This window comes from Malaya genurostris, chromosome 3 (assembly GCF_030247185.1).
Source record: "Malaya genurostris strain Urasoe2022 chromosome 3, Malgen_1.1, whole genome shotgun sequence".
NCBI classification, from domain to species: Eukaryota; Metazoa; Arthropoda; class Insecta; order Diptera; family Culicidae; genus Malaya; species Malaya genurostris.
The window spans coordinates 120,846,495-120,990,673 of record NC_080572.1 but is presented as its reverse complement, the minus strand read 5'-3'; the positions used below and the strand labels follow the sequence as shown (position 1 = coordinate 120,990,673).

General features: G+C 37.4%; 5 protein-coding genes and 1 long non-coding RNA gene across 11 annotated transcripts; 2 read left to right on the top strand and 4 right to left on the bottom strand.

Annotated features, from left to right (window-relative positions):
• Positions 1-7,824: 7,824 nt before the first annotated feature.
• Positions 7,825-35,518, top strand: LOC131435389 (dmX-like protein 2). 4 transcript variants are annotated; one of them, XM_058603214.1, is made up of 19 exons: positions 7,825-8,078; positions 11,084-11,301; positions 11,365-11,507; positions 11,564-11,764; positions 11,825-15,981; positions 16,584-16,670; positions 17,131-17,256; positions 19,698-23,001; positions 23,053-23,322; positions 23,380-23,496; positions 23,553-24,114; positions 24,172-24,271; positions 25,388-25,471; positions 26,404-26,673; positions 26,733-26,802; positions 26,863-26,937; positions 27,087-27,220; positions 27,283-27,366; positions 34,207-35,518. In XM_058603214.1, the coding sequence occupies exons 1-19, from the start codon at positions 7,992-7,994 to the stop codon at positions 34,405-34,407; spliced, it is 10,290 nt and encodes a 3,429-aa protein (XP_058459197.1). In that variant the 5' UTR covers positions 7,825-7,991; the 3' UTR covers positions 34,408-35,518. The 4 variants fall into 4 exon arrangements, with proteins under 4 accessions (XP_058459197.1, XP_058459200.1, XP_058459199.1 ...); XM_058603217.1 differs by lacking the exon at positions 16,584-16,670; XM_058603216.1 differs by lacking the exon at positions 25,388-25,471.
• A 12,882-nt stretch (positions 35,519-48,400) lies between these two features.
• LOC131435390 (RNA cytidine acetyltransferase) lies at positions 48,401-51,881 on the bottom strand. The gene is made up of 6 exons (XM_058603218.1): positions 51,586-51,881; positions 50,362-51,463; positions 49,787-50,308; positions 49,216-49,729; positions 48,604-49,159; positions 48,401-48,549 (listed from the first exon to the last, which is right to left on the bottom strand). Exons 1-6 carry the CDS (start codon positions 51,786-51,788, stop codon positions 48,429-48,431), a joined length of 3,018 nt encoding a protein of 1,005 aa, XP_058459201.1. The 5' UTR covers positions 51,789-51,881; the 3' UTR covers positions 48,401-48,428.
• A 31,596-nt stretch (positions 51,882-83,477) lies between these two features.
• Positions 83,478-84,146, bottom strand: LOC131435400 (uncharacterized). Its single transcript, XR_009230492.1, has 2 exons — positions 83,893-84,146; positions 83,478-83,773 (listed from the first exon to the last, which is right to left on the bottom strand). It is a non-coding gene; the product is annotated as an uncharacterized LOC131435400 (long non-coding RNA).
• A 2,330-nt stretch (positions 84,147-86,476) lies between these two features.
• Positions 86,477-88,985, top strand: LOC131435392 (asparagine synthetase domain-containing protein CG17486). Of its 3 annotated transcripts, none has more exons than XM_058603226.1 (6): positions 86,477-86,585; positions 86,679-87,084; positions 87,144-87,328; positions 87,388-87,809; positions 87,875-88,055; positions 88,364-88,985. In XM_058603226.1, exons 1-6 carry the CDS (start codon positions 86,526-86,528, stop codon positions 88,838-88,840), a joined length of 1,731 nt encoding a protein of 576 aa, XP_058459209.1. In that variant the 5' UTR covers positions 86,477-86,525; the 3' UTR covers positions 88,841-88,985. The 3 variants fall into 3 exon arrangements, with proteins under 3 accessions (XP_058459209.1, XP_058459210.1, XP_058459211.1); XM_058603227.1 differs by having other exon boundaries at positions 86,499-86,582; XM_058603228.1 differs by lacking the exons at positions 86,477-86,585; positions 86,679-87,084; positions 87,144-87,328 and having other exon boundaries at positions 87,416-87,594; positions 87,638-87,809.
• On the bottom strand, positions 88,891-90,456 carry LOC131435393 (transcription initiation factor TFIID subunit 7). The gene is made up of 4 exons (XM_058603230.1): positions 90,290-90,456; positions 89,940-90,155; positions 89,018-89,878; positions 88,891-88,953 (listed from the first exon to the last, which is right to left on the bottom strand). The coding sequence occupies exons 1-4, from the start codon at positions 90,368-90,370 to the stop codon at positions 88,927-88,929; spliced, it is 1,185 nt and encodes a 394-aa protein (XP_058459213.1). The 5' UTR covers positions 90,371-90,456; the 3' UTR covers positions 88,891-88,926.
• Positions 90,457-111,116: 20,660 nt separating this feature from the next.
• LOC131435042 (partitioning defective 6 homolog beta) lies at positions 111,117-143,454 on the bottom strand. Its single transcript, XM_058602514.1, has 5 exons — positions 142,923-143,454; positions 142,636-142,861; positions 111,983-112,110; positions 111,828-111,925; positions 111,117-111,762 (listed from the first exon to the last, which is right to left on the bottom strand). Exons 1-5 carry the CDS (start codon positions 142,983-142,985, stop codon positions 111,333-111,335), a joined length of 945 nt encoding a protein of 314 aa, XP_058458497.1. The 5' UTR covers positions 142,986-143,454; the 3' UTR covers positions 111,117-111,332.
• Positions 143,455-144,179: the final 725 nt, after the last annotated feature.

The following is a 144,179-nucleotide window of genomic DNA, read 5'->3' as shown; positions in this document are numbered from 1 at the left end:
CGGATATTTTCAGTTCTTTTGCCATTTGATTGGCACTTCGTCGAGGATTTCGTTCAAGTCGCTTCTTCACTTTTTGAACCATCTCACGTGACGTTGCAGTCTTTTGATGACCACCTCCATGACGTTTTGCGATGCTACCAGTATTATTGTAACGAGTTATGGTGCGATAAACAAAAACTTGATTCACTTTAAGGTGTTTGAGCTCACGAACAATCGCTGGTTGTGATTTTCCATCTAAATATAAAGCAATCACACTATTACGTTTTAAATCCATCACTGATTTTTTTTTCGCGTTCACTTTTGGCAAAATGCTTTCTTGCACTTGTAAACAATACAACTCCGAACTGTCATTTAGCAAATTTCTAGAGAGCTGATGCCCGTGCGTCAGCTGCGCGAGCGGTCTGAAGTTGGTTACACTTCGAGTGCCGGACCCTGTATATGAAAATTTGGATAAAAAACTCCAACCAATATTTAAAATAACAGTTTTTTGGTATCTGAATGTGATATGAGTGTTACACTACATTTTATATATGAATCAAATGATTTTTACTGGATTGTGCATTAAACAGCTTCAAAATGGAAAGTAGGGTCTGACCGCAACATCTTAGAGCTAAGGCAGTGTGTTTTAATAAATATGTTATAAAAAAGTAGGGTGGAAAATATTCACATAACTTTTCACGTAACTATGATGCGATCGTTTTTTTTTTGAATGAAGAAGAAAAGAAATGCTTTTCTGGAAAAAGATGCCAGTTGTCAGGTCTGGTCCTAGGCGCTAATGTCAAAATCCCTTGAATCATATTGTTTACTTTTCGGAAGAACTGTTTTGCAATAAAAAATCCTCGTCAACGTGTAAACATATTTATGTGAAGTACAGATGGTCGGGTAATCGATCAGAAAAAAATATTTACCCGTACCCGAGTGAGCAGAAAATTTTTTTACCCGTACCCGAGTGAGCAGTAAAATTTTTTACCCGTACCCGACCCGTACCTGATTGAAAATAAAAATTTTTACCCGTACCCGACCAAAAACCCGTCGGGTACGGGTATGGGTACGGGTCGGGTTACGGGTAAAATACCCGAGACCCGACCATCTCTAAGACATACATACATACACACACAGAAATTTTGTGATCTCTACGAACTGAGTCGAATGGTATATGACACTCGGCCTTCTGGGCCTCGGTTAAAGTCGGTTTTTACAGCGATTGCATAGCCTTTCTATATGAGAAAGGCAAACAATGAAAATTATGACAACATTTGCTCAAGTATGCATAATATGAAAAAATCTGTAAAATCTGACTCTGACGAAAATAGTGAAGTTACTTCGTTTACACTACCCAAGAGTCAGTTAAGAGAAAGAAGTCCTCCTCCAAATTACCAAAAAAGATACCTAAAATTTCACCTTCAAAAAAAGATCCCCGTGTTAAACAAAAAAAGTCGAAACCAAAGACTGTGCCTCCTGGTTTGTCAAATTCACAAACCAATCCAGGATCTAGTCAGAGAAAGATAATAATCCAGTGGGCTCCATTTCTCAGCCACCAACAGGATTACTTAAGTTTTCAGAAATTGTAGAATGGATTTTCTCAGCATTCAATATATCTGAACCCTTAAAGACCTTCGAATACCTAAAACATTTTTGAAGCAGTTATCAGCTCAATGGCCAATTGTCTCAGGGTTTGTATCTTTTGATGGATAATTTATCACCCGACGCAAATGATACAATCACTGTCCTGTAGTGGAATTGTCGAAGCATCATGCCAAAACTTGATTCACTTAAAGTTTTATCACAGACTAACAGACATGACAGTATGAGTAAATTCTTATGAAAATATTTTTTCGAGATGCACTAGTTCCACCTATATTGTACTGCGCGAACTATTTACTATCGGTACACCCCTTGTGTTACGTAAAAGTTTTTTTACTAGTTGGTTTCCCCTCGTTTGTCAACACCGATCAGCTGCTTGCAGGGATGCCTGATTTCATCAAAATTTTTGAAAATGAATCGTCACAATAAATCATTGGATTACGTTGATAATATATTTCACTTTTTCGCGATGTTGGAAGGTAACCATTTATTTGACTCAACGTTGTTTATCTATACTATTTTTTATTGTGTTGGTAGTTTTCACCCGAAATTAAGTGGCGGCAGACCAGAAGCAAGTGAATATTGTAACAAAACGGGTTCGATTTTGTATTGCGTTGGAGGATGAGAAGTAAGCATAATTCTGTATATAGTTTTGGCAATATGTATTTAATCTGTATCCTGCATGAAATTCGCATGGACGTATACAAATCAATACATTACAGGTAATTCTGCATGAATGGCAACTCTGTTGGTAAATGAAAAAAATAAACACAGTATAGATAACAGACAGGATGTTTTTGATAAGGTAACGTGGCGCCATCATGACACCCCAAGTAACAATTCGAATGCCTTATGGTTTTGATTACAATTTATAGGAGTTTTGTAATTGCTTGTTCAATCACTACTTGTTTTATAACAACTATAATAAGTGTCGCTTTTGACAAGTAATATCATAGTTTTTAAAGCTTCTATAAAACCTTTTACCTAGACTAACAACTGGACTAAAAATAAATCAATTTGTACTAGAATAAAACCATGCAAACGCTCTTAATATTGCTTTAAAAATTTTTCTTTAAAACATTATTGTTAGTTAAATTCTTTCATAAATCTAGTTTTGTGTGTGTGTGTGTGTGTGTGTGTGTGTGTGTGTGTGTGTGTGTGTGTGTGTGTTCATTTAATGACAGTTCCACTCAGAGCAAATTTGAGGATTCTAAAGTACATTTATGACACTCTTGTTGTGGGCTTTTTGATTCATTGCTTCTTAGATTAGGTGTAATTTGCATTAAAGAAAATTTCATGGCCGCTATTATGATTTTCTTTGCCGTAGCCTTTATTGACATCAAATAAACTTCGAAATGCAAAAACGAGGAAGTATGATGGACTTTTATAATTCATGTTCAGAACGTATGCACAAGTTTTACCGCCACGAAATAGTTTTATACAAAAAAGACGATGAATCACAGAAAATAATTTTCATAAATCATGGAGACATTTGCAAAAACCGTATTTATTTCAAGGCGATTAGTTGTAATTCTTATTTTTATCCATAGACTCACGATAAAAATAAAAGCGCATGAAGTTTTTACGTTCGGTTAAAGCCTCAAACTTGTAAATAAAATCCAATGAATTCTTACTGATTGCATTCAACGCAGACATGACACATATAGCCAAGAAAAACATTATCAAAACGACAGTTTATTCATAGCGGAATTCATTTCATCCAAATAAATTTAATGTTGATCGTAAAGCTGGTTTCAAAATTTTCTTGAATTTGAAGTTTTAACGCAGCTTTATGCTGATTCTTCACTTTGCTTTATAAACCTTATGAAGAATGGTCCACTTTGTAGGAACATGCTCTTATAGAGGTTTTCAGTAGGCTTTCGTGGAGTTTAAAGTTTAATGAAAGATTTATTATGTAGCATTGAAGATAGCTACAAGTATTTATTAATATTAAAAATGTTACTTGGGACATGTGAGTACTGTCCCAAATAAAGGAATATTCGAAATGACCGTTAAAATGATTGAAGAATCTAATTTGAGTGTCCTGTCTGTTAGTCTGTGGTTTTATTGCACAGTCAAAAATGTGATGTATTTGCTTTATGCGAAACATGGCTTACTTCAAACATAGCTTTAAATTTTAATGACTTTAACATTATACGTCTCGATAGAGACTCTCCGTTTGGTGAAGTGCTTTTGGGAATTAAGAAATTCTATTCCTTTTATAGATTAAACATTCCTTTAACTTCTAGTATAGAAGTTGTTGCTTGCCAAATAAACATTAAAGGAAAAGACATTTGTATAGCTTCGGTTTATATTTTTTCAAGAGCACAAGTTGGACAGCGACAGCTTAATGAAATGGTTGAAGCCCTTCCTGCTCCACGATTCATTCTGGGGGATTTCAATTCGCACGGAATTATGTGGGGTTCCGTTTACAATGATAACAGATCATCTTTAATACAAAATATTTTCAACAATTTCCACATGACAGTATTAAATATGGGTTGCATGACACGGATTCCAAGACCTCCTGAACGTCCAAGTGCTCTAGATTTATCTCTTTGCTCGACTTCAATTCGACTAGATTGCACCTGGAAAATATTGCCAGATTTACACGGTAGCGATCATTTACCAATCATCATCTCAATTAGCAGTAGCAATTGCACTACTTCAGTTAATATTCCATATAATTTGACATATCTAGTATTTTAAATTCAATGGAAGAGCTCCCTCCATTTGAAGAATATGACTTCCTCGTTTGTTCGATTCTGGAGGCAGCAGAACAATCCCAAACTAAAAGTTTTCCTGGGCCAACGACTAACAGAAGGCCTCCCAACCCCTGGTGGGACAAAGAGTGCTCAAAGGCTAAACTCGCAAAACAAAATACTTGCAAGACGTTTCTAAAACGGGGAGGAGGAACTACTCAGAATTTTGAAAAATTCATGGCTTTAGAAACCAAGTACAAGAACAAACTTCGTGCATAAATCAAATAAACATAGATTAGGTATGGTGACACTAACAGCACCTCTAGTGAGAAACGGTTGTACTTTTTTCCATTAGGTACTGTGGTTGTGTTAAATGCGCAGGCAACTTTATGCATGCATTTTAGGAACATTTACGCACCCATTCTCCACCATACGGCGCTTTTGGTTTCACGGGTGGCTCAACTACATTACTATTACACTGGGAAATCTATGTTTATTTGATTTATGTTTCGGGCCAAAAAATGTAGCTATTGGAGACATTTTGTCGAAGGTTTGTCAAGAGAAACCTCAATGAGCACTCTTTGGAACACGGCCAGACGAATGAGGAATCGTAACGTGGGCAATGAGAGTGAGGAATACTCGAACCGATGGATATTTGACTTTGCTAAGAAAGTTTGCCCAGATTCTGTTCCTACGCAGAGCATTATTCGGGAATTTTCTCCAAATAATGGTCTTATTAATAGCCCCTTTTCAATGATGTAATTTTCTATAGCACTCTTGTCTTGTAACAATAACGCTCCTGGGTTAGACAGAATTAAATTCAACTTGGTGAAGACTAATCACACTGTAATTCCGGAAGTCGGATCGGGATAAAATTCAATAGCAATCTATGGAACTGCAAGAGCATTCATTTGAATCTGAGTTTGTGAAAATCGGTTTAGTCATCTCTGAGAAAATCGAGGGACATTATTTATTACATACACACATACATACATACATACACACATACACACACGGACATTTGCTCAGTTCTGAATCGAATGGTATATGACATTCGGCCCTTCGGGCCTCGCTTCAAATGTCGGTTTTCACAGTTATTGCATAACCCAAGGGGCAAATCACTCTAAACTTTGTCTGAACTCAAAAAAGTTTTACCGGGAGTAAAAAAGTTTAGCAGGGATTTTGCTGGATTAGAATGGGATTAGAGAAGTTTAGCCGAGATCTGGAAAAGCATTATTTTGACATAAGAAGCTGTAAACGTGGAAGCAGAGATGCCAGATATTTTCATAGAAAATCAGTATTGCTTTGTATAAAAAATCTGTATTTATCTGTATTCACTAACGAAAGGAAATTTAGGAAATAAAATGATGTTTAAAGATGTTATTCCATTAGATTATTGTTATAGAATGGCAGATGCAAGGAGCATTCCTTTATATCGTAAGTCCTTGCCGCACTGACAAGAACATTCAACGACGAAATTTAATTGTTTTGTTATCAACCATAATTGAATTGTAAATCCATATACTTTTTTCGTTTGAAAATGATGACTTGGAATTCAAACGCCCAATACGCAACGTCAAGTCAGGTCATACAACTTTTCAACTGCACGAAAAAAATTCATTTTAATATAGGCAATCAAACACGCTCAGTCGGAAAAGTTTCATTATTTCTTTCTTACTTTTTGTGGTATCTGTATAAATCTGTATTTAATTTGAGAAATCTGTATGAAATCTGTACTCTGTATTAAATCTGTATGCGCATGTAAAAATCTGTATAATACAGATAAATCTGTATAAATGGCATCTCTGCGTGGGAGCTCGAATGACAGATACACTTCAAACAAAATCAGGCAAAACTAGGTTGGAATAGTTTTAAATTACCCAAACTTATCTAGACTAGTTGGGATTAAATGAGATTAGTGAAAATTATTTTGGAATGACATGAGTTTATTAGTATGAGATTGTCTAGAGTTTAGAGTGATTTGCCCCTTGGCATAACCTTACTATATGAGAAAGGCAAAAAGGTCTTTACCGTTCAAATATTGAGGATCCGCAAGATTATTTCAATCTCATTTACCTCGTCTCAAGAATCGTTTTTTGTATGGATATGCGGGATTGACAAATATCAAGTGAAGTCGAATAAAAAAAAAAGGAGGAAGGGAAATAAACAAGACACGTACGGTGCAACTTTGCCTGGACAATTTTGACAGCAGTCGGAATGCAGCCAGCCTTTTGACGGTTGCCAGAGTTCCTCACAAGCGGGATGTGACACTAAAAAAGCAGACGTGTTGATTAACAACTTGTATAGTCGCACTGAAAAAATATATAGTTGATTGAAAAACACCATACGACGATGTTCTTTCCACATAATTTATGTTGATTTGAACAATATGTATATTGCTTTTAAACTCGACAACTATAGGTTTATTCGTGGTAACATTATTAGGTTGTTCGCAAGGCTGTTTTATTACGTATGGATTGATCTATTTTAGATCTACGACTAAACCATATCAATCGCAACGCTGAGATCAAGTTCTATTTTACGAGCACAAATTTGAAACAGATTTAAAACTACTCGACGAATTTGTTTTAAATTAATGAAAATTTGAAACACGAATAGATCACTGTTTTAAATTTCGTGCGTAAGGCTATTATATTCGCTTTCAAATAAGCGATTCCATAAAACAACCTTAATAGTTTATTTCATGAAAAAAGGTTAAAATTAATAATAGAAAATTTGAACCGAAGTCTAATTTCAGAGTGGAAAGATTGATACTTTCATATATATATATATAGGGTAACAGAGGTATTTTGGTCCACTTTAGGATTGAATTTATTTTGGCCCACTTTATAAAAATATCCACCAAATATTGTAATATCTTTAAAAACCCCTTCCGCAATAGGTAATTTAATGTGATTAGCTTCAAATTGATGCAAAATGAGTTACTTAACATCGATAAAATCCGATGAAATCGATAAAGTTTGTTAGGTGGGCCAAAATATATGATGTGGCCAAAATACCTCTGTTACCCTATATATATATATATATATATATATATATATATATATATATATATATATATATATATATATATATATATATATATATATATATATATATATATATATATATATATATATATATATATATATATATATATATATATATATATTTATATATATATATATATATATATATATATATATATATATATATATATATATATATATATATATATATATATATATATATATATATATATATATATATATATATTATATATATATATATATATATATATATATATATATATATATATATATATATATATATATATATATATATATATATATATATATATATATATATATCTGTGGAAAATGTGGAACGAATTCAATTTACATTATCAATTCCGAATTAATTCGGAACTGATAATGAGGAAATAAGCAAGGTTTATTTATATTTATTTTTTTGCGTGCATATATATAACAATGAGTTCGTCTCTGTTCTTTTCGCACCTTAACGTTACGAATGACTTTGACAGTCACTTTCGTGAAAGGTGAAAAAAGATTAGCAAGTTATTCTGATAGCAAGTGTGAAAAATCGTAAAAATAGTGCAAACTTGTGCGTAAAAATGCGAAATCATCTAGTAAAAATTATTTAAAACTTCTACGCATATATAATCCCGTGAAATCTGGTGCAATCATGAACTGCCACCAGATTTTGAGTGGAGCTTGTAACGCTGGTGATCGTTGTTTTGCAGTCGGATCCGTCGAAGGAGTTCCATTCACTGTATGTTGAGTTGTATTTTTTACCCTCAGGGCTGCTACCGACTACAAATCAAAAAAGATTCCTATCTGCTCAATTCATTCATTCCTTAGAAGCATGAAATTGTTTAAATTAATTTTAGCACGTTAATCTGGCTTTATTCATTCGCAGTCCTAGAAATTAATTGCAATACGTAATTTTCTTCTGCAATTCAGCTTTTCTGGATTATGATCAATAATTGATTTTTTTGTGAAACTGTCATAAAGTTATAACAATATAAAACTAACTACATGGAAATAAAAATTATCTTCGTAGTATTTCCTAAAAATTCTAAAGTATTGATAAAATTCATATGATTGGTAGTCACTTGACTGATAATTTTTTTCTCTTTTTGTCAATGAATACATATAGCAACCAATACATAGACATCGTCTGTGGTGCTGTATTAATATCACACAAAAAAATTTATGAAGGATGCCAAAATCGTCAAGTTAGAAAACTTATTTTATGTTTAACAATGAGCAATGCTGTTCTAATACTTGATGTAAATGGCTTAAATCGCAAATATGTCTATCAAAAACCTTTGTATATTAAATAAACTAGAAAATGATATAGATAAGCATACTGACCGATTTGTGACCAATGATGAATCACATCTTCGCCAACATAATCGCTCATTAATGGCTTCACCAGTAACTGGGATTTACATCAATTACTATGCCAAATGCTTCAAGCAATCAATTGTTAGTCTAACCCTAATCGGAGGCAATATCTTCGCTTTGGCTCTCAGAAATATTATCACTGAAGAAAATAATTCAACAACTGTTGAATACTGGCTGTTCTGGTAACAGATATTTGAAGAGACAACATATTTCTCTCTAGCTAATGGTTTTAATATATGAGATGTACGTTGGAGCTGATGTGATTACCATTATTTTACAATTATAAAATTCTACATCTGAATTTCAATAATGCAACATCGTATTGGATTATTTCAACATATGTTTTCAATAAAGAAGCTTGACATTTGCAGTTTGGAAAAATAAAAATACTGTGATGTAAGTCATTGCTATTCTCGATTTAAAACTGAATTGGTCTGCCCACATTGGCTTCAGGACTAAGGGAGCTTACCTGACTTTCGGCCAATGCGAACGCCGGAAGCTTTTGGAAAAAATAAGAATACTCAAACATAGACACTCATATGCAGTTTTCCTGTCAAAACATTTAGTGTGAGATATAAACCTTTTCATGAGAATTGCTTGTCTGATTGTTGGAACGACAATTTGAAGAACACATAGTTTGTTATACGGACGGTTATCTGTTGGGTGATCGTGCTTGTGCTGGTATTTTTTTGTTGTGAAATCTGATTAAAGCAGTCACTCACTTACTAGGTAGATTCTTTACTGTGTTTCAAGCAGAAATCTACGTGATACTATATAGTGAACAGTCGACGTTTCAGCAGAGAATCGGTAATGTATTGAACGAGTTTATTTTTGTTCTTTTGGGGAAACATGCACACTTGAATCTGAAAATATCAAACAGCCATGCTGTATTTTTTATGCATTATTGCATTATTGTTGTCAGAACCCTGACTGGACATTGCGAACTAGGGTAACGGTACCCTCATTCATCTCAGCTCTACTAGTCATCTCATACACGAACACCATTAGTTAGAGTGAGATCTGTTGTCTCTATTCGATAGATGAATTAAGATGAAATTATGAGCATTCGCTTTAGGTTTACGCGTCTCTATAACAGCAGTATTCAACAATTCGAACCATTTTTTTCTGCGGTATGACTTCTTAGCGTCGAAGGAAAGATATTCTATTCGATTTTCTTACAATTCATTGATTGAAAGTCGATTAATCGGTAAAATAACATGGTAAATCTACTAATGAAATTACTATTGGTACAATAGCACTATATAATTTGACTATAGCATGGCTACTATTCTTATTCGTGTAATTAAAAAAAAAAGAAATAGTCGAAGCAAACATATATCTATTTAAAGCTAAGTTCTTTGATATGTTCAGTATAATCGTCTTATAAACATGACGCGAAGGCAGTTCCATGAACCATTGCATAAGATAGCGCGGTATTTTAATGATATGCCTCAGCAAGTCAGTTTTTGCTTTACGTTCGATTATTAATTCTCTACTAGTATAGTCCATGTCCATATTCGACAGTGACTATGAGCCCACGTACCGACCATGTCGATTGCACGTTTGAAATCAAGTAGAAATATTTAATAGTAGACTTACTATGAGTTGAACCAAAAATTGATGTATTCTATATTAACTGTTAGGAAAATATCATTTTTTAGAGACGAACCAGCCACCGACTGAAAGTCTCTTTAATAGAGAAAACGTCACTAAACTAACTCATTTATTTTTAGTACAGCTCTTAGGAAGTAAGGACTTTTTTCGAAAAATATACATTTTTCAAAGGAGTAGTTTATGAATGAAGATTACGAAATTCTTTGTTAATTAACTGCAGTCTATCCAGCATAATTTTGTTACAGTTTATTTAATAATAGTTTTTGACTTGTAAAAGCCTTGGTATTACATTCCTGTAGTGTAATTTGACCTTCTGTCAACAGACTTCGCAGCCGATTCAGAATGTACAGAACCATTGCATGGCTAGTGCTACGATTCTACTGACACTACGAATCTTTCCAATTCGGGGCATCTTGACGGAAAACTGACTTTGACTGAATTTTTAAGTCAATATCACTTATCGATCGTGATGGACATATTAAACAGACTGAAGTTCTTCCAAAGATGTTTAATTTTCGAAAAATTTCTGAAATGAAACGAGGAAATTAGTTTTGATTAATATGGGATTTCAGTAACTATTTAGTTAGTACAGTTTCAAATTTAGTTGTACATTTTTGTTTATGGCTGTTATCTTAGTAGAAGGACAGTAAAATTCTCACCACCTGAAAAGATTATGTGAATCTACGCAGTGAGATTTTGACGATACATTTCTTACCATACTCTCACAAATTTTATTTGAATGATTACTCACAGGCATATGCTGCAGGATGTAACATTGTTATATTGGCTAGCAATTTCGAGAGGGTTCAGATAATACCCGGCGCCGTTCATAATTACATCCGCATTTCGGCGTTGGACTGCAGTACTGATACGGGTAAGATAGCAGCAGCATACGAGGACAAAGTTTGTATCTTCGAACCGACACCGTTAATTCACAATGACCGATCGTCTGCTCATGGATTAGAGTACAAGTAATGTTCCAAAACTACGAGTCAGTTTGAATGAATTGAATTGAAGAAATTGATTTTTCACAGGTGGGTTCAGACCGGTAGTCTGCAGACTACTTCGCATATTAGTTCATTATCGTGGAATTTAGAAGGAACACGTTTACTGACTGGTGGAACAGTACTTCAGTTGTGGCACGAGCGTATATCTAAAGATGATGATGAACCGACATGTACGTATGAGAAAATGTTATTTAGTGATCAATGAATTAATCGATGATTATTGCAGCTGTTAAGTTCGAAATTGGAGGTGATCGTGATCCAAAAACACCGACAAATGAAGAAGACACGGATGCCACCTGGGATTGTGTCTGGAAGTGTCACACTGCTACCCCCGTTCATCATATGGCGTTTAGTCCAGATGGGACTCTTTTTGCCACATCCGGTAAAAGTGATCGCTTAGTGAAAGTGTGGTACGAGAATAAACACAGTAAGATTATTACTAAGCAAACATTTGTAATGATTGATCAACATTGAAACAAAATTTCAGTTTTGTTCCCAAACAAAAGCTTCGACCAATCGCTTTCGCAGTCGAGCTTCAACGGAATTCCGGATGCCAGCTACGGGTTTGTATATGTCGCACATCCCCGAGCAGTAACCCATCTCTCATGGCGCAAGACAAGCAAATACATGCCTAAGGGATCTGTGTCCAATATGCTAGTAACTTCTTGTCTAGACAATATTTGTCGTATATGGGTAGAAACCGTTCTGCCGGATGATGGATTAGTCAACATGAACCAGTTCGATCCCCTAGCATCGCAGAATCCAAAATTTCGAACTCACCGGCATAAGCACCGGTTCATGCAACGGTTAAAGCATATGAAAACTTGTTTCCATATTAGACGCCATGCTAAACATAACGGCGCTACTGGTTTGAATGGAATGGGTGCCGGTTTCGGTGGACCAGGTGCCAGTACTGGTTTCGGAAACGCGCCTATCCCGACGTTACCATCAACATACAGCGTGCATGATTTCCACTCTTATGGTTACCATGGAACTGGTATGACCCCAGGATTGCATTTCCATTTGGCTGCTTCTATAAATGCTGAGACCGATATACCGTTGGTACCGTCAATGCATACTAACGATCCTTCCACACAGCCCAATTTCATTCTTCATTGGCTCAACAACAAAGAGATGCATTTCTCTCTGCAAGCTGAAGGTATATTGCAAGAAATGACTCGGAAAGTTATTGAGAAAGAAGATCTCTTATCCGGTGCAAATAGTGAAGGACAATCAGAAGTATTGCACGATGAAGATCTGAATGATGAACATCGTAAACGTCCAAAAATGAGACCGACCTTCTCTCAGGAGGAAAGTAACAGCGATGAGAATCCTCCATATCAGCCTAATAGATCACAATCGATTGGGGGCGCTTCGCATGCGGGAATCCCCAGTCATCAGTCATTGTCGAACACAACTTCGATCAACTCGCTCGCCCAAGACGGTAACAATATTCATGTAACCGATTCCCTTGATATGAAAATAGAATGCCTTCTACGAGACTGGCATCATAATCCGGACTTACTGTATTCGATTCACCCGATTGATGGAAGCTATTTGATTTGGGTAGTTGAATGGTTAGACGAATACCATCCAGGATCGTTTCGGCAAGCGCAGGTTTCATTTTCTACAAGGATTCCATCAGCCTTTCCCTTGGGCGATGCAATGTCGATGTCGACCACCGTCGCTTTATACAATACCAGTGGAAACCTTGGGTTCCGTGATATGATAGTGCGTGGGCCAAAGCCGACAAATGGAAACAGCAGTATTGCACCCGACGTAAATAGTGATATTGTTACTTCTTTACCCAGTGTAATGGAAGAAAATGAAGTTAATGAGGACAATGAAACTGAGATCGACGAAGACCAAAAGGAAATGAACAAAAAAACTGGTCAAGACACTGGAAATCATGAGCATTCCTGTGAAGAGCCTGATATTCTTACTGCACCTCCGTCCCCAACAATTTCAATGGTAACGAAGCATTCAAATGGAACACTGAATCTATGGCAACTAACATTCGCTGATAAGAGTAAATTTTCTCAAGTATTGAGCATTGGTCACGCTTCACGAGCTTCAGGTCATAGATTCAGAGTTAACGATATAACATGCCACCCAGTATTGCCTCTATTACTGACAACCTCTCACCATAACATTCCTGACATTCCGAACACGAATACCATCTATCCAGGGAAACAGATGATGAATGATTCAGAGTCAAAATTACACCGTCCGAAAGACGTATGTACGCCATCTGGATTTTGCTCAGAATTAATATTGTGGCGCGTGGATGCGGTTGGTCCATTATCGCAGTCGGGAGGTGTTAATGAGCTTGCAAGAATCAATTCGCCAGAAATTTCTGCGTTCAGTAATGTGGCATGGATTCCTACATTATTACCAAGCACTACGTTGGGGAATTTGAGTAATTCTCCTTCGGCATGTTTCGTGGCAAGTGATGGTGAAAGCCTGCGGGTTTACCAAGCTGTAATCGATGCTAGGACACTGTTGGCTGAGATATCTAGTTCTGAACGTCGTTTCCGTCGAATGGATTCGATGGAATCTTTATCGACAGAGTCTTCGGATCAACTTCCAGGTACACACTCAGCGCTTCATGATAAAATCAAAATAGTCTCACAACAGTCGACGGCACGACCGGGATGTATAATACAGCTAGATGCAATAGACGATGCCACTCACGATTGGCAGAATACTCAGTTGTTGCATGTTTTCCAAGAACAACTGATTACCGGCGAGCGCTCTGAAGAACCAATGATAATAGGAAGCGAAAATAAACAGTTTGGTCTAATGGATGGGCAAATGGGAGCGATGGTAGATTTGCAAAGAAATGCTCAGTTTGAAGAACCATTCTATTTAGTTGTATTAGAACGAACATCTAACGGAACAACAATCCATATGTGGCGTATTGTTATTGCTTCACAACCCACTGCTCCAGAGGAAATGAGCAGTAGTATGATGTATGTTCCAGACAGTAATTTGGTTCAGGACTTAGACGATCCGGAATACATTCACCGGGCTTCGATGGCTGGCATACAGGTTCCAGAGGATGTGAAAGTGCCAATTGATCACAGTCCGCATGTGAATATTTCAACTACCAAAGTCTGTACGCAAGAGTTGCCATTGCCTGACGGAGTTGACGTGATACATGCTGCTCCAGCTGCAGGACATCTGAGTTCGTCATCTATCTATCCAGCCTGTTTTGCTCCATATATATTAGTAACAGCTTGTTCGGATTCAACCGTTCGTTTTTGGAAGTGCAAAGTTACCAAAAATGCAAATGGTAAGGATATAACGAGCCTTAGCTATGAATGGTGTGAATGGGAAATGATAAGAAAAGATCAAGAATCGACGATCGATGTTAATGGACAATTGCTGCATATTAGTGCTGCGTACTCAGGTAGAATCGCCTGCGCATATAAATATGGAAAGTCATTTACCAGACCAACAAAAAGTAGTGACCCAGAGTCACGCTACGTAAATTTATGCGTGGCCATTTATGAATGCGAAAGTACTGGTGGAAGTGAATGGGTTCTGGAGGATACCATTCATTTGAAAAATATTCATTTACCTAGAATCCAAGTGGATCCTCACTTGGACCTGAGTTATTTGTATGACAATAAGACGCTACAGAAAAAACAACGACTGAACCAAATGCTTCAGACGTTATCGCATGATGATAACCGTTCAACTCGAAATGGCGACATTACTCCTGAGGCGCACGGTAAATCGGGTTCAAGTTTACTTGCCGTACCAAGTTTTAGCACTTTACAATCACTAAGAAAAAGTATTACGGAGCATGGCAACACTTGTCCATTGACTCAAAAACACCTTGTACAACTTGACTGGGTCTCCAAGGAGGATGGATCACACATTCTTACCGTAGCCGTTGGAAGTAAGATAATGCTATTCACGCCTGTTTCGAGCGACATCGCTCAATCGAACATGAAAGCAATGAAAGAATCACAATCAACGAATCGTCCGTTGCTTCGAAAAGCAAGTTCCTTAGCGCAACCTCATTTTAACGACGAAATACGATGGATGAAGTTGCGTCAAATCGAACTACGAACAGCAGATAGCTTACCTCCACTCCCGATGCAAATCTCTTGGGTGCGCGATGGCATATTTGTTGCCGGGATGGACTCAGAAATGCATGTCTACTCCCAGTGGAAACCCCAACTTAACACAATCAATCACATGGAGGTTGAAGATTTGTACGATAATCGGTACCTGAAGGATGAAGATTTGCGGACCCTCGCACAGGATAACACACAAAGACGACTGGCGAATGTGTCTTCAATGCCAGTGCTATCACGAGTCAGTTCTATCAACCTTCAAATGCTATCTAACGACGGTAAAAGAAAAAAACCTGGCAGCTACAGTACTGGTCAACTTAACACTGGAAACGAACAACATCAGCCTATTCATGATTACTTGACTGATTACGGTCTATTCGAGGCATCTCGTATTGCTTGTCCTGTATTACCACAGTACCATCCGAAACAATTGATGGAATTGCTCAACTCGGGTAAGATTCGCTGGGTCAAAGCTATTTTAGCTCATCTAGTTCGCTGTATCAGTGGGTCATACACCGTGCGAGGAGGTGGTGACGAAGAGAACCTCAACAGACAGGTATTTATAGATTTACTGAAGCTACCGATAGTAGCAGTGAGTTTGCTCTAGAGGATTACTATATAGCCAAACGTGTGTGGTTTAACCTACATCACCTTTTCCTGGTTTACTTCCTGTTGTGCACATGATTTTCAGTTCTCATGCATTCATTTCTTGCAAGCAAGCTTGTCATCAAGTGATCATTACAGTCACCATCTGTCGAAAGCGTGAAGCTTTAATTGAGTAGCGAATGCGTACAATATCTTTAGTTACTCTTCTAAACCTAAACTTGCTGTTCGTTCTAAAAACCAGTTTTCCTATCACACTAAGCTTATTCTGCGAACAGAATACTGCGCACTTGTGACAATAAAACAGTGCTTGAGAGTAAATATTTTTACCGCTTTATCGTTACCGAAACTATGGATTTTGACGAATCCTAGCTTTCAACGTCTAAAAATCTTTTATTCCCCACAAAAGTTCAGGAAAAGTTCGTTCCAGTTCACGGAAAGCAGCACACGTTTCATATCACAGTGATTCAAAAAGAACATAACTCACAAGTATTCAAATACCTCACTGCCATTTCACCATTCATGTTTCTCTACTTTTTGGCTACGTGTTTACAGCGTGGTTGGTCTAGATCTCGCACACTTTCTGTTAGCTGTCCAGCAGGCACTGTTAGTCCTCTCGAAGCGAGAGGATCAACGACACAGGTGCGGATTAGTTTTAATTTTGCTTCTTTCAGATACTATACAAATCTTTTTGTAAACTCTATTCAGTGAACTTGAAAATTCTTTATTCCTTAAATCTTTTCGCTTTATGGCTTTTTGTCGTCTATCCAATAATGCATGTTTTAGAAACTAATAGAGACTCATTAAAAGCACTAGTTCAATAACACACTTTCAAAGCCAAATTTCCAACATAAATATTCAACCGAACTAGCATTTTAGTCGCAATACATTAGCAGGGACTCAATATTTTGTAGCATGCGCACGAATATTAGTTTTTGGTTATACCCACTATTAATAGGTTACAATAAAAAGCGGTGTTTGATGTTGTTTTAACGTATAATTTATTTTTAACGATACAGAGGTAGGAAGAACAGGAGTTAACAAAACTATACTGCAAATGATCACTTTCAAAAACATATGAACACGATCTCAACATTCACAGATCCCAGAGGAATTGACATTGGATTATGCAGAAATTACATCCATTCCGCCGCTACCGCTATGGACATTATTGGCCGCGGATAAAGAGACAGTTGGCATAACTACCCAGCCAAATGAAGAAGTTAAGGTAAGTTAAGGTCTGATGCAAAAAACGGATGACGATATTTGGGGTGGTAGTCAGTGAAAGTAATTGGACTATAAGTAGATATTAGTAATTAGTAACCCGCGACTTTCATAACTCGGTAGTTGATGACGATAGTTCCAATGTATTCGGCAGAATGCGTATTCCGTATTACGTTGTATCGAATCGAATCTATGGGCACAGTTTTAGTAGCAGAGACTTCAAACTACCGAGCAATATTCGAGTGTTGAGCGAACAAACGAACAGAAAAAGAATTTTAAACAGTGTACATCTTCAAATTGCAATGAGAATCCTAAGCTACATGAACCTATAGCTGTAACTGATGTGTCCATGGACATGAATACCAATGTAATGCTAGTCAGTCTGCCTATCAATGATCTATACAGAAGGTATTCGAATTGAAATGAATCGTTTCTCCTCGTGAATGTGATAATCCAGCACTTGGTGGAATTTATTTTCATTCAGCTCTCTGTACACCGCTCTGTGAAGATTAACAATTGTTGTTGGAGATAGGATGCGTCTTCTGAATGCGGATTTTGTAGTAGACCAAACCATAGGCAACAGTACACGTCTGTAAAATGTTTAGCCATCCTCATTACAAATCCTAACTTGCGAAAAGCTTTTGAAGCGATATAGCTGATGTGTTGCTTGAATGTCAGTTGCTCATCGAGAAAGAGACCAAGGTCTTTAACACACGCCGTTCTGACTATCGGGGATCCTTCCAAAAAGTAATCAAAAAGAAATGGCTCTTTCTTTTTCGAAAACATAATGGTCGAGCATTTGTCAGGATTCAATTTCATACGGTTTACTTTACACCGTTCGGCGAAGCTCAACAACTGTCGTTGTAGAAAACTTGCATCTTCTGGGCTTCGAATGTAATAGTAAATCTTAACGTCACCGACAAACGATAGACGAGGGCCTCTAGAGTAAAGTTGACGTCGTTGAAGTACAGTAAAAATATTAAAGGCTCGAGATGGCTACCATGCGGAATTCCGGACGAAGCGATAAACTCATTGGAAACGTGATCGCCGATTTTCACTGCTAAACGACGATCCATAAGATATGATTGCAGCCATCGAATGATGTCTGAACCGAATCCAAGTCTCTCCAATTTAGCAATTGTTATATTGTGGTTTATTATATCAAAGGCAGAATAGGGATCGGTGTGAATAGCGTCTTTTTGTAAACCTTTTGACATACCATCAGTCGCGTAGCACATGAATGACAATGGGTTGTTGGCTGTGTAGCGCTTAGGCATAAAACCACGTTGAGTGTCGACAATATATTGCTTGCGTTGGTTGAAAATCGGTATCAGAATAACATTTTCAAACAGTTTAGGAACTACGCTAAGCGATGTGATGTCACGATAATTGTCCACGTCTTTTTTGTCACCTTTCTTATATACTGGGAACATAAAAGAAGCCAAGTGAAAGAAAAACTAATAGAAAAGATGAATTTTTGGAAAAAGATACGCTCAGAGACAGGACTCGAACCTGCGTGCATACGCGCTACCATTCCGCCACTCTGATCTTGTTTTAGTCACTCTAAAACACGAAACAGACATAGTAGCAACGTACATCGAACATGGTCTACATCCTGGCCATCACCCAACCGATACCTTACATCCAAACATCTTCTCTGTCCATCAAACACTAGTCCTCTCGCTTTATACCTACTTCTCCGATCAAGCATTGAGTAGGAGAGTGTATTTATAATCGCTTGTTACCTTCTTTAATGGTGCCAGACGCAGGTTCGAGTCCTGTCTCTGAGCGTATCTTTTTCCAAAAATTCATCTTTTCTGTTAGTTTGTTTTTCACTTGGCTTCTCCAATATATATTTCCGCTCAGTCATTGCAAAAACTGAACTTAGTCATGGGGGCTTTACGTCAAACTAAAATTAATAAATCGTTACATAAAAGAAAATTTCCTTAAGTTGGGAAAAACTTTTCTTTAGAGAGTGACATCCGAAATAGTCGACAAAGGGGAATAATAACACCAGTCGAGCATTTTTTTTAAATAGCTGCCGGTAAGTCGTCAGGGCCAGAGGAAATAGTAGACTTCATGATGGGTTCAATTACCAGATCAAAAATAAACCTTAACAATAATCTAGAACTTATTGTTATACGTCATTTCACCAATTTAAGAATCGAACTTAAAAAATACATGATATGATTTTTTAATTAAAAAAATTGATAAATCACGATCAGTCTTTATCGTCACATAAACAATTTTTTTCAACAATTATTGTAATTGAAGTGCTTAAGCTCAAGTTCAACCATTATTGTGATTGAAGTGATGATTTCATGACGTTGTGTGTGTGAGATAATATTGTGTTTGATGTGTGTCCTGCGTCATAAAATAAACCTATTGTATTTACATCAAGTTAAACATATGTTTATTTACGTTTCAATTATACCTTCTTTTCAGGACTACAACGAACTGTTTGAGAGTAATGTGGTTGATGAGTCATTGGACGATTTATTAGAGGAAGAACCTGACATTAGCAGACACAACGATCGACGCTCTTCTCTGCCGGAGAAACACTATCTGTCTCACTTTGGACCAAGACAGGGGCAGTTGCTCTCCCGTTTGCTAACTCATACACATCTACCAGGCCTTTCATCGCTAGATCAGATGCACCTATTGGCTTTGGCCGACACGGTATCTACTTGCAATACTGATTTCGCAGAACGATTTGCCATCGATGCAGCCAAAACTGCAATTGCAAAAGAAAATCTGACTGGTGTTCCGAGCAATGAAAATGTATCAACCGATTCCCTAGACGACTGCGGATTGAGGTTTTTGCTTGCAATGAAGCATTATAATTATTTACTACGTTGTTTACCAATGGCACAGAGACAAACATTTCAAAAACAGGGTGTAGGAACGGCCAATATCGTTTGGGCATTCCATTCGGAAAGTGAAGAAGAACTATTGAATCTGATCCCATCATATGCTAAGGGACAACCTAAATGGCATGTTTTGAAGGAACTCGGTGTTGGTTGGTGGTTGAGAAATAATAACCTTCTACGACAATGCATTGAACGTTTGGCGAAAGCTTCGTTTCAGGCAAATCAAGAACCTTTGGATGCTGCTCTTTATTATATTGCTATGAAGAAAAAGTCTGTAGTGTGGGGTTTGTTCAGATCCAAAAGGGATGAAAAAATGACGTCGTTTTTTGCAAATAACTTTAATGAAGATCGATGGAGAAAAGCGGCCTTGAAGAATGCATTTGCGTTACTAGGAAAACAAAGATTTGAACACGCTGTAGCATTTTTCTTGCTTGCAAATTCGTTGAATGATGCTTTAGAAGTTTGTTTAACGAAACTTCAGGATCTTCAATTGGCACTTGTAATTACTCGTCTGTATGAAGGTGAACATGATGCCACACCTCCGAGCTTCAAGAGGCTATTGTTTGAAGAAGTTTTGGGGTGCGATAAGAACGGTGACAATCAAGACCTCAGTAGGGCCCATCCCGATCCATTTCTGCGGTCGATGGCTTTATGGATCCTCAAAGATTACTCTGGCAGTCTAAGTACACTGTTGAATAGTAACATTGGATGTATGCATCCATTGTTTGATGACGAGAATGCTATGTTTCACGGCGAGGGTTCGCATGCTACCAATCCGAACGTTTTTAATTTCTATGTTTATCTAAGGACGCATCCACTGCTTATTCGGCAGCATATTGCTTCGTCAGCTCAGGATAAGAAACGAGCCCAAGTGGTCTTGGCAGGGTTTAGCTATGGTAGTGAAATAACATCTGCAACTAAGCCAAGTCTTGCTACCGACAAACAGATTCAGCTAGAAGACTCTATTACACCACTCGAGCGGCAGTTGTATTTCACCACAGCACATGCACACTTCAAGGCAGGATGCCCAGCACTAGCCCTGGATGTTTTAAGTAAATTACCATCAAAAGTCATTGACCAGGATTCAACTAGTCAACTACAGAGTCCAAGTGAAGCAAAACCACAATGTAACTCAATAGCTACGGGCATTTTAGATTGGAGCAGAAGTAGCCAAGGAGATTCTGGCAAAGAAACAGCCAATTCCATTGATTGGGGCGCTCCTGCCTCATCAACTGCGGTGGATTGGAGTACAGCGGGTTCAGGAGGTTTTGATTGGGGTGCTCCAGTTATGTCTCAACTTTCAAATGGTCCAGATGAGTTCAAACTGGAATGGGACGATGAGGATAAGAACGAAGAAGAGGATGACGAAAGTGATGAAGGTATTCAGTTGAAAAAACCAGACTCTGAAGAAACAAGTGCCGTGCAGGACGAAAATCAAAACAATACTAAAGGAAACTTTGACATAATGGCCCAACAGTTGAAATTTATTGCGTGCCTGAAAATATTAATGGAAGAACTGTCAACATTGGCCACTGGCTTCGAAGTTGACGGAGGTCAACTACGGTATCAGTTGTACGTCTGGTTGGAACGAGAGGTCGAGGCACTGAAACAGCTTTGTAATTACAGTAGTGGTGATGCGGACAACACTGCGATTGAAGACAATACCAATGCCGACGCCATTGAACGAGATACTCCAGTGCTTGCAAACAAATTTCCACACGAAAAACCAACCCTACATGAGATTTTGATTCAGGAGAAGCAAGATTTTGAAGCCAAAGTTCAAAGAGCTGCGAGAAGAAAGCGTTGGTTGAAGACAAATGAAACCCTTTTAAGAACGTTACTCAGTTACTGTTCCTTGCATGGAGCGAGCGGTGGAGGGCTTGCATCAGTTAGGATGGAACTCGTCCTCTTACTTCAGGAGCTTCAGCAAGAGAAGACACAGCAGCAATTGCTCAGTCCATTGCCATTCCCAACCACACTTCCACTGTTGAGTGCGTGTGTAGCCGGTAATAAGACAGTTATTGCCGATCCCCTACGGTACTTACAGTCTCATACACATGACATGCTACAAACTATGGTTGACATGCGAAGTCCACCTCATGCCCATCGTACTGCTTTTCCAAACGGAATTTTTGTGCTGCGGGACCTTGGGGTGGCTTTATCCGCGTGTATCTATCAGTCACTGTGTGATTCAGAATCATTCAGTGTAAAACAATCGACCGCATCTGAAGGATGTCACAGTCCAGGTATGGAGACCATAGCTAAACTCAACGCCAGCTGTCAGAGTACCCATCTAATGGCTAATGCCACAGCACACCAGAGACGCAGAAAGTACTCGACCGACGAACCGCTAGCTGTAAGCACTCCTCCTTCAAAATGGCCAGGTGTAACCAATCTCCGGGCGCTTCTAGCACGTGAAAAAGACGAAGACACACCTCGGTTAAATGTGCTGCTGTGTGAATCTTTCGTTGCAACGTATATGGCATTATTTGTCTACGCACTGACGACCTGTGATTGCCACATTCTGTTCCGATTAGCTGGTCAGAACTTTACTGATTACACATGGTCTACGCTGTACGGTGGAGGTGTGAAGAAGCTTCTCCGTAAAGCCACGTCCCATGTACAGGCTGCTCAGCAGGTGATACAAGCACAGGTTCAACAAGAAAGCCTTGACAGTCCCACGGCGGACGGAAGCGTCTGGGGTGCGGTTACTTCACTAACGAAACAACGGGTGAAGCTAAATATGAAGCTACTTGGCCATTTCGGTGGACCGCAGGGTCCAGCGAACATGAAGGAGGATAAGCCAACATACCGCGAGCAGTTCGTTCCGCCCGAGATGTCAATGGTGGCGTATTTTCTCACCAAACCGGTGCCAAAGGGTGCGTTATCTTTAATGTGAATATTTGATGATTAATTTAAAAAAATTATAGGAGACCCAGACGAGGATGATTATGATTCAGCTGACTCGGCGGTATCGGATTTGGACGACGAAGAAGACGACGAGGACGTTTTCAATGACCCATTGAATAATGATCCGAAATCACATCAAGCATCTGCTGCTGTTAGAAAGCATCGTAGGGAAAATACGGAGCACTCCAATCCCAATTCATACTCCTGGTGTGTCCTGCGACTGGCTCTCATCAGAGTTGCTCAAAGCCAATTGCAAGCATTCATCAATATAGCGGGAATTGAAATGCAAGGTAAAATATCAAATCTAATAGAATCGAGTTAGTTTCCATGACTAATCCCGTTTACAGAGCTGCCAGTATCTAGTCCACTGGTTCATGCTGTTCTTCGGATTCTGTCATCTTGGCAAGAGTTACTTCGGGAAGAATTGGAAAACCGTGGTCCTGCGTCAGTTGATTACATTCCAGGTACGCTCGAAATTCCCGAAACATTTACTTTTCTATTAATAGTTTACGTATTGCAGGCTGTTTTGTAGAATCCGAAGCAAAAGGCCCCGCCATTCTCAAGTACCGTTCGTTGTTGGAGAAATCAAACACCCCATTTTCCCCCTGTCTTTCATCCGCTGCACCTTCTCGGCGTCTGTGGAACTATTTGGTACGTAACGAATTGGTGCAGGATATTTTCATCCGAGCTGTATTTGGGAAGAAGAAAACTCCACAACATCAAACCGACGGAGCACTAGGATCGATAACGAACTCGGTCAATGACTCTGGTACTCCTATTGGAAACGAATCAGCATCTGCCGCTATTAATGGAGCTCACAATAGCGTTCAAAACATTCCAGAACCCGTTCGAATTATCCACAAAGATCAAGAACAAATTTCAGCATTCTGTTTAAATCTTGTAAATTCGGGTCTTTTGGCACTAGCCACACCAAGGGAAGTACAAGAGATGGACATTTCTCTACTACTAGAGGCCCCCCATTGGATGGAAGACGAATGTGAGATGGATATCATGAACTTAACAAAAGACATCGAAACCCTGCCATCGAGTAACTTCTTGGTGATACAGACAACAAACGACAAGTATTTTAACAATTTTCCTTACTCTGCCAGGAAAATTAGAATGAGTTTACCTTTCAGGCATCTAATAAATTCTAACCTCAATGCGGCACAAAGCTTTGGAACACCAGCTAGCCCACAGCCTGGTATTGCTGGACAATCGGGACGTGGAGCTTCTGTGGTAAGTGTTGTTTAAACCGATATATTCTTGCGGGTTGAAAAGTTTACTGGTTTTTGCTATAATTTGAAATACACTGCATTATCCTACATTATGCGATTTTCGGCATATTGTGCTATTTTTCAACAGAAAAAATCTAAAGGAAGAAAGAGCATTTGATGTAATATAAAACGAATTCATCTAATATCAAAGATGACTAAGACGAAAAATTGAAAAAAAATTGAATTCGTTTTTTCTCAAAATCAACTAAATGTTACTTAGCATAGTAAACACCGATTAAGGACACAACTTGACATCTTTCTATACGACACCATTTCTCACAACACAACTAATTCACACATAATTTCTAACAATCATCCTTTAGTTTTGTTAATCCATAACCTCACCTACTTTTTACAGTCCTATTTATTCTAATTAATTCTTCCTTCCAGTTAAGAAGGGATCCAATCAGTATGTTAGCCAGAATCAACATTCATTCCTTCAGCGCTAATATTTCGTATACGATTGCATGGTTTTATGTTCTCTAGGCTACTTAAGAAATGTTTAAAGTTAAATAACAATCAGCTTCCAAATAACTTATTTATCAAAAAGTTGTAATTTATTCCGTCTAGCAAAAGATATCTATGTTGAGAATTATGATATGCGATTGCTTAGTTAAACTTTTTCACAGTTTTTCATTTCACTATACTAGCTATATTTGTCGGTCTTTTTCCAATCTGGTTTTCCCATTAGATACTGGTTAAAACCTAAGCGAATTTTTTGTCCATGAAAGTAAAGTTTATTGTTCTATAAACGAAAAAAATACTGGCAATGTTTCAGTAACTGTCCCATTAAACGGCGTCATCTGTACTGCAACTGTTTGGTTTCTCGCAACCTGCGCAAATTTAATTCGTAGCCCACTGAATCATCAAGCTTCGGAAATATTAAAACTGATAATAATAAACAAATTTAAGCGTACTGTGGAATTCAAACCAATGCACACACTCGCTTGTATAGTCTCAATAATTCATGATCTCTAAAAATGTCTAATGCCACTCTATCATCTGCTTCTTCTTATGTGTGTGTTCTAATTGTATGTGTGATTCGTTTCCTCATTTTAACCAAACTCACTATCATCAGATTAAAGGAGCGACGTTCCCCGGAAGTCAATGTCCGCGCTTCTGCAAACTAGTCATTGAGCGTTCAAAGCACTTACTGAAACCGGTACTGTTTCCCCATTTCCTCTAGTTGGATTTCTATATCGTTTTCGTTATTAATCATCACTGTAATTAATTAAAAGAATTTGTTGTTATATGATCATCATCATTGAACTCATTCGTATAGATTCTTAGGGCCTTCTTCAATCCTCAATAAACGTGAGCTGGTAATGTTCAAAACTTTTCAATATGTTTTCTACTCTAACGCGCCATATAGGATAATAATATTCTCATTGAATTTTTCCTCAAAACCTGCAATACATTTTTTATTCTTCAGTATTTTGGATTTTATGTTTGAGAAAGTATAATAATTCATTAAACGCAAAGTATAGAAAGTAATCCCAAAAGCACAACTCTGTTTTGTTCATGCTCACTTTTTACGAGGAATCTGAAAAAGCACTTATGTCGTTATGTAAATATATCCTTTTAATCGTGACGTTTTTTTTTTCGCTGCATTTCACTTAAGTAAAAATCAACTACACAGCTTTATAAGATGAAGGTTTTAAATCAGACTGAACGCAGGTGTTGATGATTTTTACTAAAATATCATAAATTTCATTATAAGTAGTTAGGTTTGAATTTATTCACAGTATAATCAAGGGGGTCTTTTGCGACATTGTCATTATTGTTCTGGGTGTTTCAGAATGTATAACCGCAATTAAAAATGATCAGCTCGTTTTGAAAATTTTCTTTTCTATCTACTGCATTTTGTACATTTAGTTGATCATTATTTCTGAAACAAAGCGCAACTTTTTGAGCAATAATTAAAGACTAAGTGTAACATTTCAGTTATACATTTTGGAACACGCTGTTTCAATCGCTGTTAGTACCTCTTAGATAAGTCGTAAAATATCTTTCTGGTTCATTATAGTCGATATTTAGTTTAGTACACCTCAATTCTGAAATTTTACTAATATTTCTATTGTTTTTAACATGAAGGTGTTAAAGCATAAGGTCGACAATATCAAACGCATGAGTGCTCACCCGCTGATGCCACTTTACCTGACTGGTGGTCAGGACGGTTCGGTACAAATGTGGGAATGGGGACACCAACAGGTAGTCTGCACACCACGCCCTCCTGGAACGTTTGCCAAAGTCACCAGATGTCGTTTCTCGCAGCATGGCAACAAATTCGGTATTGCTGATGGAGATGGTAACCTGAGTCTGTGGCAGGTTGGATTAGCTAGTCAAAGCAATAGACCTTTCTTTGTGCGTATATAGTGTATAGTGTGTTAGTTTCATTTGATTTTCAATATTTAATTTTGTAGACTTATCAATGCCATAATAAGGGAATAACAGATTTCGTTTTCCTCGGTTCCTGCAGTCTGGTAGCAACTGGTAGGTTTTATTCTGCATTATACAAAATGATATGAATCTTACTTACTTTATTCTACAAAGCTGGACACAGTTCAGAAAGTAAAAATGTAGCAATATGGGATACGCTGTTGCCCCAAAAAAAGGCACTAGTATCAGGTAAGTTATATGTATTAGTATTGATAAAACAGTGCCAATATCCAAAAATAACCCAAAAAATTGGAATATTTAATATATATCTTATATCGCGTTAGTAATACACCTTTTGAGAAGTTTTTCACTAAACGTATATTATCACGAATCAACAGCTTTCACTTGTCACGATCAAGGAGCATCTAGTCTGGCATATGCGCCACAACATCAACTGCTAATATCGGCCGGCAAGAAAGGCGATGTATGTATATTCGATGTTCGACAACGTGTTTTAAGACACCGATTCCAGGTTTGCTTGAGTTTTTTCTTCTTTTTGTGAGCAAATGTAGGAAAGTTACTAATTTTTTTCAGGCTCACGAAAACCCAATTAAATGTCTAGCAATTGATCCTCATGAGGAACATTTCGTTACTGGATCAGCAGATGGTGATATAAAGGTAAGTTGAAAAAATGGGTTATTTTATTTCAGAAAATTGAATTAGAAATGATGTTTTATCCCAATGAAGGGTAAGTGGCTATTTGAGATGTTTTTATCGATAGTTTGATTAGAGCTGTATACAGCTCTGATCGATTTAAAACCAGTATTGGATTAACGATTTAAAAAATTTTAAGTGGTTAAACCCAAAGTCGCAAAACAATGACTGACGACAGCCAGAGAAATCAACGGACGATTGTGAATATATTTTCCTACTCAGTACTTGAGTGGAAAGTAGGGAAATAACGAGAAGACAGGTGTGTGTGTGTGTGTGTGTGTGTGTTTGTATGTGATGAATAAAGAAGTTACTTGGATATAAGATGCCTTATTCGAGGGAAAGTAACGGTTGTACAGAGCACAAAGTCAGAATAACATTTATATTATAAGCAAAGAAATTTTAACGGGTTCCAATTGTATTTACATTACAAAATAGTATGAATTTTCTTCGACTATTAAATTCTCTTTTCCGAAATAAGAAATTTATGAATATGAATCTCAGTATCCGACAGAAATTCATTTTCGTAATCATACACTGTGTGCATCCAAATGGTATGAACATAGTTCAACATTTTGTTGACAACAACGGCATCACAACAAAAACGTTGGCATCAGGAACCAGCATTCATAGCAGGGAGTAGGTATACTCATTATCATGATTTCTCTGTTTATATCCTAATTTCTAGCGTACTGACTTCTATAGCTGCGACTTAAAAAACTAAACGAAAATTACCACTCTTGGTACTTTCTTTCCTCGCACCGTAACTTCCAGGTTGTTCATTTCTGTAAGGTTCCTGTTCAACTTCTTTCTTGATTAGATCCACCTTAGTCAGTGGGAGTGTCTAAAGGCACATTTGTTTGTTTAATATTTCGAAGACACATCCATTTTCTAGATAAAATTTCAATTGAACTCAATGGGTTTCCTGTTTAAAGTAGTTTCCCTTTCTCAACGAAATCGTTTTGTGTTTGAATCCTTCCGATTGTGTCTTTTAGATTTTCCCTATTTTAATACTTAAAAACCTGTTTCAATCCACTTAGTGGTGTAATGATGTCTTGTCCATGAACTAGTCTAACCTACAGAATGAAACAGTACTCAGGTCGGTTAGGCCATCTCAGAGGAAACGAAAAGAGGTACTTCCGAAACCGGAATCTGGGAACAGATATAACCGAAGTTGGTTCGAGAAAAGTGACTGGGATCTATTTTTGAGTCTATGGCTACAATCTTCGGTCGTTCATCAAAAACCCAAGAACAAGGAAAACCAAATTAATGTTTGTCCGTCTACTGACAATGACTACCGATTGGAATAGTTTTGAGGCAAGTTTAGAAATTATTTTACTTTTTATTTCCGATGCTTCCGGAATCAGAAACCATGAACCAGCATAGCCGCTATCCGGTTGTTTGGTTGTCTATTGACAATGGTTACCGATTGGAATAGTTTCGAGGCAAGTTAAGAATTTTTTTCACGTGTTTCGTTTCGCCGCTTCAAGTGACGGTATCCAATTTTAAACACACTTCACCATATAATTCCGGAAGCGGAAGTCGGATCCGGATGAAATTTGGAAGTTTTGTATGGGACCATGAGACCTTTAAGTTTGTTGACATCAGTCACACCATCTCTGAGAAAAGTGAGGAAGTATTTTGGAATAAGAATTTATTCACTAATCACACTGTAACTCCGGAACCGAAAGTCGGATTAAAATAAAATTCAGGAATTTCGTATAGGACAATTGTACCTTTTATTTGAATCTAAGGTGTGAGGATCGGTTCAACCGTCTCTGAGAAAAGTAAGTGGACCTTTTTTCATTTTTTTTTGTACATATCCCCTGTAATTCCGGAACCGCAAATCGGATCCGAATAATATTCATGAACCTTGTGTGGGGTTACAAGACCTTTCATTTAAATCCTAGTTCATGAAAATCGGCTCAGCCATCTCCGAGAAAAATGAGTGCAAAAAAAATGTTACATACACACACACACACACACACAGAGAGAGATTTTTGCGTATTCGACGAACTGAGTCGAATGGTATCGGTTCAAAAATCAGTTTTAACAGTGATTGCATAACCTTCCTGTATGAAAAAGGCAAAAAGAGGAAAGAAATTCTCTAATTAGTTCATTTACAGTTTAATGTGTTTTTATAACGGTTTTAAAAAAGCGGTTTTCGGAATGTCGCACTAGATATAAAATACGTCTCGTTTGGTGAAAGTTCAAGCACAGATCAGCGTTGTCAGGTCGTTTTCCCAAAAACCTGTATCCGGCACAAAAAATTATCGGTAGCGTATCGGTATCCGAATCTCTGCTACATAAGTACCAGGAAAATTTTACTGGAGCTCAGTTCAGTGAACAAAAAATAGTCTTACGACAACCTTTTCTCATGCCTGTTCCAACTAAAACAAAAAATCGGTATTTATCTGTATGATCAGTGAATTATCGGTATTTTTGGAGCAACGTACCCCTGGCAACGTCGGCACAGATTTTGGCTCTTTCTGATCATTTATTCAGATCTCTTTTTGTTTATGTGTAGTGTTACACACTAAATTCAAACCTTTAATATTAACGTAGTTTTACACTGAACGAAATCAGAATGCTGATACAACACACTTCAGTAAATTTTCGAACAAGGGCAATTCCATGGGCTTCCCCGTAGTGCTAATGTTTTGCTTTAAGTGCTTGCTACTCGCTTTATGTGTGCGCTGATTTCACCTAATTATTTTACCTTCTTTATAGAAACGTAGTAGAATTGCTGGAATAACCGACTTTCGAACAAAGCCTCGGAGATCCATAGTGTTATATCCCGATTAACATATTATATTTGAACTATTTCTCTTTTTGTTACTTGTTAGAAAATTTTGTTATTTTCACTACAAACGAAACCAGACTTATATCAGAACTTGTTAAGAAAACTCCTTTTTGTTATACATCTGTTTCCACTTGCTGATCGGGATACCATTCGACTCAGCTCGACGAGTTTGTAAAAATATCCGTGTGGCTGTCGCTGTGGCTTATTTTAAAGCTACTATAAGGTCATTGATCAACTTCGAAGTTCAAATTGATGACACTTCTGGTTCTAAAAATATAATGGTATAAGAGACGCACTTTTTTCTTACTTTTCTTCGAGATGACCTGAGCAGATTTCAATAAGCTTAGGTTCATTTGAAAGTTTCTATTGAATTATTGATCAATTTCAAATACATAATTGCGGTCATTCCGGATATATAATTTTAGAAGTGACGTAAACGACATAACGCCTTTTTCCGATAGCTGATCCGATTTCAAAAAGCTTAGACTCGATTGAGAGATACTATTGTGTCGTGGATCATGTTCGAAAATCAAATGACTGTCTTTTCTGGTTCCGGAGATATAATTATATAAGTGACTAGCTGACCCGTCGAACTTCGTCTCGCCCAAAAATCATTTGTTCGAATTTATGTTTTCGGATAACAGAATTGTCGACTAAGTGGTTAACGTTTCTCTCCATTATTTTTTTGATTAACCTACAATCAACAGAATTCGACACACATTTGCTTCAGCCCAAAACAGAAATATTACCAAAAATTAATGTGAAAATGTGAAATACTTCTGTTAAACAAAAATTGAGCAAAGGTACAGATTATCATCAAAGCACTGAACAGAGATCTCTCTCTAATGGCTTCGACATAAAGGATATAAGGTGCCACGTTTTCTCTTCCAGATGTGATTCTTGCTTTCGGTAATCGATGAAAAAGCTCACTAATCAGAGTTTTGTACTGACAAACGTAACAATATGTTAAAAAGTTTATTTTCTAGAGTTCTTCATTTGGTAGAGTATGATATATTTACAATTTGTGTTTAGTCAAAGTAACCAAAATTACAAAGTATTCTGAACAGTCCGTTTTTAGGGAATTACTCATACTTGAATTCACCCAACACAACAGAACTAACTTTGAACAGTTCCTTGTAAAGCTTTTAAGTAGCGATAAAGTTTTCTCAGAAATGCGTTCAAGTTGCCAAAAAGTGCCACGCGTACTCAATAGCTCTATTAAAGTGGATATTTTTCAGGTACTGTGGAACTTTTTGTTGCTTGGTGAGACGACGCTCAAATTTTAATTTGATATTGATCTTACAAATTAGAACATTCTTCACAGAATAATGCATAGGAAATGTCAGTCTCAATCCATTATGGTAATCCTCTTGGACATTGATCTAATCAGCAAAATTCAAGGAAAATCTCTTAGTTTGACCTTAGCGCTTCCACAGCATAATCTTTTCATTGATTAATTCAAAAATTTTCAGATTTGTTAAACTTACACTCACAATGACCAATATTATTCATCTGACTCCATTACACACTATCCATAAACTGGTGAACGATATCAGAACTTTTTCTCCTGCCTGTTAATAGAACAGTATACATTCCGCCAGTCATTTATTCGTTTTCGTTTGTTTGAAGCTAGTTTCGAACCTAGTTTCAACATTGTTGAACTAAAAATCGAATCCGTTTCGAACCTGGTTTTTTATATTAGGTTTGTTCAGATCCTCGTTGCTAAGTACGAAACGAACACAGTTTCGTTAAAAAGTGTGATGAAACTACCCTGGGTCAGTTTTAGTTTTCTCAAGCGAAAACGATATTAGTAATCAATAATGTTGATACCCAATTAAGCACGTGGCTTGGAATGACGAATCACATAAATCAAATATGGATGTGAAAACTTCACACAAAACAACTCGTTGCGCGCCAAATGATTCTTTCAACGATCTAGTATTCCTTTCTTATGCCCCGTTTATACTTCTGCTGGCTGCCAGCATGCTGGTGTCAGTGTACTACCCTCTTAGGAAAAAACGTTCAACGGTGGTCCTTCGTTGGTCTAATACTTTGGATCATTGGACCACAGTTGAACGTTTTTTCCTAAGAGGGCAGTACACTGACACCAGCATGCTGGCAGCCAGCAGAAGTGTAAACGGGGCATTAGACGGCTTATGCAACTCGTTATGCGCCAAACACCAATCGTAGATCTAGCTATCATTGACGATTTTTTCAACGGAAAATTCCATTGTCCATACAAAACAATTTTATGGATTTTTCACACTTTTCCGGAGTTTTCCTATTTTTTTTATGTACGAACCCGGTGGGGGTAAAAACTGCTCAAACAAAAAAAAGAATCATGTAAATCCGTCTATCCGTTCTTACGTGATGCGATTACAAAGAATGACCTCTGCATTTTTATATATATATATATATATATATATATATATATATATATATATATATATATATATATATATATATATATATATATATATATATATATATATATATATATATATATATATATATATATATATATATATATATATATATATATATATATATATATATATATATATATATATATATATATATATATATATATATATATATATATATATATATATATATATATATATATATATATATATATATATATATATATATATATATATATATATATATATATATATATATATTCGTATTCGAAAAATTGAGCGGTAATGGGTTTTGTCGTTTACATCTTCTATCTATATATATATATATATATATATATATATATATATATATATATATATATATATATATATATATATATATATATATATATATATATATATATATATATATATATATATATATATATATATATATATATATATATATATATATATATATATATATATATATATATATATATATATATATATATATATATATATATATATATATATATATATATATATATATATATATATATATATATATATATATATATATATATATATATATATATATATATATATATATATATATATATATATATATATATATATATATATATATATATATAGATAGAAGATGTAAACGACAAAACCCATTACCGCTCAATTTTTCGAATATGTATGAACCGATTTCAATGGTTTTAGACTCGTTCGAGAGTAATATTGTATTGTGGATTAATTTCTAAGATCATATAGCTGACACTTCATGCTTGGGAGATATAATCGTACAAGTGATGAAATCGAAAAAATAATTTTTTGTACCCTTACAATTATTTCAGAAAGTCAACCATGATCAAGTTCGAATGAATTATTGCTGATAGTTTCGGAAGCAAGCTTTTTTGAACTATTCGAATCAGTCTGAATTATCAAAAAATGAGCCCAAATTCGTGTCAGAAATTATTTTAATAGAAAAAGGCAAACCATGTCTTAATTTCAATATGTTAATGACAAGAGAAAGATATTATCACGTCACTAGGCGGATTAACAATAGGTTTTTTGTATGTGAGATGTATACTGTAGCTGAGATGAATGGGGAAACTGTCATTCTATTTGTTTTAGGCGAAATGGACCGAAGCAGGGTGTTAGCCGCCCAACTGATACATCAAAGAAAAAAAGTATTTGCTTTAATTCTTGTGGTTCGCGCAGAAATTCCCAAATCAATTGAAGGAATCTTCCTTCTGAAGATTTTACACGACTTTGACTCACCCCTCTTACTTACAAATCAGATGGGTTCAAGCATGTATAGCGAGATGCAATAGTATCTCTATCTATGGATTGGATATTATGGTTGCACGTGTAGTGACTGCAAGTGTCTCTGCTTACAGTTCTGCCCAACCCAACAACTGGCCAGTCCTTGTACTGATTATAGCATGACTCCACATCACATAGATACCTTTATGTGAAGAGAATCATATACGTAAATTCTACTGTAGAAAAAATGTAACTCACTAATTTTTTTTTATAGATTAATTCAAATACGAATGGTACAATGAATTAATTTGCATCTATTTACAGGTATGGGGTTTGACGGTCCATACGTTGCTGTACAGTTTTATGGGTGAACATGCTCGCAGCAGTTTTTTCAAACACATCGGCCAGGGTGTGACGCAACTACAAATAGACTCGTGCGGTCGATTGTTTTCCTGTGGCGCCGACGGATCTATGAAAGTACGACAACTTCCAGATCGGGAGTCAATCATCCATTCGCTGTATTAAGAATGTTTAGTCCACTTCAAACGTCGTAATCGATAGGATAAATTATATTCTGTCAAACTATGGTCGAGCTGGATATGAATACAGGACGTTGGGAGGGAAATACGGAGAATATGTGTCTACATTTTAGGAAATTGAAAAAGTCCCCTGTAAGTAAGTGTTATCATAATCGTAATCAAAAATATTGAAACAAAATCACACCTACACGTAACATCAAATATTGATAGATTTTACCCTCGGAAGTATATAGAAAACGTTAGGAGCATACACTAAACTACACATTTTCAACATTTGAATTCTTATCACAATACAAATAAAAACATACAACTTTTGAACAAACCTCACATTTAATGTTTCCTATCAAGTACTACTGAAAGCTCTAACAATGAAACATCATCTAAAATCAGATGAAAAATTCTTACTGCAGACAATACCCATGTTTAGACGTATTATCTTTAAAAAATCAAAGTAAATACCAAAAAGTGCGTGAAGATATCAACATAATCGTACCCCAAAAAAGATAGGTGAACTATAAGGTTATGAAATGATCCAAAAAAAAAAAAAAACTAACGAAAATAATAGATAGAAGATAAACTGTAAAAACAAGTTTACCTTTAATACTAAACAAGAAAAATGATGGTTTAAACTCATACTACTGTAGTTTACATATTGCTTTAAAATGAATATCGTTCGTATTGTGTGCGAGTTTGATTTATTCCTGTTGAAATCTATACCCGTCTTTGCTCTTGCCTCCGTCATGATAATCATTTATGGTTATAACCGAAATAAGGTTCCCAGAAGAAAGCAAAACGAGTTATTGTTATACTGTTGTTGGTTTTTACGAATCAAACGAAAAATCGAATAATAAATGAAAGCAGAACCTTTGAATATAGATCGAACCTTAACACCTTACAAATCTGTGGCCGTTCGAAAAATTATAGCAACAATATTCGTTACGTGAAATCCACCTATTTACAATAATCGTTACAAACAAAACAGTAAATATTAACGAAAGCGTCATCTATTAAATAACCATATGGTATATAAAAAGAATGCAACAAATGAAAGCTAGGGAAAATTTTATTTATTTATGAATAAATGTTTATCGTTGAAACTAGTGTTTTGACTGAGCAAAAGAAACTCTAAAATTTCTTTATTCCTTTATAAGCTAATCTGTCCGAGAGTTTCAACTCTCAACTCAACTCAAAAATGGCGAAACTCGATTTCCATTTGACCATCGGCATGTAATTTGACCTCTTTTTGAATAAGAAAAAGAAATTTATTATAGTTTGATTATATTCCATCCAAATCGTTTTCTTAAGTATGAAGAAAATGTGAACGTGTGAACACTGCTTAAACACAGCATCTGACAGCGAACTAGAACCAAAAATTTCGGCTTCAAGCCAATTGTATGCAGATGACAATCGTGCCACCAGGGTGCGTTTAACCGATTTAGACAGTCTTAGGTTTGTTTGAAAGATACAATGTAGCTATGGATCAATAACTTATGACCAGTGGTGGTAAAGCATCGATTCCGAACACGCAAAACGTGTTCGTTCCGAACCAAAAAGCGAACCACCATCGCGAGTATAAATCTGCCGATACCATCGTTCGAGCAAGCATCGCCGAACCAAGAAGCGATGCTGATGGTGAAAGAACCGATGCTTTAGTTTGTGAGCCTATCGTTACTAGTATGTTCATGAACATCCGATTCGAGTACTATAGGCTGTTGCTTCGGATGAACCGAACTTTGTCTGCTGCGGCTGGACGTTTCAGTTTTTGGGTAGCTTAGCAGAGTATGGTAATTTTGTACATTTCCAATGAGCGTAGGGTAGCTCAATATGATAAATTGAAAATGTTTTAACATTTGCCAATTCGATATTAAATAAATTGGTGAGTCAATAGCAATTAAAATTGAGTAATTTTGGGCATTTACAACGAGCGTAGGGTGCCTGTATATGGAAAATAGAAATTTTTTTGACTAATCTCATTTCGATACTCTATTGATTATTGAATAAATAGCAATTCGAATTGGATAATTTTTTACATTTTCAGCGAGCGGGGGTGGCGCAATATGAAAATTTGTAAATTTTTTGATTTTTACTAATTTGATGTTTTATTAAAAATTGATTCAAAGGCAATTAAAATTTAACAATTCTGGACATTTTCAGCGACCGTAGGGTGGTTCTATTTAAAAAATCGACAAAAATTTCATCTTAGACTAATTCGATGGTCTGTTGCAGAGCTAATAAAAGTCATTTTCATTGACTGAAAAATAAACGAAAATGACAAGAAATTATTGTCACTCTCAGTTTCGCTTGCAAACTATGAGAACGAAATCCATGTCCAGTCAATGACATAAACGGGAAAGTAGTTTCAAAATTGTGTTTTTTCTTTCATTTGCCCTTTCAGTCATTTGCAGTTTTCAGTGAAAATCCTATAGTATTCAGTGTCGATATTCAACCAAAGCTGTGAGAATTGAAAACGACAGAAAAAGGTTTCACAATAAGTTTTAACTGTTGGTGCTCGAATTTGTAGTAGTTTTGGTTTCTAAAGAAGTTCTGGGATGTAATTACTTCGATTTGCCATATTTTGGTCACTTTTTATAGCCAAGCGTCACATATTTTCAATACATCGATGCAAGAATGAAAATTTCTTTTTTTTTTTTTTTTTCCTTTGCTGTTGTCTTCTCGGACAGAGATGCCAGGTAAAAATTTCAAATATCTGCAGACAGGGTCTGTAAATCTGAAAAAAATCTGCAGTCAGAAGTATGTCTTGCTGGCAGCAATTTCTATATAAAGTATGACACGCAAAACTGACTTGGTGAGCAAAAAAAAAAAAAAAAAAGGTCGCGGAAATTTCAAAATTCTGTAAATATAGACGAAAGTCTGTGAGAATTTCAAAAATCTGCAAAAGTCTGCGAGAATTTTAAAAGTCTGTAAAAGTCTGCACAACAAAAAATGTCTGCAGCACTATACCCCAAATCTGCAGATTTACAGACAAATCTGCAGACCTGGCATCTCTGTCTCGGGAAGACTGGCTAAGACCATAGTTGATCCATCTTGCCGTCGCAGTCTAATCCGTTTATATTTCTATTTTTGTTTCCTTGAGAAATTGCGTTATTTGTTTCATGCTCTGTTCACATTCCTCCATAAAAATGTTTTCCAGTGGTTTCATGTAGTCCAAAACTGTGTATTTGCCTCGTATCGAGTTGAAACGGGGGCAGTCATAGAGAACATGTTTCAGATTTTCTATTTCCTTGCATATCTCGCAAATTTCATCCGATTCAAGTTTCCATTGTGCTCTTCTTTCCTTCGTTAGAGTATGACCAGATCTTACTCTGTTCAGTATTTTTACCTGGGTTGGGTTTAATAATAGTTCTTTGAACCACGGTTTTTTTCCTGGTTCGTTCATTATTTTGTAATGCCATTTTCCTTTTGTTGAAGATTCTAGTTTGTAGTATCGTGACCAGTCATCCCACGCTTCTTTTTTACTTACAATTATAGCGTCGCTCATGGTGATTCCATTGAAGTCGGACTGTTTTCCATTCGTTTGTTCAATTGCTTTTTGATCGACAATTTCGTTGCCTCTGATTCCCATGTGACTTGGTACCCACTGTATCTTTATTTTGGTTTTACGAAGGTCTTGGATTTCTTTGAAGATTTCCCAGGCGATATAGTTTTGCTGTATTACCACATCATTGATTAAGCTCTCGCAGGCACTTTTGGAGTCCGTTAGAACCACTGCCATTCTATAGTTCTTGTGTTTAATCTCTTCTATAGCTCTGAGTAAGGCTAACAACTCTGCGTTCGTTATGGAGAAGTTGTCATTGACTTTTCCTGTCGTTATCTTCCCGTCCGTGTCGTCGAGTACTGCGAAGGCTGTACCCATATTTGTTTTAGATGCATCAGTGTATACTCGGTTATAGTTTTTGTAGGTTGAATCCATTTTATCTTGGAACAAGGCTCTCCATACCAAGTTATTATTTTGGTTCTTTTTTAGCTTATCGTTTCCCAGACTGGTGCAAATCACCATTTTCATGTCTACCATTGACGTATATTGTAGTCTTCTTCGGAATGGCCCTTCCTTATCCGAAGGGTGAATTTGGTATATGAGATCACAGTGTTTGTCCGCCATCTCCGAAAGGAAGGTTCCGTTGGATTTTCCTTTCGAGAGGGTGTCACTTATAAATTTCATTAGCGGTGTTCTGAAAAATGTGCTCCTAATCAGTTCTCTTTTAGTCAGCATCTCTATCCTGAAAGCCATGGGCACTTGCCCAGATTCCGCCATCATCACGTGTATTGGTGTACTGCGTAAGTACCTCATGCTTAGCCTAATGTAATTGTTTTGTACTCTTTGGATTTTTTGAAGATTTGTTTGCGCTGCATTTCCATACACCGTCGCTCCGTATTCCAGCCGGCTTCTCATCGTCGCATTCCCAATTTTTATTAGAGTTTCTGGGTTCGCTATGTTTCTGGCAAGTAATTTCACGAGTCCAAGTTTCTTCTCCGCACTTAAGCAACACGCATCTATATGCTTTCGATGACCAAGCAGTCGATCCATTATAAATCCAAGGTAACGATGGGTGTTTACAATAGCAATTCTTTCGTTCTTGAATCTGATTCGTATGTGATCGATGCGCTTGTTAGAAAATGGAATGACCGCGGATTTTTGTGTACTGATCTTTAGTTCTAACACTGCTAGTTTCTCACCCAGTTTTTCTAGAAAACTGTTCGTTACCGTCTCCGCTTCCTCTAGGGTTTCGCCTTTTGCTATGACCGCGAAATCGTCCGCGAACTGCACCAGCTCACAATTAATTCCGGACAGATCGTGCAGCGCTTCCGTATAGAGGTTGAAAAGAATTGGTGAAAGTGGGCAGCCTTGAGGTAGGCCTTCACTTACATCTTTCTCCACTGTTCCGTCATCCGTCGGTAAAAACATTTTCCGTCTTGACAAGTACACATGTAACCACGAGATCAACTTTTGCGGTATCCCGAGTTTGGCTAGTGTTTGCAAGAGTTTTCCTGTGTTCACTGAATCGTATGCCTTTTCAATATCGAGAAAAGTTACTATACATTCCATTCCATCATTTTTCGCTTCTTTTATTCCATTTACCACGTAATTTATGCAAGTTGTTGCTGACACATGGGATCGAAACCCGAACGATAAGCGAGGGATCATATTTTTGATTTCTGCTATCTCTACCAGTCTGTTTTTTACTGCCGAGTTGATCAGTTTTAGTTCCACATTCATAAGCGCTATAGGTCTTTTCGCATTAGGAAGAGTAGGATCAACGTTCTTTTTCGGGATAGGACGAATTTCCGTGATTCTCCATTTTTCCGGGATCTCTTCTTCCACAAACACTCGACTCAGCATTTCACATATTTTTGCTTGCATTTCGTGACTCAGTTCTTTCAGCATCCGATATGAAATCTGGTTCACACCCGGTGTTGAGTGATCCTTTCGCGAGCTAAGCACTCGTAATATTTCCTCGTCTTTTAGTGCCATTTCGTAACCCTCCAAGGCCTCTTCCGTGATTATGCTTGGTTTACTTACTATTTTCAGTTGGTTCGGAAAGTAAAAATCCATCAATTCTTCAGCCCTCTCGTGGCTGATTGTACTTCTTGTCCTGGATGTGTTTGATAGCGCTGTGTCGACTCCTTTTACAATATTCCATAACTGACGTGATGGTGTACTCTCGTCGATTTTTTCCGACAGTTCCTTTACATATTTCCGTTTGATCCTTCTAGCCTCTTTCTTGAACTTGGCTCTGTCTTTTTGGAGTTGTATATAATTGGACTGCGTTTGATTCACATTGTAGTTCCGTAGTGAGAGCCGTTTGGCATTGTATAATTCATTTAGTTCATCTGTCCACCATCGTTTGAGGAAATTTGCTTTCTTATTTCTTACGACGTAGGAAGCTTGCTCTATGGCTTCCTCAAATATATCAACCATCTCTGCAGGTGAATATATGAACTGTGGTCTCATTTTTTGTAAGTACTGTACAAATTTTTTTCTGTTAACCTTCCTGCGGATTCCTTGGGCTATCGGAATATTAGTGTCCACATCAATCCTAATAGTTTTGTGAATACTTCCAAACTCTTCATCAATAACTTCCCATTTCGCCTTGCGCGCAACTCCATTGGTAGCAAGGGTTATATCGATGGCCGATTCTCTGCCACCAGGGGGTGGAATCGTTGTAGCTGCCCCGTCGTTCAATAGTAGCATTGAGCTGCTCTGTATCAGATCGTTAATCAGCTCCCCTCTACGACACGGTGGGAAGGATGGGCTCCAATTTGGGTGATGCGCGTTGAAATCTGCGCTCACTAACGTTTCTCCTGCAAGTCTGTTCAAGTGTTGAAAGCAATCTTCTATACTTTTTCGTGTTTCATAATCCAAGCCAGGAGACGGTGGGAGATAGACTGACACTAGGTTTACTAGGTCAGATCCATCCTTCAGTTTCACGCCTACTATTTCCACCGGTCCACAATCAGGGAATTTAAGTTCTTGAAATTCTAGGTCATTACGAAGTAGGATTCCGACACCTCCATACCCTCCTACTCTCCGATACGAAACAAGTTTAAAATTCTTCATGCTGAATGATTCGTTTTTCCTTAGCCAAATTTCTTGTAGCAGCGCAGCACATATATTATTTTGGGTTAGGCTAGTGTATAGTTCTTCCCGAGTTTCGGTAGGCCGAATGCTCTGGATATTATGTTGATAAATTTGTAGTTTTTTATTCCCCATTCGTGGCGTTATTTTCTATTCTGGTCATTAATTCGTCGTCATTTAGTTCTGCGCTTATGATACTGTTTAGATCCGTATAAATCTCGATGAGCAATTGATCCGTGTCTAGCTCTGAACGGTTTGAATTAACTCTCTTCTCCATCTTATCACGCAATCGAATAATTGGATCCAGCCACAACCTTGAGCGGAGAAGTTGTAGCAAATGTTTTCTCAGTTGGGCGATGAAACTTTCCACTTCTGTCGCTTTCTGTAGTTGTTCCGCATGATCTGCTGTTCCGTCGTTGAACCAATCAACGTCGTTAATTCTGCCTCCGTTTGAATGGCGGCCTTGGGAGTCCTCTGTCCTTCCCGTTTTTTTATAGTCCTTTCTCCATTGTTGCGAGTTTTTGGGGATGGCGCCCCGTGGGGAGTGTTGCCCAAAATTATTCAATACCAATGGGGGAAAGTCACTCTCGTCCTCTAACCCGGCGAAACGGTTGTATGTTTTTAAGCAGTTATGTTCTGCTTCTTCAAATGGTATCCGGTGTTTGGCCATTTCACGAAGGATCTCTCTTCTTCTCAGTCGTTCCGGGCAGTCTCTATCTGATGCTGCATGCTTCTTTTTACAGTTCGGGCATCGTAATTCATTTTGGCAGACTCCTTCTGCTCCGTGGTTTTCGCCGCAATTGGCACATACCGCTTCTCCCTTACAAAACTTCTTTGTATGCCCGTACCTCCAACAAGAGTTACATTCAATTTTTTGCACTGGAATCTCTGTTATCATGGTATTTTTGAGCTCGTCCTCTGAAAGTTCTAGTGGAACATTCCTGATGAAGCATACTGTTTGTTTCATGTTTAACGGTACAAACGATTTTATGTTCTTCGTTGTTAAATCCTTGTTTCGTAGACCCCGGTAGTCATCTTTGCTTACTAGTTCCAATTTATACCGCCATTTACCGAGTTTGGTAATTTCCTTGAAACCGATAAACCCGGCATCGTGCAGTGCCTTACCCATTGCCACCGGGTGGCTCGGCCAGTCTTTTTCGAAATCCTTTGGCTCCAAGTATGCACATTCTGACGAGAATTCGTCCGTTGTACTCGGTGGTAATACATTCGTTGTGTTTTGTCCACCTGTGTTGATTTTATCTCCTTTTACACTCTTGGACGTGATCAATGAGTTTTTACCTGCTGCTGATGCCTTACTTGAAGTAGCCGTTTTGATTTTTGTTGTTGAATTTTGTGATCTTGTCACCATCGGTGCTTGTTTTCTAAGTGTAGGTTGAATAGATTTCATTTTTGTTTTTGTGATTTTTGCTCTATTGTACTTTACAAATAGTCCGATTTAAACTTGGTTATGTTCTCCTCTTCTGCAGTCGCATCCGAAAAAAGCGCGACAAAAGATGGCCGCAATCTATTCTCACTCGATACAGGATTGTTAAAACCAAATAATACCACGCGCTGTTTCGCATGGAATCCGCTGTGCTATCTCCGACAATTTCCGGAATGCCTCGTATACAATCAACAATTGAACTTTTACTTTATGTGTTTTTCTTTGTACGACAATCACCGATAACCAATGTAATCTTCAATTCTCACTCCAAATTTCCAGGATCACTAACAACAAACAAACAATGAGAACGAATTTTCACTTGCTGTTTTTCGAGTTACTTCTTATGTGTAAAATCAATGAAAATTTCAATTCTGCTGTTGCTACCTGAAGACGTTAGTTTGGTTTCGTCTTGTCATAGAGGAAAGAGTGACGTTGGCAATTATGCTCTCTCATTTTTTCGATGAGAAACTAAAATGCTTCGTCTCTCTTCGTTTGTTCTGGTGTCGGTCATTTGCGAATGAGACAGTAGAACATTGAAAATGAGACTGCTGAAATGGTTTCTTTCATTGAGAATGTGTGACAATTTTAAGCTCTGGTCTGTTGATTCTGGAAACAATAGCGGTTCGAATTGAATAATTTTTCACATTTTTTTCGAGCGTAGGGTGGTGCAATATGAAATTTTGGATATATTTAGACTTTTGCTGATTTCATGTTCCATTTAATAGTGAATCAAGAGCAATGTAAATTTGATAATTTTGGACATTTTCGACGAGCGTAGGGTGGGGCTATTTGGAAAATTTTAAAATTTTCGACTAATGTCGATTCAATGTACTATTAATTGGTGAATCAATAGCAGTTCCAATAGGATTTCCAATTTACAGCGAGCGTAGTGTGGTCCTATTTGAAAAATGTTAGTATTTGAATTTGCAGATCTGATGCTTTATTGATTGGTGAATGAATTAAATTCGAATAGAATAATTTTATACATATCTTGTGGGCGTGGAATGACTTAATATAAAAAATTGGGAATACTTTACCTTTTGCTAATTCAATGTTTAATAGACAGCAATTGGAATATTACAATTTTAAGCATTTTGTTCGGTGGTAAGGCAGCTTTATATGAGAAATTGTGAACTATTTTTCTAAATCAGATGCTGTATTGATTAATATATAAATAGTAGTGGTGGTGAACCATCAGATTTAAACATGCAAATTGTCTAAGTGTCTGTGATTTTGATTGTAATTTTTGACGCGCTATTGCTTCTTCTATCAACTGAAATAGAATTTAGTTTTGATGCTGTAGGTAGGCATTTCATCGAACCATAAATAATAAAACTACGCTTCGAATATAGCTCAATTGACCTTCGCCGATGGTCTGCCAACTGAATGGCTTAGTACATATTGCTCAGCCATACAGCAAGCGAACTTTACCATAAACCGAATGAACAGCTTTTGCATATTTTTGCTAGGAAAACATTTCTAAACAAATATGTACAAAGCATTGGTGCTCGGTTCCCGCTTTACCGCTGGCATGGAATTGTAAATAGTTTAAAAATTACAATTTCTATATCAATCCATCCAGCGCTCGCTGAGAATATACAAAATTAACAAACGTCGCTCGCTCGCTAGAAACGTCCAAAATCATCTATTTCTACCTGCTACTGATTCGCTCATCTATTGAACATTAAAATACCAAAAAATCAAAATATGTTCAAATTTTTATATTAAACCCCCCTACGATCGCTGAAAATGTTCTAATCATCATCATGAAAATCATCTTATTTGAACTGCTATTAATTCATCAATCAATAGAGCATCGAATCGATATTAGTCAAAAATTTTACCATTATACAGATAGAACCATCCTATGGTCTGTGAAAATCTAAAAAATGAGCAATTTGTAATTGTTATTAATTCACTATTAAATGAAACATTTTATCAGCAAAAGTCAAAATATTAACAAGTTTTCATATTGTGCCATCCTACACTCACCGAAAATGCCCAAAATTATTCAATTCGAACTGCTATTAATCCAACAATCAACAAACCATCGAATTGGTATTAGTCAAACATTTTACAATTTTTCAAATAGAAAAACCCTACGGTGGTAGATAATTTCCAAACATTTTTTACTATTTAATAAATCATCGAATTAGCAAAAAAGTAAAAATTTTCAAATTTCGCCACTCTACGCTCTCTGAAAATGTTTAAAATTATCCAAGTTGAACTGCTATTGATTCAACAATCAATAGAACATCAAATTTAAATACGTTCGTTGAAAATACCTGAAATTACCTAATTTTCTTTGCTATTGACTCACCAGTTTATCAAACATCGAATTTGCAAGAGTAAAAAAAATCCCTTTTCATATTGAGCCACTCTACGATTGCTGAAATGTTCCAAAATATTCAACTCTTATTGTTATAGATTCTATAACCAAAACCATAAAATTTGCAAAAGATCCAAAACTTACTTTTTTCCATATCGAGCCACTCTACGCACACTGATAATGTCCAAAATAATACCATTTGAATTGCTATTGATCGATTTATCAATCGAACAAAACAATTTTTTTTGTGCTGATCACGTGTGCATTGATAATTTCAAAACCAGGATGCGAGAATTGAAATAAACAAACCATCGTATCGAACGCAGTTTACTCAGCCCTCGCCGATGGTCCGCCAACCGAACGGTTCGAAAAAGATTGCTTCGTCGAAGACCGAGCACAGAACACCTTCGCAATTAAACGAGGGAATAGTTTTCGAACCTATCGCATGCTTACGTTCGGTGAACATTTTTGAGTAAATTTGCAGAAGCATCGGCGTTCGGTTCGCAATTTACCACCACTGCTTATGACAGAGAAATCCGATTTTGATGTCTTACTCAACCCACACTCTTTTCTATTTTCGAAAATAGCTCATCTAGATTGACATACTTGAACTCATTTAAAGACTACAAAGGATCAATGGCCAAGTTCAAATGTATTATTTCTGAAATATTATCGAATAAGTAATGTCAGCTTTAAAGCACGATTTCGTGAATTACTCGAATCAATCGGCAAATTACATCGAACGCAAATAGAAAATAATTAAACGAAAATAATATAACTCCGATTCCGTATTTCGATTGAATCGAAATATTACAATTACATTCTACTAAATACTCTTCAAAAGTAAGGAAATACTTCGATCGAATGTGGAATTTGAATGTTGATCCAGTTTTTCCATCTCAGAGGCTTTAAGAAGTTTAATTAGCCAATATCTCAGGTTAATATCAGTGCGCTCAAAATATGGTAAAAAAAGCAATCGAATATTCCAAGTGGAGTAAAATTCCTACCGCAGGTGAAGAAATGTCAATCAATAATTTGTATCGAATACTGATAAATGGTATTAAATGAATATCAAAAATTGTGTCGAAACAATGTTTTTGGTAATTAAAGTGTTATGGAAGTAGCAGAAAGTTTACGCCTGCTTAATGATTTTTGTTGAACTACTAGGCGATATAACAATTCAACATAAACTGTTATGCACTGACAAGTCGAAGCCGTAAATAAATTTAAAATCGGCTGTGTTCCATTAACACAAAACTAGGCTAGCACCTTAAAAGATTTATCAGGAAAAATCTATTCCTGATAGTCATTTAGGGTTTTTTGATACCGCCAAGTACCGGTTGATGCTAAGCACACCCGACTATTTTGTCGTGAATACGACTTGCTTTACTATGAGGCGCCTTTTCCAAATTAGCCATATAGAAGAATGGGCAGAACTTAATCGTGAATATCTCAACTTGTATTAATGGTAGCAACATAATTCTTTCACTATTTCATCAAAAATATGACCAGGAATTTAGGATAATATTTTGAACAGTGTGAGATAACCACAAACAACTCAAAAATTAAGTTTTTAATTAATTTTAAAACAACGCGGAAAACTCTTTACCTTTGCTTGCACATATCTTCAACTGAACGTTATAAAAGGGGAACCGTGATCGAAAATCGATCATTTCTTCTTGTGCGTTGGATGGAAGCAGACGTCGGGGCGAGAAGACGTATTCAAACAGCGGTATCAGAGAGCGCACCTTCTGCGTGGTTAAAAACCTCAAACGCTCAGGTCGTAGTTCTCATTTACCTCCCGGTCGTTAAGGCGCGAAGATGCATTAAACCAGTTTCACATCATTTGGCACTGCGAGCGAATGTGTCGGTTTGTACGCAAAGCTGGTTTCAATTCAAGCAAGAACGATTGCATCAGCTGCTGGTCGTTTGCATTGGAGAGAAAGAAAACAAGAAACGAAAAGTGGACAACATTATATAAAACCAGCCGTACTAATGGCTCGAAATGTTATCTAAAGAACTATTAAAATTACTTCTTTGCAAATCGAAGGTAGAAATCATCAGTTTAGAGAAAATCCAAAATAATTTGATTTGCTTCGTGCACTTTTCGCTGTACAAAAATCGTTCGAGATAAATGTTCCGAACTGTGCTGAATATCGTACACGGAAAATTAATCATGGTTTGAAAATGCGTTACTTGAAGAATGCATTTCTTTCAAAGCTCGTAACTCTTCTACCCGGATATCACTTTGAACCCTCTGCCTCAAGTGATGTGATAGATTAATAAATTAATGGTAAAGCAAAAAGCAGACATTGATAATGTTTACTTCATCCTGAAGCATGTTATAATCGTGTTGTTTTACCCACCTGCTGATAGAGAATTAAACATAACACAAAAAAAGGTAATGAGCCGAAAATTGACATCATGAGACTAAGCACGGTTACGCTTTTCATTTGACAAACATCAATGTTACATTTTGTTCGAATGTATTCTTACATATTTGATGTGATCGTTGTTACTAGAATAATATTCCGAGAGCTAGCGTTTAATTCGATTGTGAATTTGGAACACCATCTAACGAAAATCAGAAAAATATTTTGTAAACCACTTTATTAATTTGTTTCATAGATATAACAACACAAGCTGTATTGATGCGCCTAAATATTATGAATAAGGCGATTTTTTTGCAAGAATTCGACATAGAGTTTCTTTTTAAGATGTTTGAGATTCACTCGTGTTTTTTTCATGTAGTTCGTTTAAGTGTTTAAATTCTGAAACACAAAATCAAAACTGAAGTAATGAACGCAAGTAAACACGTTATCTCTTGTGTCGTCGTTTTTCAAAAACAGAATATTTTCATTTTAAAAGAAGTTCGTCGTGCTTTTCACTGTATTTATATTGAAAAAATGACCATCGACTGTATTTATATTGAAAAAATGACATAACGCCTGAGTTTATGTTGCAAAAATTACCATCGTAGCAGAAACACGCCTGAAGTTATAGCCAACAACTTCAAGTGCGTTACGTTTGAATTTCATTGAAATCAGTCCGAATGGATCATGATCCGTGGAATTTCAATCATGGTGTATTATCATAACATGAAAATATATTATTTTCCCCAAATCATGACTCGTTTTGCTCATTTCAAGAATCGGAATTTTGCCCGTATAGAAAATTTCACAATTTGGTCCTAGAAGGCAGAAATGAATCCTGTACAGCATCTTGATAGTTTCTTTCAATGAAATATGCAAATCCGAAATGAGATAATCGACGTCAAAAATCGTTAAAAATTTTAGTAGTGAAAAGGGGGAAAGTTCCGCAATTCACACAATCGATCAACTATCAATTCGAATACGAAAGTGTAAAGAAATCGTGTCAGTTTTATTCGTATTCACGACATCCAGTTATGTCTCTGACATTACACACCCGTACTTTTTGATTTTCGTTTTGTCTTCGACTGATTAGCGGCGGTTTATGTCGAATCGTGAGATGGCATTAGCAGTTCAACATAAATTACTGACGCACTGACGAATCGATGGTTGTTCACTTTTCTGTCAAAAATTTGAGCTAAACACCCTTGCAAACTAAACAGCAGTAATAAAAATTAGGTAATCAATAATTAATTTTATTGAAAATTCGTTAATGCTTAATCTTTCCAAATTTTTGTTTTTTTCTGAAGTTATGTTTTGATTTTTTGTTCTTGGCAGAGCTTACATCTTCAGTTGTAAATTCTTTGCCTTCAGCGTGTCGTTTTTCTCCACTACAATAAATTGATGTAAATGAATCGTATTGTAAAACTTAATAAATTATTTACCTTTTGATAGAAACAATAGTCGATTTGTTATTGGTCAGTACATTCTTCCATTCCTCATCCGTACCTTTTATCACGTATTGATTTAAATTTTCTTTCTTTAGCTTGGCCAACTCTTTCTTTTGCTTTTTCTGCAAGATTCTCACATCCTCTGCTAGATCTTCGTTGATCGATTTGTCAAGTGCCATCAATTCGGTACCGGTGTTAAGACTGTTTTCTTGAACCATAGTACTTTCGATTGTAATTTCGAGGGTTGAGTTAATGTATTTAGTCAGTTTCTTCATACAGTCGTAGAACTTAGCAAGCACCTGGTTGTTTGGCATGTTAAACTCTTCTGCTAACTTATCGATGCTTTTATGTTGGAGACCTATCCCAAGTAAAATAGCTTTTTGCAAAGAATCTATCTGAGCTCCGGACATTTTTAATTGAAAGTACAGTGAAGCCAAATCTGAAGTAAGATCCATTATCAGTTTGTATTCTACCTGATTACGAACATACATTTCAAGACGTTGAATGTCGTGAGGCAAGAAATATTCGTCGATCGTTTTTTGCGAAAGTTCTGTAAATATATTTTCAATAATCGTGAAATCGAATGCGTCATGAGAATACACTCACCATGTCCGGGGAGATTAACTGCTCGGTTGTCCAGTAATGATAGGGACATTCCTGTTCCGAATTTGTTAAAAGATTTACCAAGAAGCTTTAATATGCGTCTTCGAAAATCGATAAAATATTGATTTAGCCACTCATTGGTTTCCACTTTATCTAAGCTGTTGCTGATTGGTGCAATCATTATACAAGTGTGTTCACCCGTCAGGTCATTTTCTTTCTGGCTCAGATAAACTGGAACAAACTTTTGGCTTTTCCAAAATCTCAGCAAATCGTTCGTTAGACCAAACGATGCCCCGAGATAGTCCAAATGTTCCGGACGACGCTCTGACAACCGTTTCAATAGTGTCGGGATTTTTTTCCTCGGTTCAATAATTTCTTTCAACAGATCTACTTCCTCGTCGTCGATGGTTTCGATACCGTTATCGTCTTCTTTTTCGGATGAGTCACAATCGAGTGATGTAAAATTCCTTTCGTAGTACTTTCTAAGCAGCTTCAAAGCGCGCTTGCCATAACCCATCTTTAAATTATACCTTATTAATATTATATGCAACAAGCAGTACAATTAAACACATACCCTTTGATAATTGGGATGGGTTGCGATTCGCACAATCCTAGCTCCACTCAATTTAGGGAATTGTCTATCACCATATTGCTCTGCTATATTCCACGGGATAAGATCTCCAGCACTTTTCATGCCACGAGCCAAAGAGTTTTGTACCGATTGTGACGATATTTGTCCTTCTAAACAGACTTGAACTACAACAAGTATCTCTGGAAGCTGATCTTTTCTTGTAATTGGACCCAGAAGACAAAACAAATGATGTGCTGGAGCATCACTCATCATTTGTAAATCGTTGGGGCTGTTCTTATAATGAGAGGCAACACAAATCGATACTACACGTTGTAAGAATGCTTCTGCTGCTCGATGGTACGAAAACAGGGCATCTCGATCAATATAATAAAGCTCACAAGCATCAGGTGTTGGACAACCAGAGTTTAGGTTAGACACGACTGTTGCGTCAAGGCAAAGTAGAGATGTCAACCAAGATTCGACCGGGTCGTGTGGTCGATAACGGATTGATTCGTCCAATTTAATCTAGAAAAATGATTTTTATAGTTGAGTATTAGTGTATGTAAACAATAACTCACCGGAGGAGGAGCATTACTATCTTTCTGGATCTGAGATAGTAATTTTAAACTTAAAGAACGTCCTGTTCCTTCGTATCCATTGATTGTTGAAGCCATAAACACTAAATACGGCCCCAGCATTGCTTTTACTAAAGGTAGTGGAATAGCGGCAGCCTCATCAATTATTAGTAAATCTGCTGCATTCAGCAAATGCGTATCAGGTGGAGAAATGTATTGTATGGTTTGACGATTGTTACGAGTAATATTCAGTCTGATAATAGCTTTATTAAAGTCGGGATTTGTAGATCGAATAATAGTATAATCCGTATGTTCCTGATACTCTAGGACATCGAAACCTCTCATGATAAATTCAAACAGAGTAACCAGATTCTCTGGAGAGGGTGATGTTACATAGATATTGACATACCCAAACGCAACAGCTGCTGAAATTGCTAATCCCATGGCTGCAGATTTACCTCGACCTCTACCTGCGGTCAGAGACGTAGGGGGTTTCAACTGTTTCTCAGCCAACGCATCAATGAACTGGACAACAGCTTTTGCTTGATCATGTGTTTTACAAAGATTTACAAGTGGTCCGGCTGGAGGCGTATCGAGAAGACTTTCTTTTAACTCTTCCAACAATTCATCATTTGCAGTTTTTTGTATTAATCCAACTTCCACTGGCTTGACATTGGCTGTACTTGACGAAAGTGGCAAAACGGTCAAATCATCATTAACCAAAAGACACCGTGAACAGTCGGCCAATGAAAGGATTAGCCGCTCATTAAATCGACATGTTACATTCTGGTGTGCCTCGGTTCGATATCTTTTATGGACATCCATACTCATCGTATACAATTGCTTTAATGAGTTGATAGTTTTCAGCAAAAGAATAATAAGCCCACCTCCTTCAACAGTTTCAATTGTTCTTGCGAGCAAGTTTGGAGTAATAGCTTCAAAATCTTGCAGGACACATACACCATAAGTCTTGCCAAGTATAGTGTGAGTATCTCTGTAGTATCTCCCGTGAATTGTTGTCGAAATTCTGAACAGGTCAAACAAATCCGACTCGTTGATGGCTATTTTTCCTGCCTGGATTTTTTTCGCTCGTTTTTTGCCATGACTAGAACAATTGAAATTAGTGAATTATATGGAGGCCATCTAGTTCTACTAGTGTCAAGGAAATTGTTTGGAATTATACATTTTTTGAATGCAAGCTAAAAAAACAATTGGGTATGTACGTACTTTGAAATAGCTTCGTCTTTGTTTTTATAACACCAAAGCACAGTGGGGCGCGCCTTCACCGAGGCTCTAGTTAGCATATCATACAAAATAGGCACCTGATCGCGGCCTTTATCACCAACGATTACAAACATAGTACGATGATTCAGTTTTTCGCCGTTTTCGATCATCACACGGATGCGATTGTCGATCTTTTTCTTCACCATGATTATTTCTATAATCCGTACGGTGGTACAAAGTAATTTATAATTTTTCACGTGTTTAATACATAGAACGTGGTATAACTAACCGAAGCACAATATCAAAATAAAATACACGGAACCAAAAAGCACTTATTAAATTTTGCACTGAGAAAAAAAATCTTAATGTATTGTTATTCAATTAATTGTGAACATGCTTTTGACAATTGGATGTATAGGTTGTTAAGTATCGTAAAATTCAAATCATAAAATTTTCTCATACATATTTTCTTGGAAAACAATTAAATGTACAGTTTGCATATTGTTTGAAACACCAAAAAGCAAAGTCTTGGCATTACATTCCTGTGGTGGAATTTGGCCTTTCTGTTTCAACAGACTTCGCAGCCGATTCTTAGTGTACAGAATTATTGCATGGCTACCCGTAAAAAAATAAACCATTGATTGTACAGTATAAACAATTGATTCACAATTAGATATATGGGTTACAATAATTTTTATTGTATCTTGACAAGACTTTTTTCATTTCCAACGATTTAATATATTGTTTCTACGATTCTACAATTCAATTTATTGTACATGTGCTGTTTCAAACAATATGCAAACTGTATATTTTATTGTTTTTCAAGAAAAAATGTATGAGAAAACTTTATGATTTGAATTGTTACGATACTTAACGACCTATACATTCTATTGTAAAAAGCATTTTCATTAATTGAATGGTGTATAACAATACAATATTTTTCAACGGTTAAAGCATAGTTGTGGCAGGTTTTGTAACAGCAAATCCTATTGCTTTTTTACAATATTTTTTATTCGGGTAGTACTATGGATACTACTGACACTAAGAATCCTTCTAGGTCGGGGCTCGAAAAGACGACAGCTGGCTTGTAAGACCAGCGTCCTATGAATTGAACCGCCAACCCGGGAAATTTGAACACCACGTGTACAATCAATTCAATTGTGAATCGTAGAAACAATATATTGAATCGTTGGAAATGAAAAAATTCTTGTCAAGATACAATAAAATGTATTGTAACCCATCGATCTAATTGTGAATCAATTGTATTTGTTGTAAAATCAATGGTGTATTTGTTTACGGGAACCTTCATACATTCATTTTTAGAACAAATTGCGGTCGAGTGATGAATAATAGAGTTATGACTAAATCTCAGCGACTACCAGATTTTTCTGAATTTCTCTATAGAATGATAATTGGCAGGTGCCTACATAAAAACCTTTTTCAAGCCACATAGTGGTGTAATAATGCCTTTCTCATATTGTTTATATTTTCAAAAATATCACTAGAAGATTCTGTCAAGAAAATTTGTTTTTTAAATTTGAATAAAATTAGAACCTTGCTTTGGGTATAAACTAACATAACCTTTTCAATTTGTAAACAGCTATGTCTAGTTAATAAGAAGTGTTTTTGATGTGGAACACATCTTTATTCTCTATATAGGGGTGCAAATTAGAAACTCAGGTTTCGAACACTTACAGCTCAGTACATTTTGTATCAATTATTAATATTATTTCACTATTTGATTGGAAATATGTCTAAGATTCAATTTGAATGTATCAAGCCACGTATTTTCAATTATAAATGATTGAAATTTTGATTAGTAGCGAGCAGTGTCCTATTTTGTCTGCTCAAAATCTCCGTCATATCGGATTTCCCTGCCATAGACGACGGTTTTGAAATGGTAAGCGATATATCAAAGGGAAACATCGCTCTGATTGGTCAATCGATGCGAAGCTGTTGGAAGCACGCGAATCTATAAATAGAGGTAAAATTATAGCCAACGTTTCAGTCCTACGCGTAGCATGCTAGAGGTAGGTTGTTGCTAGACAGAAAGACAAAAAGTGCTATAAAACGATTTGAAGCTTTAATTGGTATGTTCTAATCTTGTGTCATGCAAGCTCGGATGAAATTCCATGTTATGTCGTTTCGCCTGAGAAATTGTTAACTACCCCAGGGTAAAATGAGTGCGTAAGATTAATTTCTAATGTATATAAGATGAACTCGATTGATAATGAGAAATAGTTTATCGCTTCAACCGAAATCGCAGAATGGTAAGAAACTTCACGCTATAAAAATCACTGCTTGCATACAAAACTTGAACACAAACATGACGAAGAGAAGCTTTAATTTCAAAATCCGTATCGCAAGTATGTACAAAGATATAATTGCATACATTCGGGATATTGGTGTAATTTCGTTTTAGAGTTTTTGGTACTTCCGGAACCAGGAACTGAGAGCATAATGAAAATCAATAGCCATCTATGGGACTATGAGACTTTTTAATTTGAGCTTAAGTATGTGAAAGTCGGTCAAGGTATCTCCAAGAAAAATGAGCGCTATTATTTTACACATACGCACACTTTTATAGAAAAGAATCGTCATCATAATTCTGTGATAATACTAACAAGTGGGTACAAATTGTATAAAAGAGAATATCAAGGATGGTAAAAACTACAAATGATCCATCTGCTAATGACGGTTTATTTATATTAACTTTTCTTGAAACTATTGTAGCGTAATTCTTAATGTTTTCTAAAATTACAATACGCTACCTTTAAACAAAAAATAAGATTTGAGATTTTAAGATTCGATTTAATAATTTTTTCATTTCGTTACGCTTTATTTTTTTATCATTTTCATATACAGATTTTCATTACAGAATTTTTATCCCCCGATACAGATTTTTCTCCTGAAAAATATAGATGTGGCTATCTTGCACGATATACGAAATTGAACAAATTGAAGCACATTGTGGGATTCGTTCGAAAAGCGGTGGTGTTTTCTTCTTCCGTACCAGAACCACTCAAATGGATCATTTCGAATATTCCTTTAATTGGAACAGTACTCGCATATGTCATGATGGCGCCACCGACGACACGACCAGGCACTCCGAAGAAAAATTAGAATAAAAAGTGTTCGTGAGCGATTTACCGCCAGTTACCAAAAATATAGCGACCCCTTGTTAATCATTGAAAAAAATGTTTCCAGCAACACTTTTCTTGTTGCTATAAACTAGTTACCAAGGAACTTTTGCAACACAAATAAACAAATAGAAAGTCTTCTTCAATCAGATTAATGAAGTTTTCGCAGGGCTTAGCACGCAATTTTTGGCAATATGATCAAATAGGCGAGTAAAAAACTCCGTTGTTTAATACTGGTCGACATTACATTATTGTAAAAAAGTAGAAATAATAAAAACCATATTTTTTCTTTGTATGTTTGCGTCAGTGCTCTATAGTCATACCACGAGTTACCAAGCGATCGAATCAACTGAAGCAAATAGCCTTTACCGTCAGATACGATTGTCTGCTAGAAAGCACATGCAATAAATCGAACAGAATGCAGACTACGACCATGGCAAGACACCGTTTTTTCTGATACGTACAAATACTACATATCCACGATAACAGCTACTCAAGCCGGAGAAATTCACTATTCAAGAGCCCATTTTCAAGTATAAAACATCATAGACCCAAGACAATTCCTGCGTAACATACACATATTGGGGTTCGGACTGAAATTTTTCACAAAATCACATTAAAGTACAAACACCAAACACAACCCTGTGGCACAAAGAACCAGATACAATGGTCATTCGCTGAGATGAAATCTAGCTTACAATTCGTTGTGATTTTTTAAGAAATTTTTATTTTATTAAATGACTAACAATAACAATTGAGAGTTTCTTATTGTTTACTGTCTTGTGTATTGATTACTAAGCCGTTGAACGTTTATGTTGAATAATATCCGGAGAGCTCAGTTTCGTAAAACTGATAAAAATCGTTTAAATTGTGCCGCAATAATTCGAAATTTCATTGAAAAGAGTAAATTTTTTTAGTTTCACAATAATTATTAATTGTATTCCTCAAATGATGATAAACAATTATAGGTTATATTAAATTTAGCAATTTGAAAAGGCTTCTTCCAATATTTATTTGCATTACTATGAAAAAACGTTTTTGATTTCGTATAAATACACGGGATCAATATTATGCTTCGCATTATCGTACATAGGAACCCGATCAGCAGAGATGCCAGGTAAAAATTTCAAATATCTGCAGACAGGGTCTGTAAATCTGAAAAAAAATCTGCAGTCAGAAGTATGTCTTGCTGGCAGCAATTTCTCTATAAAGTATGACACGCAAAACTGACTTGGCGAGCAAAAAAAAAAAAAAAAAGGTCGCGTAAATTTCAAAAATCTGTAAATATAGACGAAAGTCTGTGAGAATTTAAAAAATCTGCAAAAGTCTGCGAGAATTTCAAAAGTCTGTAAAAGTCTGCACAACAAAAAATGTCTGCAGCACTATACCCCAAATCTGCAGATTTACAGACAAATCTGCAGACCTGGCATCTCTGCCGATCAGTTCGACTACTGGGCCGTAGTTGAGGATTTACTTCCCGAGCAAAGCTAGAATTCCAAGTTTAACAAATTTACTTTCCCGCACATGGATTTCTCCTGCTCTCCTCCGTGGACAAGATGAGACCTACTACTTCTTTCATACCAAAGTGTATGATCTACAATATGAAAAAAATCGAGTTAAGGTCCGTAACAAAATGGTAATTCAAAGCTAATACCTACGAATGTGCCATTTTTGTTACATTTTGTGATAATTCTGGGCCCCGGTGATAATATTGAATATTTTCTACTGCTTCTGATTCACAAAAATCTTATCTCCTTCTGATTCTCAAAAATTACGTGTTGTTTTTCTTCTGAGATTTTTAAAAATATATTCCAATGAAACAACATACGTAACCATGGATAACTGTTATTTTAAATCAACAGTTTTCGACAATTGTTGCCAGTTTCAATAAATTTTCAAGCAATTTCGTTTTGACATTACCAGTTACTGGGGGGTAGTTAAATTTGCGATACAGTTTTTATAGACGAGTGGCAGGTCGTGTCGTCGGCGCCACGTTACCCTATCAAAAAATGATGTCTGTCATCTAGACTGTGTTTATTTTTGCCTTTCTTATATAGAAAGGTTATGCAATCACTGTGAAAATCGACTTTTGACTATACCATTCGACTCAGTTCGTCGAGTACGTAAAATGTCTATGTGTGTGTATGTAACGTTTTTTTTGCACTAACATTTCTCGGAGATGGCTGAACCGATTTTCACAAACTTTGATTCAAATAAAAGGTCTTTTGGTCCCATACGAAATTCCTGAATATTATTTGGATCCGACTTGTTTCGGGAGTTATGGGTAAAATGTGCAAAAAAAGAAAATATATGTTCTAACTTTTCTCATATATGGCGCGACCGATTTTCACAAACTTAGGTTTAAATAAAAGGTCCTGTAGTCCCATACGTAATTCCTGAATTTCATGCGGATCCGACTTTCGGATCCGGAAATATGGGGAAAAACCTTGAAAAATTTTCTAAATCGACCTCAAATGTTTTCCAATTGATAGTTTTTATCAGTAGACGGTCAAACAAACCGATTTCGGTTATTCTTATAAGAATCGTAGAAAATTATTTTGAAGAATACCACAGTATTATATATGTAGTATGATTGATATGAGAAAGGCATCATTACAATACTAGGTGGATTAAAACAGGTTTTTTTATTGTCATTATAACTGTTTTTAATAAGCTTAATCGGGCTCAGATTGCATATTAATTTTTCGCGCATAGGACTAAAAACAAAAACCAACATATTCAGGATATCATGTCAATTGTACGGGTGCGCAGGACTGCTATTTTGGCGCGCACGAATTTGACATTTCTGCGCCATACTTCTATGTAAAAACGGTATAAGAGTACGAGTGGGAGCAAAATTGTGAGTGGGAGCAAGAGCGAGTATTTATGAGGAAGTCAGTAAGTCAGTAAGAGTGTGCACGCCGCCGAGTTGGCCAACAAAAGAATTAGTGGTGGAATATGCACGAGAGGGGTGCTCGGTGTTTCATCGTCACTCACAGAAGAGCACTGCGATAACAAAATAGAGGATGGAAATAACCACGGGGAGCACACTCGCACGGGAGTTTTAGATGTATTGATGGCACATGAGTGAGAATTATCTCTGCTAGCAGGAACCATCTAGTAAAAAAAAAACGTTGAAATAACACAAGGAGTGTATCGGATCTCGAATAGTAGCAGTGATTGATATAGTTTTTGAAGAATCGATAGAGTCGGTTTTTTTTTCGCTCCGGATTTTTTTTGAAATTTAAAACGTACAAATAAAATAAAATTGTTGATTGTATACGAGGCATTCCGGAAATTTTCGGAGATAGCACAGCGGATTCCATGCGAAACAGTGCGTGGTACTATTTGGTTTTAACAATCCCGTATCGAGTGAGAATAGATTGCGGCCATCTTTTGTCGCGCGTTTTTTCGGATGCGACTGCAGAAGAGGAAAACATAACCAAGTTTAAATCGGACTATTTGTACAATAGAGCAAAAATCACAAAAACGAAAATGAAATCTATCCAACCTACACTTAGAAAACAAGCACCGATGGTGACAAGATCACAAAATTCGACAATAAAAATCAAAACGGCTACTTCAAGTAAGGCATCATCAGCAGCAGGTAACAACCCATCAATCACGTCCAAGAGTGTAAAAGGAGATAAAATCAACACAGGTGGACAAAACACAACGAATGTATTACAACCGAGTGCAACGGACGAATTCTCATCAGAATGTGCATACTTTGAGCCAAAGGATTTCGAAAAAGACTGGCCGAGCCACCCGGTGGCAATGGGTAAGGCACTGCACGATGCCGGGTTTATCGGTTTCAAGGAAATCACCAAACTCGGTAAATGGCGGTATAAATTGGAACTAGTAAGCAAAGATGACTACTGGGGTCTACGAAACAAGGATTTAACAACGAAGAACATAAAATTGTTTGTACCGTTAAACATGAAACAACAGTATGCTTCATCAGGAATGTTCCACTAGAACTTTCAGAGGACGAGCTCAAAAATACCATGATAACAGAGATTCCAGTGCAAAAAATTAAACGTATAAAGAGGAGAAATGAGAGGAAGGAACTGATCGATACTCGAAATATAAAAGCTACCTTCCAAGGCAAAGAAATGCCGAGAGTAGTAAAAATTTATGGTTGCCTAATTAAACCGGAACTCTACATTTTTCCCGTCAAACAATGTAACTCTTGTTGGAGATACGGGCATACAAAGAAGTTTTGTAAGGGAGAAGCGGTATGTGTCAATTACGGCGAAAACCACGGAGCAAAAGGAGTCTGCCAAAATGAATTACGATGCCCGAACTGTAAAAAGAAACATGCAGCATCAGATAGAGACTGCCCTGAACGACTGAGAAGAAGAGAGATCCTTCGTGAAATGGCCAAACACCGGATACCATTCGAAGAAGCAGAAAATAATTGCTTAAAAACATCCAACCGTTTCGCCGGGTTAGAGGACGAGAGTGACTTTCTCCCATTGGTATTGAATAATTTTGGGCAACACTCCCCACGGGGCGCCATCCCCAAAAACTCGCAACAATGGAGAAAGGATTATAAAAAAGCGGGAAGGACAGAGGACTCCCAAGGCCGCCATACAAACGGAGGCAGAATTAACGACGTTGATTGGTTCAACGACGGAGCAGTAGAACATGCGAAACAACTACAGAAAGCGACAGAAGTGGAAAGTTTCATCGCCCAACTGAGAAAACATTTGCTACAACTTCTCCGCTCAAGGTTGTGGCTGGATCCAATTATTCGATTGCGTGATAAGATGGAGAAGAGAGTTAATTCAAACCGTTCAGAGCTAGACACGGACCAATTGCTCATCGAGATTTATACGGATCTAAACAGTATCATAAGCGCAGAACTAAATGACGACGAATTAATGACCAGAATAGAAAATAACGCCACGAATGGGGAACAAAAAAACTACAAATTTATCAACATAATATCCATAGCATTCGGCCTACCGAAACTCGGGAAGAACTATACACTAGCTTAACTCAAAATAATATATGTGCTGCGCTGCTACAAGAAATTTGGCTAAGGAAAAACGAATCATTCAGCATGAAGAATTTTAAACTTGTTTCATCTAGGAGAGCAGGAGGGTATGGAGGTGTCGGAATCCTACTTCGTAATGACCTAGAATTTCAAGAACTAAAATTCCCTGATTGTGGACCGGTGGAAATAGTAGGCGTGAAACTGAAGGATGGATCTGACCTAGTAAACCTAGTGTCATTCTATCTCCCGCCGTCTCCTGGCTTGGATTATGAAACACGAAAAAGTATAGAAGTTTGCTTTCAACACTTGAACAGACTTGCAGGAGAAACGTTAGTAAGCGCAGATTTCAACGCGCATCACTCAAATTGGAGCCCATCCTTCCCACCGTGTCGTAGAGGTGAGCTGATTAACGATCTGATACAGAGCAGCTCAATGCTACTATTGAACGATGGGGCAGCTACAACGATTCCACCCCCTGGTGGCAGAGAATCGGCCATCGATATAACCCTTGCTACCAAAGGAATTGCGCGCAAGGCGAAATGGGAAGTTATTGATGAAGAATTTGGAAGTATTCACAAAACGATCAGGATTGATGTGGAAACTAATATTCCGGTAGCCCAAGGAACTCGCAGGAAGGTTAACAGAGAAAAATTTGTACAGTACTTACAAAAAATGAGACCACAGTTCATATATTCACCTGCAGAGATGGTCGATATATTTGAGGAAGCCATAGAGCAAGCTTCCTATGTGGTAAGAAATAAGAGAGCAAATTTTCTCAAACGATGGTGGACAGATGAACTAAATGAATTATACAATGCCAAACGGGTCTCACTACAATGTGAATCAAACGCAGTCCAATTATCTACAACTCCAAAAAGACAGAGCCAAGTTCAAGAAAGAGGCTAGAAGGATCAAACGGAAATATGCAAGGGAACTGTCGGAGAAAATCGACGAGAGTACACCATCACGTCAGTTATGGAATATTGTAAAAGGAGTCGACACAGCGCTATCAAACACATACAGGACAAGAAGTACAATCAGCCACGAGAGGGCTGAAGAATTGATGGTTTTTTACTTTCCGAACCAACTGAAAACAGTAAGTAAACCAAGCATAATCACGGAAGAGGCCTTGGAGGGTTACGAAATGGCACTAAAAGACGAGGAAATATTACGAAAGCTCGGCTCGCGAAAGGATCACTCAACACCGGGTGTGAACCAGATTTCATATCGGATGCTGAAAGAACTGAGTCACGAAATGCAAGCAAAAATATGTGAAATGCTGAATCGAGTGTTTGTGGAAGAAGAGATCCCGGAAAAATGGAGAATCACGGAAATTTGACCTATCCCGAAAAAGAACGTTGATCCTACTCTTCTTAATGCAAAAAGACCTATCGCGCTTATGAATGAGGAACTAAAACTGATCAACACGGCAGTGAAAAACAGACTGGTAGAGATAGCAGAAATCAAAAATATGATCCCTCGCCTATCGTTCGGGTTTCGATCCCATGAGTCAGCAACAACTTGCATAAATTACGTGGTAAATGGAATAAAAGAAGCGAAAAGTGATGGAATGGAATGATAGTAACTTTTCTTGATATTGAAAAGGCATACGATTCAGTAAACACAGGAAAACTCTTACAAACACTAGCCAAACTTGGGATACCGCAAAAGTTGATCTCGTGGTTACATGTGTACTTGTCAAGACGGAAAATGTTTTTACCGACGGATGACGGCACAGTGGAGAAAGATGTAAGTGAAGGCCTACCTCAAGGCTTTCAACCTCTATACGAAAGCGCTGCACGATCTGTCCGGAAATAATTGTGAGCTGGTGCAGTTCGCGGACGATTTCGCGGTCATAGCAAAAGACGAAACCCTAGAAGAAGCGGAGACGATAACGAACAGTTTTTTAGAAAAACTGGGTGAGAAACTAGCAGTGTTAGAACTAAAGATCAGTACACAAAAATCCGCGGCCATTCCATTTTCTAACAAGCGCATCGATCACATACGAATCAGATTCAAGAACGAAAGAATTGCTGTTGTAAACACCCATCGTTACCTTGGATTTATAATGGATCGACTGCTTGGTCATCGAAAGCATATAGATGCGTGTTGCTTAAGTGCGGAGAAGAAACTTGGACTCGTGAAATTACTTGCCAGAAACATAGCGAACCCAGAAACTTTAATAAAAATTGGGAATGCGACGATGAGAAGCCGACTGGAATATGGAGCGACGGTGTATGGAAATGCAGCGCAAACAAATCTTCAAAAAATCCAAAGAGTACAAAATAATTACATTAGGCTAAGCATGAGGTACTTACGCAGTACACCAATACACGTGATGATGGCGGAATCTGGGCAAGTGCCCATGGCTTTCAGGATAGAGATGCTGACTAAAAGAGAACTGATTAGGAGCACATTTTTCAGAACACCGCTAATGAGATTTATAAGTGACACCCTCTCGAAAGGAAAATCCAACGGAACCTTCCTTTCGGAGATGGCGGACAAACACTGTGATCTCATATACCAAATTCATCCTTCGGATAAGGAAGGGCCATTCCGAAAAAGACTACAATATACGTCAATGGTAGACATGAAAATGGTGATTTGCACCAGTCTGGGAAATGAGAAGCTAAAAAAGAACGAAAATAATAACTTGGTATGGAGATAATAATAACTTGGTATGTTCCAAGATAAAATGGACTCAACCTACAAATACTATAACCGAGTATACACTGATGCATCTAAAACAAATATGGGTACAGCCTTCGCAGTACTCGACGACACGGACGGGAAGACAACGACAGGAAAAGTCAATGACAACTTCTCCATAACGAACGCAGAGTTGTTAGCCTTACTCAGAGCTATAGAAGAGATTAAACACAAGAACTATAGAATGGCAGTGGTGCTAACGGACTCCAAAAGTGCCTGCGAGAGCTTAATCAATGATGTGGTAATACAGCAAAACTATATCGCCTGGAAAATCTTCAAAGAAATCCAAGACCTTCGTAAAACCAAAATAAAGATACAGTGCGTACCAAGTCACATGGGAATCAGAGGCAACGAAATTGTCGATCAAAAAGCAATTGAACAAACGAAAGGAAAATAGTACGACTTAAATGGAATCACCATGAGCGACGCTATAATTGTAAGTAAAAAAGAAGCGTGAGATGACTGGTCACGATGCTACAAACTAGAATCTTCAACAAAAAAAATGACATTACAGAATAATGAACGAACCAGGAAAAAACCGTGGTTCAAAGAACTATTATTTAACCCAACCCAAGTAAAAATACTGAACAGTCATATTCTAACGAAGGAAAGAAGAGCACAATGGAAACTTGAATCGGATGAATTTTGCGAGATATGCAAGGAAATAGAAAATCTGAAACATGTTCTCTATGACTGCCCTCGTTTCAACTCGATACGAGGCAAATACACAGTTTTGGACTATATGAAACCACTGGAAAACATTTTGTCGTGAATACGACTTACTTTACTATGGGGTGCCTTTTCAAAATTTACCCTCTGAGAGAGTGATAAGTTTTTGATCGTGAATATCTATTGTTGTATCTAATGAATCAACATAACTCTTGCGACATGCCATCGGAAATATGATCACAATTTTATGATAAAATTTTCAGTTTTGTGACATAGTCTCAAATAATTCAAAATTAAACTTTTCTGAAATGTTTGGTATAAACGAGTATCAAAGAGGATAATTCATAAGGCGCGTTTGCCTTTCTCGTATTTTTAAAGCTCATAGCTCAGTGATCTGTGAAAGGATTTATATAATCTAACTACCAATAGAATCGAAATTTTTCAATTTAAACGTGTATAGCAAAAGCATTGAAGTATTTCAATAGTACACTATTGAAAAACCTGTCTCATTTGATCCATGTCAACACCACCCAATCAGAACGCGTTCTAAGGAAGAGAACAAAATATCTGCTGCTGTACAACAAATCGTCCGGGAAAAATGTTCCGAAAAGTGGTGAATATCGCAGTGAGTTCCTCAATTTGGTCCTTGTGAATGCTAGAAACGAATCCCTACAACATATTGATAGTTTCTTTCAATGAATTATGCAAATCCGAAATGAAATAATCGACATTAAAATTCTGTATGCGGCTATTTTTATAGCCGTTAGAACCGCCCATTAGTGAAAAAGCTACAAACGAAATCACATAAAAGGAAATCTCTTAACAAAAATTCAATCAGTTTGGATTCTATCGCCACTGCGAGCAGATGTGTTTTGTGTCGTCTGCACAGCTAGTTTCGCTTTCGACAAGAGCGATTACGTCACAGCTGCCAGTCATTAGCATTGGAAAAAAAAAAACAACGGTGGAGAGCATTGCACAAAATCAGCCGTTCTAATGGCTCTAAAAATTTTCTAAAGAACTATTAGGATTTGTTGTTTGCAAATCGAAAGGAAATATCCTCAATTTAGTGCAAATCTAGAACAGTTTGGTTAGATTTGTGCACTTTTCGCTGTGTGAAATTCACAGTAATCGAGATCAAGTGAAGCCTTTTTTCGCGAAAAATGTTCCAGAGTTTAATGTCGTATAGAATTACGCAATTTGACTCTTCTGAATGCTGGAAACGAATCTCTACAGCATATTGATAGTTTCTTTCAATAAATTATGCAAATCCGAAATTATATAATCGACATTAAAATTCTGTATGCGGCTATTTTTATAGCCGTTAGGACCGCCCATTAGTGAAAAGGCTACAAACGAAAACAGGTAGAAACAAACCTCTCAACAAAACTTGAATCAGTTTGGATTGTATCGCCACTGCGAGCAGATGTGTTTTGTGTCGTCTGCACAGCTAGTTTCGCTTTCGACAAGAGCGATTACGTCACAGCTGCCAGTCATTAGCATTGGTGAAAAAACAACGGTGGAGAGCATTGCACAAAATCAGCCGTTCTAATGGCTCTAAAAGTTTTCTAAAGAACTATTAGGATTTGTTGTTCGCAAATCGTAGGGAAATATCCTCAGTTTACTGCAAATCTAGAACAGTTTGGTTAGATTTGTGCACATTTCGCTGTGTGAAACTCACAGTAAACGAGATCAAGTGAAGCCTTCTTTGTTTTTGCGAAAAATCTTCCAGAGTTTAATGTCGTAGAGAATTACGCAATTTGACCTTTTTGAATGCTAGAAACGAGTCCCTTCAGCATATTGATAGTTTGTTTCAATAAATTATGCAAATCTGAAATGAAATAATCAACATTAAAATTCTGAATGCGGCTATTTTTATAGCCGTTAGGACCGCCCATTAGTGAAAAAGCTACAAACGAAATCACATAAAAGGAAATCTCTTAACAAAAATTCAATCAGTTTGGATTTTATCGCCACTGCGAGCAGATGTGTTTTGTGTCGTCTGCACAGCTAGTTTCGCTTTCGACAAGAGCGATTACGTCACAGCTGCCAGTCATTAGCATTGGAAAAAAAAAACAACGGTGGAGAGCATTGCACAAAATCAGCCGTTCTAATGGCTCTAAAAGTTTTCTAAAGAACTATTAGGATTTGTTGTTCGCAAATCGTAGGGAAATATCCTCAGTTTACTGCAAATCTAGAACAGTTTGGTTAGATTTGTGCACATTTCACTGTGTGAAACTCACAGTAAACGAGATCAAGTGAAGCCTTCTTTGTTTTTGCGAAAAATGTTCCAGAGTTTAATGTCGTAGAGAATTACGCAATTTGACCTTTCTGAATGCTAGAAACGAGTCCCTTCAGCATATTGATAGTTTGTTTCAATAAATTATGCAAATCTGAAATGAAATAATCAACATTAAAATTCTGAATGCGGCTATTTTTATAGCCGTTAGGACCGCCCATTAGTGAAAAAGCTACAAACGAAATCAGGTAGAAACAAGTCTCTCAACAAAAAGTGAAGCCTTCTTTGTTTTTGCGAAAAATGTGCAAAGGGGAATGCTTGCATAATTCATACAATTGATCAACTAATTGATATTCGGAAGTGTTAGGGAACATGTCAGTTGTTTTCGTATTCACGACATCCAGTTATGTCTCTGACATTACCCACCCGCCTTTTTACGGAGGAATGTGAACAGAGCATGAAACAAATAACGCAATTTCTCAAGGAAACAAAAATAGAAATATAAACTGATTAGACTGCGACGGCAAGATGGATCAACTATGGTCTTAGCCAGTCTTCTCGAGAAGACAACAGCAAAGGAAAAAAAAGGAGTGTATCGATAGTAATTATTTCGCGCAGTTCAATATAGATGGAACTAGTGCCCCATGAAAATTTATTTTTAGAAGAATTTACTCACAGTGTCATACCTGTTAGTCTGTGTTGTTATTATCTGTGTGTGTATAAAAATCATTGTGTACAACTAAGTATTTTGAAATACCTCATAAATATTTGAAGGAATTATTCGCATTCGATAAATTCTAAAAGGAAGATCACAAGAGAACAGAAATAAACAGACAGAAATAAAAGTTGCGAAATTCAAATCTATCATATAATCTCACTAGGTTTCCCCGGAGATGGCTGAACCGATTTTCAAATGAAATGTCTTGTGGTCTCATGCGGAATTCCTAAATTTCACCCGGATCCAACTTCCGGTTCCGAAATTACAGGGTGAAGATTGTTAAAAAAATTATGCTATCATTTAATGTGGCGAAGCTAAAACAATCAAATCGATTCCAGCAGACCTGGCTGTCGGTTTCCAATTCCGGAAGCACCGGCAATAGTGGGCATATGTTTCAAAATGGAACTCATTCACTTTTCTCAGAAATAGGTTGGCCAATTTTCACAAACATTGGTGAAAATCTTGTGAACCCTTAGAGAATTCCTGATTTTCATCTAGATCCGACTCTGGTTCCGGAATTACAGGATGAAGAGTGTTAAACATTTCATATCGTCACTTAATGCGGCGAAGCAAAAAACGTATAAAATATGCTAAACTAGGCTCTAAATTATTCCAATTGGCAGTACATAATATATGAGAATATGATATAGAAAGGCATCACTACGCCAATAGGTGGATTAAAACAGTTTTTAAATCAGAAATTATTAAAAATTACACAGCCGTTACTTTCCATTCACACCCATTTTTCACCTGAGGCCAAAATTGCCTTGGCTAGATTTTCGATTTCGGTCCGCTGCTGGTTGCAATAAACTGCGATGCCACTAAGTGCATTGTTTTGACTTTTGCACCTGCATAATTTATTATTATTACACTAGCTGTTTAAATTTACTTGTTTTAAAATATCCATTCTGATCGCAGGAGCTTTTATGAGCCAAGTGCAACGCTAGCTATTTTTTAATAATTCTAGGTTTGCCCTATTTTTCACCTAGTGACAGATATAAAAATCATAAGACGATACAGTGAAATTCATACGCAAGTACGATCTGTACTTTATTTTTCGGTTATGGAAATCAAGTGGAGTGAAATTTAAATGATTCTTATGAAAAAGTGTTTTAGTATTTTTAAGGCATCATAGGACAAATTTGATGAATATTACATCGAATCGATTTATCTGAGTGTATACACTCAGAAAAAAGTACGGGTGTGTAATGTCAGAGACATAACTGGATGTCGTGAATACGATAAAACTGACACACTTTCTTTATACTTCCGAATTCGAATTGGTAGTTGATCGATTGTGTGAATTGTGCAACTTTCCCCTTTTTCACTACTAGAATTTCAAACGATGCGCCTAAACTAAATTACAGATTAGTTGCATTAATCATTCTGAAACGCAATTAAATATAATGAAATAACTAGATAGTTCTTTATAATAAAAATAGGCCGTATAGAGTACAGTAGAGCAAAATTTCGCATAATTCTTTGAGAGTATTATTAAAAAGAACCGAATAGAATTCTAGAATAAGGAACTGGACCTGAGTTCAAGAACTAAATTTAGAACCAAGAACAGAAGTTCTGCTTTCATTGACGACTGCTCCACCTGACGATTGAAGTCCAAATGAGAGCACCACCTGAGCGTTTGAGGTTTGGCACCACGCTAAAGGTCTGCTCTTATTATTGACGACCGCTGCTCCCGACGATTGAAGTCCAAATGAAAGCACGACCTAAGCGTTTGAGGCTTTATACCACGCAAAAAGTCTGCTTTCATTGCCGACTGCTCCACCTGACGACTGAAGTCCAAATGAGAGTTGCGACCTGAGCGTTCGAGGTTTTTAACCACGCAGAAGGTGCACTCTCCGAAGCTGCTGGTCCCGCGACGTCTGCTTGCATCCAACGCACAAGAAGAAATGATCGAATTTCGCATTTTTTTTTTGCATAAATATCTGTTTATTAATCTTATTTTTGTGTATTACATCAACATTTTACAGTACAAGTGTTTTGACCCTTTGGCCTTTCATCTTTGTTTTTTATACGATTCGTTATTAATAATAGGTGTTTTAGTTACTCTTGTTTTACATACTAATGTTTAATCATAATATTTATTTTAATTATTAATAAAATATCTACCTACTTATTACTATCCCTAACCTAATACGTACAAATTTTGAATTATTTGTATTTCAGAGATTGAGCACCTCTCTTCAAATTTCGTGCAGTATTGTTCGAATTTTTGTTCTAGTATATCCAGGGAGGCCATCTCATGTACTTCACTAGTCCTTGTCCAAGGGGGTAGATTTAGAATCATCTTTAAGATCTTACTTTGAATGCGCTGAAGCCTAAGTTTGTGTGTTCGTGCACAACCCCGCCAAATAGGGACTGCGTATTCAATTGCGGGGTAGATGATTTGTTTATAGACAGCCATCTGATTCTTCAGGCACAGTTTAGATGTTCTACAAATCAGCGGATACAGAGACCTAATGAGTATGCTGCATTTTTGAACGATTTTGTCAACATGTGACCTGAATATCAGATGTCTGTCAAAGGTGAGTCCTAGATAGATAACTTCATCGGACCATTGAATGACCTCATCACCGAATCGTATTCTGCATTCGTCTGATGGAACAAGTTTTGGAGATCTTGAATGTGGAAACAAGATGACCTGAGTTTTTGCTGCATTGATCACAATTTTCCAGCTTGTAAAATATTCCGTTAAAGCGTCCAGACCTGTCTGTAGTTTATTCTTCAGAGCATTAATGATATGACCTTTGTAAAGAATGGCAGTATCATCAGCAAATTGTGACAGAACACAACCACCTGGAAGAGGTAGGATGTCTGATGTGAAAATGTTGTATAGAATGGGACCTAGGATACTTCCCTGGGGTACACCAACAGGAATAGTAAATCTTTCTGAAAGTGCATTATTCAGAGAAACCTGGAATGCTCTATCTGCAAGATAATTTTTGATAATTTTAATAAGATACATGGGAAAATTATACCGATGCAGTTTAAATACCAGGCCATCGTGCCACACATTATCGAATGCCTTTTCAATATCCAATATTGCCATGGCAGTCGTTTTGGACACTGATTTGTTTTGCTAGATGACGTTGTTAACCCTTGTGAGTTGGTGGATGGTGGATCTTCCTTTCCGGAACCCACACTGTTCTTCCAGAAATATATCCTGTTCATCTGCGAAAGCAAGAATTCGCCTTTGTATTGACTTTTCAAACAGCTTGGATAGGGCAGAGTAAGCTGATGGGCCGATAGCTCTTGGAAAAGGAAGGATCTTTCCCCGGTTTCAAAACTGGGATAACTTTAGCTAACTTCCACATTGAAGGGAAGTAACCAAGCTCCCAGCACCTGTTAAAAACTTTTAGCTAAGAAGACAAATGAGCGAATACTCAAATGTTTCAGCTCAATGTTGAATGTGTTGTCGAAACCGGGGGCCTTCATATTTTTGGATTTTTTCACAAAAGCCATGAGCTCATTCGCAGTGACTCTACTTTCCTCAGGAACCAAGCTGTCTGATTGGTCAACCTCAGCTACGCTATCAGCAACGGCTCTTTCATATGGACTAACAATGTTAAGTCCTAAATTGTGAGAACACACAAACTGCAGGCCTAGCGCATTTGTCTTCTCTACTGGTGTGATTAAAGGTATTCCTTCAGCTGCGTCCTGGGGTGACATCAGAGGAGGAATAGGCTTCGGTTTTTTCTTAAGCACCTTCGTTAAGGACCAGAAAGGCTTTGAATGTGGGAGAATTTAGTAGTGTTAACGCACCTTCGGTCGACGCACCGTACTGAGACAACCTCCACTCTAAAACCTATGGATCTTTCACATGATTCGAAGGAAGTGATCAGAAGTGTCATTCTTATGAACAGGATATGATAAAAATGAGTTCTGATGGTGAGGTTCGTTGGCAGGCAGTATTAATTATTAAATTTATTGGTTATAGTTATCAAAACTCAGGAATTATAAGCACGTTAAGAATTTGAGATAGGCTCAAGTTAGGTGCCGTTTCAAGTATTGATAAATTGGTATGATTGATTACATTTTACATATTACACATTTGCACTGAATTAACCTCAATATAATTAGTTAGGCAAAACGTTTCAACCGTATTGAAACTGCATTGAAAAATTTATATATATCGGCGGTAAACCAGTTAGGTTCTCTATCTCGGATAGTGTGTTATTCCACTGAAGACAAGTGAACGGACAGGAGAAAACTAAACGTGAGACGTAATCCCTTCAATGGATTATGTACAAAATAGTATGTTTCTGGAAATTTTTAATACCTTTTCATTTCAACCATCGAATAAATATTAAAAATTTGGAAATATCTTCTGCTCTGTTTGCGCCGAAACAACATTAAAAATTTCGTTTATAAACAGCGCGACAGGTTATGTCAAGGAAACCATCCGACATGAACTCTCCCAAAGGCGGGAACAACAGCTGCAGAGTTTGTAACAGAGATGATAATAGTCGCATGGTGCAGTGCGACACATGTGACGAATGGTTCCATTTTGAGTGCGTTGGAGTTACACAAGATATTGAAAACTACGATTGGTTGTGCCAATACTGCACAACTAACCCATATGATAAGAGAGAAGGACCGAATCGTAAGCAATTTCAGCTTCCAAGCACATCAGTAACATTTAAAACACTCTCAACTGCTATTGATGAGCTAGCACTAACAACTTCGAGCAGTACATATTTCGCTAATGTGGCATCAAGCTCGATTTACTCACCATCAATACATCCTTTATACACTTCATGTTCATCGAAAATTGTAGGACAATCAAATACTCATGTTTCGTATACAACGCGGGTACCTATGAATGCTTCTGTGGTAGCACCAACCATGTTTCCACTAACTTCTCACGTCAGCACCGGCCCTGCAGGAGCATCCGGCTTTTCACATATTACGAAAGTTCCCATGAATGCTTCTTTAATAGCGCCAAGTATGTTTACATTAACTCCTCCAGTTGGCGCCGATCGTCTAATAACTACTGCCGTATCGCATGAGGCAACACAGTTTGTTCGCCAAAAAAATAATATATCGGCAACATCGGCTACACAAGACAATGATCTAGGAAGTACTGAAATGCAATCTAACAAGACAAAGCAATCTAGCAGGGCAAGCTCAGGGCAAACATCAAGACACAGACGTTTACAGCTAGAACTGCAGAAGCTGGACAAGGATCGCGAGCTCGACGAGCAAGAAGAAGCTAGAAAACGTGAATATCATCGCAAACGGTTCGAACTGCTACTGGAGATGGAAGGAGATAGCAAGGTATCATCCCTTGAAAGCATGAAAGAAGAGGAACACATGAGCAAAGTAGAAGAGTGGCTATCTATGCAAGACTTAGAAAGACAAAACCAAAAAACATGTCATCTTCCACCGTATTCAAATTTACAGCAGAGAGCTCTCCAAGTATCCACACATAATAAATTTGAAGCACCAATCAACCCTTCCTTACAGCAACGAAAATATGCTGAATCTACAGGTAATCAACAAACTGCGCGAGATTTCCTTCCGATGCTAGGTTCCACACCTAGAAAACACCACGGGCCAAGTGCTCGCCGAGACGATGAAGAAGATTGCATAAATCTATCCCGGAGCCAGGTAGCAGCCCGTCAAGCCGTTTCTCGAGACCTTCCTAATTTCTGTGGTTCTCTTGAAGAGTGGCCTCTCTTTTTCTCGACTTTTAACACAACGACTAGTATGTGTGGTTACACGCTGGAAGAAAATCTAATTCGTTTGCAAAAATGTCTCAAAGGCAAGGCCTATGATGCTGTAAAATGTAGGCTAATGCATCCATCGAACGTGCCTGGAATTATATCGACTTTGAAAATGCTGTATGGAAATCCGGAGGGTATCATTCATAACATAATTGCAAAGATTCATGCAGCACCGCCTCCGAGGACGGATAAATTAGATAGTTTGATTGATTATGCTCTAGCTGTACAAAATTTGTGTGCCACTGCAGAGACATGTCAACTACAGGAATATTCATATAATATAGCTCTCCTTCACGAATTAGTTGAAAAGCTCCCCCCTTCTATCAAGCTAGACTGGGCAAAACACCGCCGAACGCTTTCTAATGTCAACTTAATTAGTTTTGCTGCATGGCTATATGATTTAGCAGAAACTATCTCGCCAATTACACCTCTCAGTATTGACGAAATGAAGCGATCAAAAGAAAACAAAAGAGCCACTGTCTATTTCAACACGCATCTCGAGGAGATTGGAAAGCCTATTGAAGGTCAAACAATCCATGTTCATCAAACAAAACTGGTAAAAAATTGTCTAATATGTAAAGGAAATTGTTCATCGGTCGAAAGATGTGAGCGTTTTGGTGAACTAAGTTGTAACTCTAGATGGGCTGTAATCAAACAGTTTGGCCTGTGTCGAAGATGCTTGAAGAAGCATAGCGGATTTTGTAAATCACAGAAAATTTGTGGTAAAAACGGATGTTTGTTCAAACATCATGAGTTTCTACATGACGATAAGCATGATGCAATGAACTCTAGCGATCGTGCACCGGTCGATAGTTCATTAAACATATCACAAAAACCTATAGTTCATGATTGTAATGCACATCATAATTATTCACCAAAGACTCTGTTTCGTGTAGTTCCCATTATATTATATGGTCGAGGAAGAGAAGTGAAAACTTATGCATTTTTAGATGATGGTTCAAAAATTACGTTGATGGATGCAGATCTAGCTAATGAACTAAACCTAGAAGGCAACTCGGAACCTTTGCTTCTAAAATGGACGGGTGATAAATGCAGGTTTGAAGAGGAATCAAAAAAACTTAACCTAGAGATATCGGGAATTGAAGATTATCACAAACGATTCCGTCTGCAAGATGTGCGAACAGTTTCGGATCTTTCGTTATTCTATCAATCACTTCAAGTGGAAGAATTGACTGAACGATACAGCCACCTAAAAGGCATCCCAGCGGCTTCTTATAGCAATGTACAACCCAAAATTCTCATCGGCATTGACAACACTAACCTTGGGTTTGTCATAAAAGGCAGAGAAGGAAAGTTCCACGAGCCAATCGCTACCAAAACACGTCTTGGTTGGATTATACATGGAGGCTCAGACTATTCATGTGAGAGCTTCATTGGAGTTCATGACTGCAGCAGTGAGTCTGACAATAGCGGATTAAATCAAGCTCTTCGAGATTATTTCTCTTTAGAGAACCTCGGTATATTCGTTCCTGGTCGTATAATAGTATCTAGAGAGAACGAGCGAGCACAATCAATTCTTGACTGTATCAAAAAGACACAAAATGGTCACTATGAGACTCGCCTCTTATGGAAATACGACAATATACGCTTACCATATAACAAACCTCAGGCAATGGAACGTTTCCGCTGCCTAGAATCAAAGTTGCGAAAGCAGCCCGATCTTGCGAAAACAATGCGGGCACAAATAAATGATTACCTTCAGAAGGGTTATATACGAAAACTCACGAAACAAGAGCTACAACAAACACCATGTCGGTTATGGTATTTACCGATATTTCCGGTCTTTAACCATAATAAACCAGGGAAAGTCAGAATAGTGTGGGATGCAGCAGCAAAATCACATGGTGTTTCCTTAAACTCGCTGCTTTTGAAAGGCCCAGACCAATTAGTATCTCTCAACTCCGTTTTGTATAAGTTCCGAGAAAATCGTATAGCTATTTGTGGTGACATCCGTGAAATGTTCCACCAGGTTCTTATCGCCAAAGAGGATCAGAATTTTCAGAGATTTTTATGGCGGGAGAAACCGAACGACGTATACCCCAGCGTATTTGTGATGCAGGTTATGACGTTTGGCGCAAGCTGTTCCCCGAGTTGCGCACAATACGTTAAAAATTACAACGCGAAGCAATATGTAGGAACGTTTCCCAGAGCCGCGAATGCGATAATTTTTTAGCATTATGTAGACGATATGCTGGCGAGCGTAGAAACAGTAGAGGAAGCTATTCAGTTAGCACATGATGTTCGACACGTGCATGCTCAGGCGGGATTTGAAATGCATAACTGGCTATCCAATTCTCCTACGGTTTTGGAGTCCCTGCATGGACTCATTAAAAAGGAAAAAAGTCTCAACGTTGGAAATGAAATGGCAACTGAGAAAGTCTTGGGCATGTGGTGGTGCACAACCACAGATACATTTACTTATAAACTTTCGAGTAAACAAAACGACGAGTTGCTACTAGGAAAACGAAAACCAACGAAGAGAGAGGTTCTACGTATGCTAATGTCTATTTTCGACCCGTTGGGTCTTATATCAAATATTCTGATCTTGCTAAAGGTGCTTCTCCAAGAAATTTGGCGCTCGGCTATTGGATGGGACGATGTGATACCTGAGAAGTTTCATCAGAGGTGGGAACAATGGATTACGGTACTTCCAAATGTACAGAATCTTCGAATTCCACGCTGTTATCGTTTCGTAACCTCCATAAACCTGAAAAACACCGTTCAACTTCACACCTTTGTGGACGCTAGTGAGACCGGATACGCTTGCGTAGTTTATCTCCGATTTCAAACCCAGGATAATATTGAGTGCTCGATAGTTGGAGCCAAATCTCGTGTTGCGCCGTTAAAGTACACCTCAATACCACGACTAGAGCTGCAAGCAGCAGTAATTGGATCGAGGTTATCAAATTCCATCACCAAGGCACTCTCGTTGAAAATAGACGAACACATATTTTGGACTGATTCAAAGGATGTGTTATACTGGATCCGGTCGGATCACAGACGATATACCCAGTTCGTCGCGTTTCGTGTAAGCGAAGTTCTCGAAACCACTAGCATAGAAAACTGGCGATGGGTTCCTTCTAAAGATGAGGCAACAAAGTGGCAAAACAGGCCTAGCATGGACGGTAGCAGCCGGTGGTTTTCGGCTCCAAGATTTCTTTGGGAGGTACCGGAGTATTGGCCTTCAGAAACACCAAACATCCGACCCACAGATGAGGAGCTTCGTTCGAACATTTATTTTCATACAACCGAAATCCAACCGGCTATTGAAGTTAAAAAATTCTCCAGATGGAAGCATCTTCTTCGAGTTACAGCGACGGTGTGGAGATTCATAAGTAATATGCGATGCAAAAATAAAATCTTACGTGCAACTGGTCCTCTAAATAAGAGCGAGCTGAATCAAGCAGAAGTTTATTTATTGAAGCTAGTGCAGCAAGACGTGTTCGCCGTTGAAAAAAGCATACTATCTAAAGAGAAAACTGATAAGCATGTTATTAAAAACTCAAGTGTAATTTACCGTGAAAACCCTTATCTAGATACAGATGCGAGAAATCCTATCATTCTGCCAAAATTTCATCATATCACTATTCTAATTGTTCAAGATTATCATGAACGCTATTATCATAGAAATCACGAAACCGTTGTCAACGAAGTACGGCAACGATTTTACATCCCTAAACTAAGAGTAGTGTATCGGAGAGTAAGAAATCAATGCCAGCTATGCAAAATTCACGATGCAATTCCGACGGCCCCTCCGATGGCTGACCTACCCCCAGCTCGATTAGCAGCCTTCGCAAGACCCTTTTCATTCGTTGGAGTAGACTTCTTCGGTCCAATACATGTTGTTGTAGGACGACGGAAGGAAAAGCGCTGGGGAGTACTTATAACATGTTTAACAGTAAGAGCGATACACTTAGAAATAGCACATTCCTTAAACGCCGATTCGTGTGTGATGGCGTTAAGAAATTTTATGGCAAGACGAGGAGTACCAATTCAAATCTTCATTGACCGCGGCACTAATTTTCAAGCAGCTAGCAAGGAGCTAAAGGCTATGCTTGAGAACTTGGACCAAGATAAAGTAATGAGAGAAATTGTTAGTCCCCAAACAGAATGGTGTTTCATTCCACCCGCTTCACCGCACATGGGCGGATCGTGGGAACGATTGGTACAAACAGTTAAAATGAACCTTGAACGTATTAAGCCAGAGCGTAATCTAACAGACGAGGTCCTTTGTAATCTTCTGATTGAAATTGAAAGCGTGGTAAATTCCAGACCTCTTACACACGTACCTTTAGACGACCCAGAAGCACCGGTTCTTACTCCGAATCATTTCCTTTTGGGATCATCTAGCGGGTTTAAACCTGCGACACAAATGGACGACAGGTTCTCAGCTTTAAAACAATGTTGGCGTATTTCTCAAATAGAATCAAACTTATTTTGGAAGCGTTGGATTCGGGACTACTTGCCAGACATTTCTAGAAGAACAAAATGGTTTAAGGACGTTAAGCCAATATCCATAGGAGATATCGTGGTAATTGTAGACCAAAGCATGCCACGAAACTGCTGGCCCAAAGGGCGCGTGATTGCTGTAAATAAAAGCAAAGATGGAGAAATCCGCTCAGCGGCAGTTCAGACCGCGCGTGGTATTTATGAACGACCAGCAGTTAAGATAGCTGTTTTAGACGTTAGGCGCGAATTATAGGTAAGCCGAATTGATGCAAACGGCATACGGGGGAGGAGTGTTAACGCACCTTCGGTCGACGCACCGTACTGAGACAACCTCCACTCTAAAACCTATGGATCTTTCACATGATTCGAAGGAAGTGATCAGAAGTGTCATTCTTATGAACAGGATATGATAAAAGTGAGTTGTGATGGTGAGGTTCGTTGGCAGGCAGTATTAATTATTAAATTTATTGGTTATAGTTATCAAAACTCAGGAATTATAAGCACGTTAAGAATTTGAGATAGGCTCAAGTTAGGTGCCGTTTCAAGTATTGATAAATTGGTATGATTGATTACATTTTACATATTACACATTTGCACTGAATTAACCTCAATATAATTAGTTAGGCAAAACGTTTCAACCGTATTGAAACTGCATTGAAAAATTTATATATATCGGCGGTAAACCAGTTAGGTTCTCTATCTCGGATAGTGTGTTATTCCACTGAAGACAAGTGAACGGACAGGAGAAAACTAAACGTGAGACGAATGTAATCCCTTCAATGAATTATGTACAAATTAGTATGTTTCAGGAAATTTTTAATACCTTTTCATTTCAACCATCGAATAAATATTAAAAATTTGGAAATATCTTCTGCTCTGTTTGCGCCGAAACAACAAGTAGTCTTCCTATCTAGAATGCCAGTTCATTGATACTGCCTCCGGTAGATATTCCGAAGTCGGATGAGTTTCTTGGTGACACTGTCGATTTGAAGAGAGGAACTCGGCATATGTTGTACTCGAACCGTCCTATCACGAGCGACTGTGATTGAATGCTGGAAGGAATATAGGGCTGCATCGATTTCCATCGGGGAATCAAGTGGCAAATCGATATTAATAAGTTGGTCGGCGATATGTTGAAATTGGACCCAATCGGTGCGATAATAGTTCCTCCGAGGTTGAATAGGCACTGTTTCTGGTGAAGATCCCAACGTCAATATTACTGGAAAGTGGTCAGAAGAGAGCTCGTAGAAGACAACCGGAGAGCTGTCTATGGCGATGTTGCTGATGAATATATCCAAAATGGAATGAACTCCCGATCTGGAAAGTCGCGTTGGTTGATCCGGAGCGAGGATGTTGTATTGTCCAGCTTCGTAATCTTCGGCAAGTACGAATCCGTTTCGATTCTGTCTTTTGTTTCCCCACAGCTCATGCCGTGCGTTCAGGTCCCCAGCAATGATGAATTTGTTCTGTCGTCGAGTGAGCATAGCCAGATCTCGCTTCAATGATGCACACGTACCATCTCGAAGATTGGTTTGTTTGGGGCAGTACGCTGCAATGATGATGATGGGTCCCATCGTCGTTGTAATCTCAATTCCGATGGCTTCTATGAGTTACAATTTAAAGGCTGACAGAAGCCTGTGCTGAATGGATCGTTTAATGGCAATGGCAACACCCCCTCCTCTGGCAGTTGCCCTGTCGAGCCTGTGAATCCTGTAATTGGAAATAAAAATAGAAATTTCAGGTTTAAGATGAGTTTCAGTTAAAATAGCAATATCGGCATTCTTCTCTTGAAGAAAGTCAGACAATTCAGCAGTTTTGCTCCTGAGTGAGCAAGCATTCCAATTTACTATAACCAACTCATTATATTGCATATGTTCGATAATGAATTTGCCTAAGGCGTTGATTTGATCTAACCGCGTTCTGCAGTTTCGTAGTTTTGTTGTCATTGTTTCAAAAATGACGATCAGTTGTTCAGCAGAAAATAAATCACAAGAGTCATCCTTTGCTTGTGGTTGATTATTGCCCCATCCAGGAGGGATTTTTGAGGAAGATTCTTTCTGTGATCCAGCGGCTGAATCTTTTGGATTGCTGCGAGGAAGTGGCGGCAAATTCGGAATATCCCTCTTCGGTGGGAGCCGTGGGAAATTAACTTCATCCTTCTGTGGAACATTCTTGCGCGTTGATTGTTTGCGGGACGCCTGTTGTCGAATTTTTGTGAACTCAGCACGTTTGGGACACGATTTGCTAGTAGATGGATGGTCGCCATCACAGTTCACACATTTTACAGCGATATCATCTAGTAGGCAATCGTTGGTATTGTGTCGTTCGGCACATTTCCCGCACCGACTTTTCATGTGGCAATTCCTCGCTCCATGGCCGTAGTTCAAACAGTTCGTGCACTGTGTGACATCCCGATGTACCGGTTTATACTTTTGCCATTCGATGATTATGTGAAATAACGATTTAATCGTTTTTAGTTGACTCATGGTGATGGAGCCCTTCTCCAGATGAATCAGGTACAGTTGATCTCTAAACTTTTTGTCCGTATTATGTCGCTTCATTTTAAACACCATCAAAGGCTTTAGTCCAGCCTCCGACAGTGCCTGCTTTAGTTCGGCTTCCATCATGTCGGGTAGTCCTCGAAGTACAAACTTCATAGGTTTGTTGGCGGCAATATCGTGTGTGAAGTATTCCGCTTTTGTCTGCTTCAGATAGCATTCCACTCCTTTGTAGTGGTTCAAAGCCGGAACAGTTATTTTGTAGCCTTCAGTACATAAACGGATTTTTGCCTGTAGTCCTTTTCAGTGTGTTGAAATCCGAGCGTAGAGTTGGTGGGAAGCCCTTCAGGTAGAAAGGCGGCATTTTTTCCTTCTTCTGCAGTTCCTCTTCGACATCTACTGGCAGATCAGCATATTGATTTTTACTCAGCAAACGGTCGTTTACCTGTACATCACTTGGCTTCAGACGCTTAGCATCCTTTGGATCCTTCTCGGATCTATGGCGGTTTTTACCCATAGCTTGGGTAGGTAGACAACTGCGAATAAAAAATAAAACAAAATCGAAATTAGTCGTAGTTGGTTATTCGTCTATCCACATCGAGTGTTAGATGACGAATGATCGAATTTCGACCACGGTTCCCCTTTTATACGCAGTCAGTTGTAGATATGTGCCTGACTACCTCAAAATCGTCGTCCTTGCGCGAAAAACCCAAGCAAAAGTAAAGAGTTTTCCGCGTTGTTTACAAAATTTGAGAAAACTTAATATTTGAGTTGTTTCTCACACTGTTCAAAATATTATCCTAAATTCCTGATCATATTTTTAATGAAATAGTGAAAGAATTATGTTGCTGCTTTTAATACAAGTCGAGATATTCACGATTAAGTTCTGCCCATTCTTCCATATGGCTAATTTTGAAAAGGCACCCCATGGTAAAGTAAGTCGTATTCACGACAAAATATTACAGTAACCGCAACCTGTTCCTCATGGTCATTTCAACTATGCACTCAAAAATAGTAACGACCATGATATCAGATTTTTAGCATCTGTATAGGCTATCTGCGCAGCTCCGGAAGCGCCACCATGTGGCGCATAGCGTCTCCAGCGCGGTGCGCTGCATCGAGCGTCAAACAAAGTGTGATAGCTTACAAAGTTTACAATGGTCACTTTTTTTTTCATTTACCTAAACGCAACTGGAATTTTGAACAGTTATAGAATTCGCTCGAATTTTGGGAAAATTATCCGATGCGATGATTGGTTTTGCGATTTGATGTTTACTTTTTAAGTTATACATAGTTAGATGTCAAGTTTTCTGTAATTGCAATAATTGGATTGCATAGTTTCAAGCCATAGATTGTAAAAATCCATTCCCTTTTAACAGAGTGCTCAGTGGTCCCAACCACATCAAAATACGTTTTCTGTTTGAGTGTCAGAGGTTGATTTTGGGGCTTCATTGCATTCAGAAAAACTTTTATTTGGAACTGTCTCCTTTTTTGAATAAAATCAAAGTTGTCATTAATCCACTTAGAAGAGAGTTTAAAGTTTTAATTTGCATACAGTAGTGCATACAGGTAGTGAATTCAAGCCTTTTGAAGAATTATAGAACATACTACAAGAAAATATGCCGAAGATATGGGCCCTTTAAAATGCATCGGTGTCGATATAAGGAGCATAATTGATATGAGGCTCCCAAAATGTAGTTTTTCCATCATAACTTCCTTAAACACACAGACGAAAAAGGGAATTGAGGGAACAACGTGGTCGATTCACAATTCATACGCGACCCACTATGCTCAGGCCTTAAATAAATATGAATATACACTTTTAGAAATGAGTGTCTTAAGATTCGTTACTAAACGTAGCACTCTAATATGCGTTAGTTGTTCCTTCAGGAATCAGGAATCAAAACAATTTGGCTCAAATGGCACGTTCCCCTTGATAAGTTGTTCCTTAGTTGTTCCCAAAACCTGTTGGGGGAGTAAAAATGTTCTTTCATTATTTCTATCTGAAACAAATGATAACGACCGAGTCTAAAATAAAACAATCACTGGTAGATAAAAACTGACTCGTCGTTTACGTCACTTATATCATCATATCTCTGGAACTGGTAAGGACAGCCACATGATCTTCAAACTTCACCAATAACACCAATAATAGTAGCTTTCAAACGAATCTAAGTTTGTTTCAATTGGTTCAGCCTTCTACACACACAAACACACATACACCCACAGAGAAACATTTTCCGATCTCGTCGAGCTGGTCGTCTGATCAGCTCGATCAAAAGTCGTTTTTTTCCAACAATTCTATTACCCTTTATAGAAGAAGGCAAAAACATCGATGCAAGAATATTCAAATGTATGTAGTGAAATTAAATGTTTAATCGTTTTTGTAAGCAAGTTTCCTTAATCGACAAGAAGTAAAGATACCTAAAAACGGGAAAATACAAATTTTCGCGTTTAAGCTATTGGTGCTCAAAACAGTTCCCTGGGGAAACCCATTGTCATTTCGTTCTTCCTTATTTTGTTCCCTTCCTCAACGATTTATAACTAAAACTAGAAACTTTTACGGTTTTAAAGAGATTTTCAATAACCGTGCTTATACTTCATCTGATTATGCAAATAATATTAATTAAAATAGTCGAGTTTAGCTTCAAAAACCATGGCTAAGGATATTAAAGAGTACCGCGCTGACGACGCCAGCCCTCACAAGGTGTCGCTTTAATCGCTGTTTCGAGATATGCAGTTAGCCTATTGTAATTAGCACTAGAACAAAAAATCTACTACTTGACTATACTGTTTGTCTTTATGACTTTTCTGGCGTGATAATTCTGACAATCATTAAAATAAGAACGAAAAAGTCCCAATGACAATTACAAGTAAGGTGACATTGAACTTTCGGTCACCATAAAGTTGAGAAGTGATATAGTTATGACTACCATGTGTGCAAGTTCTTCTCCAGAATATAAAAAGGCGGGTGGGTAATTTCAGAGACATAACTGGATGTCGTGAATACGAAAACAACTGACATGTTCCTTAACACTTCCGAATATCAATTAGTTGATCAATTGTATGAATTATGCAAGCAGTCCCCTTTTCCACATTTTTCGCAAAAACAAAGAAGGCTTCACTTGATCTAGATTACTGTGAATTTCACACAGCGAAAAGTGCAAAAATCAAATCAAACAGTTCTAGATTTGCACTAAACTGAGGATATTTCCCTTCGACTTGCGAGCAAGAAATCCTAATAGTTCTTTAGAAAACTTCTAGAGCCATTAGAACGGCTGATTTTGTGTAATGCTCTCCACCGTTGCTTTTTCGCCAATGCAAATGACTGGCAGCTGTGACGTAATCGCTCTTGTCGGAGGCGAAACTAGCTTTGCAAACGACACAAAATACATCTGCTCGCAGTGGCGATAGAATCCAAACTGATTCAATTTTTGCTGAGAGGCTTGTTTTTACATGATTTCGTTTGTAGCTTTTTACTAATGGGCGGTCCTAACGGCTATAAAAATAGCAGCATACAGAATTTTAATGTCGATTATTTCATTTCGGATTTGCATAATTTATCGGAAGAAACTATCAATATGCTGTAGGGATTCGTTTCTAGCATTCAGAAGGGTCAAATTGCGAAATTCTCTACGACACTAAACTCTGGAACATTTTTCGCACAAACACATCGACTGGCAGCTGTGACGTAATCGCTCTTGCCGGAAGCGAAACTAGCTTTGCAAACGACACAAAATACATCTGCTCGCAGTGGCGATAGAATCCAAACTGATCCAATTTTTGTTGAGAGGCTTGTTTTTACCTGATTTCGTTTGTAGCTTTTTCACTAATGGGCGGTCCTAACGGCTATAAAAATAGCCGCATACAGAATTTTAATGTCGATTATTTCATTTCGGATTTGCATAATTTATCGAAAGAAACTATCAATATACTGTAGGGATTCGTTTTTAGCATTCAGAAGGGTCAAATTGCGTAATTCTCTACGATATTAAACCGACGACACGACCAGACACTCCGAATAAACATCGGAATAAAATGTGTACTTGAGCGAATCACCACCAGTTACCATAACATTGGATAACCCCTTGGTAATATGATAAAATAAATTCACGAGCAACACTGTCCTGGTTGCTACAAACTAGTTACCAAGAGACCTCAACAATGCAAATAATAAATAAATTGTTCTTTCGTTAGAATCAAACCAACAAACCTAACTCAAATAATACTTCAAATTTTAATGTATTTCTAGGAAAATCTAAAATTTTTAACTATTTCAGCAGAAAATCAGTTGTATCAACTCAACCGAAATGAATGAACATTTTCGACAGCTAAGTAACTTGATAAAAACATCAAAGAAGTGGTCATTGTGGCCGATGTCTTCCATTCCAAAATTTTGCTAAGGAAAAAATGCATCATAGCGAAACCTGTGCTCTGTTTGTGGGGATAGCAAAATCTAACACGCCAAATTTATCATCTTCCAAACTGATTGATTGTCCTGAGTTGTCTTATAACTTGAACACTTTTTTCGTCGGTTAACTTGCTTGTCGTATGAAAACTGTTTCTAATAGGATTTTCGCTAGAAGTAAAACCAGACCCACTTGGGGTTCGATCTGAGTTTTAATTTAAATTGGATTTTTGAACTAGAAGTATGATTTGAACGGTAATAATATTCCTAAATTTAATCCCTTCACAATAAAACAAAACTATTTCACCATTGTTTATGATTTTTATTTATAATTTTCAGATGATTAGATCTGATTCGGTAAAATACACACTACATCACTTTGTAAAACGACGGCACGTCCTCGTTTGTACTCGGCGGTAGAACCGTAGATATGATATTCTTGACTCGACTACCGCGATGGTAGATGAATTGAAATTCATCAGAAATGTCCATGGTCCTTACAGAAATTAAGTCTCAGTAATAAGCAACTTGGCAATTCGGTCCACGATTGTCCGTAGCCGTTTCATTTTCTTAAGTAGGTTTCAGGTTGACCGCAGTCTAAAAAATTTTCAAACCCAAAATTATTCAATACTTCCACGCAAAGACTGCTGATTCTGAGGTCTTCACGTCGAAAACAAAACAATCATTTCGATATAGGAACAAATTATAAGATTTACCTTTTGCCTTTTTCCTATAAAAAGGTTATTTTTAATCGTTTACTCTTTCTTCTATCGCTCTACTCACATAACTGCTTTGCTTTATTTATATTTTTCAATGGAAAAGAAAACGTAACCAAGGCTGTAGTAACTATTATCTAAAAATAAACAATTTACCAATATGGGTTGCTAGTTTTAGACATTTTCATGGGATTTTAGTTTTGACATTACAAGTTACTGAGGGGTAGTTAAATTTACGATACAGTTTTAATAGACGAGTGGCAGGTCGTGTCGTCGTTAAACTCTGGAACATTTTTCGCAAAAACAAAGAAGGCTTCACTTGATCTCGATTACTGTGAATTTCACACAGCGAAAAGTGCACAATAGTTCCTTAGAAAACTGTTAGAGCCATTAGAACGGCTGATTTTGTGTAATGCTCTCCACCGTTGCTTTTTCGCCAATGCAAATGACTGGCAGCTGTGACACTACTCACTACGATATTAAACACTGTTCGGAACATTTTCTCGAACGATCTGTTGTACAGCAGCAGATATTTTGTCCTCTTCCTCAGAACGCGTTCTGATTGGCTGGTGTTGACATGGGTCAAATGAGACAGGTTTGTCAATAGTGTACTATCGAAATACTTCAATGCTTTTTCTTTACACGCTTAAGTTGAAAAATTTCGATTCTATTGGTAGTTAGATTATATAAATCCTTTCACAGATCACTGAGCTATGAGCTTTTAAATTACGAGAAAGGCAAACGCGCCTTATGAATTATCCTCTTTGATACTCGTTTATACCAAACAGAAAAGTTTAATTTTGAACTATTTGAGATTATGTCACACAACTGAATATTTTATCATAAAATTGTGATCATATTTCCGATGGCATGTAGCATAAATTATGTTGATTCGTTAGATACAAGAGATATTCACGATCAAAAACTTATCATTCTCTCAGAGGGTAAATTTTGAAAAGGCACCCCATAGTAAAGTAAGTCGTATTCACGACAATAATGTTACCATGAATAAACATATAGTTGGATAGAGATTGTGAAGTTTGAAAGCACTATGCATATTGTTCATATCAACATAATTTATGTAGAAAGAACATCGTCTGTATGGTGTTTTCCAACCGACTATGTATTTACTCAGCGCGACTATACAAATTGTCAATTCAACGCGTCTGTTTTTTTTACTGTCACATAAAGCTTTATAACAGCGGCAGATTTCATATTCCAACGACGAAATTGCGATATCTTGTATAAGTCTTTAATTTTGTAATAGTGCGCAGTTGTGCTTAAGCATTGGTGTTGCAAGTGAGTAAATTTCATAAGAAATAAGAAATAATGATTAAGGAAAATTATTGCAAATTGTTACAAAACAAGGAGAACTCGATTCGGAGCTTGTTAAGCACTTGGTACATGTCGTATTCGATCGATACATCGCCAATAATGAATATCTCTAGCGGATATGGAAGCTTTTTCGGAAATAATACCCAGAAATTAAGTTTCTGTGTAAATACTTCTTTTAGTAATTTCTACACTTTTATAGGAACTGTATTATTCCCCAAGAAATTGGCTGGTAAAAGCCCCTTCTGGTTTATTATATGATCGATTTCATAATAGAAACAAAAAGGCAACATTAAAACGTTAAAGAGAGCAACAAGTTGGTGATTTTAAATGTCTACGAGTGATAAAAAATTAACTCTTGCGCTAACAAGTGAAGGTAAATTTATCATCATAAAATAGGTGAAAGTAACGAATATTCGAAATCAAAATCAATTACTAGAAGTCGCTTGTTTCATTGCTGAAAAAATTAGCTGAGAATCAGGTTTTTCATCAGGCTGAAGAAACACTATGAGTAATTTTTTTAATGTTATAGATAATGTTTATATATAATGTTAAATTAGTGTATAAATGTATTAGGAAAATAAAACAGGTTTTAATGTATTCTTGTTATCCTTGCATCGACATTTTAATTAACACAACTTTTGAACGTTTTCGCATGTTCGAATGATCTTCACCATTGTCAAATTAACCATAATACCGTGTTTCGAAAGAACCAGAAGTGAAATATTAAAAAATACCATGGCACTAGTTGAAACAATAAGTACAATGTAAAAATATGTGTTATCATGGTTATGTTAAACATTCCAATTGTAGTACTTATTCATAAGCGACCCTTACACGAGCCATTAAAAATGTCTTTACTAAAAAATAATATCATTTTAATGAACGTGTATGGTGCAGTAATGACGAGTTTTCTATCAAATTTGAAATACATCATTACTTAGTCATCTTTAAAAATGACAAAAATAATTCTCGTGTAAGGGCCGCTATACGTTATTCAGTTCAGCATTACTATTCTAGAGCCAAAACCATTCATAGTAAAAGTGAGCCTGCATATTGTTAATATCATCTGATTTTATTGTGTGCTGAAAACCACTATACTCGTATGGATAAATTAACCTCCCATAGCTGTTACCATATTATTTTTCTGAGTGTATGTATTTCATTTCGGTATCAATATCCCAATGCGTTTGCGCCACTTTTGCAAATAAAGAATTTGATTCGATTTGCGTTTTACATAGCTGACTCTCTTGATATAATTTCGTCTTTGGTGTCAGTCAACATTGTTTCGTTTGTGAGCCATGTGTGGTATATTTTGTTTTATTTCACAGACAAGCTCAATTACATTAGGAGAAAAGGTGGTAAAGTGTTATGTTCCTAAAAATATTCCTGTTTTATGATTATCAAGCTACCACATAATCGATTCTCAACTGTTGATGTATATTCTTTTCCAGTTAGAACAGTGCAAATGCCTCCTAAACAATAGGGGTCCAAATAAAGCTGTTCGTTCCGATTACGGTTCACGTGTCCTTTTACTCGGAACAGTTCTATGGCAGCAAGGCAGCAAACTTTGCGCACAACCAGTTGAAAATGATCGATTCAGCTTTCTTTTTAACGGAGATTTATTCGTTGAACGGGGTAACTCGACAGTGGCCGATACACGATGGATGTTTGAGAAGTTGACCGAGAGTATAGAAACGAATACGTTTCACAACTTAATCACACAATTAAAGGGGCCGTTCAGTTTAATTTTATTGGACAGAATGACTGAAAGAGTTTATTTTGCTCGCGATAGTTTAGGAAGAAACTCACTGCTGATGTGCTCAACTGATGATGGTTTAATAATCAGTAGCGTTATTGGTAAGTTTCTCAACCAGCCGTTACATGTCAAGTTTAAGAAAAGTTTAATTTGTATTTAGGCGAAGGGTTTCCATTTCAAACGATAGAGATTCCACCTAAAGGAATATATTATGTTAATTATAGAAAAAGTTTAACACAACAAAACCTCATACCATGGATTGACGACAATGCCGAAGAAAAATGTTCAATAGTTTCAAATGACAAATTGATAAAGCTTCCCTGGTTTGAAAAAGCGGTGCTCAAGGTTTGCATCAATTGCATAAATTTTGTGCCATTACTCATTTGTATTATCAATTCTTTCAGATGAACTTCAATTATCACACGATTTTGAAGGATGAGGTTTTTCCAAATGAAAAGGTGTTTGACATTTTAATGAGAAATGAGTGTGTATCAAGTATGTGTGGACAATTGATTGAAATACTTTCCAAATCTGTTCGCGAAAGAACGATCAATACTCCACAACATTGTAAAGAATGCATTGGTACAGAATCACGGTGTCCACATTCGAAAGTAGGAATACTTTTTTCGGGTGGTATTGATTGTACAATAATAGCTCTTTTAGTAGACAAATTTGTGGATCAAGATATTCCCATTGATTTGATCAATGTCGCTTTCCAAAAAGTGGAACGACCTGGGAATCAAAAATCAGTAATTAGTTGGGACGTGCCTGATAGGTTGACAGGTCGAGCCACATTGAAGGAGTTGCACATTCTGAGGCCGAAAAGGTGAGACATTCTGTTCGAGCTTGATTTATTACTGTTGATCACACCTGTTTTTTTTTTCAATGCAGAAAATGGCAGTTTGTAGAAGTAAATGTACCGCGAAACGAATTGGAGAACCATAAACATCACATTTCCAATTTAGTATTCCCACTGAAATCTGTTCTCGATGAATCGTTGGGAATAGCATTATGGTTTGCAGCACGCGGAGAAGGCATCTTGAATGAAGCTAAATATAATAGTCCTTGCCGGGTAGGTTTCATAGTAAATAATAGCAAATTATTCTTTTTGTGATCGATTTTTTTTTAAAATTTCGTGTCTCGTAATTCGAAAGATTTCACTATATGAACGGTCTTTTTATATAGGATATTACAGAGATATTGAATAAACGATTATTAGACCGACTACCGACATCTTCAAATTTTAGCAGAATGCACTATATTAATGTTTTGCCATTTTGATCATTTTATCAAATTTCAATGACATACTGATGAATAATATTTATATGTCAAATCTCTGTTTGGATTGACCCCATTATTAGTAACATCAACATTTTACAGGTACTTCTTGTAGGATCAGGTGCAGACGAGCTTTTCGGTGGGTATTCTAGACACCGAGCGGCTTTTTATCGATATCTCAACCCAAAGGAACATCACAACAAGGACGAGGAAATTGAACGAGCTTTTAGTAATTTAGCAGTCGAATTGGAACATGACTGGAAGCGACTACCTAGTAGAAATCTGGCCCGAGATGACAGGGTTATAGGCGACCATGGAGTAACTCCTAGAGCACCTTATCTTCAAGAAGACTTCGTATCGATCGTAAGAAGTTTAGAAGCATATCAGAAATGTTACCATCCTATAGGTGCCGGTATCGGTGATAAGCTCACGCTGCGTGTATGTGGTTATTCATTAGGTTTGAAAAATGCCGCATTCTTGAAAAAGCGAGCTTTACAATTTGGATCTAGAATCGCAGATAGCAGGCAGAATGCAAATGACGTTTCAATCTTTCTGAACAAACAATCTAATTTGATGTAATTTTTCCATAGTTATCAAGGAAGTGATATTGGTAAAATAGTTCAAACAGGTTTGCTGTAGAATGAAAATTAATATTGGAAATTACCTTACTGCATCATTTCTAGTTCTTGAATCTAAAAAATAGAACAACACACTGTTGAATTGAGTTCAAAAGTCATTAATGCTGTATGTACACACCTCCATTTCTTTTTCCATAATCTGACTAAGCAAACTGTCCAAGTTGTCCTGTAAACGTTGACGAAGCGTTTGATTCTCTATTGTTCGAATTTCTTGTTCCTTTTGTATTCTTTGAGCTTTCAGCTCGCTCAATTGTCGTCGAATGTCATACATACGGCTGCTTACAAGATCCCGCGATGAAGTCATAAACTCGGTTGATTCATCGGAATCAAGACGTGAGTTATCACCATACTTAGAACCTGACGGCGTTTCAAATTTTCTTGAACGGGAGCCGCCGCTTCCGGAAACACTACCAAACATACTTTTGCTAAATTCAACGGTTACATTTTTATCAGATGATTGTGTTCCTTGACAGGAACTGGAATCCGATAAACGGCTGTCATCTGCTTCGGCCGATAAACGACTGCTCTCGTCGATATCGATGCTCTTGTTAATGGGATTTTCATCTTCATCTGAGTCAGAGACTTCTTCTCCAAAAATGTCATGTTCGCCAACGTCTTTGCTCGAGGATCCCTTTTTACCACCCTTAGAGGGGCTTTTGTTTGGAGCATTTGATTCATGTTTTGAATCCGAAGCTGACTTGTTCGGATCCTCATCTTCGGTGATTAGATCCCATTTTACGTTTACTGCTTCGTTATCCACCCGCAGAAGCCTTTTGACTTCTTTTTCGATTTCTGGGGCTTCGACGTATTTTTTCTTCAGGGTTTTCCGAAAACGCCGTTTGCGTACGTTTTTGCACGGAGGAGTTATTCCATGGGGCCAAAGGAATTTTTTGTCCACCTTGTTTGGATCCTTCTTTTTGTTTTTCACAGGAGACTCTTCTTCAGCTGATGGAATATCTGGCTCTTCTTTACAAATCATCTGAAATTTCGTATTTATTCAAAACGTCCAAAGACTAGCTTGAATACGACAACCAACATACCAATTGACACAAGTCTGCAGTTTTATAAAAGTTTTTACCATCAATGGTTTTCAGGGTCTCCACTATAGTTGGGAGATCTACAACTTTGGCATGCAAAAGCCAATGATCGAAACGTACCTCGCCATAGCGCAAATCAGCATCTAATCGTATTGCTAGTCGATCTTTCAGATTGTTAGCACCAGTTTGAATAGCTTCTCGTAAAAGCTTGGCCGGTTCCTTTTAAATGATAGCGAATTAGGTGTATGAGACAAGTTAGACGAAAAAATATATAAAAGTGACAATAAATTGGGTATATTTCCAGCTAAACCAGATATTTCAGACGATGATTAATTTTCATGAAAAACACAAACCAAAGGCATTCGCATTATGAACTGCGTTTCCAATTCGACTTCTTCCTTCCTAGGTTCCGATTTAACAACCTTTTCAGGCATTTTTATAAATTTATATCAACGTGAACAGCAAAAAAATCGTATTTACACCATTTACACACAGAAACCAACAGTGATGCCATATTAAAAAAACACACACACACACAAGACGACACTGTGAACCAGCGTTGCCAGGTCATTTTTACAAAACTGTGTATTCGGCGCAAAAATTTAGAGCATATTCAGGAGTGTTCTAGTTCTAGATGCATAATTAATGTCAGTTTTAAAATTTAAATCTAGAAATTATAACAAAATAAACTGGCAGCCCCAGCAGCGATTTATCTGTGTTTCAAATATAGAAAAAATAGAATGTATACCAGTTTTAAATTTGACAGTAGAACTGGTCGAATAAATAAAACTAAAACGGATTGCTGCACTGAGCCAAATTATCACTTTCACATTATATGATATTGTAATGATTTTGCACTATTGGAATTCTCAATGATAGCTATATGGTGTATTCAACATCATGTCAAGTATATATGTTAATGCTATGAAGCATAACATTCTTCTGGAAGTTATTCTCATATGATTTCAATATAACAAATGAAAATTCTTGTCTGTATCGAATCTATTAGCGTGTTCTATAGTCACAAATAGGCAAATCATATAAGAAATATCGGAAAACCTTTTGAAATGCATTTGGTATTATATTGAAACGTATTTATACAGGTTAATGTAGTCCATTTTATATGCCATATAAAATAAAACAAAGTCAACGTTCTGTTCATAACAAATAAAAATATTTATTTATATAAACATTATATATTACCGTTTTATTATCATATCACCTAATCATATATCATTTTTATTATAATCCTTTCCGTTGTTCGTCAACTCAAATAAACCGATATCACAACCTGATTGAAGTGAAAAAGTATTATTGAGTACAAAATATATACGAAGTAAAATACATACCACTCAAAACGTCTAGAAAATGTTGCGGAAATCCCAACTCGAATAAAACGCGTTGTTCTCGGATAGCCATCATTATTTTTTCCGTATTTCCCGTCATGACGTCATGCCCAAAATTGAATCTTACACTGTTAAATTTTGTTATATACATGTCATCGAACATTCATACAGCTCATATATGATATTCCCAATATTTTCACTATGACTATGGATATTTGAAAGTTATTGTATATTATATAAATTTCATATACACTATCAATTACAGTTATATGTTTCCATATGACTTCTATAATAAATGAAAAAAATTGATTCATATGACACATTTAATGAATAGAAAAAAGATTTTCATTTCAGTGTGGGGATACGTTTGTTTCAGTTTCATTTACATTATAGACCACCCATATGATTCTTGCAGCTGCTGAATTTGCTCTCTGTACCATATTTCAGCTGTTTTTCAAAGAAGGACGTATCTTACAAAAGTAAACAAATCGAGGTTCTCTCTCCTACCAATAAATGCTTCAAAATCCTACAATTTTGTCTGAAAATTCGTATTCTGCAAAAATTTCAATCTTAGTAATACAAAGAACTATAAAAGGCGAAACTGTCATTCCATTTGTTTACGCAAGTTTCGCCCTCCGTGTTCCATGCCAACAAACAGGGCGATACTTCAATTGCTAGTAAGAAAGGGCGAAACTATTTATTTTCTTTATTTTAGATGGTTTTATTACAATAAAACTACTCACAGATTTGTCTTAGTAGCGAAAACCAGCCAATTTCATGAAAAATGCGCAAGGGCGTATCTTCATAATTCACACAGGAAGTATAAAAGTAAACAAATCGAAAAAGGGCAAAACCGACGATACGACCAGACACTCCGAAGAAAAATCAGTATTAAAAGTGTCCGTTAACAATTCACCTTCAGTTACCATAAATTGAGCAACCCCTTGGTAATGATAAAAATAATCTTCTGGAGCAACACTGCTCTGGTTGCTACGAGGTTGTTACCAAGGTTCTTCGAAAGTTCAAATAAACATAAACAACTTATACTATGTTCACATTAGCGCTGATATCACTTGATATACCGAGATGATATGCATATCATGTCGAAGTGTTCACATATGATCGAAATGATATCGTTTGACAATCAAGTTGTCATATTGAATGTTCCCATTAGAAGTAAGATCAATAATATTGCTTTTCTCTCCTACAATTCAATCAATAATGGAAGTTTCGCATATATCGGTCTCCGAACACCAATATTCTATGATAAAATCAAAATTATAATTATTGTTTATTGTCACTCTCAAAGTGACGTTCATAAATGAGTGCGTTCAATGCCATTATCCGTGTTGCTAGTTGCGATTTTTGACAACTCGCCATGATATCGTACATGATATCCCGGATATCATGCTAAAATGGTGATGCGCGTTGACAACAAATTGTATGGGATATCAAGTGATATTGCACATGATATCATCGGATATCAAGTATATTCGTATATCACTTGATATCAGCGCTAATGTGAACATACTATTAAACAAGTAACGAGAAGAATTTGTCAATTTTTATTCAAATTCAACCGACTGCTTCCTCTATTGCGGAAGATGATTCAAATTCGGTAGGGATCGGAATCCAGCCGGATAACTCAACAAATTAGCAGTTTCGATCCCATCGGTGACCATTGCGTCAGTGATATTCCGGTAACGGACATTTCGGTAACGAGCCTTACATCCATTGGATACGAAAAGACGGCTATTGTATGATGTATTCGCATATCGTTTGTTGTACATTTCTAGAAGAAGAAAAACAGAATCCGGTACTCCAATAACCCGTAGGTAAAAGCTTCATACATCAACATTATTCAAACGTATAATTTCTTTTTAAAACTTTCTAGGCAACTTCTAGTGAAATAACGGATTTTAAAGTAATCCAAATTATGTACTTTGCGTAAGTTCTATTCGCAAAATAAGTTTTAAAGAATCAAAAAGATCGCAAAATTAAATACTGATAGTTACTATACAAGAATTTCCGCATATCAGTTCGAAATGGATGTTCGCATAGTACAGATTTTTCATATGAAACTGAAATACGAGAACTTTTATCTTGACAAGATGATATCACATTTTAATAATATTGGATGAAAGAGATTAGTGATAGATGTTAAGATATTGAATTAAAATACTATTATTACTGTTAATATTATAAAAGTTTCATACAAAATTGCCCATGATAAAACCAACCAATATGTGCAATAATTGAGATATGGAAACAAACTTCTTAACAATAAATTTTCTGGAAGGGTTCTTTAATAAACGGGAGATGATTATCAGACATACAATAACGATCTGTCAATTATTTTTCATGCAATATGACATTTTTTTAATACATATATTCACTTTGATTTCTGATTCCATCGAAATACATGCTCAAAGTGAATGCATATATTAGAAGAACTCTACCTTACATGAAAAATTATGAGCAGATCGATATTTACACAATCTTCTCAACCGATTTTTACACAATCTTCTCAAACCGTGTTTTTTTTCACAAATTGTATTCTACAAATTCAGACGAAATTTATTTGTTTTTATTACCGAAACCGGTAGCCACGGTGATGGTAACTGTTATTCGAAAACAACAGTTGTTTAGTCTTGGTGGCCAGTAACATACACTGAAATGAAAATCTTATTTATATTCATTAGATTTGTCATATGAATCATATGCAGAATATACTTCATAGAAAATATATGGAAACTTATAATCTTTATTTAATGTGTACGTCAAATCTATATGGACGTTATCATAATGAAAGTTATAAAAATATCCCATATAATTTATATGGAAATCCGATGGAAGTCGTGAATCGTACTGCTTGAAGCTGAAGAAATAATTGTGTCCTCGATATTCATCAACTGCTCCAGACCATTTTTTTCAGGAAGTTCCGCATCTCAATGTAATTTTAAATTGCTGACAAGACAGCTCATCCAACTTCGTTCAAGGATATGCGTTAACGGACCATGAAATATATATCCGGTACATTTCATTACTTTATCTGTCTAGTAAGATTCATTTTTATTTTCAGTCTCGGGATCTCATTTCTTTTTCGCAAATATCATGAGGTGCTCCCTTACCGAACGGAATACTAGTAAAGCTTGAATCCTCAAAGAAAAGTAGTAGTTGGCGATTATCTACTACTATTGAAAGTTATATATATATATATATATATATATATATATATATATATATATATATATATATATATATATATATATATAAATTTTATAAAACTAGTCATATGGTATATATGAACCTATCTAAATAAAATCGAAGTGAATATAATATGCGCTTCATAAATTGTTCCAATGTATTCCAATGTTCCAATCATTCGTTATATGGAAATCCTGTAAAAATAACGTTAAGAAGAGTTTTATGTTTCATAAGATTATCTCATATATTTGACATGATGTTGAGCACATCTTGTAACTATTATTGGAAATGCTAATAGTGCAAAATCATTAGAATATCATATAATGTGAAAAAGAAAATTTAGCTCAGTGTATATTTTTCGAATGATTTCATTTTGACATTACGAGTTACTGAGGGTAGTTAAATTTGTGATACAGTTTTAATAGACGAGTGGCAGGTCGTGTCGTCGGCAAAACTCTTTTTATGTTGATTTATTCAGTGGATATAGAAGGAAAGTGGTAACATTTGCGTGCCTTTTGAAGATAAACTAACAATTCATCGACTAATCATAAATTGATCAGAGAATATAGGATAATTTCTAAACACGATTTGAAACCAAAGTCGAAACATTCATCGATTATTTTCTCCATTTGCTGTCAATGTTAGATTCGCCGTTCTTTGAAAAAACAGCTGATTTGCATTTTGTCTCAAAACTGAAATGTAGAGGCGCTGCTTGTTTAAAGATGATACTTTCAGCAAGAGTTGTCAAATCGATAGGAAAATTTCTAATTACTCCACCTTTTCAACGATTTCTTATGAAAACTGGCAAATTCATTTGAAAAATCATAGTAGAAGTTGAAGAAAAAGTTTTTACTCTGAAGTGGTAATGTTGATCTTAGTTCATTGTGCGGAATCTACCGGTTATTCAGAATAGAGCATTAAACTTGGTTTGATAGCATTTTTCAAATGCTTGGAAATAACAAATAAAGTATCCAAAATAATTAGTACTCGATCGCTATACATTCTAGTACTCGAGAAATCAACATTACACTGGTTTCTGCTTAAAAAATGTTGATCCGAAAAAACCTAACCTTACCCAATATCACACATTTCTGAAGATTTTTCATGTTTAATGGTAGTTTACACTAAAAAAGTAGTAGTAATCACTTTGAAATCGATTTTCTTCTACTCCGAGTGTACTTTTATTGCTGATATCTATTTGTACTATTGAATAAACGATAAAAATGTTGCAAATCACTACTGCCGTTTTGAAAATTTCCGAAAGAATCCTCCTTTCCTTGGTTCTATTTTTCATTGGCAGGTGTCGCTACTGGTAAATCAGCTTTGCGACAATGTGCCAATCGGTATCTCGTCAACATAAGTTCACGGGAATGTGACCAAAGCTAATTTTGGGGAGCAATAAAAAAAGGTCTCGTAGCAACCTTTTCTCCTGTCTATCCATGCTATCAACAAAAATCGGTATTTATCTGCACGATCCGTGAATTATCGGTATTTTGGAAGTACATATCTGTATTGCGGTATAGAGGACAAATACTGTATAAATACCGATAAATTGGTATACCTGGCAACGTTGCTGTGAACTCCCTGAACAAACCATTAACAAAGACATCATATTAACAAGATATCCAGCTCTCACATTTCCCGAACAAATCATTGGCAACATCATTTTTTGCGAGCATGGCGCCCTCAGGTGAGTCCGCATCCATAAAACACGCAGAAAAATGGAGCTTATTTGAAAGAACAAAACAGTTAGTAGATTTTTGAATTTGATTTTTGTTAATTTCTATCTAGAATATGATTATTTCAAACCAATTTCCCCCTTCAACACCAACAATAATCTCTGTTTGATGTGAATTAACATTTTGGTCTAACCCAATAAAAAAAAGCTGTTCCAGCTGATTTTATTGTTGAAAAAAAACTACCAATTTTTTGCTTATCAACAAAAGTTGAGTTGATTTTATTGGCAAAATCTTTGTTGATTTGCTTTTAATTTATCTTTATGTTAATAAAATTTTTTAATCCTTTCATCTATGATTCAATTTGTATAATTATACAACACAGTTTATTGGTGAAATGACCCGTGTCAGTTATATTTCTTATAAACCTGCGAAACTTTTTCAACTATGAATAAACAAAGTAGTTTGATTGTGTTTCAAAAAGTGAAATTTCATCTGCCCATTTCTCATCGCGCCATGATTGTGGTTTGGAAATAATTGTAATTTCATTAATGTAAGTAATTAGAATTGCTAAAATAAAATAAACCGAGAAAAAATGTATCAAAAATAACCCTCCAAATTATTTGGAATGAAATCATTTTACTTTTAACAACAACAAAAAGAAAGGATTCTAGGAAACAAAAAATGTTAGTAGAAATAATAATAATTTTAGGTGTATCATTTATTTCAACTGCCAAGTTTATAAATCCAAAGCACTATAAAGATTACCTTCATTTAAAGTTAGTTCATTGTAAACTGATTTGGCAAGTTAAATTTACTATGGAATTGTTTGTTAAGAAACTGACAGGAATGCACAAGTCAAATATTTGTTGTTTTTAACAAAATATTCGTTGAAATAAACTAATTCACTGAGACAAATCAAACATCTAGTTTTGTAGTTTCAAGCAACAATATTTGCTATATTAAACCAAATTATCTTTTGTTACTATTTCAATCAAATAAATCGTTGCAAGAAACCAACATTTAGTTACTTTCACAATATTTTTCTCTGCGTGGAGAATTAAAATTCGGAGCACATATCAGAGAAGTGAAAAGAAATACAGTAGACAGATTAAATATGCTGAAAGTTATCAGCTGCAGCAGAACTGGCGGGTATCCTCAAACTATGGGACTGATATGCAATGCAATTATTTGCGGATACCTAGACTACGGGGCGTCGACCCAGTATGGAATCAGCTGAAGGGCTTAAATGAAGCCGATCTGGCAGAGAAAAATGCAACATACCTAGAATTAATGTTTGTAAAATATAAAGAAATCATTACCCAAACATCTCAAACGTGGCACGTAGAGAAAAAAGTATCGATAATGATAGAAAGTGATCTAGGCGAAGAGACAAGCAATAAGAAGTCTACATCAGACAGGGTCCTTAAATAAAGAACACTTGGACTTCTAATAAACAAATATCATACCGGCACAAAAGTCTACACTGACGCCTCAAAGGAGGATGTGGGATAGGCATATTTGATCAAACACACAGTTATCGTTTCAGCTTAAAGTTGAAAAACTCAGTATGCAGCATGTCAGCAGAGTTGGAGGCTATATACGTCGCACTGCAATACCTGGAAAAAAATCAAATCTGCAACGCCGTTATACTTACGGATTCAAAATTAGGATGTGAACTGATAAAAACTCAAATAGAAAATGAAGAACAGGACGAAATAATCTACAAAGTAATCGGAATGGCCTTTAGAATGGATACGAAGATACAATGGATACCAGGCCATAACAATGTGCGGGGAAATAAAACAGCTGTACTTGCAAAACTAGGATTACAACAAGAGATCAAAGCAAACAAAATTTTCCCACATGATGCAATTAACATATGCAAGTATGCGGTAATAGAAGATGTGCAAAAATGGTACGTGAAATACACACATGAACAAGGCAAAGGACGTAAATTTTTCCAATATCAAACAGGAATCAATGATAAACCAGAATCTGCCGCTATCTAATTTCGAAGTCAGAACTTTGAATAGATTAATATCTGACCATGATTTTTCACCATACTGGTTGAGCATCATGAACAAAAAAGATGAAAGATTTTGAGACTTATGCGAAGCACCGAATACATCGGAGCACATAATCCTACATTACACAAAACATATTCAACTGCGATATAAACACAAACTGCAATCGTTCTTCAGAATACAAGAAGTGTTTGTAACAAAAAATATCAACAATATAAAAAGGCTAATAAATTTCCTGAAAGAGCTTGAATTACAAATATAATAATACATAACAACCATAATCACGTATTACGACATAAAAACTGACTGGCGTTATAGCAAATAGCTGTGCCATAAACAGATATGACAGCTGTCACATCAAAGGAGAAGAAAAAGAAAAAGAAGAATAATAATATGATCGAATGAAGAGTTGGTCTCTTTTATCGGTTAATCTTCAAGAAAGCAAACTTCTTTTATTTCAACAGATCCGAATGTCCTAAAGAATTTAGGAACAATCAAGCAGTATGTAATTAATTAAGGACATGAAAGTTTCGACATTGTTGAACTGAAAATCAAATCAGTTTCGAACCTGGTTTTTATGTCAGGTTTGCTAAGATCCCCGTTATTAAACGTGAAACCAACACAGTTTTTTCAAAAGTGTTTGTTTGAAGAAACTACCCTGGATCAGTTTCAGTTTTCTCAAGCGAAAACGACATTAGTAAGTTAGTATATAAATTCCTTTTGCCCATTACACATTACAAGTATAGGTTTACATTTTTAATGTTTTACATTTTACAAGTATAGGTTTTACATCATAACAATTTAAATTTAACTCATATTGCAAAAAATAATACATAAAAAAGGCGTGTGGGTAATGTCAGAGACATAACTGGATGTCGTGAATATGAAAACAACTGGCATGTTCCTTAACACTTCCGAATATCAATTAGTTGATCAATTGTATGAATTATGCAAGCATTCCTCTTTTTCACTACTAGAATTTGAAACAATGCACCTAAACTAAAGTTCAGATTAGTTACATTAAACATTCTGAAACACAAATATTATAAAATAACAATTATTGTTCTTTATCATAAGAACTATCAGAAATTTCACTCTCATATACTATTCCAAAACTGTATATTCTGTACTTGAAATGATTCCTTTTTAATATGCTAATATAGGTTAGGTACAACAAATTTGTAGTTTAGTTTTTGAAAGCTTTCAATTACGAAAATATTTGATTCTTCAGTAAGAGCCAATTGCAATGGCCTGCTCTGAAATGTATCGCCGATGATGGTTTTGCAATAGTTATAATAATAATAATAATAATAATAATAATAATAATAATAATAATAATAATAATAATAATAATAATAATAATAATAATAATAATAATAATAATAATAATAATAATAATAATAATAATAATAATAATAATTATTATTATTATTATTATTATTATTATTGTTATTATTATTCTGAAAATAATACTAATAATAATGTACAAATAGCCAAATTTCATAAACTTTAAAATAATAAAATCACTCATTCGAAATATCGATACTTCAGCGCAGAATCAAGCTAATCACCAAGAAAGATAATTATTGAATTATATCGAGAACATTAACTCCGCATTCCGTATTATTATCACTGGCACTTCATAATTAGTATTGAAAAATCTGGCACGAATTCAAAATAGAGAAAAACCAACAATAATAATAACAATAATATCTCATCATTATTATAATAACTTTCTTAAAAACAAAACATTAGAAGTATGTTGAACTATATTAAAAAAATACGCCTGATATGATAGAAAAATTTAGCATAAACATATCATATTGGCTTACAATCAAAAACGGATTTATTTTAGAAAATTTGCTTTCAGTTGAGGAATTGCTCAATTCAGCACTATGTATTTATTACTCAAGTTAAAAACTTATTTCTCTCTCTCTCTCTCTCTCTCTCTCTCTCTCTTTAATGGTACATTGCGATTCTTTCTTTTCGCAACATTTAAATCTGTATTTTTCAGGAAAAGTAAAACACAGATTAATCTGTATATGTGGCAACCTTGTTTTGCACGGCATGTTTCCAAACGACACTTATACTAGTATAAAGATGTGTTCTAAATCAATTCCGTAGAACCGTAGCTCACAAAATGATAGAAAAAGAGGCAAAATCAGCTTTTACATCGCTGGGGCAGCACATATTTTGTTCTCTTCCTCACAACGCGATTGGCTAGTGCTGAAATGGACCAAATCAGACATGTTTTTCAATTGAAAAACTTCAATGTTGTGGCAATGTACGTTCAAGCTCAGATCATCCTGCTTGTGAGGAATTCTCAGAAGGCTTTCTGCATTCTGACTGCTGTCAAAATTGTCCAGGCGAAATTGCGTAATTATCTCGTCGTACGTGTCTTGTTTATTTCTCTCTCCTTCTTTTTTTATTCGACTTCATTTGATATTCGTCAATCCCGCATGTACATACAAATCTTACGACGAAGAAAATGAGATTGAATTGCCAATAGCATTTTCCATAATTAGTATGTATGAAGTGCAACAACTTATTGCCTTTCATATGTACTTTTGTATTGAAAAAATAAAACCAACGTTAAAAATATAGAACCGATTCAAAACGGTTCTGTAAATCTTGTATGGCAAGAATCCAACAGAACCGTAAATAACCGCTATGCGGAATTCTCTGTCGGAAACGGTTGTTGCATTGTAGCCAGACTTTAACTCCGACATAGCCAGCCGTCTGGGGGGAAATCTGCCCACCGCGTACGCCCACAATATCGAAATGACGGAATGTGCAATAAATTCTTACTCGACTGCATGATTTTTCAGTGCTCTATCGGTTCAGTTAGCACTAATAATAATAATAGTATAGCCTGAGTTGGCTGCTTTATCAACCCGATTGACAGTGACATTATAAATGTCATTGAATATTCGCTCATTTTATGAATGTGTTAGTGTAAAATTTAGACGCCTTAAGCCATTTCACTACACTCCAGCTAGATGATGCTGACTAAGGTAGGCCGTTTTGTGAATTTCCAGCGAATTTCAACAGTTTATGTTGGAATTCTAAGAAGAACTGGTTATTTACTAGTTCTGTATATCCGAAAAACATGAAGATTTAAATTTGTATATTCAGTTATGAAATGTTTTCATTTAAAAATAAACTGAAAATCAGCACGAAAACGTGCAAAATCAGGAAAGAAGAAGAAGACAAATTGACAATTCAGTCCGCAGCTTCTCACTCAATTCCGACAGATTTCCGAATCAACCGGTTGTAGGCGAAATTCATTCGGAATCGGTTGTTGCACTGGAGTTGGAATTGATTCGGAATTCCACATGATTTCCATATGAGATTCCAAATGAAAATTTCTCGCCGATTCGGAATTGATTCGGAATCGATTCGGATCTGATAATGTGGGGAGCTTTCAAAATACGAGAAAGGTCATGTCATGTGTTCACCTCTTTTAAACTCGATGATGCCAAACATTTCAGAAAGGTTTAATTTTGAATAATCTGAGATTATGTCACACAACTGAAAATTTTATCATAAAATTGTGATCGTATTTCCAATGCAATGTAACAAAAATCATGTTGATACGTTAGATGCAACTAGAGATATTCACCGACGACACGACCTGCCACTCGTCTATCAAAACTGTATCGTAAATTTAACTACCCCTCAGTAACTGGAAATGTCAAAACGATGCCAATGATTTTTTTAAACTGGCAGCACAAGTTGATATATTTATTGATTTTGAATAACAGTCACCATAACCTTGGTTACTGCATATCGAAGGCAAGATGAATGTAAACAAAATAAATATCAGATCGGTTATTATATTACGGAACATTTTAATGGATTTACCTGACTCGAGCGGAATGTAAAAATTGAGGAGTATGAGTTATGTCTTTCATAAAACCAAGTTCAAAATTCAGGTCTTGACATGAAACCGTTGTGTGAGAAGGAAGACATGGAAATGACCGACAACGAGCTGAGCGAGGCTAGTGCTCTGCGGTACCTGCATAACGTACGGTAAAATGATTTCTTTGTGGAATTCCGCTAGTAATCCTCGAATAGTGGTCAACAAGGTGAAATTCTGTTTCCACTGCTGCGCAATCAACCGACACAAAACAATTATGACACCGGCATATTACACCGAATCCTACTGCCCAGAAAAGCTAGCAGTTGAAGTGTACGGATGAATCGCTGGAAGCAGATCATTGTCCTCGTTCGGTGGTTTCATCCATAGATTCGATTAAGTTCCGAAAATCGAGTTCATTTGAATGCATTTCTGCTTGATTTGGACAAAGTTTAACCGACGACACGACCTGCCACTCGTCTATCGAAACTGTATCGCAAATTTAACTACCCCTCAGTAACTGGTAATGTCAAAACGAAATTTCTTGAAAAAAATTTGAAACTGGCAACACAAGTTGATGAATTATTGATTTGAAATAACAGTTACCATAACCTTGGTTACTGTTTTTTGAAGACATGAAGAATGTAAACAAAACATGCTCCGAATCATTTGCCGATCGGGAATGATGATATCACGGAAATTGAAAATTCCTTGACATTCTCGAAAATAAGATCGGCTTATCGAGGTAAGTTTCAAGTGGTTCAGAATTGTACAAATAAAAAATAATCTATTGTAAAATATCGTAGATTTAATACGCGCTATACATTTAGGTATAGCGGTATTCTATAGCACGGAACAAATAAAAGCTTAACTGAGACGGGGCATGCCATTGATCCTTTCACATAAAACGGAGATCCTAAATGCAACTGGCCCGCTGGAAGGTTTCGATGTATTTTTTTTACTTTTACGCAGTCACGGAAAGAAAGGTACTATTTCAATAGAATAGAAAGGACCGTCCAGTAGGGATGGTACTCGGAAGGCAAAGTATCGATACCTAGGGTATCGGGATACCGAAATTTTGGGTATCGATACAAGGTATCAGAAGGCAATAAAGTATCGATACCTGTAAGTATCAATTGATACTTGCGCAGCAACTATTTCGAAATAAAATAAAATTGTCGACTGTGACGTTATTTTTTGAAGCACAGAAAGAAATTTGTTGTGTCACCAGTATACGTATATTTCTTGTCACATAGATTGCACTTCGCCTTTCATGAGTTTTGGTCCACGTCAAAGAATTTCCGCAAGCCACTTTGTGTTGGAGCCATGATGATTCCACATTTCACCTATTTTCTCAAAAATTTTCATTTGTAGCCTTATGTCGATACACGGATACTACACTAAAAGCCTATTCCTATTGAGTATTTAGGGATTTTGTTGGTTTGTGCAAAATATATGCTAAGCTAGCGGTTCAAATTGAACTGCTAGACGCGAGATCGTCGGTGTTGTGTGTGATTTCCGTTTTCTTTTCGTTTTTCTTGTTGATCGTAGTCTTGGGCTCGTTGAGAGTTGCTGTAGATGCGCCTTGTTTGGTTGAAGTTGCTGGTTGGTTGGAGGGTAAGTTGTTAACTGTAGCTGGTGTACTTCGTTCTATAGGGGATACTGATAGTTTCGTTGCAGGGGATGCTTCATTGTTGTTGGTGGCTGTCACAACTGTACTGGGGTTGCTTGGGGTTGGTGTGAAGGAAGCACCGTTGTCCTTTGGTGTGGTTGTCTCCTTGTCCAGTTTATCACATGACTTACCGTAGTGAACAGCTTTTTGGCAATATTGACATGTGGCCATCTGACATAAGAATGTATAGGCCTCTTCAAGCGCATGCGTAACAAACTTACGCCATTTAGAATACCGGGGAGTTCTTCCACTTTTCTTTTTCGATAGAGAGAATCTCTCCGTATTGGGACATAGTTTTTCGCATATAAGAATCGGTGACGCTTGAGGGAAAAGCATACACACGCACTTCTATAGCACTATCTTCCATATATACCGGAATGTTGTACTTAATGTTCTCGTGCTTCACATAGTGCACATTGTTATTGTTATTGAATTGCATCCAACTCTTTATAAAACTGGATGTAAACAACATTATTCGTCTTATTGCATTGAAGTAAATGCACACGTTTAATGTCAAGATGCATTTGCTCCTTAAGCAAACCTTCAAGTTCTCATATCGAAGGTCGAATTTTGCACTGCTTGAAGTCAACAACAATTGTATTCTTCCGTGTCGGCGGTATCTTATGTTCGTTTGGTTCACTCATTTCGAGGTCGTTCTATTGTTCACTACACAATACTGTACTTGGTTTCTTCCGTCCCGAACGTCAGCGGTTTTGTTATATCGACCGACTTGGATGATATGTGAAAACGAACTGAGTATAGCCCTTATGTGCGTGGTTTGCTCTCATTGAACTCTCTTTCAGTGCACTCGAGGGACGAAGCGAGATTGTCGAGAACGAGTTTCAATGACGGCTAATACACGTCATACCAATCCATGCACGAGCCTGGCGCTTCGTCGAAGAAAAAAAATGTTCCATTGGGGACGGGTATAATCTATACCTTTCACGCAGGTGTAGTCAATACCTTTCACGCAGCCCACCTGGGTTCGATTCCCAAACCCGTACACAGGCTTATGATTTTTTTCTGGTTAATACCCCTACAATTGAAACAAACAAAAAATATTGCGTCGTAATGGAAATTGACTTTGGAATCTGTTGCGATACTGTAAGTATCGAGACTAAAAGTATCGATACTAACAGTATCGCTCTGATGTGATATCGATACAAAAAATACCCGATTCTTGAAAGAAAGTATCGATCTCACCAAGTATCGACTCGGTATCGGACATCCCTACCGTCCAGGTGTGGAGTATTGTTATATGCTGAAGATGGTTGAATTAAAAAAATCAATGATAAAACCTCAGGAACTTGTAATTAAATTATCACCGGCATGTACATTCTGAACTCAGAAATGGTATTGATAGAACTGCATAGCATCCGGTAAGCGTGTAGTTCATCAAATGTATTAGAACAATTCTTGAGCTGTTTTTTGGAGTGGTACCGAGGACACAAAATGTAAATGGAACAGCTCCGTCACGTTCTTTGGTGTGCTGAAGTCGACGAAGTAAAGGCGAGTTTTGTGAAACCTGAGCTTGTGTACGACAAAGGAAATTTCAAAAAAAGTTGTAGAATACGAAATGACCACTTAATACATTTTCTTCATAAAAACTGACGCATTAGAAATCGCACGATTGATGTATTGTTGGACACGTGATGGGTATCTTGTTAAATAATACAAATACATTTCGAAATTTTTCGTTCGTATTTTTTGAAATTTCTTATGGTTATGGATTCAAAATTTAAAACCATTTGCAATTCCCGTCTTGGAGGCTCCACTATTGCCTTTAACTACATGTCGACTGGGTTGCGTTTCAAACGCGTGCAATGAAAAGTCAACGGGCTTTTCTTGTTCAAATAATTATGCCTGAAACGCTAAAATATTGATTATTTCTCTACTTATAAACTAAAGTGATTTACAACTGTTCTGTTAAATTTGCTTCCATGTTTCTTTGGTATTGTTTGTTTATTTATTCTGCGGCTCCTTGGTAACTTTTTCATAGCAACTTAAACAGTGTTGCTGAAGAATTTTTTTTTATCATTACCAAGGGGTCGCTATATTTTTGGTAACTGGCGGTGAACCGCTAGCAGACAATTTTAGTATTGATTTTTCCTCGGAGTGTCTGGTCGTGTCGTCGGTTTAACACTAATAGAAATATTCCACCGCTTTCAAAACATGTTTATTTGTTTTGGGGTTCCTTGGTAACTAGTCCATAGCAACTTAAACAGTGTTGCTCAAGAAGATTATTTTTATCATTTACAAGGGGTCGCTAGATTTGTGGTAACTGGCGGTGAATCGTTAGCGAACAGTTTTAATGCTGATTTTTCTTCGGAGTGCCTGGTCGTGTCGTCGTATTCACGATCGAAAACTTATCACTCTCTTAGGGGGTAGATTTTAAAAAGGCGTCCCATAGTAAAGTAAGTCGTATTCACGACAAAGAAACATAACTAAAGAAATCGATAGTCCCACGACAAAAAGGCCTAACTGCAAATGACAATTTCTCTTTGTTTACTTCTTATTTCACGATTTACCGTATTGGTTTTAAACTCGACGCCTTACTCTTCGCATAACTTTAAAGTTAAAACTGAAAGCTTTCAAATTATGTTGGATAATTTCAAGAAATTACAGTAATGCTCCGTAATAATCAAAAGAGAAAGTAAACAAAGAGAGGCTCTCATTTGCAGTTAGGATCTTTTGTCGTGGGACTATTGAAAATAACAAGCAGGGTCCGAATTCATAAAATCGCCGAAAAGTTAATATTTTTATTTTTTGTTTAAGTGTTGGTGATTTGGTTCTATTTAGTAATTAAAATGACATTATGGAAGAAACGTGAAAAAAATTTTCCGAAAGTTACGTGAAAATGAAATGTTTCGTCAAAAGTCATGCCATTCTTTAACAAATAAATATATTTGAATGAAACTTTCACAGATCGTAGATAATATCATAAACAAACTTTATGTATAAAAATAACAAAAAACTTTTTTTTCTATATAATTTTTGAAAACAATTAATTTTTTCAATGTTCTGGACTTTTAAAATTCGGGAAAATATATGATAATACTATAAAACATCGTAAAACCATTGATAAATATTAGGGTCAATAATTAATTCAAAACCTTTGACAAAAAGTATGACTCCCGAAATAGTGTTTTCATACGCGCCGTGTGTTGCGAAGCGCGCATTTGCAACGCTCGTGAATTTTCCACTGCAAATTTGTCAACGTCAAAATTTTTTCAGCGTTTCTTTCAAAAAGTCATTTCAATTATCATCACATGAACAAAAAATAAAAATATTATATGCCAGGCGGGGGGTCTGGTTTAGGGGTTCAAACCCCCTTCTCCCTCCGCACCTGAAACTCAAGAAATTATTAAGAGAGACAGGGGCTAGACCGGACACGTAGTTAAACCGGACAGCTTAAATATCTTATAAACCTACTATTATTTCGATTCATCGATTGACTGATTAGAATGAGTCGTCCAACGAAAATAATTTTCCAGAAAATTTCCAGCTCATTTGCTGTAATTTTCAAGGCAACTATGCTTATTTCAAGTTTTGTTAGTCTGAAAAAGAGGGCTCTGAGAATAACGAGTTTAATACAAAATAATCTCATTATATAACGGGTAGGAAATCATTTGGCTACATTTATTTCAATTCAAACATGGTTTCTTTAAATTGGGTATTTGTTTCCGCATATAGTATACTAGCGGACCCCTGCACACTTCGTAGTGCAATAATATTAGATTAGATGTAAAAAATCAAAACTGCTTTTTAATTTCAATCATCATTGAAAAAAAATCATTATAATGCTCTATGATAGTGACCCCAACCTTTTTATATCGCGGACAACAGGACAAACTTTAAACTTTTTTCTGTACTTGTTCCCCGATTTTCTGAACTTTATTTTGTACTTTGTGTGCTTGTTTCTGTAATTTGTGTGTTTAGTTCCTACCAGTCACGTACCCAGAGGGGGGGCCCGAGGGGCAAACTATCGGATTCGTTGCACCAACGATAACTGCACCATGCAATAGTAAGGAGGCAGCTGAATTGGACAATTTCGGGAAATATAATTCGGCGTATTCTGGTCGTATGTAGCACTGGTCCGGCAGGCAAAGACGAATGATTCATCGATTCGGTGACGATAGGAAAAAGAGAAAAAATGAAAGAGAGTGGGGATTCAACTCGGATAAAAAAGTAATTGTAGAAGCAAATGCCAACACAGGATCTGTTCTTTATTAAATATGATTTTCTTGTGGGAGAAACCGAAATTACCGAAGAATCGAAGAACAGTTTTTTACCTTCGTTGCGATTGACAAAACATAGGTTATTTAATTGAATAATTTTATGCATTGCGAATTCATCGGTATTTTTCAGACAATAACTTGATACCACCAAGCATCGTTCTTGTGCCAATTGCAGCCGAAAATGAACTTTCTTAGTAATGTATCAATACGGTTATAGTGTTAGCAAATACAAATAATTTGTATTTGGTGTTAGCGCTTTGTGAAACTTGAACCGAAAATTGAATTATAGAATTAAAGGCTGCTGTTAAATGTACAATAAAATATATTTTAAAATGAAAATTAATTTTTAACCCAAAATTTCAATCCCTTACAAAAACAAACATTGAGAAGTGAAAAGAAGAATAAAACGGTTTTCTTGCGGTTATGTTCACTCTGGCTGCCAGCGTTATGACAACCAACTGTCAGCCATGTCTCCCTTATAACCGATGAGGCGGAATCCTGGTAGAAACGGTTGTATCGTTTGAGGTTTATGTCTGGCAGCGGTGAGACACAAGGATGGCCAACCATATTTTGCCCGCTGGCAGCCGTTTGACAGCCTAGCCAATGCGGGACGACGTTTGTGCTCCATTCTAAAACTGACTAATGCAGCAATTGCTGCGCAGCTGCACAGTGGTTGAGGTTTAGTTGCACTACATTTAGGACGTTGCCCATGGCGTGATTTTGAGCCTTCTTTTTGCCCGCGCAGATTACACACCGTGGTGTTTTGTTGAAAAAAAAAAACACCTTGTGGTCTTCGCCACCGCAACGCTAACATAGGTTCCTTCGGTCTGGGCCTTTGCAGTCCCAAGACTTGTGGCCAGATTCAAAGCACCTGAAGCACATATCCACCATCGGCGTTTGGTATGCAGTCACTAGGCAAACCGACCAACCAACTTTTAGCTTGCTCACTTTTAGGACCTTATTAGCGTCCATGACTGATAGTTTGAACGTGACTATCTGGGTGCCTTGGGGTCCTTTTCCCAGGTGAATGGATTCCTGTGAGACGTCCACCCCTCCTTGCTCCTTAATGGCCGTTATAAACTCTTCGGCGCTCGCGATCTCGTCCAGCCGTTTACACTGAAGTGTCACCTTGTTTTGCAAGGCTCTCATTTCGACCTTGTCGCCTAGAACTTTCTGATCTAGCGCCCCGAGTTCTGATCTCACAGATTGTGCTCCTTTTTTAGCACTAGCAGCATCTCGCCAGCTCTAGTACGTCTAATAGAGTGAACCTCCTTTCCAAGGTCGGCAAGCTTTGCCTCGCTCCGCATTGCCTTGAGGACGTCGGCGTATTTCTCCTTGTCTTTCTTCTTTTCTTCCCGGTCACCTTGAGCCAGGGCCGCTCCATGTCTGGTCGGTCCTTGTCAAGATTCTCCAGGATCATTTTGACCCTTCTCACCAGGATCGTGTTCGATCTCTTTACTAGGGTCCGGGGATCGAGTATCCCGTTTGGGATTGAGACCTTTGTTTCTTTCTGAGATTAGTACTTTCTGGGCAATGAAAGTTTCATGCAGAACTATTTTTCTATTTGTACCAAAGTGCAACGTCTTTACTGTCGTGCCGAACTTAAACGAGTTTCGGCTTATCCTGGCCGATTCAGGTGATGGTCACTTAGGGGTTAACCTATTTTGTGCATAGGGCACATAACCGATTTATATACTTTATGTTTTGTCTTGGACTCGTCAGTACATAATAGTTTATGTTGAACTGTTATGTAACACAGCAACATAAACCGCAAAGTAAATTTATTTACGTTCGGCACGACAGTAAAGTGTTCTACATAGCGGTTTATGTTGAACTGCTGGGTTACATAACAGTTCAACATAAACTGTTATGCACTGACGAGTCTAAGACGAAACATAAATTGTATAGATCGGTTATTTGCCCAATGCACAAAATAGGTTAACCCCTAAATGAATCGAAAGACATTTTGCTATTACAAAATATCATATATTTATTCAGTTGATGTACATACTAAATATTACTACCTCATTTCTACTTTTCAAATTCATGAAGAGTGAATGTAATGTATAAGTAAAACTTACGCTTGTCTAATGTTTTGTTATTGTAACAGGTTTGTATGGTTTCTTTTTCTTTCAGAAGATATGAAACATGATTTTTTCGCGGGCGTGATTCTCGACATTATTTTTCTTGTTTAAACATTTATTTGGTATTTGTATAACAAGGCCAGCGTTTGTTGCTTTTACTCAAAAGATGATGATGTACATTTCAGACGTCCTTTATGGAGTACTGCGTATTATGTTTGAATTGGGGACGGTTGCTCTTGTTCCGTGAAAAAGCTGTCCTGTAATATTATTAAGTTCAGTTATCTAAATGATTGATTGCTGGTTTCATTATTTTATTACTTTTCTAGTTATAAAGACTGAACTACATCATACAAAGGGTATACTTGATATTGTTCAGTAATGTTTCAGTAGAATTTTTGTATAACAAGACATGATTTGGATAGTTTAATTGAATTGGTTCGATCAAAATGGATCCTAAGGTATTATCTACTTGTCCAATGTTTGAAGGCACTAGATCTACGTAAGTTATTGAACCAACTTATAGTTTTGATGCGTGTTTTTCCAATTGAGCATGATTTGATCGACGTCTCTATCACTAGACGGGCTATTGTTATTGTTGGTTAAAGCACGTAACATTTTAAATCTCGTAATAATCGAGATAAAGGAGCTAGGTTGCAATATTAAGTACATTAGTTGCGATAAATTTTTACAATTAAAAAAAAAACAAGAAACATTCTTAGAATCGCAATTTTAATAAAGTTTATGTATAACGTTTTGGAAAGGCCGCGATTTTTAATTTCCTCCACTTATAGTTCTATACGCTTAGCTTAAGAGCTAATAACATTATAATAGTAAGTTATTACAAGATAACGTGTGCGAAGCCGAATCGGAAAATAAACAAAATAAGACAAAAATACCGGATATTCAAGAATATCAGTCAATGTATCTGTATAATAATTAACTTTAGTTCTTTTCTGAAGCTTGCACTGCCGAATAAAAAAATACTCCCAATTTTGCAGTTTAGTTCCATGTGTGAAGGAAATTATTCTGTTCATAGAAATAACACGCACATAGAAGCGGAATAGATCGAAATATTTTAAAAAAATACTGTATTTGAATCATCCTAAAATACACCTAAAAACTGTATCTCGTCATAATTATACTGAGTGGCAAACACTTGTTTAGGTTGTGCATCCCCTGCCATATAACTCATATACTTTCATTGATTTTGGAGGCTTTTACTAGAATTCGTAATTTCGCTGCTTAGTTGTCAACACACATACTGCACAATAAATAAACTGTTTGATTTTATAGATGCAACACGCCGTCTGTTTGTCTAATTAGAGCATTCTCTTCCAAAGTAACCGCACCGGTAAGGTCTCTTATTTCATCCTGATCATCCTGGTCGTTTTCCTCCGATCCGGTGGTGTGGTGTGATTGATGAGAACCACCCGATAGTTGACTATTGCGGGAAAACGAACCACGTCGCGGAGGGGCTAGGGTTCTCTGATTAGCAGGTTTTACCGTGATAATTAGATTAGAACTGTTGGCAACCATCATGTCCGTAACCTGATCCAAAGTCTTGCCGTTTACTTCGATACCGTTTACCTCCAGAACTTCGTCGTTTACGGCCAGTAACCCTGTACTTTCGGCTAAACCACCGGGAACTAGGCGGGAAATGAATATACCCGGCTGTTTCTCTAATCCATTTGCTGTGACACGGACTGAAGTTCCATCACTAGAAATGTACAAGGATTGTGACTTAGTGAAAAAAATCTGGCTCATTGCTACAGTATCACTTACCGTATATAGAATCCTAGAGGTTTGTCACTACCATGTTTCAACAAACGGACTCGTCTGCATGTCTCCGGCACAATATCAACATCTATAATAGCAGAGACCTAGGGGATTTCATAATGTCAATATAGTTTCACTGCCTTGAATACTGTATAACTCACCTGCCGGAAGTCATGAGGATTGGAAATAGCTAAACTCTTTGATTTTACCGGAGTCTGACCTAGAATGCTGCTGATGAGGTTTCGTGGTCTCATCGTGCCATATCCCGTGATTTCTTCTATGCTGTCTCCTATTCGGAACAGAACGCATTATTAGTAATAGCATAACACAGTAGTTCGTCATTCAGTTATTCGCATCGCATTATAATCGTGTAAGAAAGATTTTATTTTCATCAGCATTAACTGTAACTGTAGATTATTGTATCAATAGTGAGAAGGGAGCCACAACGAGAATATATAGATACGAAAATGAAATGTTTCATTTATACTGTGACCTGTTATTCTTTGGCAGACCCTGTCAGCTTGGAGCGAAATCAATCTTCAGTTCAGCAACGCCATCGCACGGCGTCTCATTCAACATGTCATGTCAGTTGTATGAGTGCGCAATGCTGCTATTTTTGCGCGCACGAATTTGACATTTATCTCCCCTACTTCTATGTACGAGATTCGATGCGAACTCGCCTGAGGGCAGCATTCTCGCAAAAAAGGATGTTGCCAATAATTTGTTCGGGAAATGTGAGAGCTGGATATTTTGTTAATATGATGTCTTTGTCTTTGGTCACAATGTTGTTCCTTTGGTCACTGAGTCCAGCTTGTATATATTGAGGTTTCTATGCCCGATGAAAAATTAACGGCGGCCCTAGTGAAAAATGGGAGGCCAATACGTTTCCTGATGAAAACAAAACAATATGTAAAAGCGATTCACACGTAGCATCAGGCGACTATCACCGGCATGGAACGGTCACGGAACAACAACATTAATTGTAAGCAATTCATATGGAGGGGCACTACGTCAAGTTCACGGAATATATTAACGTCTGGTACGTGTGCAATATTCGGCTAAAAAAATTAATAAATTAATCTTTACGTCGACCGAAGTTGAATGATTGTCTGAATCGTGTTCAAGGCATGCGTTTCCTGATGAAAACAAACCAATCTCGTTTGCATTTGTAAGTGAGCTGCCAGAAAGCCTAATATGTCAAATTTTGTCATATTTTTGTTTATATCAATTGTCAGTAAATGTCTAAGTAGAATTTAAATGTCAATCACGTTTCTACTCCGTGTTTACACGTTTGAGTCACGTTTAATATCTGCTTAATAGCCTAGGTTGGTGTCAAAAGCAGGGTTTTGTTGATTTATTTATTTATTTCCATTTATTTATTTATTAGTTACTTATCCTATTTATTATTCATTTATTCTATTTATTATTTATTTATTTACATTTATTTATTGCTTATTCATATATTTACAATCATTTATTTACACTGTTTATTTATTTATCATTTATTTACATTCGTAAATTCATATATTTCTTTATACAAATTTATTTAATAAATTATGATTATTTCGGCAAAAGGAAACAAAATAGCAAATACACATATTAAAGGACTATTCACACATATCCGGTCCGGTTCAGTGCCGGCACGACACCGTGCACGGATACTGATATTATTTCATTCGTTTCCTATTCACGCATTCACACCTATCCGGCACCGTGCCGTTTCAGTGCAGCTCGCCGTCAGTGTAGCGTCCGTCCGGCAAACTCAAATTCGTCGTCACCGATATTTTTTATTTTCACTGAAGTCGGTATGTCACTGCATTTGCTGTGCCGGAATGGAAACAGCACGGAAACGGAACGGAAGGGTTCCGATAAAAAAAGAACACTGACCGCGCACTGAAGGCACTTTCACTGAACCGTCACGGAACTGAAATGTGTGAATAGTCCTTAAATTGCAAGTACTAAAATTCAAATACACAATTCATGACACCAACCATAACAAAACGATAAAATGTTGTAACCGTCATCTGTCTGCACACTGTCATCGTCGTCATCATCGTCATCAACGCAACATAATATGCGGGGTGGCATGCTTTGAGGGTGGCGGTGGGTATGAGATGGAAAACGGACCCCAAGCAGATAAAATCCGTGGGAAAACCTTCGCGGAGAAGTAGTATTTTTCTGACCCGAAGGAGTGAAGGTTGCAGCAACGAGTCACACGCCCTACGAACGTTTGATTCGGGACCATTCGTCGCTTAAGACTGGCTAAGGTGGCCGGTTAAAATGCGTTTATTGTTAGCCCGACGTGAGTGCCTTCGCGGTGAAACATAAAAGTAGGGCGCGCCGTACCACTCTCCGGGTATTATCCTCAGAAAGCAGAGCCTTCGCTACAAAAGGCCAAAAGTTGCTGCTTTACCTGGATACCCTGGTCATCTTGTAGCTGTGTCATCGCCCCTGAAGCAAGTGTCACCCTGCAGACGTCGCCAGTACCACCAAGTCGACCAACGAGCATCACGGCCGCAACGTAGTGTCGAGTAGAGAATCTCGACCAAATAAACTTGCGCAAGTAAAAGTCTAATGTTTTATTGTTTTTTTTTTTGTATAAAATAGAGAGAGAGTTTAGAGTTAAAAATTGTACGGTCTTTCTTTCATATACAAGCTGTGTCGTCCATTTTGTTTTATGTTGTTACTTGTTTCCGTCGAAACGATTTACTCAGTGGCAGGTTGGGAAGAAAGTCCGCCCAAAACCGAGTACACTGAGGTCTTTTTTTATGCGATCTTTTTTTATGCGGTTTTTTTACGCGACTTTTTTTATGCGAATTTACAGAGTTATGCGGTTTTTTTATGCGAAGTTTCAGAGTTATGCGGTTTTTTATGCGAATTTTCAGGGTTATGCGGTTTCCCTTCTGCGGGTTTTTTTATGCGAAGTTTCAAAGTTATGCGGTTTTTTTTATGCGAAGTTTCAGTTTTTTTATGCGCCGAAACGATTTACTCAGTGGCAGGTTGGGAAGAAAGTCCGCCCAAAACCGAGTACACTGAGGTCTTTTTTTATGCGGTTTTTTTTACGCGACTTTTTTTTATGCGAATTTTCAGAGTTATGCGGTTTTTTTTATGCGAAGTTTCAGAGTTATGCGGTTTTTTTATGCGAATTTTCAGGGTTATGCGGTTTCCCTTCTGCGGGTTTTTTTATGCGAAGTTTCAAAGTTATGCGGTTTTTTTTATGCGAAGTTTCAGTTTTTTTATGCGCCGAAACGATTTACTCAGTGGCAGGTTGGGAAGAAAGTCCGCCCAAAACCGAGTACACTGAGGTCTTTTTTTATGCGATCTTTTTTTATGCGGTTTTTTTACGCGACTTTTTTTATGCGAATTTTCAGAGTTATGCGGTTTTTTGTCGTGAATACGACTTACTTTACTATGGGGTGCATTTTCAAAATTAGCCATATGGAAGAATGGGCAGAACTTAATCGTGAATATCTCGACTTGTATTAATGCTAGCAACATAATTCTTTCACCATTTCATCAAAAATATGATCAGGAATTTGGGATAATATTTTGAACAGTGTGAGATAACCACAAACAACTCAAAAATTAAGTTCTCTCAAAATTTCAAAATAATGCGGAAAACTCTTTACTTTCGCTTGGGTTTTTCGCGCAAGGACGACGATTTTGAGGTAGTCAGGCACATATCTTCAACTGAATGCGTATAAAAGGGGAACCGTGGTGAAAATCGATCATTTCTTTTCGTGCGTTCGATGGGAGCAGACGTCGTGGGAGTTAAGCCTTCAACCAGCAGCGACGGAGAGAGCGCCTTCTGCGTGGTTAAAACCTCAAACGCTCAGGTAGCAACTTTCATTCGCTTGCTGGCCTTCAAGGCGAGCAGACTGCCATCGCGAGAGTTAAACCATCAACCAGCAGCGACGGAGAGAGCGCCTTTTGCGTGGTTAAAACCTCAAACGCTCAGGTAGCAGCTTTCATTCGCTTGCTGGCCTTCAAGGCGAGCAGAATTCCATCGCGAGAGTTAAACCATCAACCAGCAGCGACGGAGAGAGCGCCTTCTGCGTGGTTAAAAACTCAAACGCTCAAGTAGCAACTTTCATTCGCTTGCTGGGCTTCAAGGCGAGCAGACTGCCATCGCGAGAGTTAAACCATCAACCAGCAGCGACGGAGAGAGCGCCTTTTGCGTGGTTAAAACCTCAAATGCACAGGTAGCAGCTTTCATTCGCTTGCTGGCCTTCAAGGCGAGCAGAATTCCATCGCGAGAGTTAAACCATCAACCAGCAGCGACGGAGAGAGCGCCTTCTGCGTGGTTAAAAACTCAAACGCTCAGGTAGCAGCTTTCATTCGCTTGCTGGCCTTCAAGGCGAGCAGAATTCCATCGCGAGAGTTAAACCATCAACCAGCAGCGACGGAGAGAGCGCCTTCTGCGTTGTTAAAACCTCAAATGCTCAGGTAGCAGCTTTCATTCGCTTGCTGGCCTTCAAGGCGAGCAGAATTCCATCGCGAGAGTTAAACCATCAACCAGCAGCGACGGAGAGAGCGCCTTCTGCGTGGTTAAAAACTCAAACGCTCAGGTAGCAGCTTTCATTCGCTTGCTGGCCTTCAAGGCGAGCAGACTGCCATCGCGAGAGTTAAACCATCAACCAGCAGCGACGGAGAGAGCGCCTTCTGCGTGGTTAAAAGCACAAACGCTCAGGTAGCAACTCTCATTCGCTTGCTGGCCTTCAAGGCGAGCAGACTGCCATCGCGGGAGTTAAACCATCAGCGACGGAGAGAGCACCTGCCATCATTTGGTTTTCGGTAGTCGTAACGAGAAGTTCAATTTTCAGATTTTAGTTCCGCAATATAGGTTTAGAATTCAGAGCCTGCGTGCTGAAACTGGATTTTGGAACTGTATTCCGGAACTAATTTGAGTTTCGAAATTGCAATTCTAGAATTGAAACTGGATTCTGAGTCTGTTATTGGTTCTAAATTTAGTTCTTGAACTCAGGATCCAGTTCTTTATTCCAGACTTCTTCTATTCGGTTCTTTTTAGAACCATAACAATACTCCTAAAGCATTGCCGTTTCAACCTTCCGAGCGAACGGACGTAATTTGGATTTACTGCGAAAGCATTGAAAACCAGTTGTGTGTGTGTGATAAAGTGGTCGGACGATATTGTGTGATAGACAATAGTGCTTTTTCCTCTGAGAGGTTTTTTTTTCGCATTATATAATAGAACAGTGCCTTATTGCGAGCGGTCGATCGAAACGGTTAGCCGATTATTGTTTCGCCGATCAAGGCCAAGTGTGAGGATTATAAACAAGCGGCCATTGTGTGAGGATTATAAATAAGTGTGCCTTTTCCTCTCGGAGGTTTTTTGCACACCATCAAAGCGGCGATACGCCGATCGACGAAGTCCAGCTTGGTGTCCCCCGTTGGATCTTAGTTAAGTACCTTTACGTCGTTTATTTTTATTTCTTTATTTGACCATTATATTTCCCCCCGAATCATTTGTTTTTGCGCGGAAGTAGTTCCGCTATGCCTATTTTAAATCCTGCCCCCCCCCCCCCGCTCCCGATGTTCAAATGGAGACTTCCCTTGTCAGTAAAAAGTCCCGCATAAAGAGCTATCCTGATGGGCTCGCACTACCGGCCGGGCCTTACGCGGTCTATTTCCGGACCAAACCAAAGGAAAAAAAACTGAATATTTTAAAAATATCGCGGGACCTGAATTCGCGATATAATACCATAAAAAGTATAGATAGAATACGGCCAGACAAGCTCAGGGTCCTGTTTACCAGCTCAAAACAGGCTAATGAGCTTGTTCAAAAGGATCCTTTTACGCTGGAGTACCGCGTCTACGTGCCAGCTCGTGAAGTCGAAATCGACGGTGTGGTCACCGATTCGAGTTTGACTTGCGAGGATATTCTTAAGTACGGGGCGGGTTGTTTTAAAGACCCCTCACTTAAGAATGTCAAGATACTGGATTGCAAGCGATTGCATTCAGTATCGATCGCCGGGGATGGAACAAAGTCTTATCCCCAATCAGACTCTTATCGTGTGACCTTCGCCGGCTCGGCATTGCCCAACTACATCCTCTTGGACCGGGTTCGTTTGCCTGTTCGTTTATTTGTACCCCGGATAATGAATTGTACCAATTGCAAACAACTGGGGCATACAGCTACTCATTGCAGCAATAAGCCACGTTGTGCTAACTGTGGGGAAGCTCATGCGGACGGCTCTTGCGGTAAGGATGTTGAAAAGTGTCTCTACTGTAAGGAGGGTCCGCATGACCTCTCTGACTGTCCCGCTTACAAACTGCGAGGAGATCGGATGAAGCGTTCCCTGAAGGAACACTCCAAGCGTTCCTTTGCCGAGATGGTTAAGAGTGCCACCCCTCCTAAACAGGCAACGAATCCATATGCCTGCTTGTCAACTGACGAGAGCGATTCTGACGACCCTTTGGAAGGTCCATCTTCAGCGGTCCCTCATAGCTGTAGGAAAAGAATGAATAAATCTTCTCATAAGCTACCTAGTAAGGGTTCGAAGGTGTCTTCCGAAGGGCTTCGAAAAGTTACAGCTAACGGAAATCGGGAAAAATCACCGAAGCAAAAAGCTCCTGGTCTCGGAAAACTCAATTCCGAGATGGAATTCCCACCGCTTCCAGGGACTAAAAAATCCCCAAGCGTCCCTGAAAATCCACCAGAGAACCAACTAGGTGCTGGACTTATAAAGTTCTCTGATGTTGTGGACTGGATTTTTACAACTTTCAATATTTCAGACCCTCTTAGAAGCATTTTAATTGCTTTCATGCCAACAGTAAAAACATATTTGAAGCAGTTGACTGCAAATTGGCCCCTTCTTTCAGCGATTGTATCTTTCGATGGCTAAATCATCCACCGAGGTCACGGATCTAATCACTGTTTTACAGTGGAATTGCAGAAGTATTATCCCAAAAATAGATTCATTTAAATTTCTAGTAAACAATCTGAAATGTGACGCATTTGCATTGTGCGAAACTTGGCTAACTTCTGAAATACCCTTAAACTTTCACGATTTTAACATTATTCGTCTGGATCGAGATAATCCCTATGGAGGAGTACTTTTGGGGATCAAAAAGTGCTATTCTTTCTATCGCATTAACCTCCCCTCGATACCAGGTATTGAAGTTGTCGCATGTCATGTTACAATCAAAGGTAAGGACCTTTGCATTGCTTCCATCTACATTCCCCCAAGAGCCTCGGTTGGGCATCGGTGGCTCAGTGATATCGTAGAGCTCCTTCCTGCACCGACGTTGGTTTTAGGAGACTTTAACTCACACGGTACGGGATGGGGCTGTCTTCACGATGATAACAGATCAACTATGATCCATGATATCTGCGACAACTTCAATATGACAATCTTGAATACGGGAGAAATGACACGGATTCCTGCACCATCAGCAAGACCAAGTGCGCTGGATTTATCCCTTTGCTCGACATCGCTACGGTTGGATTGCACGTGGGAGGTAATTCCTGATCCCCACGGTGGCGATCATCTACCGATCGTAATATCAATCACCAGCGGCTCAAAACCATCGAAGACAATCAATGTTTCGTATGACCTCACACGAAATATTGATTTATTTACTAATATACATAATCAACAGACAAAATATGGTCCTAATGATTATTTCTAAGTATATTTAAAAAACTAGTTTTAATTCGACTGCGCGGGACATGGAAATCGAAACCCGTCGAAACAGCATTGAAAGAACGTTGCAATCCAATGATGGCGCCATTGATTCCATAATTAGTGCGGCGTAAAGGCATTCTGAGGAGGTTGTTGTTGCGAAGAGCTCGTGCGCGAACATTTATGTTTATTTGACAAAGAAGTGCTGAACAATCGACATTGTTCAACAAAACATCGGCGATTAGCAATGCACGGGACAGATCACGTCGCACCTTCAGTGTATCGAGTCCGATAAGCAGTCCGCGGCTTTCATAACTCGGCAACTGATGAGGATTATTCCATGGTAACTGGCGAAGAGCGAAACGAACAAATCTGCGCTGTATTGATTCGATTCTGATATTCCCATTATGGTAAAGCGGGTTCCATACCGCCGAACAGTATTCGAGCGTTGAACGTACAAGCGAGCAGTAGAGAGACTTCAAACAGTAGATATCTGTGAAGTGCTTAGCAGTTCTCATTACAAATCCCAGGCAACGTGAAGCTTTTGCAACAATGTACGAGATATGTTGCTTGTAGTTCAGTTGTTCGTCAAGAAAAACCCCAAGATCCTTGGCACATGTGACTCTATCTATCGTAGATCCTCGGAGACAATAGTCGAAACGTATAGGTGTTCTTTTCCGTGTGAACGTGATGATCGAGCATTTACTGATATTTAATGTCATTCGATTAATCTCGCACCACTCCGAAAAAATTTCTAGTTGACTCTGGAGAGAAATGGCATCCTCAGTTGTCTTAATAATTTTGAATAACTTAAGGTCGTCGGCAAATGATAATCGTGGGACACTCAGTAAAAAGTTCACGTCATTGAAGTACAGGAGGAAAATCAGTGGTCCGAGATGACTGCCTTGTGGAATGCCAGAAAAAGCAAAAAAAATCATTAGATAGATTATCACCGATCTTAACCGCCAATCGTCGATTGCAGAGGTACGATTCAGTCCACTGAAGAATACAGGAACCGAAACCAAGTCGGTCCAGTTTGGCGATAGTAATAGCGTGATTTATTTTGTCAAAAGCAGCGGAGAGGTCCGTATATAAAACATCTGTTTGAAAACCGTTTGACATAGCATCTGTTATAAACGTCGTAAAGCTTAATAGATTAGTAGCAGTTGAGCGTTTCGGCATGAATCCGTGCTGAGTTTCTACGATATACTGCTTGCAGTGATTGAAAATGGGTTCCAGAACAACCAGTTCGAACAGCTTAGGAATTGCACTAAGTAAGGTAATGCCGCGATAGTTGTCGATATTCTTCCTGTCTCCTTTTTTGTGCACTGGGAACATATAAGAAGATTTCCAAACAACAGGAAATACTCCAGTCGTGAGTGACTGTTGAAACAGTTGACATAAGGGTGTTGCAATACCGCTGGAACATTTCTTCAAGACGACAGCGGGGATGCCATCGGGTCCAGGAGAATATGAAGACTTCATTTTAACGAGAGCCTTTTGGACAGAGCTAATATCAACATTGATGAAATTCAACGATTGACTCAAAACAGGAACGTTCCGTGCTGCCTGGGAGATTTGATCCGTTGATAAAAAATCTCTAGAAAAAACCCCAGAGAATTTCTTCATAAACATGTCGCAGATTTCTTGCAAGCTAGAAGTCGGTTGATCGTTGTAGTACATAGACGAAGGAAGATCTGGCTCTTTCCTTTGCTCATTAACGTGCTTCCAGAACGACTTAGGGTTAGATTTTAATTTCCTCTGCACACTTCGCAAATAGTTGGCATAACATCGTTTGGCTGTTTTTTTATAAACTTTATTTATTTCCAAATAGTTTTGCCTAAGCAAAAAACCACCTTTCTTGGAATATTTCCTTAGAGCTGTTCTTTTCAAACTTTTTAATTTTCGTAACTCAGCGGATTGCCACGGTGCTTGTTTGGAAAGCTGGCTGATTTGCTTTGGCACATATTGGTCAATTGCATAAATCAGAACGTTGGAAAAGGTTTGCGCTGCAAAATTTATATCATCATTGTCAAGAATTTCAGTCCAGTCCACGTTTGAAAGAAATGCAACAATACTGTTGTAGTCGGCTCTTTTAAAATTGTATCTGACGGTTTGAGAAACTTTACAGTTATCCAACGTTTGATTTGATTCAAGTACAATGTGCAGGGGAGGATGATATCTAACGGATTTCACTATAGGAATTGCTGCTTCGGAAATTCTGGGTGCAAAATCGGATTTACTTGAAAAGCAAAGATCGAGAATTCGGTTGTGCTCATTTTCGACGTGATTCACTTGACGCAATAGGTTAAGACTGTAACGGTCAAGCAGATGGACGATACCGGTGTGAAAAGAAGAATTCATTGGGTCAGCGAACATAAAGCCGTTGGAAGCAGGGTACCATTTCAGGCCGGGGAAGTTGAAATCACCAACAATTAGAATATCATCTGCCGGTTTCATGTGAACATAAACTACTTTTTCTAGCGTCTGAATGTGCGAGTCAATCAGTGACAAATCACGTGTACGATCCGGTGGAAAATAAACCACACAAAGAAAAAAGGAACATGTGTTCAGGCAAATTTGAACCCATACCTGCTCGACACTGCTACCAGAAACGTTTGTTATAAGTTGCGCTTTTAAACGTCGGTGAATAGCCGCAAGCACGCCTCCACCGCTTTTCTTCGAACTGTTGCGGGAATCACGATCGCAACGGAACACATCATAGTTCGCACCAAATGCTTGCAAAGACAAAGTACTTTCACTCAACCAAGTCTCTGTCAAGGCGAATAGCTATGCGACCTCGATATCTGAGAAACTTGAAAGAACTAGTTCTAGTTCTTGAACTCAGGATCCAGTTCTTTATTCCAGACTTCTTCTATTCGGTTCTTTTTAGAACCATAACAATACTCCTAAAGCATTGCCGTTTCAACCTTCCGAGCGAACGGACGTAATTTGGATTTACTGCGAAAGCATTGAAAACCAGTTGTGTGTGTGTGATAAAGTGGTCGGACGATATTGTGTGATAGACAATAGTGCTTTTTCCTCTGAGAGGTTTTTTTTTTCGCATTATATAATAGAACAGTGCCTTATTGCGAGCGGTCGATCGAAACGGTTAGCCGATTATTGTTTCGCCGATCAAGGCCAAGTGTGAGGATTATAAACAAGCGGCCATTGTGTGAGGATTATAAATAAGTGTGCCTTTTCCTCTCGGAGGTTTTTTGCACACCATCAAAGCGGCGATACGCCGATCGACGAAGTCCAGCTTGGTGTCCCCCGTTGGATCTTAGTTAAGTACCTTTACGTCGTTTATTTTTATTTCTTTATTTGACCATTATATTTCCCCCCGAATCATTTGTTTTTGCGCGGAAGTAGTTCCGCTATGCCTATTTTAAATCCTGCCCCCCCCGCTCCCGATGTTCAAATGGAGACTTCCCTTGTCAGTAAAAAGTCCCGCATAAAGAGCTATCCTGATGGGCTCGCACTACCGGCCGGGCCTTACGCGGTCTATTTCCGGACCAAACCAAAGGAAAAAAAACTGAATATTTTAAAAATATCGCGGGACCTGAATTCGCGATATAATACCATAAAAAGTATAGATAGAATACGGCCAGACAAGCTCAGGGTCCTGTTTACCAGCTCAAAACAGGCTAATGAGCTTGTTCAAAAGGATCCTTTTACGCTGGAGTACCGCGTCTACGTGCCAGCTCGTGAAGTCGAAATCGACGGTGTGGTCACCGATTCGAGTTTGACTTGCGAGGATATTCTTAAGTACGGGGCGGGTTGTTTTAAAGACCCCTCACTTAAGAATGTCAAGATACTGGATTGCAAGCGATTGCATTCAGTATCGATCGCCGGGGATGGAACAAAGTCTTATCCCCAATCAGACTCTTATCGTGTGACCTTCGCCGGCTCGGCATTGCCCAACTACATCCTCTTGGACCGGGTTCGTTTGCCTGTTCGTTTATTTGTACCCCGGATAATGAATTGTACCAATTGCAAACAACTGGGGCATACAGCTACTCATTGCAGCAATAAGCCACGTTGTGCTAACTGTGGGGAAGCTCATGCGGACGGCTCTTGCGGTAAGGATGTTGAAAAGTGTCTCTACTGTAAGGAGGGTCCGCATGACCTCTCTGACTGTCCCGCTTACAAACTGCGAGGAGATCGGATGAAGCGTTCCCTGAAGGAACACTCCAAGCGTTCCTTTGCCGAGATGGTTAAGAGTGCCACCCCTCCTAAACAGGCAACGAATCCATATGCCTGCTTGTCAACTGACGAGAGCGATTCTGACGACCCTTTGGAAGGTCCATCTTCAGCGGTCCCTCATAGCTGTAGGAAAAGAATGAATAAATCTTCTCATAAGCTACCTAGTAAGGGTTCGAAGGTGTCTTCCGAAGGGCTTCGAAAAGTTACAGCTAACGGAAATCGGGAAAAATCACCGAAGCAAAAAGCTCCTGGTCTCGGAAAACTCAATTCCGAGATGGAATTCCCACCGCTTCCAGGGACTAAAAAATCCCCAAGCGTCCCTGAAAATCCACCAGAGAACCAACTAGGTGCTGGACTTATAAAGTTCTCTGATGTTGTGGACTGGATTTTTACAACTTTCAATATTTCAGACCCTCTTAGAAGCATTTTAATTGCTTTCATGCCAACAGTAAAAACATATTTGAAGCAGTTGACTGCAAATTGGCCCCTTCTTTCAGCGATTGTATCTTTCGATGGCTAAATCATCCACCGAGGTCACGGATCTAATCACTGTTTTACAGTGGAATTGCAGAAGTATTATCCCAAAAATAGATTCATTTAAATTTCTAGTAAACAATCTGAAATGTGACGCATTTGCATTGTGCGAAACTTGGCTAACTTCTGAAATACCCTTAAACTTTCACGATTTTAACATTATTCGTCTGGATCGAGATAATCCCTATGGAGGAGTACTTTTGGGGATCAAAAAGTGCTATTCTTTCTATCGCATTAACCTCCCATCGATACCAGGTATTGAAGTTGTCGCATGTCATGTTACAATCAAAGGTAAGGACCTTTGCATTGCTTCCATCTACATTCCCCCAAGAGCCTCGGTTGGGCATCGGTGGCTCAGTGATATCGTAGAGCTCCTTCCTGCACCGACGTTGGTTTTAGGAGACTTTAACTCACACGGTACGGGATGGGGCTGTCTTCACGATGATAACAGATCAACTATGATCCATGATATCTGCGACAACTTCAATATGACAATCTTGAATACGGGAGAAATGACACGGATTCCTGCACCATCAGCAAGACCAAGTGCGCTGGATTTATCCCTTTGCTCGACATCGCTACGGTTGGATTGCACGTGGGAGGTAATTCCTGATCCCCACGGTGGCGATCATCTACCGATCGTAATATCAATCACCAGCGGCTCAAAACCATCGAAGACAATCAATGTTTCGTATGACCTCACACGAAATATTGATTGGAATAGCTATGCGACCTCGATATCTGAGAAACTTGAAAGAACTCAACAACTTCCTCCGGAGGAAGAGTACACGTTTTTGGCTGGCTTGATTCTCGACACCGCGACTCAAGCTCAGACGAAACGTGTACCCGGCGCGAAAACTAACATCCGTCCTCCCAACCCGTGGTGGGACAAAGAGTTCACAAATTTAAACGCGGAGAGAGCCTCCGCGTACAAAATATTCAGAAAAAATGGAACACCTAATAATTACCGGAATTACGCGGCGTTAGACGTTAAAATTAAAAACTTGATTAGAGCTAAGAAACGCGGTTACTGGCGTCGGTTTATAGACGGCTTAACGAAAGAAACATCTATGAGTACTCTTTGGAACACAGCCCGACGAATGCGCAATCATAACACCACGAATGAAAGCGAGGAATATTCCAACCGCTGGATATTCGATTTCGCTAAAAAAGTATGCCCAGACTCTGTTCCGGAACAGAAGATCACCCGCGCCGCGACACCAAATACAAACGAAACACCGTTTTCGATGGTAGAGCTCTCACTTGCACTCTTGTCATGTAACAATAAAGCCCCGGGATTAGACAGAATTAAATTCAACTGTTGAAAAATCTGCCAGACCCCGCCAAAAGGCGCTTGTTGAGTTTATTCAATAAGTTCCTTGAGGACAACATTGTTCCACATGACTGGAGACAAGTGAAAGTGATCGCCATTCAAAAACCAGGAAAATCAGCCTCCGATCACAATTCGTATCGGCCGATTGCTATGCTTTCCTGTATCCGGAAATTGTTCGAAAAAATGATTCTCTTCCGTCTAGACAATTGGGTCGAAACTAATGGCTTACTTTCAGATACACAATTTGGTTTCCGCAGGGGTAAAGGAACGAACGATTGTCTTGCGTTGCTCTCAACAGAAATTCAAATGGCATTTGCTCGTAAAGAACAAATGGCGTCAGTTTTCCTAGACATTAAGGGGGCTTTTGACTCAGTTTCTATAAATATCCTATCTGAGAAGCTGCATCAGCATGGTCTTTCGCCAGTTTTGAACAACTTTTTACATAATCTATTGTCTGAGAAACACATGTATTTCGCGCATGGTGATTTGTCAACAATACGATTCAGTTACATGGGTCTTCCTCAGGGCTCATGCTTAAGCCCCCTTCTATACAATTTTTACGTAAACGACATCGATAAATGTATCAACACATCTTGCACGCTAAGACAACTTGCCGACGACAGCGTTGTGTCTATTATAGGACCCAAAGCTGGCGATCTGCAAGGGCCGTTACAAGATACTCTTGTCAACTTATCCACATGGGCTCTTCAAATGGGTATCGAATTCTCTACGGAGTAAACTGAGCTGGTTGTATTTTCGAGAAAGCGAGAACCAGCACAATTACAGCTTCAACTAGGGGGTGAAACCATAGCTCAGGTCTTCACATTTAAATATCTCGGGGTCTGGTTCGACTCCAAAGGCACCTGGGGATGTCACATTAGGTATCTGAAAAAAAAATGCCAACAAAGAATCAACTTTCTTCGTACAATAACCGGGTCGTGGTGGGGTGCCCATCCAGGAGACCTGATCAGGCTGTACCAAACAACGATATTGTCCGTGATGGAATACGGATGCTTTTGCTTCCGATCCGCGGCGAACACTCATTTCATCATGCTGGAAAGAATTCAGTATCGTTGTTTGCGTATTGCCTTGGGTTGCATGCAATCGACTCATACGATGAGCCTCGAAGTGCTGGCGGGTGTTCTCCCATTGAAAAACCGGTTCTGGGATCGCTCATATCGTTTGCTCATTCGATGCGACATTTTAAATCCTCTGGTGATTGAAAATTTCGAAAGGTTAGTTGAGCTTAATTCTCAAACCCGTTTTATGTCCTTGTATTTTGATTACATGGCTCAGAATATTAATCCTTCTTTGTTTTTTTCCAACCGTGCTCATTTCTTGGATACTTCTGATTCTACTGTGTTTTTCGACACATCCATGAGAGAAGAAATTCGTGGAATTCCGGCTCACGTGCGCCCTCAAGTGGCCCCAAATATTTTTTATAATAAATTTAGAACAGTCAACTGTGAAAAGGTGTTTTACACTGACGGATCAAACATCAACGAGTCCACAGGCTTCGGCATCTTCAATCAAAACATCACCGCTTCTTACAAACTCAGTGATCCGGCTTCAGTTTACGTCGCAGAATTAGCTGCTATTCAGTACACCCTCGAGATCATTGAAACGTTGCCCAAAGACCATTACTTCATTGTCACGGACAGTCTAAGCTCAATAGAAGCTCTCCGGGCAATGAAGCCAGGAAAGTATCCCCCATATTTCCTGGGGAAAATACGGGAACATTTGAGTACTTTATCTGAACGGTCTTATTTAATATCGTTAGTCTGGGTCCCTTCGCATTGTTCCATTCCGGGCAATGAAAAGACAGACTCATTGGCTAAAGTGGGCGCATTAGAAGGTGATATTTATGAAAGACCAATCTGCTTCAATGAATTTTTCAGTATCTCTCGTCAGAAAACTCTCGAAAGTTGGCAAACTTCATGGAGCAATGACGAACTGGGACGATGGCTACACTCCATTATCCCTAAGGTATCGACGAAACCTTGGTTCAAGGGGATGAACGTGAGTCGTGATTTCATTCGCGTTATGTCACGACTCATGTCAAATCACTATACATTCAACGCACATCTCCGGCGTATCGGGTTCGTGGAGAACGGGCTCTGCACCTGTGGCGACGGTTATCAGGACATCGAGCATGTCGTGTGGTCGTGCGTAGAGTATCGCGACGCCAGGTCGAAGCTACTGGAATCCCTCAGGGCCCGAGGTAGACCGCCTGAGGTTCCGGTTCGGGATGTGTTGGCGAGTCGGGATAGTTCATATATGCTTCTCATATACCAGTTTCTCAAACACATTAATATACAAGTGTAATCTGTTACATCTGGCTTAGAAAGTTCCTCCTATTTATCGAAGTTGTTTCAACTGTGGCTAAGAATTATTTCTCAACTGCAGGTTCGACACTAACTTCCGCCGATTATCCCGATTCCTCATCTGTCCACCATCTTCATCGGAACTAACAAATTCTTTTTGCTGTCACTAACCTTCGCTTCCCCCCTCCCCGTCTCTTCACCATCTCGATGGCAACTAATTAGATCTCTGTCGTTTTAGTCATTTCATTCCCATATCCCCTTTTTACTCCGTTTTCCGCAATATTTACTTCGCTATATTCGGACCCACACGGACCGAAGAATGCGGCCAACATGAATATTCACCAACGCCATATGGAAGACTCTCATGAAATATTCAATTCACCGGCCGATCACCACATGAAGGCTTGATCTGCCAAAGTCAACCACTGCGACCCAAATATGACATTACTTAATGATACAACCCTAGTTTTAAGTTAGTCGTAAATTTTAAATTAATAAAAGCCCTTGGCATCTTAGAGCTTAAGCAGTGTGCCTTAACCATTATATTCTTGAATAAAAAAAAAATACTCCTAAAGAATTATGCGGAAATTTACTTTACTGTACTCTATAAAACCCATTCTGGTAGTCATGGCGAAAAATCGTCTTCATGTTTTAGAGCTTAGTTCTGGAATATGGGTTTAGAATTCAGAGTCTGCGTGCTGAACAAACTCAAATCGTCACCATTTTTTTATTATAAAGAACTATACTGCTTATTTCATAGTATTTAAGTGCGTTTCAGAATGTTTAATGTAACTAATCTGTAATTTAGTCTAGGCGCATCGTTTAAATTTCTAGTAATGAAAGAGGGGAAAGTTGCACAATTCAAACAATCGATGAACTACCAATTCGAATTCGGAAGCATAAATAAAGTGTGTCATATTCGTATTCACGACATCCAGTTATGTCTCTGACTTCAGTGTAGTGAAGTGAAATTTCTTCGGAGACCAAAAAGGTGGTCCGGTGCTGAATAGCAGCCACCAGTAGTGATATACTAAACCATACGTAACAATACTAAAATACGACACTCATAACAAATACAAAATTGTATTTGCTCATATTCTGTCATTTGAATCAATAAGGCCGAACTCACCCAAACCAAAGACATCATATTAACAAGATATCCAGCTCTCACATTTCCCGAACAAATCATTGGCAACAACATTTTTTGCAAGCATGGCGCCCTCAGGCGAGTTCGCATCGAATCTCGTACACAGAAGTAGGGAAGAAAAATGTCAAATTCGTGCGCGCCAACATAGCAGCACTGCTCACCCATACAATTGACATGATATGTTGAATGTGACACCGTGCGATGGCGTTGCTGAACTGAAGATTGACTTCGCTCCAAGCTGACAGGGTCTGCCCAAACATAAAAACAGGCTCCGCCATCGAACTTCACACGGTGTAAAATGCAATAATAATTACTTACACTAGCGTTCCAATGAAAAAAACACTAATGTTTCAATGGAACGGTTCGACTGAAGATGTCTTTAAGAAAAAGAAAGCATGCTCTGTTTTTTTTTTTTCAAATCGTAGTAGCTCGAAAACTTTTACTTGTACAACAGTGGTGTACAAGATGAGAATATAAGGCACTCTTGGAAAAATATTCACTGAAAACAGTTGAATGTTTTATTTTTCAATAATCAGAAAATTTTCCGTATTTACGAAACTTCAAGTAGGTACTTGTTCAGTTACCGAGATTTTCAGAGATGTATTTCAAAGTACTATGAATTTTGTTGAATCCCGTAGTTTGAGCTGATCATATGAAATTGGCGTTTCTACTCGTGCATTTTGTTGGTTCAGATCCTATTTATCGCAACGCTGTGTGCGAGTTTTAATTGGCGAAGTTATGTCGGATGAGTTTTCGAACCTTTCTCGAGTTCCACAAGGTAGCATACTCGGCCCGCTGCTGTTCTCGATCTACATAAACGATGTGTCTCTGCTTTTGCCACTGGATTGTCGATTATTTTACGCAGACGATACAAAAATTTTTAAAATCATCAAGTGCCTGTCGGACTGCATCGAATTACAAAAAATGCTGAATGTATTCCAAAATTGGTGCTCTAACAACCTTTTGGACTTAGCGTCGAAAAATGCGAGATTATTTCCTTCCACCGTAAAAAAGCTCCAGTTGCTTTCGATTACTAAATCTTAGGACGCTCCCTCGCCCGAACAGAGCACATTAAAGATCTTGGCGTGATTCTGGTTCGTGAAGTTACTTTCAAGTTACACTATGACAACATCATTCGTAAAGCAAACCAACAACTGGGCTTCATCTTTAAGATTTCGTCCGAGTTCCGTGATCCGTTATGTTTGAGATCCCTATATTGCTCGCTGGTTCGGTCATTGCTCGAATCTAATGCGATTGTATGGTGCCCGTTCCACTCTAATTGGATTGCCAGGATTGAGGCAATTCAACGAAAATTCGTTAGATACGCATTGCGGTTTTTACCTTGGTCTGATCCAACGCAGCTACCGTCATACGAGGACCGTTGCCGTTTACTAAATCTTGAACCTTTGGAATTGAGAAGAGCATATGCTCAAGCATCATTTGCTGGGAAACTGCTTTTGGGTAGTGTAGACTGCCCTGCTTTACTCGAGCGACTAAATTTGTATACTTCTGAGAGGCCTCTTCGACAACGACCTTTTCTGCTATTGGAAACTCGTAACACACTATATGGTCAAAATGAACCATTCAGATCCGTTTGCCTACGATTCAATGAATTTGCCGAATATTTTAATTTCAACGTGTCGTCTAATGTTTTTTATCTTAGATTACTTGATCGTTTTCGTGTTGTCTACCGTAATAGTGTACTTTAAGTTTTACTTTTACATTAATTTTTTATTCTTTAAGACATACATTGTCAGATGAACTATAAAATAAACAACAACATATTTTATTTAGAACATCTGTTCTTGTATATAGTTTTAAGAAGGGCTAATGCCAAAATACCCTAGGCTTTGTATGATGAGCTACAGGGCGCGTACCTCCGTTTGGCGAATGGGGGTGGGAGTCAAGTTATACTTCGCGTATTGACAAAGTCGGACCATACCGAGATCGATTATAAATGTAAAGGGATGAAAATTATTATGTTATCTGGATCGATCACGGAGTGGACAGGACTAATACTGCTTGAGATTGACAATAGGTCATTAGGTGGTTTCGAGCATTCGTATGTCTGAAATTGGTATATATAACATTCGTCCTGAACTGGTGAATTTAATTCAAAAAAGAGGACTATTGTTATCAGGAATAAGAGTAAATTGACCTTTTATGAACCGTCGAGGAGCTTTCAAACCTTACCGATCCGATTCGGTATCGGTACTAATGTTTACAAATTGCAATGACGGCGAAACTGATTGATCAGGTGTGGATACCAGGCATGGCAAAAACACGGATCCGTTCTGCACGGTACTCACCTTCACTCGTGAGCACACCACCAGGAGTATTGAATGCTACGCTTCGTGCCCGTGTTGAAAAACATACACCGAACGCAGTAGAAAAAGCACCCGTAACGGTGGTCGTGTAATTGTCAAACACCGGTGCTTGGATTTTCGGGCAGCACTGAAGTCGAGTGTTCCTGACTTCGGCAAACACCGAAGCCGAGTGTTCCCGATTTTGCCACATACGTTGCTTGTACTATAAGCACCTATAGCGCCACGGTATAACGAAAAATGCGTTTGAATGATTAATTCTTTTTTCATCAATACGCGTCTGATTGAATTCAATTGATTGACAATATAACCAACGCATGGGAGCTCTTCGGTGCCTTCGCGAAATTGAAAACACTCGGCTCCGGTGTTTAACGAAACTGAAAATACGCGGTTTCGGTGTATGCCGAAGCTTGAAACACCAGTGCCGAAAATAAAACAGCGCCACGAGCACCGTGGCTTCGGATATTGCGTTTCGTGTTTCTCTTTGTGCACTGGCACGCACTGGCATTCTCAATACACGCGGTGGCGGTGGTTATATGAAGCACGCAGTGCAGTGCAGTGTTTGGACATGCCTGGTGGATACACTCTCGAATCAGGAAAGGTTTGAATGTACCTAAATCTCTCTAACTTTGACCCAGATGTCACTTTCAAACTGGAAGTGTGAGATGTGTGTTTCTGGAAGAGAACGGCTCACGTGGACCATTTCATACAATCACACCTAGTATTTCTTTACGAAATACATGTAGTTCTTGTTCTCAGGATGCGTGCTATACACTAGAGAGTCCAAAACTTGATTGGATTCTCTTAAAAAAAACTGTGACAGAATAACTAAAAGCTAGTGCAGTGTGCCTTAGTGCATATATCGTTAAATATAAGCATTCTTCAGTGTTTATGTCACACAGTCAGCATCATTTTTCCAAACTAAAGCTTGACATTTGCGTTGCCTATTTGTATGAGAACAGTGATGCTAATCTAAAAAAACCAGTCGGTGTTGAACAGTCGTTCGCACCGCACGCGTATAGCTCTTGGCTCCTGGAATTTTTTTTTCTGGCTACCTAGAGTTTCATTGATTCAAGGCTTCAGTCTTTTTCAAGGCTACCTGAATCACTAACTAAGTGACTAAGTGATACAAAGAGTGATATTAGAGTGACTAAGTGATACAAAGAGTGATATTAGAGTGACTAAGAAATTAATCAGCCTTTTTTAAGGCTAGCTAGGAGTCTAATCGAAGACTAATTTAGCCTAGTTAATTTAATTTAAAATTTCATTAATTTCAAAAATGCCTGCGTCCAACCGGAAAGGCAACAAGCCTAAGGCTAAAAATAATTCAATACGGAATAAATCACAATCCGTTATTCAACATTTTTCTAATAACATTCACGATCTTATAGAATCTGAATGTAAAAATAAAAGACAACGGACGGATTTCCCTACCGTTGATCCTATGCCGTCTAACAATATTTACGAGATTCTTCCTGAATCCGATTGTAGCGACATAGAAGAAAATTCTTCAAAAATTCCCAAAATGGACGCTTGTCGTTCTGGGAAGAAACATCAATCTATGCCACCAGTGACGGTGATGATTTCCGACTTCAAAGCATTCCGTACTGAGCTTTCTACTTTTCTCCCGGAAGTAAAAGTCTCATTTCAAATCGGACGAAGAGGAGAATGTCGAGTCTTGGTGGATGGATTGGAAGATTACGAACGTCTTATTCGATATTTGTCCGAAAAACTTCATAAATTTTATTCATATGATATAAAATCAGACAGACCCTTCAAGGCTGTCTTGAAAGGATTATCAAATGATCAAAGTATTGATGAAATTAAAAATGAACTAAAAGAATTGCTTGGTTTTGCCCCTTCCCAAGTAATACTTATGAAAAAAAGAGCGAATGGTACTTCTAAACCACGCTCTGGAATTTCCCATGAACTTTACCTAATACACTTCAATCGAAGTGATGTAAACAATTTGAAAACTTTAGAAAAAGTACGTTTCATTTCCCACATTAAAATTCATTGGGAACATTATAAACGGCATAATCGTATTGCAAACTTAACGCAATGTCGTCGTTGCCAAGGCTTCGGTCATGGAACCAAAAATTGTCATATGGATATACGGTGTTTGAATTGTGGTAAATCGCATTCGAAAGACGCTTGTCCAATGAATGAAACCACTGATAAATTTTCATGTTCAAATTGCAATGGAAATCATAAATCCAATTATTTGAATTGTCCTGTCAGGGAAAAAATTTTAAACGCTCGTTCGCTTAGACAACAAGTCAAATCAACGACCTTAAATTTACAGAACATACCTGAAAATTCTTCTAAGGCACCTGCCAATTCGTCTTCTAACGAAAACAATTTATTGACAGGTAGATCGACCTCGTCATCATCTTCTTCTAATTTCACTTATGCTGGTATATTAGGTAGAAATCTATCTCCTATTTCTTCTAATGTAAATAATCAAAACACAGGACCGCCTTGCAGTTCTTCTTCTAACGAAAACAATTTATTAATAGGTAGACCGGCCAAATCATCTTCTTCTAATGGCAGTCTACCTACAAATATTCCTTCAATGCCATTCGCTTCTTTAAATGAAGTCGATTTAGGCGATATAACTGAAAATAAAATGATCTACCTACAAGATCAACTTTTTCAAATGATCATCCAAATGAATTCGACTTCATCACTTTTTGAAGCATTTCAAATCGGATGGAAATTTGCAAATAATATTATAATGAATTTAAAATTTAACAGTGATGTTAAATAATTATTTGAATATTTTAAATTGGAATGCTCGATCTTTGAAATCGAGTGAAGATGAATTTTATAATTTTCTCAAAGTTCACAAAATTCATATTGCCATTGTGACAGAAACTTTTCTTAAACCAAATGTAAAATTGAAAAGTAATCCACATTATGTGGTTCATCGATTTGACAGGTTTACTGGAATTGGTGGTGGAGTTGCCATTTTTGTCCAACGGCAAATTAAACATCGAATTTTACCTTCTTTCAATACTAAAGTTATTGAAAGCTTGGGAATCGAAGTTGAAACCATTCATGGAATTTATTTCATCGCTGGAGCATATTTGCCATTCCAATGCACCGGCGAACAATTAAATTTCTTTAAAGGCGATTTGCAAAAACTTACAAGATATCGATCGAAATTTTTCGTAATAGGGGACTTAAATGCTAAGCATGTCCAGTGGAATTGTAGGCAAAATAACAGTAATGGTAAAATACTTCATAATCAACTCTCAGCTGGTTACTTTACAGTTCTTCATCCCAGTAATCCTACTTGTTTCTCTTCAGTGAAAAACCCGTCTACAATTGATCTGGTTCTAACAGATCAAAGTCACATTTGTAGTGAACCGATTACTCATGCTGATTTTGACTCAGATCATCTTCCTGTAACATTCAGACTTTCCAACGAAGCTATAATTAATCCAATTAGTTCTATTTTCAACTATCATAGAGCAAATTGGTTGGATTACAGATCTCACATTGAAAATCATGTGGATCATGAAACTATTTTAGAAAATTCTGCGGATATCGACACAGCAATTGATAATTTGAATCATTATATTATCGAAGCTAGAAATCTTTCAGTTCCCAAAGCTCAAACTAAATTAAATTCTCCTATCATCGATGACAATCTTCAACTGCTCATTCGGTTGAAGAATGTTCGTCGACGACAATATCAACGTTCTCGTGATCCTGCTATGAAAAACATAGTTAAGGATTTACAAAAAGAAATTAAACATAGATTTACTCTTTTGCGAAATGAAAATTTCGCTAAAGAAGTTGAACAAATTAAACCATATTCTAAACCTTTCTGGAAACTTTCTAAGGTTCTTAAGAAACCTCAGAAACCTATTCCTGCTCTCAAGGAAGGAAATCAAATACTTCTTACAAATGGCGAAAAAGCTCAAAAACTTGCTCAGCAGTTCGAGAGTGTCCACAATTTTAATTTGAACGTTGTGAGTCCTATTGAAAATGAAGTCTCACTGAAATATGATCATATTTCAACTCAAGTGTTATCACACGATGACATTATTGAGACGAATTTTGATGAAATTAAATCAATTATTAGAAAACTTAAAAACATGAAGGCTCCTGGTAATGATGGAATTTTTAATATTCTTATTAAAAATCTTCCCGATGTTGCCTTGAGACTCCTGGTTAAAATTTTCAACAAGTGTTTTTCATTAGCTTACTTCCCAAAAAGATGGAAAAACGCTAAAGTAATTCCTATCCTAAAACCTGATAAAAACCCAGCAGAAACATCAAGTTATCGCCCAATTAGCTTACTTTCTTCTATCAGTAAACTTTTTGAAAAAATTATCTTGTTAAGAATGATGACTCATATAAATGAGAATTCAATTTTTTTACCAGAGCAGTTTGGATTTCGTCATGAACATTCAACTACTCATCAACTTGTCAGAGTAACGAACATGATAAAAGCAAATAAATCTTCTGGGTTATCCACTGGAGTTGCTCTTCTAGACATAGAAAAAGCATTCGACAGTGTTTGGCACAAAGGTTTAATAGCAAAAATGTCTGATTTCCAGTTTCCTATTTATTTGATCAAAATGATTCAAAATTATTTAACTGATCGTACTCTTCAGGTTAGCTATCAGAATTGTAAATCTGAATTGCTACCCGTACGAGCCGGTGTTCCGCAGGGTTCGAGTGTAGCTCCAATCTTGTATAATATTTTCACTTCTGATCTTCCAAATCTACCCGTTGGTTGTCAGAAATCGCTATTCTGTGACGACACAAGTCTGTTAGCCACAGGTAGAAATCTAAGAGTGATCTGCAGTCGCCTACAAAGAAGTTTAAATATTTTCAGTGATTATCTGTCAAAATGGAAAATTAAACCAAATGCAGCAAAAACGCAATTAATTATCTTTCCTCACAAGCCAAGAGCTTCTTTTCTTAAACCAAACAATAATCACATTCTCAAATTGAATGGCTTGGAATTGACATGGTCTGATCAAGCTAAATACTTAGGTTTAACGTATGACAAAAAACTCACTTTCAAGGATCACATTGAAGGAATCCAGGCAAAGTGTAATAAATATATTAAATGTTTATATCCTCTTATAAACAGAAATTCTAAGCTCTGTCTAAAAAACAAATTGTTAATTTATAAACAAATTTTCAGACCAGCCATGCTTTATGCGGTACCAATTTGGTCAAGCTGTTGTTCCACCAGGAAGAAAACGCTTCAAAGGATTCAGAATAAAATTCTGAAAATGATTCTGAAGCGTCCTCCCTGGTTTAGTACAAATGAGTTACACAGACTCACAAATATAGAACCATTAGATGTAATGTCACATAATATTATAAGCAAATTCCGACAAAAATCGATGCAATCTTCAATTGAATCGATTCGCTCTCTGTATTAGTTAGTAAGTTAGTATATAAGTTCCTTTTCCCCATTACACAATACAAGTAGGTTTAGAATTTTCCCTACACAAAAATCTCAGAATTGCGGAAGCAAATGATGTCTTCATGGTAATAACCAAATCATATATATATTTAACAGGGCTGAAAAGTCACCACTTGTGGCTGAACACCCAATTTAAATCTTAATAATTTAATTTTAACTCATATTCCAATAAATAGTTATTTAAAAAAAAAAAAAAAAAAAAAAAAAAAAAAAAAATCTAAAAAAACCTTTCTCAGTCTACTTAGTGGAATTTTCATATATATTGAAATTTGTACATGAAATTTTCGAAATCGAAAATTCGAATTTTGATGCCAAAAGGCTTAGATTGCATGAAACGTCAAGAAAGTTGATTTTTTCAAAAAATTTTTTTTTTCAGATGACACTAAATTTCGATGTTTCATGCAGTTTTAATAGTTTCGGCATCAAAAAAAAAAAAATTCGATTTTGGAAATTTCATGTACTCCCCCCTATGGTGCTTTTTCAAGAACGAAAATTTTCAAACCTCAACCGCCGGGCAGCACCCCTTACGCATGTCCGATTTAGCTCAAATTTTGCATGAGGACAAATTACCCTTTTGAGTACTAGCGCTTTACGAAATTAGAGGTGATCCCAAAATTTTGGCACTCTAATATATATATATATATATATATATATATATATATATATATATATATATATATATATATATATATATATATATATATATATATATATATATATATATATATATATATATATATATATATATATATATATATATATATATATATATATATATATATATATATATATATAAATATCAATATATATATATATATATATATATATATATATATATATATATATATATATATATATATATATATATATATATATATATATATATATATATATATATATATAAGAGCGGTAAAAATCAACGTGTTTTGTCGGTTACGTCACTTATACAATCATATCACCGGAACCACAAGTCACAGCCATTTGGTCTTCGAACTTGATCAATACTCCGATAGATAGTAGCTTTCAAACGAGCCTAAGTTTGTTAAAATCGGTTGAGGCATCTCCGAGAATCTTGCGCGGTAAAAACACAACGCGTTTTGTCAGTTACGTCACTTATACCATCATATCTCCGGAACCAAAAGTCACAGCCATTTGATCTTCAAACTTGATCAATGGCCTAACAATAGCTTTCAAACGGGCCTAGACTTGTTAAAATCTGTTTAGCCATCTCTGAGAAACTTGCGCGGTAAAAAAAACACGATTTGTCGGTTACGTTATTTATACCATCATATCTCCGGGACCAAAAGTCAAACGAGTTTAAGTTTGTTAAAATCGGTTCAGTCATCTCTGAGAAAATTGAGCGTTAAAAATAGCTTTGAAAAGTGCACAGACGCACACACACACAAACACATTTTTCGAGGTACTTAAACTATTGAGCACTAGCGCTTTACGAAATTAGAGGTGATCCCAAAATATTGGCACTCTTATATAAATAAGAACGGTAAAAATCAACGTGTTTTGTCGATTACGTCACTTATACAATCATATCTCCGGAACCAAAAGTCACAGCCATTTGGTCTTCGAACTTGATCAATACTCCGATAGTAGCTTTCAAACGACCCTAAGTTTGTTAAAATCGGTTGAGACATCTCCGAGAATCTTGCGCGGTAAAAAAACAACACGTTTTGTCGGTAACGTCATTTATACCACCATATCTCCGGAACCAAAAGTCATAGCCATTTGATCTTCGAACTTGATCAATGGCCCGACAATAGCTTTCAAACGAGGTTAAGTTTGTTAAAATCGGTTCAGCCATCTCTGCGAAAATTGAGCGTTAGAAACACACACACAAAAACACACACACACATACAGAGAGAGAGAGAGAGAGAGAGAGAGATTTTCCGATCTCGTCGAACTGAGTCGAATGGTATATTACACTATGGGTCTCCGAGGCTCCGTTCGAAAGTCGGTTTTCCAGCAATTCTAATACTTTTCTATAGAGAAAGGCAAAAAGATAACAGAGTTTTGAGCAACCCTTCCTGGGTACATATTGTGACTTTCCTGGGCAATCTAGTGTTAAATGCGCATCTTAACATTATATAATTTAACAAGCTCACTAACACCTGATTTTATTTTATTTTCTTTTCTTGACGAGAAACGAGCTTGTTGAAATGATCGAAGCTTTAAGACCAAGGAAAAAGTCCCTACACACTTAAAACCATTTCTTGAGCTCGGCATAATAAAATGCCGAAACTGATCAGCAACACTTAAATTTGCTGATTGCTCAGTAATCAATACGCATGTTTCTGAACTTCGTTAAATGCATTCACTGATATTTCGGTAAAATGCTTCACTTTGCCGAAATTTGGCATAATTGCTTGCTGAATTTATCAGTAAACAACAGATATGCCGACATCAGCAGAGACGTTTGCCGAGATTTCGGAATATGCGCTAGCTGTTGCCGAGATTCAGCACGACAGCTGTCATTTATTGCCGCGTTACATTTTCGCTTCGCATTGTGCGATTATTTTCTAATGAAATTCTCGAGTGAAAAAATGGAGAATCTTCGAAGAAGGGTGGAACCGTGTGGAAAGCGTCCTCGAGACAAAACTTTGGGGGATATGCGAAAAAATAACCCAATGCAAGGAATAATTCAATAGATCAAAGTAAGTTTATTCTTTGAACAATCCGTATATGCATCATTAAATATTGAACATTTTTGTAAGCCGAAAATCAATGCATATTTTTATTTTCATATTTCCAGCTCGACTCAAGGTGGCCGCATCTGGAAACGCCGCTTTTTATTTATGCTACATGTTTTCAGGTAGGCTTTAAGCACTACTGGCAACAAATTTGTAAGCCTCCTTTAAGTGTTATTAAAATGAATTTTTTATCCTGAATGGCGTGTTTATAATGTTGAGAAAATACAAAATTAATTGACTAGATTTTTAATTACTGATGATTCGGTAATTTTTTTTTTTTTCATTTTTTCGTTTTATTGGATTGCCGAATATTCAGTGAACGTTTCACTGAGCAAACAGTAAATCTTATGCTGACGATTTCGGCAATATTTGACGTTTGTCAAATTTTAGGGTGCCGAGACGCTCAGTAATTTTATTTTTGCCGAGATGATTGCTGATTACTCGGCTGTGCGAATCTCGGCATTTTTTTGCCGAGACTCAGCTAAAAAAATTAAGTGTGTAGAATGTCCCAAGAGGATGAAGAAAAATAGGTATTTGTATGTAATTACCTAACTTTTGGTAAGTTACGTTATGATAAATGAAAATGGTAAGTGCACTACTATTTTTACTATCAATTTTATTATTCTTATTGTTATTATTAGTATTATTATTGTTATTATTATCAAGGATGGCTTTTATCGTATCATAGAACGCTCGCTCGCAACTCTTCCAAGATTGAATCAGTGCCATCAAAGAGAGTTGGAAATCATCGCAACAACAAAAACCCGGCATGGATCATTTAACATAGAATCGACACCAGTGCGAGAGCGAATTTCTCTCGATGACATTTCTGAGAATCAAAAGTTAGCACGCTGCTGTGGGGATCTTCTCTGAAGCAACAAACGGTCGCTTATTCTCGTTTCGCGATCCGATTCTATACAGCCAGGGATGTCGGAAATTTCGAATTACTTGATTATTCAATAATCGAGTATAATGTTGAAACTAATCGATTGAAATTTATTCGATTATCTGGGTTATTAATCGATTACTCGATTATTCATTCGATTATTACTATGGGATTTTTTTTAATTATTCGATTAGCTCAATAATCGAATATTAGTTTTAAGCTATTCGATTAAATATTACTCGATTATCAGGGTTATTAATCGATTACTCGATTAATCGATCGATATTACGACATCCCTATATACAGCAGTATTGCGATAGAATCATTTCACTATTGCCGCTTATTCTAACTATGTGCAATTAACCTTTGTATTAGTGGTGTCTATGAAAATGTCTGTGAATGCTCCACACAAGGGTTTTGAAATATTGCAACCTAGTATGAGAATCATGAAGTTGAATCAACGACTCGATTTTCTGCGATAATTGTCAACTTGCGATTCTCTCTTGGGAAATTCCACACAGCAACGATCATTATCAGACTGTAATTTTTTTAAGGGCCGTGAAATACTCAGAGTATGAAGTGGAGCGAAGGAATGTAGAAAAATTCTCTCGCGGTTCATGCATTGAGAAACTCGAGTTCTTGTAGCATCTTCTATCGGATTGAAAATGTTGTATACAATATAGCTAGCAATATAGCAGCTTCTGTGATATTTTCGGCAATCACCAACACTGATTATTATTATGATTATTCCTTTATTTTTGATTATCTATCAGCTTGAGATATTAACAGGTCTCTCCGGCACAGTAAAAAAAAACAATGCAATGGGGAAAAGAAAACGTAACGTAACACCGACATCTTTGAAACAATTAAATTAGATTAGAATGGATAGTGTTAGTAGACCAAACTTATCTACACCTATAACTTTAAAGTAATAATCGTAAGTACCGCTCCAGACATAAAAGACTATATAGGAAAGCAGGGCCAAGACCGAAGCGGATACAATGCGAAATTTTCCAAAGTTTCATCGACGAGGACATTTAAGACACAGAAGCAGTTGGTAGGATGACAAAATACCAATACGATACAGACGCACGACTCAATGATTGAATGGTTACAGGGTGAAGCACACACTTCCTGCCCAAGTGACAAACTCTCTGGTGAACTTGCAATAGAAGATATTCGTATCTTTAGTTGCAAATTGATAACCGTAAAGGAATCTGTCACATCTAAATGTTAATAATGTAAATGAGATTCAATTCAACAAGGCGTCTAACTGTGTGTACATTATGTTCAAACGTGAAAGAGATGCAATTGCATTTGCTACAGTTAATAACGGGGTGCACAGTGTTGATCATGATAATGTTAAATATAAAAACCCTGTGTACGTGGTGGACAATGCCATATGTCGCAGTACGGTGAGGTTCTTTCCATCGAAAGAGAAGTATGGCGGAATTCCGGGTATCCGGAATGGCGTGCGAGTGGTATGTATGCAACTACGTAAAGCAATTCCATCTTACATTATTTGTGATCAAGACGGGATACATCCGTGTAAAACGCTGATTACGTATGAAAATCAACTGGTTACATGTCAGTTTTGTGAACAACCTTACATTGAAACTACGAAAAGGACATCTTCAAACAAAAACCATCTGGATTCAACTTCAATCTTTCAGATAATACAACAAAAGCCAACATTAGGACAAAATATCATTAAGACCACATTGTGGTTGTAAATAAACTAACATCAATATTAACAATTCGCTTTTTCGCATTACTTCCAAACCTTTTCCATGGTCAATTGCGATTTTTTCACTACCAGAAAGACAATTCTGACAGCCGCTGGTAATGACAGTCAGATTTCTTCCCAGGTATCATTCACAAACCAGTGAATATCATAAATTAAGAATAATTCGTGCAACTGACAATAAGATCTACCATAAGCTAATATTGATAAAACTCAATTGAAAAATATTTTGATAAACATAGTTACAAATCCATAGAACATGAATAAACAGCACCGTAAAAAATCTAACTAGTAGAATCGTGACACACAAAGAGATGCTTGAATAGTCAATCGAATGAGTATCACTCATTTAACAGACCTCGTAATAATGAATCATGCTTTGAGTATGCTACAATCAACACATTGTATGGCAGACTACGGTTAGAGTTAGATTCATATAGATATGTATGCATGTCGTGTGCTTATACTGTTGCGCTTGAAATTTTGTACAATAATATTACGGACTAAACTAACCTTTCCGTTGTATAATAACCCGCAGCAGTGGACGAGCGGTTGTAAGAGCACGTCCAAAATTATCGTCATTATTGATCGGCAGCAAATCGTTATCTCGTGGGTCAATATAGGACACTAATAACTGAGAGCGATCTAATTTATGCAGACGTTCAATCAACGATTGAAACTCTTCGAAGCTGTGATGCTCAGATCTTTTCAATGACCATCGTCGGAATTCGGCGTCGAACTGCATCAAAATAATAGAAGTATTTTACTGGAACAGAACTAAAGCGAAATGATTAACATACCTTTGACTTTATCTCAATGTGATCACTTTCGAGTTTGGAACTCGCTATTTTGTTTTTCGACATTGTTTAATGCATTAGCGAAGTGCTCGTTTATGCTAGATCGAACAAAATAATTCATACACTAGAATTTATTGCTTATCATTTATACACCTGATCTTTAATATGGAAAATATTCAGCGATAATTCGCTTCAACTTGTTCTTTTCCGTTGCACTTTCTTGTTGCTGTTAATGACGATGATGATGGAGCTCCGTCAGCGAAGTTGTGAGAAAAGCGGAACGAAAAGAAACTATTCAGGGAGTTTTCTCCACATCCAACAACTATCACATTTACAATAGTTTAGCGTTTCCAATTTAAATTCTTGTCAATAACGTGTATTACGTATATATATATAAAGAAAGTTCAGGATTTTAAACATATTATTCACTGGAAAGTAACATCGCGGAACAAAAAATTGCCATTCCTTCCTGATAAAAAATAAAAAATTTACTCGTTTCTCCGACACAACTCACATTATTGTGCTTGAGAAAAAAATATGACGTTTCCAAATGAATGATCATCAAAGTGACATTTATGACAACTTGTAAAAATCGGTACCGAAAGTGTGGTAAACACTGAGAAAAGTAATACGTATTCGAAAACTTACACTAATGAATATTGGTACAATGACATCAGATCTTCTAGGCAATTTATCTAATCCTAGTTTAGGTTTTCATTAGCGGCCCTTACACGAGTAATTGAAAATGTCATTACTATAAAATAATATCATTTTAATGAACGTGTAATGGTGCAGTAATGACAATTTTTCTATCAAATTTGATTTCAATCATAAGTGCAAATGACAGTTTCTCTTTGTTTGCTCTCTTTTTCGATTATTGCGGTTACAGAAAACAGATATACAGCCTCACATATGGGCTATGTGTAAAATTTGCTCTGCGGTGTGACGAACACTTGCAGATGTCGCCGCGATCGCCAATATGTGTTCCAGGGGTCAGATTACAATCACGCCAATTTGTTTGCCATTATGTGTTCCGCAGTTACGATATTTCGTTTTATAAATTTCCTAAAAACAATATACTGTAAGTAACTTGTTATTGTAGAGTTGAATTGCATTTGAAAAAAATATAAATCTATTTCTTAGCTGTTCTTTGTGGGTAAAGGCATATTGCTCTCCCGAAGCAACTCATATTTTTGAAACGAACGGAGTTGAAGCTTTTCGAATGAGAAAAATCTGCTCTAACCATTTTACACTAACTGC

Coding starts and splice junctions, on each gene's coding strand:
- LOC131435389 (XM_058603214.1), top strand. CDS start 7,992: ATGAACTGCCACCAGATTTTGAGTGGAGCTTGTAACGCTGGTGATCGT. Junction 11,508..11,563: donor AGATGATGATGAACCGACAT/GTACGTATGAGA, acceptor TGATTATTGCAG/CTGTTAAGTTCGAAATTGGA. Junction 17,257..19,697: donor AGCCAAATGAAGAAGTTAAG/GTAAGTTAAGGT, acceptor CCTTCTTTTCAG/GACTACAACGAACTGTTTGA.
- LOC131435390 (XM_058603218.1), bottom strand. CDS start 51,788: ATGGTGAAGAAAAAGATCGACAATCGCATCCGTGTGATGATCGAAAAC. Junction 49,730..49,786: donor CCCATCCCAATTATCAAAGG/GTATGTGTTTAA, acceptor TATAATTTAAAG/ATGGGTTATGGCAAGCGCGC. Junction 49,160..49,215: donor AGTTAATCTCCCCGGACATG/GTGAGTGTATTC, acceptor ATATATTTACAG/AACTTTCGCAAAAAACGATC.
- LOC131435392 (XM_058603226.1), top strand. CDS start 86,526: ATGTGTGGTATATTTTGTTTTATTTCACAGACAAGCTCAATTACATTA. Junction 86,586..86,678: donor TTACATTAGGAGAAAAGGTG/GTAAAGTGTTAT, acceptor ATTCTTTTCCAG/TTAGAACAGTGCAAATGCCT. Junction 87,085..87,143: donor AATAATCAGTAGCGTTATTG/GTAAGTTTCTCA, acceptor ATTTGTATTTAG/GCGAAGGGTTTCCATTTCAA.
- LOC131435393 (XM_058603230.1), bottom strand. CDS start 90,370: ATGCCTGAAAAGGTTGTTAAATCGGAACCTAGGAAGGAAGAAGTCGAA. Junction 89,879..89,939: donor CTGCAGACTTGTGTCAATTG/GTATGTTGGTTG, acceptor ACGAAATTTCAG/ATGATTTGTAAAGAAGAGCC. Junction 88,954..89,017: donor TTATGGAAAAAGAAATGGAG/GTGTGTACATAC, acceptor TCTATTTTTTAG/ATTCAAGAACTAGAAATGAT.
- LOC131435042 (XM_058602514.1), bottom strand. CDS start 142,985: ATGTCGAAAAACAAAATAGCGAGTTCCAAACTCGAAAGTGATCACATT. Junction 142,862..142,922: donor ACATTGAGATAAAGTCAAAG/GTATGTTAATCA, acceptor ATTTTGATGCAG/TTCGACGCCGAATTCCGACG. Junction 111,763..111,827: donor CCTCTAGGATTCTATATACG/GTAAGTGATACT, acceptor GTACATTTCTAG/TGATGGAACTTCAGTCCGTG.